The 121,896-nt window shown below is 50.0% G+C and overlaps 8 protein-coding genes, 1 long non-coding RNA gene and 1 pseudogene across 19 annotated transcripts in view; 4 read left to right on the top strand and 6 right to left on the bottom strand.

The window, feature by feature from the left end:
- Positions 1-3,919, top strand: part of KDF1 (keratinocyte differentiation factor 1) — a 7,855-nt gene extending 3,936 nt beyond the window's left edge. For all 5 annotated transcript variants that reach the window (XM_082349252.1, XM_082349253.1, XM_082349254.1 and 2 more), the window contains 3 exons: positions 1,043-2,113; positions 2,618-2,692; positions 3,257-3,919. In XM_082349252.1, coding sequence (XP_082205378.1) covers positions 1,075-2,113; positions 2,618-2,692; positions 3,257-3,339 — 1,197 coding nt within the window. In that variant the 5' untranslated portion in view covers positions 1,043-1,074 and the 3' untranslated portion in view covers positions 3,340-3,919. The remainder of the gene's footprint in view (positions 1-1,042; positions 2,114-2,617; positions 2,693-3,256) is intronic.
- Positions 3,920-6,260: 2,341 nt separating this feature from the next.
- Positions 6,261-19,705, bottom strand: NUDC (nuclear distribution C, dynein complex regulator). Its single transcript, XM_082349359.1, has 9 exons — positions 19,475-19,705; positions 17,329-17,406; positions 9,841-10,044; positions 9,684-9,749; positions 8,758-8,874; positions 8,490-8,684; positions 7,192-7,275; positions 6,978-7,096; positions 6,261-6,528 (listed from the first exon to the last, which is right to left on the bottom strand). The coding sequence occupies exons 1-9, from the start codon at positions 19,553-19,555 to the stop codon at positions 6,477-6,479; spliced, it is 996 nt and encodes a 331-aa protein (XP_082205485.1). The 5' UTR covers positions 19,556-19,705; the 3' UTR covers positions 6,261-6,476.
- Positions 19,706-26,784: 7,079 nt separating this feature from the next.
- On the top strand, positions 26,785-32,240 carry NR0B2 (nuclear receptor subfamily 0 group B member 2). The gene is made up of 2 exons (XM_082349390.1): positions 26,785-30,674; positions 31,646-32,240. Exons 1-2 carry the CDS (start codon positions 30,134-30,136, stop codon positions 31,885-31,887), a joined length of 783 nt encoding a protein of 260 aa, XP_082205516.1. The 5' UTR covers positions 26,785-30,133; the 3' UTR covers positions 31,888-32,240.
- An 8,961-nt stretch (positions 32,241-41,201) lies between these two features.
- GPATCH3 (G-patch domain containing 3) lies at positions 41,202-47,654 on the top strand (the record flags this gene model as incomplete). Its single annotated transcript, XM_082349168.1, has 7 exons — positions 41,202-41,634; positions 42,908-43,326; positions 44,875-45,049; positions 45,384-45,443; positions 46,050-46,171; positions 46,280-46,407; positions 46,909-47,654. The coding sequence occupies 7 exons, from the start codon at positions 41,202-41,204 to the stop codon at positions 47,144-47,146; spliced, it is 1,575 nt and encodes a 524-aa protein (XP_082205294.1). The 3' UTR covers positions 47,147-47,654.
- A 129-nt stretch (positions 47,655-47,783) lies between these two features.
- Positions 47,784-60,841, top strand: GPN2 (GPN-loop GTPase 2). 2 transcript variants are annotated; one of them, XM_082349298.1, is made up of 5 exons: positions 47,784-48,557; positions 49,057-49,213; positions 51,928-52,088; positions 56,941-57,071; positions 58,565-60,841. In XM_082349298.1, the coding sequence occupies exons 1-5, from the start codon at positions 48,060-48,062 to the stop codon at positions 58,635-58,637; spliced, it is 1,020 nt and encodes a 339-aa protein (XP_082205424.1). In that variant the 5' UTR covers positions 47,784-48,059; the 3' UTR covers positions 58,638-60,841. The 2 variants fall into 2 exon arrangements, with proteins under 2 accessions (XP_082205424.1, XP_082205425.1); XM_082349299.1 differs by having other exon boundaries at positions 47,784-48,470.
- Positions 60,471-65,436, bottom strand: LOC309608847. The gene is made up of 3 exons (XR_014233111.1): positions 65,021-65,436; positions 62,762-62,841; positions 60,471-60,736 (listed from the first exon to the last, which is right to left on the bottom strand). It is a non-coding gene; the product is annotated as an uncharacterized lncRNA (long non-coding RNA).
- A 210-nt stretch (positions 65,437-65,646) lies between these two features.
- On the bottom strand, positions 65,647-67,107 carry SFN (stratifin). The gene has a single exon (XM_082349406.1). It carries the CDS (start codon positions 66,923-66,925, stop codon positions 66,179-66,181), a length of 747 nt encoding a protein of 248 aa, XP_082205532.1. The 5' UTR covers positions 66,926-67,107; the 3' UTR covers positions 65,647-66,178.
- A 5,813-nt stretch (positions 67,108-72,920) lies between these two features.
- ZDHHC18 (zDHHC palmitoyltransferase 18) lies at positions 72,921-98,533 on the bottom strand. The gene is given in 9 exon segments (XM_082349293.1): positions 72,921-74,939; positions 75,856-75,968; positions 77,489-77,591; positions 78,114-78,162; positions 78,293-78,430; positions 79,880-80,029; positions 93,701-93,861; positions 98,082-98,233; positions 98,236-98,533. Coding segments are annotated over 9 exon segments (1,179 nt in total). The 5' UTR covers positions 98,431-98,533; the 3' UTR covers positions 72,921-74,821.
- A 4,254-nt stretch (positions 98,534-102,787) lies between these two features.
- LOC309608819 (large ribosomal subunit protein uL18 pseudogene) lies at positions 102,788-103,818 on the bottom strand (annotated as a pseudogene). Its single transcript has one exon. The product of its transcript is annotated as a large ribosomal subunit protein uL18 pseudogene (transcript).
- Positions 103,819-110,207: 6,389 nt separating this feature from the next.
- Positions 110,208-120,442, bottom strand: PIGV (phosphatidylinositol glycan anchor biosynthesis class V). Of its 5 annotated transcripts, none has more exons than XM_082349201.1 (5): positions 120,018-120,442; positions 119,363-119,447; positions 117,171-117,305; positions 112,854-113,975; positions 110,208-111,034 (listed from the first exon to the last, which is right to left on the bottom strand). In XM_082349201.1, exons 3-5 carry the CDS (start codon positions 117,246-117,248, stop codon positions 110,753-110,755), a joined length of 1,482 nt encoding a protein of 493 aa, XP_082205327.1. In that variant the 5' UTR covers positions 117,249-117,305; positions 119,363-119,447; positions 120,018-120,442; the 3' UTR covers positions 110,208-110,752. The 5 variants fall into 5 exon arrangements, with proteins under 5 accessions (XP_082205327.1, XP_082205328.1, XP_082205324.1 ...); XM_082349202.1 differs by having other exon boundaries at positions 119,363-119,452; XM_082349198.1 differs by having other exon boundaries at positions 119,978-120,442.
- Positions 120,443-121,896: the final 1,454 nt, after the last annotated feature.

The raw sequence follows: 121,896 nt of genomic DNA on the forward strand, positions 1-121,896 counted from the left end.
GGAAAGGCATTTGTTGAGCAGCCTCAGAGGCTCTGTGCTGCTGGGCTTACCAACAGTGGGAAGAAACTCAGGGAGACCGTTGCCCAGAAAGTGAGATCCCAGGAGATTTTTCTTTTTATGTGGTAAAATATGCATAAAATTTACCATTTTAATTTTTTAAAGTAATTTTAACATTATAGTCCTGTGACATTAAACACATTCACACTGTTGTATAACCATCACTACCATCCATCTCTAGAACTTTTTCATCTTCCCAAACTGAAACTCTACCCGTTATATACTAACTTTCCATTCTCCCCCATCTCCAGCAACTACCATTCTACTTTCTGTCTCTGTGAATTTGACTGTTCTAGATATTTCATATAAGTGGGACCATACAATATTTGTCCTTTTGTGTCAGGCTTATTTCATGTAGCGTAATGTCTCAAGGCTTATCAATGTTATAGCGTGTATCAGAATTTCATTTCTTTTTAGGGCTGAATAATATTCCATTGTGTGTATAGACCACATTTTGTTTATTCATTCATCCATCAATGAACATTTGGGTTGTTTCCATCTCTGCCTATTGTGAATAATGCTGCTGTGAACATTGGTGTACCAGTATCTGTTTGAGTGCTTGTTTTCAGTCATTTTGAGTATATATGCAGAAGTGATATTGCTGGATCAGATGCTAATTTTATGTTTAACTTTTCGAGGAAACTCCACACTGTTTTCCACAGCAGCCATACCACTCTATATTCCCACCAGCAATGCACAAGGGTTCCAACTTCTCCATATCTTCTCCAATGCTTGTCATTTCTGTTTTTAATAGTAACCATCCCAATGGGTGTGAAGTCCCAGGAGATTCTGATACATAGTTAGACCACAGAAAGAACTTCCTCTCTGGGGAGCAAGGGGATACTAGACAGGGTTCGTGGGCATACGTGGGCCCATCCACATCACAGACCTCTCAGAAACCAGAAGTCTGAAGCTCCTCAGGTCATAGCGCAGGAGCTCGCCGCTGACCTCTGATCCTGACTCCTTCCTGGCCTCTCCCCCACAGGTGCCTGGCTACGGCAAACCATGCGGTGAGCCATGCCCCGCCCTGGACACCCCCGCCCATCATCTGGGCCCCCACGCTTGGGACCCTGGGAACGGCCAACGGAGCTATGCCTGGAGACATATGACGAGCCATCCCGGGCCCCACCGAGCCGCCGCACCCGTAGGCCAGACCCCAAGGACCCCGGCCACCATGGACCCGAGAGCCTTACCTTCATCTCTGGCTCTGCTGAGCAGGCTGCTGAGCCCCCAGCCTGCTGCCTGCTCTGGCGACCCTGGGTGTGGGACTGGTGCCGGGCTGCCTTCTGCTTCCGCCGCTGCCGGGATTGCCTCCAGCGCTGTGGAGCCTGTGTGCGGGGCTGCAGCCCCTGCTTGTCCGCTGGGGACTCCCCTGAAGGGGCTGCTGAAGCCAACTGGGTCAAGGAGCACAACGGAGTGCCCCCCAGCCCTGACCGTGCCCCTCCCAGCCGGCGGGATGGCCAGCGGCTCAAGTCGGCCATGGGTAGCAGCTTCAGCTACCCTGACGTCAAGCTCAAAGGCATTCCTGTGTATCCCTACCGCAGCACCACCTCCCCAGCCCCGGACGCGGACTCCTGCTGCAAGGAGCCACTGGCCGACCCCCCACCCATGCGGCACAGCCTGCCCAGCACCCTTGCCAGCAGTCCCCGAGGCTCTGAGGAGTACTACTCCTTCCACGAGTCGGACCTGGACCTGCCCGAGATAGGCAGTGGTTCCATGTCCAGCCGAGAGATCGATGTGCTCATCTTCAAGAAGCTGACAGAGCTGTTCAGTGTACACCAGATCGACGAGCTGGCCAAGTGCACCTCAGACACTGTGTTCCTGGAGAAGACCAGTAAGATATCGGACCTTATCAGCAGCATCACCCAGGACTACCACCTGGATGAGCAGGACGCTGAGGGCCGCCTGGTACGCGGCATCATTCGCATCAGTACCCGAAAGAGCCGTGCCCGCCCGCAGACCACAGAGGGGCGCTCAACCAGGGTGGCTGCCTCTGCTGCCCCTGCCCCTGACAGTGGCCATGAGACCATGGTGGGCTCAGGGCTCAGCCAGGATGGTAGGTGGGGCCCCACAGGGCTGAGGGGCAGAGTAGAGGAGGCTCTGGACAGGGAGGGTTGCACTGGGGTCTTTGGCCACTGTGGGTCCACCCTCAGCCGGTCCCAGCTCTTCCTCCTCCTTTTTCTCCACTCTTCTACATCCCCTAACAGGTTCTTTCTGTCCCCTGCTGCCACCTGCCAGAGTAGCTTTCAGGCCCAACCATCTAGCCTAGTTAACAGGACCCAGGAACCCATGTGAATTTGGACCTCTTACCTGGCCTGGCCTGACCAAAACCCCTACCCACCCATTCATCCCTGCACAGACAGACCGACCGACACACACACACACACACACACACACACACACACTCACACACTCTCTCTCTCTCTCTGCGTCTTTGTTTTAAACATCGTTTCCCTAGCCCAGCCCAGGGGTGAATGGCCCCTCTCTCAATGGGCTGAAGTGGGGAATAGGGTTGAAAGGATGTGATAATGACCACTGCCCCTTCATGTTCCCTCCCTAGAACTCACAGTGCAGATCTCCCAGGAGACGACCGCAGATGCCATCGCCAGGAAGCTGAGGCCTTATGGAGCCCCAGGTTTGGTCCTGACATGAGAGTGTGGAGAGGGGAGGGGACTGCCCTAGCAGCCCCCCACCTGCCCCTCTCCCAGCTTCCTCCTGGGGTGGGTGAGGATGGGATCAGAAAGGGACGAGAAGCCTGAGCAGCCTTATACCCCGTCCCAGTTCTGCAAACTGGCTTAAAGGTTCAGCTGGGAGAGATTCAGGGGGATGCCCCTGAACCAGCAGGGGTGGGGGGGCGGGGGGCAGGTGCCCAGAACCTGCATCTAAACCCAGGTCACTGGAGAGGAAAATGGAGGGCGGGTGAGGAGGGCCATCCATTGGTGCTGAGAAGGCACCATGTGTGGTTCCTACTGCTATCCTGTTGGCTTTTACAAGCCCCTGGGAGCAGGGTTATTACCCTTTAGAGAGCGAGACTGGGGTTCAGAGAGGTCAAGAAACTGAGTGGATCACCCAGCCAGGATCAGACTGACCCAGGCTCAAGTCCCCCTCTGCTTCTTCTCAGCAGGTTTCTCCCTGCCTGAGGGACTTGCATGAGCCCCTCCCCATCTCTGAGCCTGTTTCCTGCTCCCTTTCCCTTCAGGATACCAAGCCAGCCACGACTCATCCTTCCAGGGCACCGACACAGACTCTTCAGGGGCACCCCTGCTCCAGGTCTACTGCTAACCCGCACTGGGCCCAGGGGCCGCAACCCCTTCTGAGAGAAGCACGTCTACTGCATGAAGAGAGGGACCAGAACCCTCTTTGTGGGAGGGAGGCCATGAGCCCAGAAACAGTGCCCACTCTGGCTCCTCCTGCCTTGGCTGACTGGTTCCTGGACCACATGCATTTCACTGAGCCGTGGTGCCCACATCCCCCGGGTCCTCTGCTGGCCTGACCCCTGCCTGGGCCTGTTCCTTCCTGCCCACAGTCTTCAGGAAGCCTAGGTCATGGAAAGCAAAGACTGAGGGTTTAACTTCTGGAACTGAATCCTGACTCTGCCCCCATAACATGCTCCCCCTGTAACATACACCCCATAACCGATCATGCAAACCTCCCCCTCCCCAGGACAGCGGGGAGGGAAGTTACGTAACAGCTAAAAGAAGCTTGTCTTAAATGGATTGGGTTTGGGGGAAGACAGGGCCTCCAGAATTCCGTGGGCAGTACCCAATCCATGTTACGTTCTGTTGAGCAGTTAGGTTCTCGGCTGATGTTCTACATGCTAACGTGACTATAGTACAAAACTTAATAGACATCTGTCTGCTCATCTTGGCTGTGATACTGTCCTTTCTGTCCCATTTGCCTGACTGCTGCGTGGAGCAGGAGACAGCACAGAGTATCCAGCCTGGCTTAGTGTCGCGGGGTTGAGGGCAGGAGGCTGAACTGAGAGCAGTGATGCCCATCTCTCGGGCTCACGGTGAGTTCTAGGAGACAGAGCCAGTCACAGTGCCTGTGCCTGAGAAGGGTTTACCACGTGCTTTCTGTCACTGTTGAGAGGTCCTTCTAGGCAGGCCTGCCTGGACTCCCTCTGTTGCCCCAATTCACTGCCTGTAGGCTGGCCTGCTTCTGGCCATCCCTGCAGTTTCCCCAAATCCCTGAGCACGTGTCAGCCCACTCCACCTCAGACCTGCTGCTCCCGCCACCTCCCCCTGGTGCGGACAGCACTCGGGGTCGCTGGTGTCTGCTCAGCAACCCAGGAGTGGGGGGGGTCATTCTTCTTTCACAGGTGCTGGCGCTCAGAGGTGTCAAGGAATTTAGTGGGTCATGCAGCTACTAACTGTGGCCCTGTATCCGGAAGCTGGCCTCTTGGCAGTTGTGCCCCCAAGCTGGCAAGCTGACCTGCTTGGGGTAGAAGCAGGCTCCCCGTCTGGATATCAGAGCCCAGCTGGGTTCAGAAGGATCTTGCTTGGCTACTCCTCACACACAGGGGTGTGTTTGTTCTCTCAGTGAGACCGGAGCAGGCCCAGCAGCCCAGTCTTGACTGATGATAAGCTAGGTGTCCAGGATCCCTCACTGCCCCATTTCACCTGCAGCACCCCCCAGACCTTCCATTGCCCTCATGGGCACCCTTTGGAAAGTGACTGGACAAACTGTACTTGTCTGTTCAGTTTCCTATTGGACACACAGGATGGTCCCTTGTGGCCATGACCACAGGGCCCAGTACCAGTGATAAAACTGGCCCCTTTCCTTAGGCTCTGCTGTCTCTTCCAGGTCAAGGCCTCTGCGATTGAAAATGACCACAGGCCGGGAATTCCCTGGTGGTCCAGTGGTTAGGATTCTGCACTTCTACTGCAGGGGGCATGAGTTTGATCCCTAGTCGGGGAACTAAGATCTCATATGCCATGCCACATGGCATGGCCAAAAAAAAAAAGAAGGTAAAGAAAATGACCGTGGGACTTCCCTGGTGGCGCAGTGGTTGAGTCCGCCTGCCAACGCAGGGGACACGGGTTCGAGCCCTGGTCAGGGAAGATCCCACATGCCGCAGAGCAACTAAGCCTGCACGCCTAGAGCCTGTGCTCCGCAATAAGGGAAGCCACCGCAATGAGAAGCCCGCTCGCCGCAACTAGAGAAAGCCCACGCGCAGCAACGAAGACCCCATGCAGCCAATAAATAAAGAAAGAAAAGAAAAGAAAAAATGACCACAGGGCACTGAAGCCCAGGGATATTGCTGGACAGAGTAGGAGAGTGATGCCACAGTCCTTCCATCTTAGCCTTGGCCCGAGAGCACCATTTTCCAAGCTTAGCCTTGGGAACTGCTACTGGCATTCCCAGAAAAGAGGGTTTATAAATTTGGTAAACAGACAAAGCCAAACACTGCATACCTTCTTTAAGTCTTTAACAAGCTATTCTGAAATGCCAAAAGGACAGACATGCTGTGTTCCAGAAATTCAGGGGTCACCCACGGCCCACAGAGCATAGCACCCTGGCCAAGCCAACCTAGACATTCTTGCTGTAACCATGACCTCTGTGGCACCCTGCACTGTGACCTGTACTCTCCCACCAAAGGGTCAGCTCTGGTGGCTGGATTTAGGCAGAAGGGAACACCTCTCCAGCCCTGGCACTCCCTCAGTGGCTCACTCTGTGAAGCCCTAAAACCTGCAGAGGTCCAGGTCAGAGACACACAATAGGCTCCACTGGGCTTCACCCTGCCTTCCCGGCCAGATCCCCACCACACACAGAGCCAATCTGAGGCCTGGGCGGTTCCCCAGCCTTTGCTGCTCTCTGCCCCTGGGAATAAGAGTGTAGTTTTAGAAACACTTGCTCCAGGGGTAGAGGACAGACCCAGTGCTGTGGGAAATTGTCTTAGAGATGAAAGTGGAATCAAGCCGGGCTGGTCCTAAACTTTGCTGAGTCATGGGCCCCTTTGAGAATCTGACATATGTTCTGGTCCCTTTAGCCACTTTTGGTCAGAATCATACACAGACTAAAAGCCTTGTTTGAATCCTCCATTTAAGTAATGAGAAACTGAGCCCCAGGGAGGGGCAAGGACTTGCCCTAGATCACATGGCAGAACCTGGGCTAGAAGACAAGCCCCCAGATCCCAGCAGCAGCCATAAGAGGCCTGTCCCCCAGGGAAAGGCCAGAGGGAAGGGAGGACACAGGTGGAATTGGGTAAATAGTTTTAATGTGTAACAGCAGGCCAAATGGGAGGACAAGACACCCCCAAGGCCCCAGCCCTTCTCCCATGATGCCCTTAGACCTGTGTGTGGGCCAGCCCCATGCCTGCCCCAGCCCTGAGGCCCACAAGTCCCAGGGAAGGGTGGGAAAGGAAGGTGGGTAGCTGGGAGCTCAGCCCCAAGGGTTCAGGGGGGCCAACACAGGGGCTAGTTGAATTTGGCCTTGGAAAAATCCATCTCTGGATGCTGATCCATGAACCTGGGGAGGGAAAGTAGGAAGAAGGTGAAACAGGCCATCCCTCTCCCCCAAATTAGTCCCTTTCTCTTAGCTCCCCACATGAACTCTAATCTCTTTAGAACTCTGAGCAACTTGGAGCCAGGCCAGGCAGGAGTGAGGCCCCAGGGACTCTCTTTAAGGCCCATTTGAGGACCTGAGGCTGGAAGCTGAGGTGCCAACACTGGCGCAGTTTTTCTGTCGGTGACAATGACCGCCTGTTACCCCTTCCTACCCTGAGGTGGCCTTGCCCTCAAGATGACCTCAGCAAGTGATTAGGGGAGGCAAGCCAAGGCTATAAAGCCACAAACTTGGCTGGCTCATCCTGGAAGGGGCAGGGCAGCTCCTGTGTTCTGCTCAGTACACACTCGTTGCTGTCACCCAGGTCCAAGCCCCAGACACCTTCCCCAAACCCCCATCTCTCAGTTGCTCACTTCTTCAGAATCTCCTGTTTCTTCTGCTCATCTGAGGTGGGCAGCCCCATGGACTTCTGTCTCTGGTCATACATCATCTTCTCCACCATGCTGCGGGTCTCACTGTCCAGGTCTGACAGCTGGGGGGCAGGCAGTGACAGGGATGGGTGAAGCTCTGGGGACACCTAGGCCCCTCACCTCCCAACCGAAGCTCCTCCAACCAGCCAGGGCTCACCTTGGAGTTCTCAGGGTTGATCTTCTTGGTATTGATCTCGGGGTCACTGGACACCAAACGGCTCCACCACTCCATCTTGTTGATCTGAGAGGAAGAGGAGGACCACCGGGGGATGGGTGGTGGCTTGCTCTGTGCCCTGGGAACCACCACCCAACCCTTCCAGAACCGAACTCTCTCCCATCCACATCCTGCACTGGGGACCTGCGAAGGCCTGTACTGGGACCTAGGGTGCAAATGAACAAGACTTCTGCCCTCCACAGTGGCTGGGGGAGACAGACACGGAGACAGTCACAAATCAGCATGATAACGGAAAGAATAAAGTACAGAGGGAGGACTTCCCTGGTGGCACAGTGGTTAAGAATCCACCTGCCAATGCAGAGGACACGGGTTCGATCCCTGGTCCGGGAAGACCCCACACGCCACGGAGCAACTAAGCCCATGCACCGCAACTACTGAAGCCCGGGCGCCTAGAGCCCATGCTCCGCAACAAGAGAAGCCACCACAATGAGAAGCCCGCGCACTGCAACGAAGAGTAACCCCCACTGGCCGCAACTAGAGAAAGCCCATGTGCAGCAACGAAGACCCAGCACAGCCAAAAAATAAATAAATAAAATAAATGTATACCAAAAAAAAAGTACAGAGGGAGATATTCATCCAGCGTGGAGGGAGAGGTCAGAGCAATACATGGATGGGCTAGGCCTTTAAGGACATGCAGTAAACCACATTAAAAAGCAGGGAAGGACATTCCAGGTGGGAGGAAATGCAAGTGCAAGGGCACAGAGGCAGCCAAGGCCAGTCAGGTAGGTTGGGTCAAGTGGTATGTGCCATGGGACGCTTTCCTTGGACCCCTAGCACTTTACAGAGACCACATTCGTTTACTGGTGTCTGTAATCCCAGCTCTCTGAGGGTGTAAGGGAGGGAACGTAGGCTTCCTCAGGGCACAGTTTTCTACGTGTTGTTCACTGTTCTCTCTCCAGCGCTTAGAACAGTCTCTGGCACGTAGTAGGTGTTCAAGTATTTGTTGAATTGAATGCATGTACAAACCTAATGGAAAGGAAAAGGCTTTGGTACTAAGGACAGTTCCGATCCCAACTCCACCTCCTCCTAGAGGCAAAAGCCTGGGCAAATCTCTGAGCTACCCTTTTCCTGAGTCTAAAACTAGACAGACCTACTTTAAAAGTCTTGTTGTGGGGATTAAAAAAGGTATGTCCATCAGGCCCCCAGCACGGTCTCCGAGTTCATGAGCAGCCCCCTCTCCCTAAGTCACAACACAGGCCAGGAGGCGGGGCTTCTCGCACCTTCTCCAGATGCACCGTCACCACCTTGCCATCCTCGATGAGCCACGAGCTCTCCTCCACCTTCACCTCGTTGTAAAGGTCCCCGTCCACGATCGCCGGCTGCCCCTTGAGCCCCACCCGGAGGCGCCTCCGCTGGATGTCCACCACCACGTCCTTCCCCTTCAGCCGGAAGTTCACGTGGAAGGGCACTGCCAGCTGCATGGGGCGGGAGCAGTCAGGAGAGGCCCCAGGCTGGCTCCCTCACCTCCGCCCCAGCCCCTGCACTCACGTCCAGCTCCGACAGGGTCTGGGTCCAGCGGTAATTGGGCAGGTCCGCCCCATTGCCGAAATTGGGCTTCAGCTTCCCTTTGTCCTTCTCGTCCTCCTCCTCCTCCTCCTCAGCCTCCTGCTCACAGTTGGGGTGCTCGGTTACTTACTTGACAGACCCAGACTGAACCCCACTGGGCCAGGCCCAGGGTTGGCACTGGGCATACAGCCATAGAACAGTACAGACCTGGTCCCTGCCCAGTCCACGGCCCACTAGGAGCCAGAGGTAAAACCTGTTCTGATCTCTGCCTGAGAGGAGCTCAGATTGCTAGACCATGTGACAGCTGGGGGACGGTGACAGTCAGAGATGGACCCATGGGACCCACCCAGCTGGCAGTTCAAGCCAAAGGACTTAGGAAGAAAGCCCAGCACAGAACAGGTCATGAGGTGGCCATCAGTAGAGCTGTTCTAAAATAAAACCAGGCTGACAAATGATCAACTTCCTTTTTCTGTGTCTGTAAGGTTGAGACCCTAGTCTCAGACCAGAACCTCTGCAAAGCCAAATGAGTGCCCCAAGGATTATTTGGGAAGCTGGACTCAGGTCAATGGGAGGAGCCCTGAGGGGAACATGCCTCAGGTGTGTCAGAGCAATCCACCATGAAGGGCCAGGCTGGGCCCACAGACCCCAGCCCACCCAAATGGTGCCTGTACAGGCACTGCCCTCCCTGGCTCTTGGGCTTTCCTGCCAAGGCTTAAAGGCAGTGGGTTTTGTTTTTTTTTTAACCCACTTTGGTCCAATGTGGAATCTTGAAGTATGGGGAGGATTCCCAAAGCTAAGGAGGGGCGGGGTGGGGAAGGGGAAGGCTTTCCAGAGAAAGGGAAAGGTTGAAGAGTCCCCGGAAGTTCCCCAGCCCCCTGCTAGTCCTGAGCAGCCCCAGTCCATCTCACCTGCTTCCCTGGTGAGCCGAGACTGCCATTCTTGAGCTGGGCTTCATGATTCTCTGCATCCTTTTTCTGTGGCAAAGGGCAAAACATTTGGCAAGAGGGTACCCACTTCTAGTGCCAATGGGGATCAGGGGGGCAGGGGAGAGAAGCCCACTCCTACTTGGTCAATTTCCAGCTGCAGCCTCTCGGCCTCCTCATCAGTCAGTTCCTTGATCTGGGGCCCAGAGGTCTCTGACTTGGCCTCCTTGGCCAGCCTGGCTGCCCGCTCCGCTTTCTCCCGCCGCTCAGTCTCCTGCCGAGCTCTCTTCTCCCGCCTGGCCTTCTGTGCCAGCTGGTTGTGGTGGTTGAAGGTCTGTGTGATAAGCTGAGGAAGAAAGAGAAGGCAATGAGGCATCAGGGGACGGGACATGTCCCAAGACGTGAGGCTAGTCCTATCTCTATTTGCTGAGTGCCTGGGCAAGGCATTGCACTCAGAACCGCAGTTTCTACATCTACAAAATGGCATTTAATACACACCTATATCATTGAGCTGTAATAAGAATACCTGCAGGGCTTCCCTGGTGGCGCAGTGGTTGAGAATCCGCCTGCCAATGCAGGGGACACGGGTTCGAGCCCTGGTCTGGGAAGATCCCACATGCCACGGAGCAACTAGGCCCGTGAGCCACAGCTACTGAGCCTGCGTGTCTGGAGCCTGTGCTCTGCCACAAGAGAGGCCGCGATAGTGAGAGGCCCGCACACCGCGATAGAGAGTGGGCCCCGCTTGCCACAACTAGAGAAAGCCCTCGCACAGAAACGAAGACCCGACACAGCCAAAAATAAATAAATAAATAAATAAATAAATTTATAAAAAAAAAAAAAAAAAGAATACCTGCAAAGAATCTGCTTCAGTAAACAGCGACCACTTTAAAAAAAAACAAAAAAAAAACAAGGCAGTCCAGGGACTAAGACCCAACACTGAAGTTGGACAACCTGCATTCTAATCCAGGCTTTGTCACGCACTAGCTATTGTATTTTTGGCAAATTACTTAACCTGTTAAGAGTTTCAGATTCCTTATCAGCAAGGATGAGTCCCTACCTCACAGGGATGTTGTGCAGACCAAATGATAAGTGCTCTGAAAAGTCCTTCATTATGGAGTGAAGCTGTTAGAAGCAGAACTCCAGCCTCAGCCCCTCTGAGAAGCTCTTCCCCAGCTCTCAGGCCAGAGAGACCTTTCTTGAGGGAAAAGGTAGTCTCCTCCTCTCCTCAGCCTGCAAGCTAACCATTTCAAATCCTGCCTCTCCCATGAAACCTTCCCAGGATGCTTCCAACACACATCCTGCTAGCTGGTCCTCCTGCTGCCCAAGAGCAACCCCAATACTGTTGCCACCTGTCTGGTTCTGTGGCCTTGAACAAGTAAACAACTTTGACACTTTCTAAGCCCCAGTTTCATCAGCTCTCATGACATGTGTCACCTGGCTGAGGCTAACTCAGTGTGAGCTGGTGGAGGGTGGGGAGAAGCACCTTCTCTGCTATGAAAATACAATGGGAGAAATGGTTCTACCTCATGTTTTACACCAGCAGCTCTCAGAGTGTGCTCCCCTGACCCACGGCAACAGCGTCACCCAGAATTTGTTAGAAATGCTAAATCCCAGGCCCCACTCTAGACCTACTGCATCAGAAATTCTGGGGATATGGCCCAGCAATCTGTATTTTTAACAAGCCCTCCTGGCCAATTCTCGTGCATACGTGAGAGTCACACCTACATTTGAGTTCCTGGTCTACTCCTACGTGTGTGACCCTGAGGTCATCTCTCTGTGCTTCTATCTTAGTATTTCTAAAAGCAGTCTTACATAGCTATTCTTTGCCTAGAGTGTCCTTGCCCCTACTCCCAGGTTGCCTGGCAAACTCCTACTCATCCTCCAGGACCAGCTCAAGTGTCTCTTGAATTTCACCTCTTCACCTTTGGCAGGCTCAGGAATTTACCCAACTTAGGAAACCCAACTCTGTGTCAACCCACACACCTGGAGGAGGCCTCACAGGGCACCCACCACATGATCAGCAGTCAACAAACCATCTTTCAAGAATCTCTGAGCCATAGATGGAGGGAGAAAGGGATCTGCAAGAGCTGAGGGGAGTCACGTGGGGCTCAGGGTCACTGGAGTCAGCCATGGGCTCCCAGATCTAGGGTTCTGCCAAATGCCCTGTGGCCTCTCATTCATTTGAGGCCAGTTCCTCCTCTTACCCTCACACCTCCAACCTCACGCCACACTGCAGTAGCTCCACACTCTTCAAGTTTAAAGGGTACCAAAAGAACCCCCAAACCAAATGGGTTAACAAAGTGAGGTGTGTATAAGAAAGAAATGAGCCACCTGAAGGCCATTCTGCTGTCAACAGAAGGGATCAGTCATGGCACAATTACGCCAGCAGAGGCTGTTCCACCACAGGGCCTTGGTCCCAAGTCCCTAATCAGGACCTTGAACTCAAGCCATTTGCCAATGAGTGGCCAAGGGGAGGCGGGAGCGGGGCCATCCCCTCTTCCCGCTCCAGTGAATCATGTTACGTCCCATTCGTCCTGTTCTTTCCTAGCTCCTGGAGGTTAGATGAGGGCAGAGCTGAACCACCAGGCATAGTCAAGGCCAATCACAGCAGCCTCTGACCCCCTCCTCCCAGTCTCCTCCCACCAGCTTTACCCAGGCCCAGCCCCAGGTAGAGACCCCTGGGAGTGTGTAGCCTAGGCAGGAGTACCAACTGGCAGGCTGTCAGAGCCAAGCTTCTGTCACTGGACACATCTTTGGGAACCACAGACCAGCAGAGTGGGGAAGCAGTGAGGAGGGCTGGGCCAGTTCTAAAAGACAGCCCCCGACTGCTCAGTGGGCATACCTGAACACAGCGCTCCCTGACCTAGGCTGGGCGACAGGGGAGCAAAGGGTGGTTCCCACAGCCTGGCCGGGAGACCCCAGAGGGAAATTTAAGCTAAACCCAAAGGCATGAGGTCCTGAACCTGACCATAGGGTGAGGGGACACATCTGAGGGAGAAGACACACTCCTGTTCTAGAACTTCATATAAATGGAATCATTCAATATGTGCTCTTATCTGTCTTCCTTTAAAAGGCTGAATAATGTTATATTATGTGTATATATGACATTTTGTTTATTCATCCATCAATGAACGCTTGGGTTGCTTCCACTTCTTGGCTATAATGATCAGTGCTGCTATGGGTGTACAAATCTCTCTTCAAGACCCTGCTCTCAATTTTGGGGGGTATTCACCTAGAAGTGGGATTGCTGGATCATATGATAGTTCTATTTTTAATTTTTTGAGGAACCACCATACAGTTTTCCACAGCAGCTGCACCATTTTACATTCCCACCAACAGTGCACCAGAGTTCCAATTTCTCCACATCCTTGCCAACACTTGGTGTTTTCTGGGGTTTTTGACAGAAGCCATCCTAATGGGTGTGAGGTGACGACATCTCATTGTGATTTTGATTTGACTTTCTCTAATGATTAGTTGAGCATCTTTTATAATAAAAAGTTTTTTTTTTAAAGGAATTCCTTTATTTTTATTTATTTATTTATTTTTGGCTGTGTTGGGTCTTCGTTTCTGTGCGAGGGCTTTCTCTAGTTGTGGCAAGCGGGGGCCACTCTTCATCGCGGTGCGCGGGCCTCTCACTATCGCGGCCTCTCTTGCTGCGGAGCACAGGCTCCAGACACGCAGGCTCAGTAGTTGTGGCTGACGGGCCTAGTTGCTCCGCGGCATGTGGGATCCTCCCAGACCAGGGCTCGAACCCGTGTCCCCTGCATTGGCAGGCAGACTCCCGACCACTGCGCCACCAGGGAAGCCCTCTTTTTTTTTTTTTTTTTAATAGCGAATATTATGTGCCAGACACTTTTTTTTTTTTTTTTAATTTATTTATTTATTTATTTATGGCTGTGTTGGGTCTTCGTTTCCGTGCGAGGGCTTTCTCTAGTTGTGGCAAGCGGGGGCCACTCTTCATGGCGGTGCGCGGGCCTCTCACCACCGCGGCCTCTCCCGTTGCGGAGCACAGGCTCCAGACGCGCAGGCTCAGCAATTGTGGCACACGGGCCCAGGCTCAGCAGTTGTGGCACACGGGCCCAGCCCGCTCTGCGGCACGTGGGATCTTCCCAGACCAGGGCTCGAACCTGTGTCCCCTGCATTAGCAGGCAGACTCTCAACTACTGCGCCACCAGGAAAGCCCCGTCATTACGTCTCTTTTGCCACACATGTGTTCTATTGTGAAGAAGCAAACAGCTACCTTTTATTCTATAGCTTCCAGGTTTCTATCCTTGCAAGGTCTCCTCCACACAAGGTTATACATAGTTTCCCAGCTTTCCTTACTAAGCTCTTCTTGATCTGCAATTTATTTTTAGATATGAGTAAAACAGATGGTACAGTATGGTACACGTTTTGTTCTTTTACCAGTAGCCAGTTATAGCAGCATGAATCATTAAATCGTCCTTTGCCTATTGAACTGAATTACCTACCTTATTGGACACATCTTAAATCCTCATATGTGCTAGACTTTTTCTGGATTCTCTATTCTGCTTCACTAGTCCACTCATCTCTTCCTATGTCAATAACATACTGATTAGATTATGGCTTTATCCGAATCCATAATGCCTAGCCCCAAAGCTATAAAAATGAAAAGTATTTTTGTATTTCTCTAAGTTTGTAGCATGAAGGTATTTACAGTCATTTACAGTGGGAGTCATATCTCCCACTTGGTATAAATATTGATACACATTTCTCTGTAGAAATATTAATGTTTCATTACATGATGCTGCTCCTGACCCCTGGACTGGGGTACTGTACGTAATGTACAGTATATGCACTGTATTCCCTCCTAAAATCCAATGAATTCTAAATCCCAAAACACATCTGGCCCCAAGAGGTCCAAAAAAGGGTCTGTGAACTTGTATCCTCATGTGCCAGCCACACTATATGACCTCTTTTTATCCTTAAAACAGCCCTGTGAGGGAAAGATTATCCCCTTTTCCAGGGAAGAAAAATGAGGCTCAGAAAGTGATTCACCCACCACCACACAGCTGTCAAGCAGGAAGAGGGGGAGACCAGGATTCACTCACATCTGCCTAGCTCCAGAGAACACGTTCTTAACCAACGCACTTGGAAACGATGCACCTGGTGGCCCAGTGCACAGTAAGTCCCCAATACAAAGAAGTTACTGGTGTTACAAATGGAGACTAGGCAGGAAGGCTAGACAGGTTTCTGCCTGCCTGAGAGTCGGACCAACCTCCTGGGAAAGAGCTGACTCTAAGGGAGCAAAGAGCCAAGGAGCATAGCAAGGTCTAAGAGGGACCAGCAGACATCCAATCACAGCAGTGACACCATCATGCCCGTGACACCTCTGAGACACCACTTCTCAATATTATTCATCTCTCTCCCTTCTGCCTGCTATCTTACTCATCCTTCACACCTCAGGCACCTCTTCCTCATCAAGTCTTCCTTGAGCCCCCAACCTAGGTTAGTCCCCATTTTATGCTCCCAGGACTTCCGCCCTAACACCCGTCACTTCTTCATTGTCTTTTTTTTGGGGGGGTGGCGGTTTGTAAGGGGGCCACACTGTGAGATCCATGAAAACAAAGACCATTGTCTGTATTCACCTCTATAATCCCGAAGGGTTTGTCATAGTAGCTAACACAGGCAAAGTGTTAAGTGCTCAATAAACATTAGTTTACAAATGAATGAATGCAGATATTGCAAGGTCATCTGGCCCACAGAAAAATGGGAGGTGCTAGTACTAATACAGAAAGAGTATTTGAGCCACAAAGGGTCCTACAGGTCAGTGAGTCCACCTTCTTCCATTTTACAGATGTGAAGATTAAAAGGACCAGAGAATTGGTGGGAAATCAACCAGGCCACACAGCTAGACCAAGAACCCAGGACTCCTACTCCAGGCCAAAGTGTCTATAACAGAGTAGCCTCAGACCATCAAGACACATTATCAAGCATTTCAGCTTGTTAGAACCCTGAAGCCACAGAAAGCAGTTTGCAAAATATCTCCTTCTTGTTATTATGTCTCTTAAATTTAAGTGAAAACAAATATCAAAGTTATAAAAATCACGGTTCAGTGAGGTGACATGATTTACCAATCTTCAAAAACATAATCACAACCTAAGGAATTAGAAGATGTTCAAGGTATCAGAACCCATACCACAAAACACAATTCTCAGGAATCACCTCACACCAGTCAGGATGGCCATCATCAAAAAGTCTACAAATAATAAATGCTGGAGAGGGTGTGGAGAAAAGGGAACCCTCCTACACTGTTGGTGGGAATGTAAATTGGTGCAGCCACTATGGAGAACAGTATGGAGGTTCCTTAAAAAACTAAAAATAGAGCTACCATATGATCCTACAATCCCACTCCTGGGCATATATCCGGAGAAAAACATGGTCTTCAAGGATACATGCATCCCAGTGTTCATTGCAGAACTGTTTACAATAGGCAAGACATGGAAGCAACCTAGATGTCCATCAACAGATGAATGGATAACGAATATGTGGTGTACACACACACACACACACACACACACACACACACACACACACAGAGAGAGAGGAATATTACTCAGCCATAAAAAAGAATGAAATAGTGCCATTTGCAACACCATGGATGGACCTAGAGATTATCACACTAAGTGAAGTTAGTCAGAGAAAGATAAATATCATATGATATCACTTATATGTGGAATCTTAAAAAATGATACAAATGAATTTATTTACAAAACAGAAATAGACTCACAGACACAGAAAATAAACTTATGGTTACCAAAGGGGAAAGGGGAAGAGGGATAATCCAGGAGTTTGGGATTAACAGATACACACTGCTGTATATAAAACAGATAAAAAACAAGGACCTACTGTATAGCACAGGGAACTATATTCAATATCTTATAATAACCTATAATGGAAAAGAATCTGAAAAAGTATATATATATATATATATATATATATATATATATCTATATCTGTATGTTTGTGTGTATGTGTATACATATCTATCTATCTCTGACTCACTTTTCTGTACACCTGAAACTAACACAAGATTGTAAATCAACTATTTCAATTTTAAAAAAAAATTTTTTAAACCCTGCAATTCTCAAATCCTTGAACTTTTGCTCACAGCATCTGGGAAGACTGGGATAGCCGGCTTTGAGTTTTCCTATATCTGTCTTCTAAGCTCAATTTCTAACATTTGCCTACTCTCATCTCCCAGCTAGGTAATTAGAAAAAACCTCAATGGAAAAGGAACCAAAAAGCATGGTGTCAGGGGCAGAAGGCACTTTTACAAAAGACTCTGGCTCCAATCCTGGGTCTCCCATAACTCAGCTCAAAAATTTGGACAACCCTAGCTCTCCCAAAACTCAGACCAATTTCATCACTTGTAAATGGGGATAGTAACATCTGCCCTTCTCAAACTTCTAGAGGACCATGGGGATAGGGTAGATAAAGCACTTGGCAAGGAGAGGGGCTTCAATAAATGACAGCTTGCTTCCCTTCCCCGACTCTTTGCCCTTGGCATTTTACTTCTGCTATAGGTTATTATTATGCCAAAGGAAGGCCAAGTAAGCTCTTCTTCTGGAGAAACAGAGCTGCCCAAGGGACAGTGGTCCCCAACACTCACCTTCTCCGCCATCCCCTCTTCTCCTCCAACGAAAAAGTCCGTTTTGCGTCGAAGGAAGCTGAAGAAAGTGTTCACGAGCTGAAAGAAGACAAAGACCAAAGCTGTAGAGATGCCATATTGGGAGCCCCTCACCTACACAGAAGCTAACTTCCTTAGTCTAGGAGGGAACTTGGGACTGGACTGTTTCACCCCGAGCCTCCCAACTGAGAAAACAGGCCCTGACTTAGTCACTTCTGCCAGGAAGCCTAGCCTAACCTTACCTAGATCACCTGAAAGGCAGATTTCTCATTTCTTGTGTGCATGTGTATATGTGTTTCACATTTTTTGTGGTGCTAGAAGCAGCCTGAGGATATCGGACACTCCTCTGCATCCAGGGCTTGAAACACCTGGGATCCAGCTTTCCTCTCCACAAAATAAAAAGCCCATCCAGAGTGGCACTGGCTGAGTTACTAGGGCAGACCTAGAAGGAGGGGAACAAATGAAGCCACTTCAAAGAAGGTTAAGACCAACTAACTCTGGCTGGGGTATCAGTGTAGCCAAGTCGTTTAAGAGCATCGGTCTGGGTATCAGACTGATATACATTAGCTCTGTGGCCTTGGGAAAGTTTCTTAACTCCATAAAACAGAAACAGCAGCAGGACCTATTTCTAGGGATATAGGTGAGGATCCTCTGTGAGGACCAAAGGAGGTAATGGAGGTGAGGTCCTTAGCAGTGTCTCGCCCAGAGCAAGAGACCCTCTGCGGGAGAGTGAACTCATCACAAGCAGGCACTGTGAACCATGACTTTGTCTACATCCCCAATGCCTAGCACCAGATCTGACTCAGAGTACATGCTCAATAAAATTTTTGCTGAATGAAAAGACCTAGTAGTGACTTAAGATTAGCACATATAACTAAGCCCTTTTATTTGCCCAAGTGAGTGGTTCTAAATCTGACGCTAGAATTTATCTCAATGGTTTCAATTCCTGCTTCTAGACACTTTTTCAATTCACTCAAAAACGAACTCACTCCCAAATCCAACTGTGTCAACAATTTAGGGGGGTGGGGGATGGGAGCCTTTCACATCTCCAAATTAATAGCACTCTTCCCACCTCAAAGGGCTTAGGAGTCCTTGGTCACCACAGGCACCTAAATGAGAGAATGGGAATGGAAAGCTCCATGAAAACATGTCCCCAGAGAGACACAGAATCAGAAATGGTCTGTGGAAAGCACACACTGGCCTAAGGATTCTGGTTCCCTCTAGGTCAGGACCCTTTTGGATGATCTTGGGCAAGTTCCTTCAGTTTCTTTATAGAAAGACTGATCTTGATAGGCTTTTCTACCTTTTGAACTTTCCATGGTTCAAAAAACCAACTCCAGAATCTCGACTAGTTGGTCTTTATCCTTCATACACTACGTGTTATTGGGTCTGGTCACTACACATGAATTATGTTCTTGCACACATCAATCACTCAACAGATACTTGTTGAATGTTCAAGCCTGATTACTGAGAATTCCTCACTGTCCTTCACTTCAAGACACTACTCTCCTACAAATACAGGAAATAAGGATTCGTAGCTCTGTCTCAAAGAAAGAAACTGAGGCCTGGAGACGTGGAACGGTCTCAAGTTGGTAGGTGGTGTAGAACAATTGTGAACACAGGTCTCCTATTCCCCCATTCAAGCCCTAAAAAGACCACGTGTTAATATCACCACCCCACCCCCCACACACACACCGCACACATTCTTCCGCTCGTTCCAAGTCTTGGTACATGCAAATCTCAATGTCCAGAATAGTTCATCCTAAAGGATGCTCTTCGGGAGCGGCCAGCAGAAAAGAAACGGGGCCAGAAGTATGTGGGAGAATAAGGCGGGGGCGGGGAGAGATCCCAAGACTCTGGGTCTTTTCCAGGGGCGGGCGCAGGGACGCCGGAGCTGCTAAGGCAGGAACTACTGAGGGGCCCCAGGGTCCCATGACTGATACGAGTGCAAGACTTGCGGCAAGGAGGCCAGGCCGGAAGCTGGAGTGCAGTAAGAATGTGGGGGGGATTCCAGAGCTTACGAGGCCCAGGGGTGTATCTCGGATCTTGAAGGCAGAGAAGGACGGAGAGAGCGTGGCTGGGGCCCCCCGGGAGGGCCAGGCCGAGCCAACGCCGCACGGGCCGTTACCTCCTGCACGCCGCCCTCGTGCTGCTGCGCCATGGCCAGCAACATGCCGTCGAACCGATCCTCCTCCTGCTCTCCGCCCATCGTGCCGGCCGCTAGCTACGCTCCGAAATCTGAGCTCCGCACACGCGTCCCGCGCTCTCCGGTCCTTAGGGTCGCGTCCGGTCCAACCGCTCTAGTCCTCGGCCTTCCGCAGCGGAGCCGGAAACACGCACACGCCCCGCCGCCCAGGCCCGCCTGCTAGCTCTCTCTTCCCGCCTCTCTTCCGGCCTGCAGCCATTGACCGCGCGGCAAACAGCCCGCTTCGCCGGCCATTGGTCGACTTGCTAAGCCAATTAAAGAGCTCGTCAGTGAAGTTGTGGGCGGAGACGAGGGCCCCGGAGTTTGGTGTGAGTTGCTATGGTCACCAGACGCTTTTTATGGAGCCTTCCAGAAAGCCCTGGGCCCAACTCCGGCGGGATTGGAAGCTGAAAAGGCACGAACTTTGTTCCTATGGGAATGACCTCCCAGCTTGTAGAACAGTGAAGCGGAAAGTGTTCTTAGTCATCTCTTCTAACCCTTCAATGAGTCAATTGAGGCCCAGAAAGGAGAAGGGACTTGCCCAAATGACTGCCCACCTCCGTCATCATCACATACTCCATACAAATTTGAAGGGTCCCCGAGCTTATAAGGGCTCTGTGCTTGGGTTAATGCTCTTCTGCTGAAGTCCTGAAATTTTTTTTTTTTTTTTTGGCCCCGAGGCATGCGGAATCTAGTTCCCCGGCCAGGGATCCAACCCCTGCCCCCTGCAGTGGAAGGGTGGAGTCTTAACTGCTGGACTGCCAGGGAAGTCCTCTTAAATTCTTAATAATTTTTGAACAAGAGACTCCACATTGTCATTTTAAACTGGTCCCTGCAAATTATGTGATGAGTGCTGTATTCAACCTTCACTTCAATTAATGTGCGGGACGGGTCCCAGCCATCTAAGGCCAACCACTTTACTTTTGTATTGAATTTCATCATCTTGGTCTTTTCAGGGATTCTACTCTTCTTATTATCCTTTTCTAAATCTCCTGCATCACAATCTTCTTTCTTCTGGATCATCCCTTTCAACTTATAAACGCAATTCAATGTCACTTCTTTTTTTTTTAATAAATTTATTTATGTATTTACTTTTGGCTGCGTTGGGTCTTCATTGCTGTGCGTGGGCTTTCTCTAGTTGTGGCGAGTGGGGACTACTCTTCGTTGAGGTGTGTGTGCTTCTCATTGCAGTGGCTTCTCTTGTTGCAGAGCATGGACTCTAGGTGCACGGGCTTCAGTAGTTGTGGCGCACGGGCTTCATTAGTTGTGGCTCGCAGGCTCTAGAGCGCAGGCTCAGTAGTTGTGGCGCACGGGCTTAGTTGCTCCGTGGCATGTGGAATCTTCCTGGACCAGGGCTCAAACCCGTGTCCCCTGCATTGGCAGGCGGATTCTTAACTGCTGTGCCACCAGGGAAGCCCGTCACTTCTTTTTTTACTATTCTATGACCCCACTTTCTCCTCCTACCACCCCAATTTTCAGTTCTCTTTCACAGCAAAATTTGAAAAGATTGCTTGTTTCTCCACTTCCTCACCTTCCATCTCTTCTTTATTTACTCTAATTGGTCTTTACTTAATACTCTGACCAAGGTTACAATGACCTACTTATTGCCAAAGCCAGTGGACCACTATTACTTTACTTGACTTAGCTGCATTTGACACAGTTGACCCCTTCTTCCTTCTGGAAATAATTTTCTTTTTCCTTAGGCTTCTGTTATGGACGGAACTGTATTCCCCCCAAATTCCTATATTGAAACCCTAACTCCCAGTGTGACTGCTTTTGGAGATAGGGCTATTTAAAGAGGTAATGAAGGTTAAGGGAGTTCGTAAGGGTGGGGCCCTAATCCAATATAACTAGTGTTCTTACTAGAAGAGGAAGAGACCCCAGGGACTCATAAGCAAGCAGAGGAAAGGCCATATGAGGCAGCTATCAGCAAGCCAAAGAGAAAAGCCTCAGGAGAAAGCAAACCTGCCAACACCTTGATCTTGGACTTCCAGCCCTGAGAACTGTAAGAAAATAAATTTCTGTTGTTTATCACTCAGTCTATAATAGTTTGTTTTGGCAGCCCTAGCACACTCATAGAGCTTCCATGTCACCACACTTACCTGGTTTTCTTCCCACCTCACTAACACTCTTTCTCAGTGTCCTGACTTACTCAGATTTATAACTGTTGGGGGCTCTGTCCTTTATCCCCTCCTCTTTTCCTCTATCTATACTTTCTCTGTAAGTGATCTTTTTTTTTTTTTTTTAAATCTGGCTGCATTGGGTCTTAGTGCTAAGATTCCTTAGTACACAGGATCTTTGTTGAGGCATGCAGGATCTTTCGTTGTGGTGCGCAGGCTCTTCTTTGTGGTGCGCAGGCTTCTCTCTAGTTGTGCCATGTGTGCTCAGTAGTTGCGGCACGCAGGCTTAGTTGCCCGCGGCATTGTAGGTGATCGCATGATGCCTCTGGCCCAGATCTCTCCTGAGCTCCCGGAGAGCCCCACTTGGGTCAATTAACAGATATCTGAAAACTCACATGGCTGGTGATGGATGGTGGTGACTGTTGCACAACAATGTAAATGTACTTAATGCCACTGAACTATAGACCTGAAAATGGTTAAAGTGGTAAGTGTAATGTTACGTATATTTTAACACAATAAAAAATTTATAACTTTATGAGATAATCTGAAATTTGAACTCTTAATAGATATTCTATTATATTCAAGAATTATTTTTATTTTTAAAAACCAACATGGCCAACACTGATGCTCCCACACACACACAAATTCCTCCCAAAGTCTTCCCCATTGAGCTAAATGGCCCCTTCAAGCACCAATTTACAAAAGCCCAAAGCTCCACTCATCTACGCATTTGGATGAGCCAAAATCTGACCTCGTCTAATCCATTAGTAAGTCCTGTTAGCTCTCCCTCCAAAATATATCTTGATTCTGTCGCCTCACCTTGCTGTGTGAAGCAAGATGCTGTTGCTACTCCAGTCTAAACCAGCATCATCTCTTGCTTGACATCTACTCTGACAGCTTCCTCTCTGGTCTCCTTACCTCCTTTCTTGTCACTTTGTAGTCCATCCTCCACCCAGCAGCCAGAGCAATTGCTCTTAAGGATAAGCCAGGTCTTGTTATTCCCTTGCTTAAAATTAGCCCTATTGCCATTGCATTCAGGATAAATTCCAAGCTCCCCACCATGGCCTCCGAGGAGCAACAACATCAGGGTCCTGCCCACCTCTCCAGTCTCATCTTGTCCCACACTCCCCTTCACACACCAGGCTCCCTCCACACTGGCTGCTTTCACTTCCTCAAATGCCCTGTCCTAGTTCCTAGGCCTTTGCCAGCAACTCCTTTTCACCCATCAGGTCTCAACCCAAATGCCACTTCCTCTGTGAGGTCTTTACTGACCTTGATATACAGATTAAATCTCCATCTCCATGATTTTTGCTTTCAAAGTACCTTGTGCTCATCCTGTGTAATTACTTACCACAATTGAAATATACAATTAAGAAATTTTGGTTCTAGGGACTTCCCTGGTGGTCCAATGGCTAAGACTCCGTGCTCCCAATGCAGGGGGCCCGGGTTCGACCCTGGTTAGGGAACTAGATCCCACATGCATGCCACAACTAAGAGTTCACATGCCGCAACTAAGACCCGGCGCAGCCAAATAAATAAATAAATAAATATTTTAAAAAAGAAAGAAAGAAATTTTGGTTCTATATCCATCCCCTTTCCCTGGAATATAAACTTCAAGAAAGATAGAAACTGTCTGATTCATCCAAGCATTCAGCTCAGAGTCTCAAATGTAGAACCTCAATAAATATTTGGGGAATGAATAAATGGTCTGTGCCTGATACTGTTGACTCTCATTATATAACTTTTCAATAAATATTGGTATAATTTATTTTACAAATTGTTAAAACTTATTGGTAAAATTTAAGTGCCCAGTACCGTACCAATCACTTTATAAACATTATTTGAGTTAACATAATGCTCCTATGTTGTTATCCCCATTTAGGGGAGGAGAAAACCAGGGCCAGAGACATGAAGTCATGTGCCCAAGGCCACACAGCTGAAAGGCTAGAGCCAGGATTCAAACCCACGCAGTCTGACTCCAGAGACCACACACTTACCCACGTCTTATCTCAGAGTTCTGCCTCCCTGAATTGGCATTCTGATTTTATAAATCAGACCCAGGTGCTTGTTTGATGTGACTCCCCGCTGAGAGACCTAGGCCTGATCTTGAGCCCTGGTAAATTCACTGAAATAATAAATGTTGCCCAGGAAGGCCTCTTGGTGATAAGTCAGCCTCCCCTAGTCTGACCCCGTCTACATTTGAACACCATCAACAGCAGGTAAGGGCTTCCCTGGTGGCGCAGTGGTTGAGAATCTGCCTGCCAATGCAGGGGACACGGGTTCGAGCCCTGGTCTGGGAAGATCCCACATGCCGCGGAGCAACTAGGCCCGTGAGCCACAATTACTGAGCCTGTGCGTCTGGAGCCTGTGCTCCGCAACAAGAGAGGCCGCGATAGTGAGAGGCCCGCGCACCGTGATGAAGAGTGGCCCCCGCTTGCCGCAGCTAGAGAAAGCCCTCGCACAGAAATGAAGACCTAACACAGCCATAGATAAATAAATAAATAAAATTAAAAAAAATTTTAAATGACGAACCATTGGCAAAAATCATTAAAAAAAAAAAAAAAAAACAGCAGGTAAATGCGTGATTACACCACCATGTGCTAAGTGCTCTATTGGGGGCAGTGAACCCGATGACCTGGGAAGTCAGGGAGCGAGCAAATTGTTTTGCCAAAGAGGTGGAGAGGGAAAAACTGTGAAGCCTGTGCTAGACCATAAAGGGTGACCAGAAACTTACCAAACAGACAGGGTAACGGAAAGACATCCCAGGCACAGGGAACAGCTTGGAGGCACAAAGCTGCATGACATGTTCAGAGTATGAAAAGGCATCTAGTCCTGACTCTGCCTCCCAGTTCCAGTCCTTAACCCAGGCCCTCTGCTGCCCAGGGTCTCCCAGCTGCATCCTCAAGTAGTCAGGCCTCTGTACAGAACAAGAGCAAACGTGTGCACCATGGTCATAGGATTGCAAAGCACTTTCACCCACGTTGCCTTGCGGGGTGCCCTTTAATTTACAGGTGATGCCCAGCCCAGTGCCTGACACTGGGCAGTAGGTGCTCAGCAAGTGTCACTGCTTAGAATGATGGTGGTTGTCGTCCCTGTTGGAATAGTAACACCTTCGTCCCATTGTCACATGAGGATTAACTGAGATAATTATTGGGAAAGCACTTTGTAAACCATAGAGGGCTGTACGGATGAGAGAGTGTTGTCATGACCTTTTCCTCCAGAAAGCCTTCCAAATTCAAGCTACTCAGCCCCATGGCTCCACTGTAGGGTTCCCGCCCCCCCACTGACATGGGCACCCTGGCGCCCCTGTTAGAGCTACTGGGAGCAGGGCTGTCTCTCCCTCCTCAGAATGGGGCCTCCTCAGGGCTGGCCTGTGTCTCCCCATCACACTGAAGGCCCCCAAGAGCCAGGCTTATCTCCTCTATCAGACCAGGGTCTCTGGGGCCTGGGCCCCAATTAGTTCTGGGTTTCCTAGAGCTGTGTCTTCTTCTTGAGACTGGGGACTCCTGAGGGTTGACCTGTGTCTCTCCCTTCAGATAGAGGGCAGCTGATGGACCATCTTCCCCCAAGAGGCCTCCTACCCCTCTGAGTGAATGGCCCCAGTCAGGCTCCAGGCTGTGGAGATCCCACCTGAGGCCTTTCCTCACCCTCCAGGGCCTCCAGGGCTGACCCTGGCCTTCAGGCCACACACAGGGCTCAGAAGACACAGTTCCTCACAGTGCAAAAAAATGCAAGACTTAAAACCCAGGGACCCAACTTCCAGCCCAGCTTTTCCATGACCCCCAGTGAGGGGTCTCCTCCCTCCTCTGGGTCTCCTCTTCCTCAACAACTTCTTCCTCAACCTCTTCCTCTATGAAACAAGGGTGAAAACAACAACAACAACAATAACAACTGTCCCTTTTACAGAGCACTTGCTGTGCCAGGCACTCTGTGTTCTCACAACACCTAAGAAACGCATTATTAGAAGCAGATTTGCTGTGAAACTAATGAAGCTCAAATTCCAGGACCTTGCATTTGCATGGGCCCTTCCAAGGCAGCAATGTCTTCTTAGGTCCCAGCAATGTCTTCTTAGGGTCAAATACATGTATATTTTTTTCTTTTTAATTTGCAAAAAATAAAAAATTTAAACTACAACTGGTCAAGATCACTGTTTTTTCCCACTCTATCCTTCTTCCCAATATGAATTATTCCCAAAACACCTGGAAGTATGCAGGTGGTGGAGGAGAAACAAGGATTTGTATGGACCAAGAAGCAAATCTGTGCAAAATTCTTTCGATCATTCATCACTAATTTGTCATTTCATATTGACACCAACTCAAAAAGGAAGTTCCCTCCTATAAGGAATAGGCAGCATATGCAATTATAAATGTTCCATGCATGTTTTTCTTTTCCAATAGGCATTACACAATGTAGAATTTATAAAAATTCTGATTACAAACCTACAAGCAGTACTACAGGTAGCAAATACTGAGTTGGCCAAAAAGTTCATTTGGGTTTTTCTATAAGGTGTTACGGAAAAACCCAGATGAACTCTTTGGCCAACCCAATACATCTATGTGTGAAAGGGCATGTTTTACATCTCCTTACTATCAAGAATAAAACTTAAATTAACCTTGCAAGAGGAAAGACAGAATCATCTCTCTATTCTCACTGTAGAAATTTATTTTTAAAAATCATTGACAGCTCTACCTCCTTCTTTTCCTTTCTCTTCCTGAAAATGTCCATCCTAAAGCTATTGGGTAGAAAGGAACAAGGTAAAAGCACACACCAGCAAAGGAGGGCACCACGGTGGCCTCAGCAGGGGCAGGAGGGTGTCCTCAAAGAGCAGCGACCTGCGTAGAGGGACAGGCCCAACAGGGTGAAGAAGAAGTCCATGAGTGGGAGGGGGCAACCTGACCCGAGGTATCAGAGCCCAAGTGGGGAGAGGAAGGCATCTTACAGCAGAGAGGGTTGTGGCGGAGACGGCAGATTGGTTACAAATGGAGGCTTGATCCAATGAGTAAATAAGTTAAAAATAATGAAAACCAGATTTCTCAATGTCAGAGAAGAGAGGTATAATATAGAAAGGGCGAAAACTAGAATGAATCCCATTATAGTGGATTAAAATTACAGGTAATAAATTAATTAAAAAAAAAATTACAGGTAATAGTATGAACTCATGTTTTTCAGTATGTATAAATAAACATAGGTATAAATGTGTGTGTGTGTGTGTGTGTACATTCCCTAACTCTGGGAGGGCTGGGAAGCAGTGGCACCCTAATAGCAATTAATAGATCTTCATTTCTAAATATGATTCTGGTACCCAGATCATGGTTTTTAAATACTATTCTCCACTAAAAGATTAAATCAGAGCTACGTGTAGTACTAGTTGATTCCAGGGGCTGGAAAAGTGATATCTTCATATACTAGGAAACAAAGGATGTTCAAAGAGTAATGTGGGCATGTCAAAAGGACATAGACTCCAGCTTGAAGGGGCTCCCATTGGCCAAGTCTGTGACAATCTGAGCATCAAAATAAATAACGATAGTAACAGACTACAAGCCACTGAATAAAATAGGAGACCATGAATTCATAGTTAAATACAAACACACACAGGTACATTCAATGTATGAGGAGGAATGTTTACATAGTTTCAAAGTACCTCCTCAAGAAATACTGATTCAGGGACTTTCCTGGTGGGCCAGTGGCTAAGACTCCTCGTTCCCAATGCAGGGGGCCCAGGTTCGATCCCTGGTCAGGGAACCAGATCCCACATGCTGCAACTAAAGGTCCTGCATGCCGCAAGGAAGATCCCTCATGAGCGGCAACAAAGATCCCGCGTACCACAACTAAGACCCAGTGCAGCCAAATAAATAAATAAATATATATAAAAAAAAGAAAGAAAGACTGATTCACTACAAAGGGGGAAAGAGTAACTGGTATACGGAAGAGTCTGACAGAAATCCCCTTAATCAAGTGACCAAGTGAACCCTGGGACAAATGGAAATGTGTCCTCCCTGATATATCAGGGTGTATCAAGAACACAACATCACTTCCAGGGACAGTCCTACTAAAGATACATAACCTGAGTCTAATCACAAGAAAGCCACAGACAAACTCCAATTGAAAGCCATGAGACAAAATAACAACTCTTCAAAAGTGTCAAGGTTGTGAAAGGCAAGGACAGACTAAGGATAGTTTTCCTGACCAGTAGGGGCTAGAGTGACATGGCGAAGAAATGCAATGTGCGATTCTGGACTGAGCCCTTTTACTATAATGATTTCACTGGAGCATTAGGTGAAACTTAAAGGTGAAAACTAGAGATTAGATATTAATTTCCGATGTTCAATGAGATTAGATGTTAATTTCCTGGTTTTATTCAATGCTAATTTCCTGATGTTGATGATTATGTTGTGGTTATGTAGGAAAATGTCCTTGTTTGTAGGAATTACACACTAAAGTATTTGGGGGTGATGGGACTCAGGTTGGCAATTTACTTCCAAAGCGTTCAAGGTAAAAAAAAAAGTTCCCTGTACTGTACCTGCAACCTTTCGGTGTTTGCGTCAGTTTCAAAATAAATATCATTAACGTGGGAAGAGGTGAGCAAAGAGTGTGCAGCTAAAATATGTAGGCAAATATTGTCAGGCAATTGATCAGTAAAAGTACTTTGTTATTCTCCTGGGTTTGTGATGTTTGTACTTTGTACTGATTTGTTTTATCATTTATTAAATGTTCACTTTCACACCTGATTTTCTATTCTTAATGAAGGCCCTACAAAATTGTATCAGCTTCATGCCCCGTAAAACCAATATTCATGAGTGGGCTTTCTTACTACCCTTTTAAAGATGAGAAAACTGAGGCACAGAAATATAAAGTGACTTGCTCAAGGTCTCTCAGTTAAGTGATGAAGCAGAATTTGGACCCAGCCAGTCTGACTGTAGACTCTCCTTCCACAGGATGTTGTGAAGACCCAGTAAGATAAAAGGGCATTAAAGGAACTTTATAAACGTAAGAATGAAGATTATTATGCAATTGTAATTGCATGAAAGATGCGTGCCTGTCTGCTGGGGCCTGTTTGCCTTAGTTCCTTAGTCAGAGGGAAGGGGGAGCAAAGTCCTCCTACTGTATGCCAGAAACTGCTTGGAATTCAACACGTAGGATCTCACTTTGTCCTCACAGCACCCCTGCAAGCAGGCGTTGTCCCGGATGAAGCTTCTGAGGCCCACAGAGATTTGGGGTTCAGCCCACAGTCACATAACTGAAAAGTGATAGAGCCAGGAGCAGATGCCAGGGATGGCGATGGATGCCCAATAGTGTGTTAGCAGAAGTCTTGCCAGGCTGGGCTTGCCAAGGTCTACAGACATAACGCAGCCAAGGACCTTCCCACCAGCTCTCACAACCCATGCCCCAGCATCTGAGACAGATGCCTGGGACAGTGGAGCCATATGACTGGTGGCAGAGCAACGTTTCTGCCCAGATCATAAGTGGGCAACATCTGCAGACCAGGAAGCAGCAGCAAGGTAGGGACCCAGGTAGTCACCAGCTCTGGCTGCACAATTGGGCCAGTGGGTCCAGGGGAAAAAGCAAGGACTTTGGAGTCAGACTGATGTGGGCTCTGTCTCTTCTTAGTGGTGTGAACTTGGGCAAGTCACTTTACCTCTTTGAGTCTCAAAAAGTAAGAATCGTGCCTCATAAGGAAGCTCTGAATATTAGAGTGGAAAGTGCCTGGCATATAGTAGGTGCTCAGTAAACAGCAGTATTTCATTGTCATTCTGCAAGGGCTTCTCAGCAGATATGGCCCCTCACGAGCTCCAGGAATCCAGGCTGGGGAGAAAGAGTTCTTAAGGACCTTATTCGTGCAGGGCCCCCCAGAACTGGAGTCAGAGGAAGGCAGCCTCCTAGACTGCACAGTGGGCAAAGTCCTCCCAGCCCCCCAGGATCCTGGCTCCCTTCCCTGCAGCCTGTTGCTCACCAACAACAGGAGTAGGGCCTCAAGGTTAGGCAAACAAGTGAGCGATAAGGCGCTTCCAGGCTGGGCCTTGTGTTCAAGGCTTGTCCGGCTCTGGGGCTGGCTTCCTAGCTGAGCGAGAGTCCTGCATGCACCAATAGGGACACCTGCCATGGCCACCTGCTGATTGTGCACCTGAGGCCTTGGTGCCTTGGTACAGCCTGGGTTAATGACCCTGTTTATCCACTTGAATCATCTGATAAGGGGCAGCAGGGCCAGCAGGCAGGTGACCCTGTGCCCTGCACCCGCTGCTTCATTGACTGAAGTGATATCAGGGCCACGTGGAGCTTCCAAGCCTCCCTCCCCCGCCACTTCCCCACCGGTCCTGCCAGGGTCAGTGTGAGTTTCTTTTTTTTTTTTCAATGAACATGACTTCTGGAGTCAAGGTTGTTGGGCGGTTCCCCCCTCCCTCCCCCATTTGGGGATATAAATAGCACTCACAGCACAAAGCAGAGGGCGGGAGAGCCTGGAGGAAGGAGGAACAGATCCTCAACCATGAGCTCCAGCCAGCCAGGGACCTGCCCATGCCAGGGTGCTGCAGGCCGCCCAACCATCCTGTATGCACTTCTGAGCCCCAGCGTCAGGGACTGGCCCTCTGTGCCCCCAGCCCGTGGCCGCTGCCTGTGCAGGCAGCACCGGCCCGTCCGGCTGTGTACTCCCCATCGCACCTGCCGGGAGGCCTTGGATGTTCTGGCCAAGACGCTGGCCTTCCTCAGGAACCTGCCGTCCTTCTGCCAGCTGCACCCCCAGGATCGGCGACAGCTGCTGCGGGGCTGCTGGGGCCCCCTCTTCCTGCTTGGGTTGGCCCAAGACACTGTGACCTTCGAGGTGGCTGAGGTCCCAGTTCCCAGCATACTCAAGAAGATCCTGCTGGAGGAGCCCACCAGCGGTGCAGGCAATGGCCAGGTGCCGGATCGGCCCCAGCCCTCACTGGCTGCAGTGCAGTGGCTTCAGTGCTGCCTGGAGTCCTTCTGGCGCCTGGAGCTGGGCCCCAAGGAATATGCCTACCTGAAAGGGACCATCCTCTTCAACCCTGGTGAGCTCCCAGACATTCCTGGGTGGGCCATGGCTGGAGGGGGGCAGGGCCCAGCCAGGGACAGCGCCTTCTAAGGGCTTGACATCTGTGATCACTTTGGGTCCTGATTATCACCAAATAGTCATCTCACAAAAGAGGCTCAGAGAGGCTAATTGACTTGGTGAAAGCCACACAGCCAGGTAGGGGCAGAGCAAGAATGGGGACTCAGGTCTATTCATATCGGTATCTAGTCCTTGCCACTCTGCCTAAGAAATTGCCCTGACCCTCAGGGAAGGTGGGAGTGGGGAAGGGGAGGGTGGGCAGACACAGCTGTGCCTCAGTCACGCCTTCACGAGAGGACCGCATGGGGAAGTTCTGAAGGTGAAACTCTGTGGGGTCAGAAAGACCACATAGAGAAGAGGAATAAAGATGAAGGGGTGTGGGGGAGGAGAGGGAGGAGTCCCCATAAACTTCAGCCAGGAGAGCAATGGATACAGGAAGTGTTCTTTGTAATCTGGAGAGCATCTAGATGAGAATTGCTCACCAAAGGCCCTCATAGAATGCATTATTATAATTTATTATAATCATAGCGAATACTCATATTACACTTACCATATGTTAGGTCCAGTTCTAAGGCTTTTACATACACTAGCTCATTTAAACCTCATAACAAGCCTAGGAGATAGGTACTATTATTTATCCCAATTTTACCAATGAGGAAACCGAGGCACAGAGCTTGAGTAACTTTGTCCAAGGCCACACAGTTAATAAGTGACAGTGTGGGATTCAAACCCAGGCAGCCTGGGTCTTAACCATTGCTCTATACTGCCTCTCCATAAAGGATGGATAAATGAAGTGATAAATAAATAAATTAAGGAGGTAGTAATGGGGCCTCAAAGGCCAAGCCGCTGGCCTCCGGTCTTGGGCCAGTCTTGCCCCATTGGTGTCAGAGTAGGCTATTCACCAGCCATCTGTGCCTTCTCTGCCCGCAGACGTGCCAGGCCTCCACGCCTCCTCCCACATCGGGCACCTGCAGCAGGAAGCGCACCAGGCCCTGTGGGAGGTCCTGGAGCCCTGGTGCCCAGCAGGCCAAAGCCGCCTGGCTCGTGTCCTCCTCACGGCCTCCACCCTCAAGTCCGTTCCACCCAGCCTGCTTGGAGACCTGTTCTTTCACCCCGTCATTGGAGACGTTGACATCGCTGGCCTCCTTGAAGACATGCTTTTGCTGAGGTGACCTGCTCCAGCTCAAGCAGAGACTGGGTGGAGGCTGGCAGCACTGATTCGGCCTGGTTGATCCCTGGGCGACCCAGTGCTGCCAGAGGCTTCCCATGAGCAGCTGGTCCCGGCCCAGCCAGGTGGGCTATGGGGCCCTCACTCAGCCCCACCCCATCTTGGCCTTCCTTGGTTTGGACACAGTGCTCCAGCTGTCTGGCCAGCGCTTGGTGGTCCCAGAGCCTCTGGGCCAAGATTCCTATCCCCTCCTGGGACGGGGTTGGAAGTTTTGACTGCTCATTGGGCCAGGAGTCCTATTGACTTTATACAGAACTGACTTAAGTTATTGGGTTTTGTAATAAAAGGTGTGATACACTTGGAGCCTGACACTGTAGTTTGTCCATGTGGAAGGGACCGGTTCACCTCCAGAGCCACCCTGCCCCTGTCAGAGGGAGCCCAAGAGGAAGGAACTATAAGTGGCACAGAAGCCAGACCTCAGGAAACTGGAATTTTAATTTTTCAGAGTGGGATGATGATTTCATTTCTGGGGGTGAGATTTATTTCACATGGGTCTGAATCCAGGGGGCAGTGTCCGTTCAGGACCCTCTCCTGTCCTTGCCTTTATCTTAGGGGGTAGGGAGTGTCTCTCCCTGTCTTCAAATCCCCTGCTGACCCCTCCCTCAGCTCCTGCCCCGGCCTCCCTCTCACCTCAGTGAGAACTGCCAATTACAACCAATAAGGAAAATGAAGCAGCCTATTTCCAAATTGAAACCGACAGGTTACAGGAATTTCTGCAGTTTGGGATCATTCACTTCCCCCATTCCTTCAGCGGACAAAGGAGGACAGTCCACTGTTCTCCCGATGGGAGGGGGCAAGGGCAATTAGGGCTGGTCTGGCAGCTGCTTGGAAACCAGAGCAGACCGAGGCTTAGTTGCCACACCAGCTGTTAAAGTCTGAAACACACTTCCATGACCGTTGGCTCCTAGCCACTGCCTGGAGCCCCCCTGTATTTCCCTCCACTGCCCCTCTGTGCCGGCCCTTCTCCTGGAATCCATCCCCATGTCCAGCAGCCAGAGGGCAACGCTTGGCACAGCCACGGCTTCCGGGGCTGCTCCATTCAGTGCATGGCTTGTGTCTATTCTGATTAGTCAATGTCTGTGCCTCACCATTTGTTAAATATTTTGCATATCACTCAGGTCAAGGTCACTGACCTGCAGGGTGGGCAGGAGGGAATGATAACAACACACATGCCTATAGGACCCCCTTTCAGGTCTCCTCCTTTCTCCAGCAATGAGGCCTGTCCCAGCCAGGCCCCGCCCCCCTCACCACCACAGTGTGGATTCTTCTCACGGGGGGCCAAGTTAATTATTACTCAACGAGAGGTCATTCACTCAGGGACAGCAGTCTAGGAGTCATCACTCAGGCCTTTCCCTAAGGCCACAAGGAAAGGCACCACAACTGAACCGGCCATGTACCCATTATGGGCACCCAGTGCCAGCAGCAAGGGCACCCCTGTCCCTTACCCAAGCACCCACTCACCACTCAGACACCCAGAATGAGACAGAATGGCACAGCTCAGACCCCACAACGAAGACACTCACACAACTCAGACCTACAACTCTCTCTCACAGACACACTAAGTTGAACAACTCAGACACGCTTACATAGACCCACAAAACAGACCCTCCATCGGCCCACACACAGCACAGAAATGCACAGCCCAGATACACTCACCCAGCGACATATGGCAAACACATTCACAGAGAGGAGACGTGACCCCAAGCCAGACGTTCACACCTACACCCCTCCACCCATGGGTGGGACACACCAGAGCATGCTCTCCACCTTCTGTATGTCACAGTAAAAGAAAAAGTGGCCCCCAGCGTAGGGAGACCTGAGTCCGTACACTTCAGGTTCTACCCAGAGGCTGCAAATACAGGCCAAACTGCTCTGTCCAGCATTTAGGGCCTCAATCACTCCCTTTTCCCATGGCAACCCCAATATCCACCCTCCTCTCAGAAAGGCCATGTCCTGCTCAGCGACACACCCCTAGCCAGGACCTAATCATATCCCCAAGTAGAGACGTCCTCTAGAGCCCAGGAACAAGCCCTGCACCCCTCTACCCCTTCACCCTCCACCAGAACCCCAGACCCAGACCTCAGTCCCTGACACCTGTCCCTGCCCTGCCCCGCCCACCCCTTGGGCCCATCTCACCTTGCAGAAGCATGAGTCAACGCTTTCAAGAGCAGATGACTCATCTCCCCATAGGAGCCAAATCCTGCAGATTCAGGGATTTGGGGTCATTCTATCTTTTATGTCCCTTCACCAACTGCCCCCGTTAGTTTACTGTTGCTCCTCTCTGAACCTCAGACTGAGTCTTCCTGCCTCTCACCCGCCCTCCCTAACCCTGAGCAGGCATTAGAAAGCGCTCCTCTCCACTCTCCACCCCAGCCTTTTCCCTCAACTTAACTAATGTTTCCATCATCCAAATAGCTTCCCTTATTAGCCTACCTTGTTCCTTTGCAAATTTCTTCCCTACCTCTCCACATGATTGGGGAGCTACACTTCTTTTTTTTTTTTTTTTTTAATAAATTTATTTATTTATTTTTGGCTGTGTTGGGTCTTCGTTGCTGCGCGCGGGCTTTCTCTAGTTGTGGCAAGCGGAGGCTATTCTTGGTTGCGGTGCGCGGGCTTCTCACTGCGGTGGCTTCTCTTGTTGCAGAGCACGGGCTCTAGGCGCACGGGGTTCAGTAGTTGTGGCACGTGGGCTCAGTAGCTGTGGCTCGCGGGCTCTAGAGCGCAGGCTCAGTAGTTGTGGCACATGGGCTTAGTTGCTCCGCGGCATGTGGGATCTTCCCGGACCAGGGCTCGAACCCGTGTCCCCTGCACTGGCAGGTGGATTCTTAACCACTATGCCACCAGGGAAGTCCAAGCTACACTTCTATTTCTTGTCTGTATCTTTTTTTTTTTTTTTAAATCTCAGGAGGTTTTTTTGGGGGTTTTTAAAAATTATTTATTTATTTATTTATTTATTTATTTATTCATTTATTTTTGGCTGTGTTGGGTCTTCGTTTCTGTGCGAGGGCTTTCTCTAGTTGTGGCAAACGGGGGCCACTCTTCATCGCGGTGTGCTGGCCTCTCACTATCGCGGCCTCTCTTGTTGCGGAGCACAGGCTCCAGACGCGCAGGCTCAGTAATTGTGGCTCATGGGCCCAGCTGCTCCGCGGCACGTGGGATCTTCCCAGACCAGGGCTCGAACCCGTGTCCCCTGCATTGGCAGGCAGATTCTCAACCACTGCGCCACCAGGGAAGCCCTCTTGTCTGTATCTTTTGAGTCACTCCCTGTGCCCTACCCAAGCCTTCTAGAGGAACATAAAGACAAATTTAGCAAAACTAAAGAGAAAATTATAATACAGTTTTTAAAAATATTTTTATTTATTTATTTGGCTGCACTGGTCTTAGTTGCGGCACGCGGGATCTTCGTTGCCGCATGCGGGCCCTTCATTGCTGCATGTGGGATCTAGTTTCCTGACCAGGGATCGAAACCAGGCCCCCTGCATTGGGAGCGTGGAGTCTTAACCACTGGACCACCAGGGAAATCCCTATAATACAATTTAATAAGGGCAATAATGCTTTCTCCATGAGACTGCAGGGTTTCCAAAGGTGGGAAGCTGCCTTCACTATCAGTATCTTAACAGTGGGAACTGTGTCACATCAACCAGAGAGGGTAGAGGAAGAAACAGGCTTAGACAGGGTATGCAAATTTTTCAAGGTTTGGACTGATCACCATCTGTGCTGGGATTTGAACTCAGGCCTGTGTGACTGTGGAGGCCAGGCTCTGGCCACCAGCACAGGCTGGAGTGAGTCATGGCCAAGATCAGGTTGTCTGGAGCCAGCTCAGCCACTGTTTACTGACTGTCTCTCAGCCTGATCCCTGTCCTCAGGCCCAGCCAGGGATGACTCACTAGGAAGCAGGAGAGTGGCTGTGGCTCTGGGTCAGCCTCAGGTACCATTTTATTATCATCATTATTTCTACCTTCATTAGCCAAATCATTGACTGCTTATTAAGCAGTCAGGCTGTTGACGGGTGCTGTGCCCTGTGCTGACACACCCTGCCCTTGGTACAGTCACGTAACCTAGAATTTATGATGCTAGCAAAAAGCCAACACCCACTATCCATCCGTCCATTCACGCCATTTTCAACATCTTTCTTGATGTCCACTTGTACCAGATCCTGTGCTAGATGCTGAGGAGCACAGAATAGATAAGATACAGTCCCTGCCTTCATTGAACATCCTGTCTATGGCAGAGACACACACACAAGTAACTGTAACACGGAGTGATCTGAACTGTGATAGAGGGACATCCAACAGGCAGCAGGGGCTCAGAAGAGGTAGTAATTAAATCTGCCTGGAGATGGGAAAAATGCTTCAGCCAAGTGGTAGCTGCTATGAGCTAAAGAGATTGAATCGGGAGTTGCCAGGCAAGAGGGAATGATAGGTGCAAAGGCACAGAGGTGTCAGAGTTCAAGGGTGTTTTGCTAACTGCCAGTGGTCTGGGGCAACTGGATCCCAGGAGACCTAAGAGCAAGAGAGGATCCTGGAGAGTTGAACAGCGGCCATGTCACAGAACAAGGCAGCAGAGAGAGGCAATCCCAGTGAAACTGGTGGAGGCAACAAGGCTAAGGTCTTGGGGAATCAGGGTTAACAAAGGGGACCATCCATTTCTGGCAGGTCATTCTGGGTAGCTACTAAACAATAACCAGCTAACAGTTATGGAGAGCTATGCTCTAAACACATTATATGGATTATGTTATTTAATTCTTACAACTTTATGCTGGAAGTACTATCATTATCTCCATTTCACAGATGGAGAAACCGAGGCACCAAGTTAGGTAACTTGCTCAAGGTTACACAGTTAATAGTAGTAGTCAGGATTTGAACTCAGCTGGTCTGAATTTAGGGCCTATGCTCTTAAATGCTATGCTATCTTGAGTCTTTAACGGTCAGAGATGATCAAGTGGAGAATAAATAACAGCACCTAGACTCCTTCTCCCCACCTCACTGTAAGGTAGAATGAGAGTGAAAATGTAGTCTTGGGACTTCCCTGGTGGCGCAGCGGTTAAGAATCCGCCTGCCAATGCAGGGGACAGGGGTTCGATCCCTGGTCCAGGAAGATCCCACATGCCGCAGAGCAACTAAGTCTGTGTGCCGCAACTACGGAGCCTCCGTGCTGCAACTACTGAAGCCCGCGCGCCTAGAGCCCGTGCTCTGCAACAAGAAAAGCCACCACAATCAAAAGCTGGTGCACCACAACGCAGAGCAGCCTCCACTCACCACAACTAGAGAAAGCCCCCGTGCAGCAACCAAGACCCAACACAGCCAAAAATAATAATAATAAATAAAATACACAACACACAAAAAAAAATTTTTTTTAATGTAGTCTTGGTTACCTTTGGGTTTAAGTTTTTGATGAGAAATCTGGCCTGTTTGCTCCCCCAAGGAAGCGGCCCACTTTCCCTGGAGAGAGTCCCCAGCCACACTCAGCAGCACATCCTCATGTTAGTGCCAGGAATATTCATTCCATCAGTGATGATTTACTGATAATCTACACACCGAGCATCCTGTGAGTCTTGGAAATTTCATCCCACAAATGGCAATTGTGTGTAATCATAAGTGCGTAACTTCTTGGGTCATCTAACAGCTTTTCTAGAGTACACCATTTTTATTTCAGTTCACATCATTTGCTACGTAACACTTATTTTTCAATTCTCAGATTTTAAAAAACATAGCTTTAACTAAACCTTTTCTGTATAATATACATAGAAGTATGCAAGTCAGACCTTTATAGCTTGGTGAATTATCACAACATGAATACAACCCTGTAACCACCACCCAGCTCAAGAAATAGAGCATTAGCAACACTCCAGAAACCCTCCCCATCATTACCACTCCCTCCTGCCCAAAGGGTATCACTAACCCCTGATTTCCAACATGATAAATGAGATTGCTTGTCTCAAACTTTATATAAATGGAATTGTATAGCATGTACTCTTGTGTTTGTCTTCTTTTACTTGATATTATATCTGAGATCCAGATATAATCTATGCTCTGTGTAGCAGTAACCCATTCACTTTCATTGTTGTAAAGTATCCCATTACAATTTATTTATCCATTATACTGCTGAGGAACATTTGGTTCACCAAATAATAATGCTAGCATTATTCTTGCACATGTTTTTGGTGCACGGATGTTTGCAGAACTGGTGCTATGTAACAAGAATCGGAATTACCGAGTCATAGAATGTGTGCTCAACTTGAGTAGATCTTGCTAGTTTTCTAAAATAGCGTACCAATCTAAACATCCATTGGCAGATTTTAGAATCCAGACGTAACGTTGTCCCTTTTCACAATTACCCAGATGCTCGTTAGAACTGTTTCTATTTTTTACTTCTTGAATAGGTGGATATTTGTGACCACCACAATGTAATCACTTGCTTTATTGCTTTTTGAAATATTATTTTCCCTTTTAAGATTTTAAAAATATTGAGTAAAATATGGGACTTCCCTGGTGGTTCAGTGGTTAAGAATCTGCCTTCCAATGCAGGGGACGCGGGTTTGATCCCTGGTCAGGGAACTAAGATCCCACATGCCACGAGGCAACTAAGGTCACGTGCCGTAACTACTGAGCCCATACGCTCTGGAGCCCTCGTGTCACAACTAGAGAGAAGCCCGCACACCACAACGAAAGATGCCACGTGCTGCAACTAAGACCCAACACAGCCAAAAATAAATTAATTTTTTAAAAAACTTTAAAAATATTGAGTAAAATAAAATATTTATAAAATATATGTAATATATAAAGAGTAACAGTACTGGGAATTCCCTGGCATTCAGTGGTTAGGACCCAGTGCTTTCACTGCCACGGGCCCAGGTTTAAAAAAAAAAAAAAAAAGAATAACAGTACAAGAACCCTCATCATTGTTCCACAGATCATTATTACCATCAGCTTTTGACATCTTTCTAAATCTATCACCCAAAGATAATGACTACCCTGAATTTGGGGTTAATCATTTCTTGATCCCTCCCAAAGGCAGCAAGGCCTCCAACAACCAACCAGCTTTCCCTAAGCACCTACTATGTGAAAGGCGTACAAAGATGAAAAATTAAAGTAAGTAGGGAGGGACTTCCCCAGTGGTCCAGTGGCTACGACTCCACTCTTCCACTGCAGGTTCGATCCCTGGTTGGGGAATTAAGATTCCCACGTGCCACAACTAAGAGTTCACATGCTGCAACTGAAGATCCCGCGTGCCACAACTAAGACCTGGAGCAGCCAAATAAATAAATAAATATTTATAAATATATAAATAAATAAAATAAGTATGGAAAGAGCGCTCATATTTGTGACTCCCCATTCTCATGAAAATAACAGGTAACGTTTAAGGAGGGCTTACTGTATGCTAGGCATTTACTGAGGACTTTTATATGTGTGATGACATTAAATTCTCACCACAATCCTCTAAGGGTAGGGACTATTATTCCTATCCAACAGATGAGGAAATTTAGGTTCAGAGAAGTTGAGTAACTTGTCCCAAGTCACACTGCTAGCTAAGGATCAAATTTCTAAGACTTGACTTCTTTTTTTTTTTTTTGGCAGCACCTCGTGCCTCGCGGGATCTCAGATTGAACCGGCCCAGCAGTGAAAGCCCGGAATCCTAACCACTAGGCCACCAGGGAACTCCCTTTATGATCTTAAAGCATACTTATATGTGTATCCTTAAAAAGTGTTGATTTGTATTTTTTGAACTTTATACAAGTGGAATATTCTGTTTTCTGACTTATTTTCACTCAGTATCATATACCTGAATTTATTGGTACTAAATGCCAGTTTTTGCTCTTACAAACACTGCAACTATGAATATTCATACATACTGTCAAATAACAAACAAATCTGGACTTAGGAAGGAGGGACTTTATTTGAAGTGATTATTGCAAGGAAGGAAAGGAACTACTGAAATAGGGAGAAGGAAGCTATTGCAGAGAGAAGCTCTAACCATAAGACCTACGCGTGTCTCAAGGGTTAGGCAAAGAGGTTTTCTTTCATAGGGGGGAGTAAATAAGGCTAGAAAGAACTGGGTGTGAGGAAGTGGGATGACCAGGAATGGTTTATGGCACAGTAGATCAGAGAATGTTTTACCCTGAACCCAGCCTATTCTCAGGAGGGGCTGTTAAGAAGGAGTTGTGTACAGCTCAAGTTGGGGAGGGGGACACAGCGCAAAGGTCATGGACCTGGAGGAAGGAGAGAAGCTTAACCAAAGTTTAGTTAACAAGCATTTTGTTTTCGTTGCTCTGTGGGGAAAAGCAGTTCATCTAAGCGTTTATGAGGCAAAGAATTGAAATTTGGAGTCTGTGTCTAGCCTTGCCATAGGTAAACAAGGGGGCACCCATGAGTTTTATCTAAGTAATATAAGGAAGGGTGTCTCTTTGCAGTAAGTTGTGTTACAGAACACAAAAGGGTGGGAGGGTTTTCTTAACTTTCGCTGTTTTCCAGGATCACAGGGCTTGAGCGAGGTTCAACATTGTCGGTACATCTCCTGATAAACATACGCAAGAATTTCTTTAAAATATATAACTAGAAGTGGAATGGCTGGGTCAAAAGGTATGTGTAGTTTCACTTTTACAGGGTAATGCCAAATTGTTTTCCAAAGTGGTGGTACCAGTTTACACTTCCAACAGCGTATGGGAGCTCCAGTTGCTCTACATCGTCAGGATTTAAAAGAGGATTTGAGGATTTAAAATTTTTTGCCAACCTGGTGGCTATGAAGTGGGTCTCATTACATTTCTTTGATGATTGAGATTGAGTATCTTTCATTGTTAATTGCATGTGTTTCTCTTCTGTGAAGGGTCTTCGGCCCACTTTTCAATTGGATTATCTTTTTCTTACTGATTTGTGGGAGTTCACCAATATGTTTTGGTAGCATAAATGGATTTACGACTGAAAAGGCTCTAAACGGATAAAGAATTGCGATTAGGTTTGGGAGATATCCAACAGCTAAAAATCTTAAACATTGCCCCTCCCTCAGGCTTCTGATTTGATCCTCACTAGCGCCTTATGAAAGAGAGCCGTAACCCCACTTCTCAGGTCAGTTTTACCCATCACCACCGGCTTCTGTCTGCGGGAAAGGGACCTAACGACCTCCTTCCGTGCTTTCCCAGCTCTTGGTTCCACGTCCACAACCCCGGCGAACTAATCACCGGTTACGCAGTATTGCAGCACCTCAGCGCCCCTCGCAATATTCTCGCAAGTGTTGGTTCCAGCCGATCATGTGACACCCAAGATGGCGGCGTCCAGTGCGGCGGAGGAGGCGGCAGTTTACTTAATAGTGAGCGGTATCCCGGCGGAGTTGCGCTCAACCCAGCTACGGAGCTACTTTAGCCAGTTCCGGGAACAGCGCGACTGTGGCTTCCTCTGTTTCCACTACCGGCATCGGCCTGAGCGGGCCCCTTCCCAGGCTGCTCCCGACTCTATCCTAACTCCTATCCGCCGGGGTCTCGGCCAGACTTCACTCAACGATGCCCCCACTCTCTCCACTCAGGACTCTGCTCCCGCCCAGACCCGCACCTGCTGCTGCGTCATCTCGGTACGGGGGCCAACTCAAGCCCAGAGGTTTCTCCGTATGTACTCGGGCCGCCGGTGGCTGGATTCTCAGGGGACTTGGTTACCTGGTCGTTGTTTCATCCGCAGACTTCGGCTACCTACGGAGGCATCAGGTACGAGTAGGAGAGATAATAGACTGAGACTACTAGAGGCACTGGAACAGAGGCACCGGTCCGATTGTTGAGGATAAGTCAGGTCTCTCGTTAGGGCTCTTAGGAGTTTATATCATTTCTGGACAAAGTTTCAGGCTCCACTCGCACGTTAGAAAAACTAGGGGAAAAAAAAAAAACAGAAAGAGGACTATTCAGATGATCTTTCCAGTTTATTAAGTCTATTCCGAGACCCTTTTGATTTTGCACTGACATAGAAGGGGAAAAAGGAAATCAGATATTGTCTTTGTTGCTCCCCACCCAGTCCTCTGTTGGCAAGATGAAAATGAAGAGACAAACTCTTTTCTCTGGACAGCTCCCATTTTCATGGGAAATCACTTTGATAGGGAAACAGGAAGCACAGTGCAGGGCCCTCTAATTTATTCATTCAACAAATCTAGCCTGTATTGCTACACGTAGTGTGACTCTAGCTGGTATGCAGAGAACAGCTGGACACAGTCTGTACTTAGAATCCAGAGAGGAAGACAGATTTGTAAAAAGGTAAGTGTCACAGAGATGCCATTCTAATTGTTGACATTTACTGAGCACTTCCTGTGCACTTACTGGGCACCGTTCGAAGTCTTTCGTTTTCTTATTGACTCCTCACAACAATCCTATAAGGTAGGAGCTATTGTTACTCATTTTATAAGTGAGGAAACTGAAGAATACAGAAGTTGTGTTATATTACAAGGTGACAGAGTCACAATACTAACTGGGCATTTTGCTCCAGAGCCTGTGCTCTTTTAACACCAACTGCTGTGAGATGACAGAGGAGGGAGAAACCCATTTCCTAGAAGGATTAGGAAATGTGGCTTTTCATTTGGATCTTGAAAGATAAACAGGAGTTGGTGGGAAAGAATGGTGTTCAAAGTAAATGGCATTTGCAAAGACACAGAGATGTGAAAGCCCATGAAACTCTCAGGGCATGTTAAATTGTTTGATGTGATTGGAACACATGGTATGACGGTGTGCGGGGGGTGAGGTTTGGTGGCAGTTGAGAATCAAAAGGTCATCAGGAACCAGATCTGGAAGAAACTTGTAAGCTTAGCCTAGGTGATGAGAAATGGCATGAAATTACTAGGTGGTTCTGGTCAGGGAACAGAGGAAGGGACACTGGAAAAGTTTGAAAGGGAGAAACAGCATTAGGCTAAAGGATTTAAACCTTGAACAGTTTCTGGCTCAAGTGTTGCTGGAGACTTCTAGGTTTCAAGAGCTGTTCTTCTCCCTGCTTCCCAAGGTTTGGACTCCTTTCCCTTCAAGACCCGGAAGGAACTGCAGAGTCGGAAGGCTGAGAGTGAAGCCTTCACGCTGGCCGACCTGAGGCAACTGCCAGAGCTGAACCCACCGGTGCTGATGCCCAGTGGAAATGTGGGGACTCCCCTGCGGGTCTTTTTGGAGTTGATCCGGGCCTGCCGTCTACCCCCTCGGATCATCACCCAGCTGCAGCTCCAATTCCCCAAGACAGGTTCCTCCCGGCGCTACGGCAATGTGCCCTTCAAGTATGAGGACTCAGAGACTGTGGAGCAGGAAGAGCTTGTGTACACAGCCGAGGGTGAGGAAATACCCCAGGGAACCTGCTTGGCAGACGTACCAGCCAACCCCTGTGGAGAGCCAGAGGAAGAAGAGGAAGAGGAAGAAGAGTCACACTCAGATGACGTGAGTACAGAGAGCCACCTTGTCCTCGCTGGCAGCTTAGAGAGGCCAAGGCATTAACAGTACCACTCTTCAATTGTGTATTACCAGAGTTCTAAACCTGGGGTCCTCAGGAGGCTTCCAAAGACTTTGAACTCCCTGACATTGAACGTAAAACTGCATTTGCATGTGCAGGTATATGTTTCTGTGGGAGACGGGCCAGAGCTTTTATCAAAAGATTCTCAAAGGGGTCTTCTTTTCATTCCTTCAGAAGAAATGTAAGGAGGGTCCCTTTCATTGATGAAATCTACTGACCAAGAGACAAGATGACCTAAGGAAGCAGAGGCACAGCTGGGATGTGAACCCAGTCCCCTTCGCTGCTTGTCTAACTTCTGTGTGCTTTCATTATGTGGTTGAGAAGTCGCCTCTATTTTCTGACCTTGAGTCTGTGGATTGAACACTAGCCTCCACTCTAACATTATCAATGAAATAGACATTTCTTCTACCTCTTTCTCCAAACTTGGTTGTTCATCCATACAATCAGGAGAGGTGTGATTTGTTGGGAAACTTTTTTTTTTTAAAATGCATACTCTGGGTAAGAAGTAATTGACCTGTGTCTTCAAAGTTCCCAGCTCAGAGTTGCTAACACATCTGGACCACATCCTTAGTGTGTGGTACTGTCCTGCCTTTTCTCCAGCACCTGCTCTGTAGCAGTGATTCCTGAGATCTCCTGGAGTTTAACTGGGGCAGGAGTCCCCAAGATTTCAAGCCAGGAGTCATTCTATCATTCCACAAGTCCAGTCAAGCAGTTGTAAACACAGGGGCTAGCGCAGGATTCCAAAGACATTCTAAGACTCATTTCCTTCCCTCAAAGAGCCTTCAAGCTCCCTGAAGAGAGAGAACCAGCATCTGGAAAGGGGATTGGTATGGTATGGGTTTGAACGCTGGCTCTGCCCCTCTCTTAGGCAAATCACTTTACTCCTCTAAATTGAGGTTTCCTCACCTGTAGAATGGGAATAATGGTGCTAACCTCACAGGGTTGTTGGGGTGATTAAAGGAGGTAAGGTATGTGAAGGGCCTGACACAGTAGACGATAGGTTTAGTTCTTGTCCCTTCTTTCTTTGTGACAGAATGTAGAAAGGCATAAACAGGGTGTATTGATTAGCAGTGAGAAATTCAGAGACCAGTGAGAGTGCTGTGGGCCTCATTGTGGGGGACCTCATGTGAGCTATAGAACTTGAGGAATGAGGAGGATTTAACCAAGTGAAGAGGAGGTGGTGGTGGCAGAGGAGGGCAGATATTCAGGCAGGGAGAACAACATGGCCAAAAGCGCAGGGATAAGAGTGAGTCAGGCTTGTGGCGGAAGGGGCCAAGTATGTTGAGAAACAGTCAGGGCATGGAGAGATGTTTTGGTCACGGCTTAGGGGCCAGAAAGTGGTGCTTCTCGGAGAAATTTGGAGGAAAGGAGCTGAGGTCCCATCTATGGGACCTCCTGTGCACTGAGCTGCCCTCCTCGTGGGCCTCAGGTCAGGAAGCTGGACGGGCAGGTCACCTCTCCCCACCTTCTCCCAGGACGACGACCGGGGTGAGGAGTGGGAGCGGCACGAAGCGTTGCATGAGGATGTGACCCGGCAGGAGCGGACCACTGAGCGGCTCTTTGAGGAGGAGATCGAGCTCAAGTGGGAGAAGGGTGGCTCAGGCCTGGTGTTCTACACTGACGCCCAATTCTGGCAGGAAGAGGAAGGAGGTAACACTGGCACCCGGGCAAGGGCAGGGGTGATCCCTGCTGCATTCGCTCAGGGCGCTCTGCTCCACACGGTGGGTTCCCTGGCAGTGAGCCCAACTAAAGGGCTAGGGAAGAGGCTTACGTTGGTCGTATATGAGAGACCAGCCATCCTTTCTAGGGGTGAGGGATCAGTGGAGTGGAGAGAAAATGCCCTCCTACAAATTCTGAATGACCCCCCTTCAGAGGAGAGATTTGAAGATAAAATCAAAAGCCCCAGGTTCTAGAAAGTCTAATTTAACTCTTGACAGAACTGAGAGTCCTTGGCTCACTCTGCTTGATGCTTTTCTATCTGCAGACTTTGATGAACAGACAGCCGATGACTGGGATGTGGATATGAGTGTGTACTACGATGCAGGTACTGGGCCAGAGGTTGCAGTACTGGGAGGTGGAATGGTGCCCTGGCCTTGCAGTGACACTTTACCAGACCTGCTTAGCAGAGGCTGAGACAGGGCACCAGTTCCCTTGGGGTAGCCCACTGAGAGGGTTCCTCTCTTAAAACATCGCTAGTTGAGTGCATTAAGTGCTGGTTGTGGGCAGAGCCTTTTTCCTTTCTTTGTGGAGGAAGGACATGTGGCGACAGCCCTCAGGGAGCTCTGGTTCTGATGGGCAGACCCTAGTAGAGTGGGAGGGTCAGGAGTTCGGGCTCTGGTTAAGAATTTAGATTCTGGAGTCAGAAATGACCTAGGGTGGTTGGGGGGTGGGAAGGGAAGACCTGGGTCCTAATTCTGTCTCTCATTTTTTGGCTTTATGACTTTTCTGTACTTCAGTTTCCTCATCTGTAAGATGGGACAGCTGTGGTTCTTATTCTTGGCGGGCTCCCAGTCTAATGGGAGAAATAATAATACAGTAATAACACACCATAAAAATGAATATTTAAATCTTGTGAGGAGGGCCTAGAAACATGATTTTCCCCCCTTCTGCTGAGAGAGACCCTTCCATAAATTGGGCTCTACTTCCTCAGATGGTGGAGACAAGGATGCCCGAGACTCTGTCAGAATTCGTCTGGAACGGAGACTCCGTGATGGCCAGGAGGCCGGCTCCGTGATCGGACACCAGATGGGCACCTTCGAGCGCCACACCAAGGTGAGCACTGTGCCAGCCCACTGACCCCCCTTTTTTCCTTCTTTATCCTCATTCCCTTCCCCGCCCCCACAGAAGCCCCACCTCGAGTCTTCTCCCTTCCCTCTGCAGGGCATTGGGCGGAAGGTGATGGAGCGGCAGGGCTGGGCCGAGGGCCAGGGCCTGGGCAGCGGGTGCTCAGGGGTGCCCGAGGCCCTGGATAGTGACGGCCAGCACCCCAGATGCAAGCGTGGATTGGGGTGAGTATGGGTGAGGGACTTCCCTGGGAGCCCAAGTGAGCCTTTCAGCTGTACCCTCTTCCCTCTGGTTTTGGATTGGGTGCTAGAGACCCCTAGGGAATGAACTTCAGAACAGAATTAGAAGGAAAAAGTAGGTCTGGCACTAATTTTTTCAAGACCGAGTCCTCAGGCTTGACAGGATCATTAATCTCCTGGGGGAGTCATTCCCCCAAGTCTGAGGAGTTTGGACTTGATGATTGCTATTAGAAAGTGACTGTAAGTCACAGAGTGGTGACAGTTGTTTTAAATTTCGTGTACTATTTAAAGTGAAAGCAGTATGTGAGGCCTCTGGTTGCTGGCACTATCAATGGATGGATAAGGGGGCTGGAGAGCAAAGATCCAGATTTAAATGCTCAGTCTTTGGGACAAACCAGATATGTAGTAGCTATTACCCTGTCCTTTCTCAACCCCTTTACTGCGGTGAGGTAGCAGCCTTCTCACTGAGAGCTCTTTTTGATCCAGGTACCATGGAGAGAAGCTCCAGCCATTTGGGCAACGGAAGAGGCCCCGTGGAACTGGCTTAGGGCTCATCTCCACCATCTACGATGAGCCCCTACCCCAGGACCAGGGGGAGTCGCTGCTCCGACGCCAGCCACCCACCAGCATGAAGTTTCGCACAGATATGGCTTTTGTGAGGGGTTCCAGCTGTGCCTCGGACAGCGCCTCAGAGCCTGCGTGGCAGGTTCAAGGGCTTCCTTAATCAGGATCACTCATAATTGCACAGTGGCAGCCCTCTGCCTGGCCTTATCTCCCACGGAAGCAGAAAGAACTCTGGGAGCAGCAGTCTGCGCGGCTTGTTCAGAACTTGCCTTCTGCCTGTCTACCTCAGGGGCATTTTTACAAAAAGCCCCCTATCCTCCCCTTTAATGATAGGGCTTAATGACTTGTCCTCGGTGGTCTCCTAACCCTAGTCCCTGTTTGGGCTTGCTCCTGTTGCCTCCCCCAGCACCTTGAAAACTGGATTGACTGAGGTTATCGTCACAGCCTTCCTGGGGGCAAGGGGAGGGTGGGAGTGGGTTCAGCATGAAGCCCAGAAAGAGGGGAAAAGGGACATGGAAGAGGAGAGGATTTGTGGTTGGAAGAGATGGTCTTGGGGCGGGCCCTCCATCGCCTCTACCCTTAACTGGCTGGGACCGGGCAGCGGAGAGTCCGCTGCAGGTATCCCGTGTCTGCGACCTGACGAGAGAATAAAAAAGTTTACTACCGAATTTCTCTTTCTCTTCTAATTCGGCCGGGAGGAAGGCGGGGAAATCCCCAGAAAGGTAACCGCCCTCCCCCAGGCCCCACGTCCGCCGCACGCACCGACGTCACCACGCCCTTCGGCGCCAAGCTGTGTCGTCACCGTATGGGCGGGACTTCCTCTCCCGGCCCTGCTGTTTCCGACGTCGTCCGGAAGTCGGGTGCTGGTCCCGTTAGTACCTGGCCATTTGGTCGCCTCACGTCACGCGGGTCCCTGCTCTTCCTCCTTAGGCGACCCCCGGGCATCACCGCCGGCCCCCGACGAAGTGCACGTTGGGGATCCCGTTGCCCTTGGCTCTCGTCTCCGGTTTGACTCCCGCCCTGCTTCCCTGCCGAGCTTACCTGCTCCGCACGGGGCCGTGTGCCGGCTGCCCATGGCGGGGGCCGCTCCGACCACGGCCTTTGGGCAGGCGGTTATCGGCCCGCCGGGCTCGGGGAAGACCACGTACTGCCTGGGCATGAGTGAGTTCCTGCGCGCGCTGGGCCGGCGTGTGGCGGTGGTGAACCTGGACCCGGCCAATGAGGGGCTGCCGTACGAGTGCGCCGTGGACGTGGCCGAGCTGGTGGGGCTGGGCGACGTGATGGACGCGCTGCAGCTTGGGCCCAACGGCGGCCTGCTGTACTGCATGGAGTACCTGGAGGCCAACCTGGACTGGTTGCGTGCCAAGCTCGACCCCCTCCGCGGCCACTACTTCCTCTTCGACTGCCCTGGCCAAGTGGAGCTTTGCACGCACCACGGAGCTCTGCGCAGCATCTTCTCCCAGATGGCGCAGTGGGACCTCAGGGTGCGTCTGGGGATGGGCAGGCCCATTTTGCAGATGGAGGAACTGAGGGAGGAGAACAGATGCCACGCCCCCATGTCCCACAGCGAGGTGGGGGCCGAGACGCTTTGGAGTAAAACAGGTGTGAGTTCGAATCCTGGCTCTGCCACTGCCACTGACTCGCTGTGTGGTCCTGGGCAAGTCAGTTTAATCTCTCTGAACCTCAGTTTTCTCATCTGTAAAATGGGTGTGTCAGTACCCAATTTGGGATTATTGGGAGTATGGAAGGGGTTATGTGGAAAGTGGCATGGTAATTGTTGTTGTGACTTGTGGGCAAAAGAAAGTGAAAGAATAGAGTCAGATGCAGTGGGAATTGAACCAGTTGCCCACTGGGAGGCTCAGTGCAAGGCATCTTGTAGGAAAAGATGCCCCACATCTCCTGGGATAAGGAAATGACTGTGGCTATTAGAATGAAACAGAAGCAGGAAAAAACTACTGGGAAGACTTTCCCTTTGCCCTCAGAAGTCCCTAGTCTGATGGGGGAGACATAGGCCCTAATGTTCCCTGCCTCCCCAGGCCGCTCTCACCCTGTCTCTTCCTTCCCTCCCAGCTGACTGCTGTCCACCTGGTGGATTCTCACTATTGCACAGACCCTGCCAAGTTCATCTCGGTACTGTGTACCTCCCTGGCCACCATGCTGCATGTGGAGCTGCCGCATGTCAACCTCCTCTCCAAGATGGACCTCATTGAACACTATGGGAAGCTGGGTAAGAGATCCTGTTCTGACAGGCAAAAAGTAGGGCAGCGGCTGGGCTGGACAGAAGCAGAGATCTCAGCTGAAGGAAGCTGCTTCCAGGGACCATGCATGGCCTGGTGATAGTAGCCACAGTCAGGTCTGACCCCTGCCCATTTATTTTGTGCTGCTCTGTGCCAGATACTGTTCTGGTTTTGGGGACAAGAGAGCTACAGATGGTGATATGTATTATGAAGGAATTAGTAGAAAGTGATGGGATAGTGAGCGGTTGGGAGTGAGGGGAGTGAACAGTACCATCTGAGCTGAGACCAGAATAGTGAGAAGGAGCCAGCCAAGGCAGAACTGTTCCTAGGCAGAGGGACCAATAGGGGTCCCTATTTCCCTAATCCTTAAGGAAAGAGTTTTGTTTGTTTGTTTGTTTGTTGGTGGGTTGGTTTTTTTTTTTTGCCATTTCACATGAACCACAATTTTTTTTTTTTTATTAACTTATTTTTTTGGCTGTGTTGGGTCTTCTTTGCTGCGCACGGGCTTTCTCTAGTTGCGGCGAGCAGAGGCTACTCTTTGTTGCGATGCACGGGCTTCTCGTTGCAGTGGCTTCTGTTGTTGCAGAGCACAAGCTCTAGGCACGCAGGCTTCAGTAGTTGCAGCACACGGGCTCAGTAGTTGTGGCTCGCGGCTCTAGAGCACAGGCTCAGTAGTTGTGGCACACGGGCTTAGTTGCTCTGCGGCATGTGGGATCTTCCCGGATCAGGGATCGAACCCATGTCCCCTGCATTGGCAGGCGGATTCTTAACCACTGCGCCACCAGGAAAGTTCCGGGAAAGAGCTTTTTGTGTTCAAGGAAAAGGGGGTGGGGAGTAAAGAGAAACCAGGGTAGCTGAGATAGTGCCCAGGGGAAGGGTGGTAGGAAACGAGGTCAGAGAGGTGGGCAGGGGCTAGAACCTGTACTGTTGAAACACAGAGGAAAGCCATTGATGAATATGAAGCAAGGGAACACTATGAACTAAAAAGGCCCTTCTGGCTACTTTGTGAATTGAAAGGGGCAAGAATGAAAACAGAGATCCTGTAGGAGGTGTTTGCAGCAGCCCAGGCAGTGGTAGTGGGAATGGAGAGAAGTAGATAGATTCAAAACTTACTCATGTGGAGACAGAGGAATTAAGGATGACTGTCAGGTTTCTGACTGAACCAGTGGACAGATAAAGGTGCCGTTTGTCAAGGTGGGAAAGACTGAGAGAGAAGCAGGCTGGCATGAGGCAGGGACGTTGCCTAGGAGTCTATGGCCAACATTTTTTTTCCTGCAAAATTAGTGCCCTGCTGACTGGGGCATTAGTTCCCTAAATAGCATCTTCAGCCACAAAGGAACCTAGAGAAGAATAGCTGAAATGACCAGCAGTGAGCAGGAAGGGAGGTTGTGGGGAGAGTGAAGTGTCAGGGCCTTGTCCAGGGAGGGTGACTGGCTGCCGGTTGGGACATGGAAGGATGGGGATAAAAAGCCCCATTTTATCTATGTCCAGATTTGTGTCTTCCAAGCCTGTCTCCCCCTTCACAGCCTACAGCCCAGATGGCTACTTGCTGGTCCTCTACATTTCTAGCTCTGACTCTTGCCAGTCATCCTCACAAGAGACTGAGGTACAAACCAGATCAGGCAGTTGAGGCCCAGAGACATTATATGAATAGCCCAAGGTCAGTCACTTAGCTAGCCTGTTAACTGAGATAAAATTTAAACCAAGTGTACCTGGCTGCAGTTTCTGCATTCTCAGTGAGAAACGTACCTGTCAGGCAATCCAAGAAGTTTGTTGGAATGCCCAGCACTTTCTTCCTTGCAGGCACAGGGGTGTCAGTTTCTAAATAGAGCTGATAAGAACACAGGAAGCAGAGCTCAGGGAGTGAGTCAGTCGATCCCAATAGCCTGATTCCCTCGGCTCACTTTGGGACAGACCTGCTGAGTAGCCCAGCTGCTTGAGTCTTCCAGGCAGAAGTGGACAGTGCAGAGAGGCCCACTTTCCTTCTCTTAGTGCGAATTTTGTATTCATAGAACTGAGTCAGGGACCTCTGAGTCATCTAGTCTAATCTTCTCATTTTACACTAAGAAGGAACTGACCTGGAAAGGGAAAGTGATTTTCCCAAGAGGCCATCCTGCTAGATAGAGGCGCTAGATAGTGTGCCGGGTCCTGGGAGCTCTGCCTGGCTATGAGCTTTTTGAGGCAGGGACCAAGCACTATTATTGGTACATGTTCTACCTTACTACTACTGATCAAGCACTTCTCTGAACCAGACACTGGGGTTTATAGCACTTAATCCTCACAGTAGCCCCATGAGGTGGGTAACTGCCCATAGAGCTAGTAAATGGCAGAGCCAACAAGTGAAATCAAGTATTTTCTTCTTAGTAAGTTCATTTCACTGCCTCAGCAAATGTTTGTTGAATGAATGAATGAATGAGTGAGTGAGTGAGTGAGTGAATGAAGGCAAAGGAAGAAGGAAAAAAATATGGTCCCTGTCCTCAAGTCTTTAGCCTGATGCCAGCTGCTCCGGAACACCAGGTTTTCTTCTTTTTCTTTTCTTTTTAGTTAAAGTATAGTTGATATACAATGTTGTATTAAGTTCTGCTGTACAGCAAAGTGACTCAGTTATACATATATATACATTCTTTTTTTATATTCTTTTCCATTATGGTTTATCATAGGATATTGACTATCGTTCCCTGTGCTAACCAGTTTCTCTTCTTAGCCTTCAACCTGGATTACTACACAGAGGTCCTGGACCTCTCCTACCTGCTTGACCACCTGGCTTCTGATCCTTTCTTCCGCCACTACCGTCAGCTCAATGAGAAGCTGGTGCAGCTCATCGAAGACTACAGCCTGGTCTCCTTCATCCCTCTCAACATCCAGGTACAGACACACCTCATTGTATTGCACTTTGCTTTATCGTGCTTCACAGATACTGCTTTTTTTTTTTTTTTTTTTTTTAACCAGTTATAGGCTTGTGGCGACCCTGCATTGAACCAAGTACATGTTCCAACAGCATTTGCTCACTTTATGTCTCTATGTTACATTTTGATAATTCTCACAATATTTCAAACTTTTTCATTGTTATTATATTTGTTATTATGATCTATGATCTGTGATCTTTGATATTACTATTATAATTGTTTGGGGCACCATTGACTGCACCCATATAAGACAGCGAACTTGGGAATTCCCTGATGGTCCAGTGGGTAGGACTCTGTGCTTTCACTGCTGAGGGCACAGGTTTGATTCCTGGTTAGGGAACTAAGATCCCACAAGCCACATGGCGTGGCCGGAAAAAAAAAAAAAAAAGATGGCGAACTTAATCCACAAATGTTGTGTGTGTTTTGACTGCTCCACTGAGTAGCTGTTCCCCCATCTCTCCCTCTTCTCCAGCCTCCTTATTCCCTAAAGCACAACAATGTGGAAATTAGGCCAATTAATAACCCTACAACGGCCTCTAAGTGTTCATGTGAAAGGAAGAGCTTCACGTCTCTCTTTTTTTTTTTTTTTTTTGGCCACACAGCATGCAGGATTTTAGTTCCCCAACCAGGGGTCGAACCCATGCCCCATGCAGTGGAAGCACAGAGTCTTAACCACTGGACCGCCAGGGAAGTCCCATGCCTCTCACTTTAAAAGCTAGAAATGATTAAGCTTAGTGAGGAAGGCATGTTGAAAAGCCGAGATAGGCCAAAAGCTAGGCCTCTTGTGCCAAACAGTTAGCCAAGATGTGAATGCAAAGGAAAAGTTCTTGAAGAAAATGAAAAGTGCTACTCCAGTGAACACAGGAATGATAAGAAAGCAAAACAGCCTTATTGCTGATACGGAGAAGGTTTTAGTGGTCTTTATAGATCAAACCAGCCACAGCATTTCCTTAAGCCAAAGCCTAATTCAGAGCAAGGCCCTAACTCTCTTCAGTTCTATGAAGGCTGAAAGACATGAGGAAGCTGCAGAAGAAAAGTTTGAAGCTAGCAGAGGTTGGTTCATGAGGTTTAAGAAAAGAAGCCATCCCCATAGCATAAAAGTGCAAGGTGAAGCAGCAAGTGCTGATGTAGAAGCTGCAGCAAATTATCCAGAAGATCTAGCTAAGATAATTAATGAAGGTGGCTACACTGGGAATTCCCTGGCGGTCCAGAGGTTAGGACTCTGCACTCACTGCTGAGGGCCCGGGGTTCAATCCCTGGTTGGGGAACTAAGATCCCACAAGCGGCCGGTGTGGCCAAAAAAAAAGATGGCTATACTAAACAACAGATTCTCAATGTAGACAAAACAGCCTTATACTGGAAAAAGATGCCATCTAGGACTTTCATAGCTAGAGAGAAGTCAGTGCCTGGCTTCAAGGCTTCAAAGGATAGGCTGACTCTCTTTTTAGGGGCTAATGCATCTGGTGACTTTAAGTTGAAGCCAGTGCTCATTTACCATTCCGAAAATCCTAGGGCCCTTAAGAATTCTGTTAAATCTACTCTGCCTGTGCTCTATAAATGAAACAACAAAGCCTGGATGACAGTACATCTGTTTACAACATAGTTTAGTAAATATTTTAAGCCCACTGTTGAGACCTGCTGCTCAGAAAAAAGTATTCTTTTCAAAACATTACTGCTGGGACTTCCCTGGTGGCGCAGTGGTTAAGAATCCGCCTGCCAATACAGGGGACACAGGTTCGAACCCTGGTCCGGGAAGATCCCACATGCCGTGGATCAACTAAGCCCGTGCGCCACAGCTACTGAGCCTGCACTCTAGAGTCCGTGAGCCACAACTACTGAGCCCACGAGCCACAACTACTGAAGCCCACGTGCCTAGAGCCCGTGCTCCGCAACAAGAGAAGCCACCGCAATGAGAAGCCCGTGCACCGCAACAAAGAGAAGCCCCCGTTCGCCGCAACTAGAGAAAGCCCACGCGCAGCAACGAAGACCCAACACAGCCAAAAATAAATAAATTAATTAATTTTTTAAAAAAATCAAAACATTACTGTTCATTGACAATGCACCTGGTCATCTAAGAGCTCTGATAGAGATGTTGTTTTCATGCCTGCTAACACAACACCCATTCTGCAGCCCATGGATCAAGGAGTCATTTTGACTTTCAAGTCTTAGTATTTAAGAAATACATTTCTTAAGGCTGTAGCTACCATAGATAGTGATTCCTCTCATGGATCTGGGAGAAGTAAATTGAAAACCTTCTGGAAAGGAGTCACCATTCTAGATGCCATTAAGAACATTCATGATTCATGGCAAGGGGTCAAAATATCAGTATTAACAGGAGTTTGGAAGAAGTTGCATCCAACCCTCGTGGATGACTTTGAGGACTTCAAGACTTCAGTGGAGGAAGTAACTGCAGATGTGGTAGAAATAGCAAGAGAACTAGAATTAGAAGTGGAGCCTAAAGACGACACTGAATTGCTGCAGTCTCATAATACAACTTTACGGATAAGGAGTTGCTTCTTATGAATGAGCAAAGAAAGTGGTTTCTTGAGATGGAATCTACTCCTGGTGAAGATGCTGTGAAGGATGTTGAAATGGCAACAAAGGATTTAGAATATTACGTAAACTTAGTTGATATAGTAGCAGCAGGATTTGAGAGGATTGACTCCGATTTTGAAAGAAGTTCTACTGTGGGTAAAATGCTATCAAACAGCATTGCATGTTACAGAGAAATCGTTCGTGAAAGGAAGAGTCAGTTGATGCAGCAAACTTCACTGTTGCCTTATTTTAAGAAATTGCCACAGCAACACCACCCTGATCAGTCAGCAGCTATCACCACGGAGGTAAGACCCTCAACCAGGAAAAAGATTACGACTCACTGAAGGCTCAGATGATGGTCAGCATTTTTTAGCAATAAAATACTTTTTTTTTTTTTTGGGTGCGTTGGGTCTCCATTGCTGCACACGGGCTTTCTCTGGTTGTGGCAAGCGGGAGCTACTCTTTGTGGCGGTGTGCGGGATTCTCATTGCAGTGGCTTCTCTTGTTGCGGAGCACGGGCTCTAGGGGCCCGGGCTCAGTAGTTGTGGCACACGGGCTTAGTTGCTCCACAGCATGTGGGATCTTCCTGGACCAGGGCTCGAACCCGTGTCCCCTGCATTGGCAGGCGGATTCTTAACCACTGCGCCACCAGGGAAGTCCCAGCAATAAAGTACTTTTAAATTAAGGTATGTACATTGTTTTTTTGGACATAATGCTATTGACTATATGCTTAATAGACTACAGTATAGTGTAAACATGACTTTTGTATGCACTGGGAAACCAAAAAATTCGTGTGACTCACTTTATCATGAAATTTGCTTTACCTTGGTGCTCTGGAACCCAACCCGCAGTATCTCCGAGGTGTGCCTGTACTGGGCACTAAGAAGCCTCGTCCCTTGGCTATTGGCTCTGCAGTGCCTGGGAGCACACCAGGCTACGTGTCCAGGAGGCTTTGAGGCCTCCAACAATGGTCTTTGTCCTGGGTCCAACTGTCATTCAGTCTCCTTGGTTTCGAGACCAGTGGTGGCCAGGATTCCAGTAAAGAGGGTAGACCAAATTTTGGCCCTATCTGTTCTGTTTTTTTGTTTTTTAATTTATTTTATTTTAATTTATTTATTTTTGGCTGTGTTGGCTCTTCGCTGCTGTGCACGGGCATTCTTTAGTTGCGGCGAGCGGGGGCTACTCTTCGTTGCGGAGCACGAGCTCTAGGCGTGCGGGATTCAGTAGTTGTGGCTCACGGGCTCTAGAGCGCAGGCTCAGTAGTTGTGGCGCACGGGCTTAGTTGCTCCGTGGCATGTGGGATCTTCCCGGACCAGGGATTGAACCCGTGTCCCCTGCAGTGGCAGGCAGATTCTTAACCACTGTGCCACCAGGGAAGCCCCCCTGTTCTGTTTTGCTGGGTTCTCTCTACACGTGTTCCCTCCTCAGGGTGAAAAAGGATGAGTTCAGAAAGTTATCAGCAAGGGACTTGACCAAGGCTAGGGACAAGTCTTTCAGCCTCCTTCAAGATGGGCAACTGCCTGTTGACTTTGCAAAGTAGTACCCAACCATTGTGTCTCTCACCTTGCACCCTACAAAGGTAACCTGGGAGACAAAGGTGCATGTTAGATTCCTTTCTGCTGGGGGTGAACTTAAGGGAACTTGTTTCTTCTCTGTTTAATGCCACACTTTTCTCCTCTAAAACGAGGAGGTGAAACCGATAATATTAATCATACAATTACCACTTATTGAAGGCTTTCTGTGCTAGGCATTGTGCTGAGGACTGTACGTGCATTATTTTGATCTCTCTTTCCCATAATGTGCTGTAGGGACCATTCTTACCAGTTTTATGTGGACGAACAAATAAGTTACATGCATATTTATTGGGTGCCTACTGTTAGATAAGTTCTGTGCCAGGCACTGGGGATGCCTGGACAAACAAGTTCCCGACCTCAAGGGGTGCACAGTCAAGTAGGAGAGGCAGATGAGTTAATAACTTGCCAATAGTTAGTAAGATGGTAAGGATCATAGCTACAGTGGGGATAAACCCAGGGGACTGCGGCTGTGCGTAGAGGAGCTTATCTGTTCTAATTTGGGTGGGTTGGTAGTCAGGAAAGATGAGGTGTAGCCGGGCCTCTGGGGACACGTAGAAGTACTCCAGGCCAAGGGAGCTGCATGGACAGAGGCTTCATGAGGCAAGATCAAGGGGGGTGTTTGGAGACTGTGATCGGTTTGGTACAACCTCAATTCCACATACCTCTATTTCACTCAGAGCTGTTTCTCTCCTCCCTGCCCAGGACAAGGAGAGTATCCAGCGGGTCCTGAAGGCTGTGGATAAAGCCAATGGCTACTGCTTTGGGGTCCAGGAGCAGCGGAGCCTGGAGGCCGTGATGTCTGCCGCGGTGGGAGCTGACTTCCACTTCTCCTTGTATCCTTGCTCGCTAGCCTCCGCCACAGCCAAGAGCGGGAGGCCAGGGGCTCAGGAATGGCCATGTCTGCCCTTGCAGATGACTGATTTCATGTTGGCCAGTGGGCTCCCTGGTAACTGGTCCCTTGGAAGGCTTCAGGGTTGTTTGTACCTGAGGACAAGGGAGGCTATCGATCAGAAGGAGCAACAAATACAGAGGCCCAGACATGAAGGAGCACTGGGCGCTTAGGAGAGGTGCGAGGGGCTCGGTTTGCCTGGTGTCTTGAGTGTGAAGGGGAAAGGGAGATGCAGTGGGAAGGGGAGGTAGGCGATGGAGGAGTGTGGACTTCGGCCGTGGGTGGCCAGTGGGAACCAGCATACTGTTGTTGAGCGGAGCATGACGCAATCAGATGTACATTCTTGAAAAGCACCTCCAAGTGTGGAAAATGCATTTAAGGGATGTGATTGGGAGCAGGAGAGTTTTTACAGTCTCCAGGTGAGATCAGATGCAACATTACCAGTGAGAATAGCAAAAAGGGTGTGGACTGGAAAAATATGAAGGAGACAGACAGCCAGAGCTGGTGGCCAGGTGGTTACGGGATAGAAGGAGGTGGAGCAGAAGTTAGACGTCCAGGTTTCTGGTTTAGTCAGTGGTAGGGGGCGGTTGTGGTCACTGAGGCAAGGAAAGGAAGAGGAGAGGGCAGGTGTGTCACGTGGGTGGCAGGGATGGGAACTGGCAGCTGTGCTGTGTTTGAGGGGGCCGTGGGATGTACTGGAACTCAGTCTCCCTGGTTGTAGAATCTCAAGTTGTGACGCTGGAGTCCTCTAGTGTAAGAGCCGTGGTGGCCAACCTAGCCATAGTCCGCCCCCAGCCCCAGGCCTCAGGTCGGCCAGCCTCACACAGCTCCATGGGCAGTGTCGTGGTCTTTTCCTGGGTGACTCTGATTGATGTCCTTCCTGCCCCACTTTCCTGCTATTCCAGAGAGAGCTAGGAGGCACCCTATAGCCCAAGCAGAAAGTTGTTGTTTTCTTTGAGCTCCTTTGAGTTCCCTCCTTTAGCTAAAGCAGAGAAGTCACAGAGAAGTCATTTGTTGAGCACCTACTGTGTGCCGGTTGCCATGCTGGGCGCTTTATATTCGTTGTCTCATTTGGTCCTCACGACTCCGTATTACAGATGAGAAAAAGGAAGTGGCAGAATCGGGGTTTGACCCCACGGCCTGGCTCCAGAGCACGTGCCACAACACAGAGCTGGAGGGTTCGTGCTCTCTGCTTCTCTGCTCCTCAGCAGTGTGGGCCAGAGGCAAACAGAGGAGCATGTGGGTCTGGTTACTTTGAGGGACTCCTCAGACCCAATTGTTCCCTGTTGCCTGAAGCTCTAATTATGAGGAAGGGAGTGGGATGGGAGGAATCTCCAGACGCAGCTAGAGGGCACACATCACAGAGGTCAGGTCCTGCCCAGACCAGTTCTCCATCCTTGCCTATGCTATCAGCCTTGACGAGCCCTCCTCCATTAGCACCCTGGGCCTGCAGGAGAAGTACCTGGCGCCCTCAGAGCAGTCAGTGGAGCAGGAGGCCATGCAGCTGTAGCAACAAGCTGAGCTCTGGAGAACAAGACACACGGCCCAGCACTGGGGAGAGTGGCGGCTCCCAGTGAGCAGCGGACAGCTCAATGGGCTGCAGATCCAAGGGCAGCGCTTCCGGCCAGAGCTGGGAGACTGGCGAGGGGATACTCAGCCTTGCGGAGGACTTCTGGCCAAAAGCCACACATGTGGCCAAGCAGAGCACCATCACAGCCTCATGATCTCTGGGCGCTGCCACCAGGGATTCAGCACTGGTCCCACTCAGGCTGTGATGGAATGTGCTACAATACAAGAGTTTATCTTCTACTTTTTGTGGCTTCCAAACTTTCTTCAACCATCCAGGCCGAGTGAGTTGGGAATATGGGAATGTCACCTTTCCTCAGAAGAGTCCTATTTCTTCATACTATAGGGCAGTGTTTCCCCCAAAGCACGGGATCGTACTAGAGGGTTGGCTCTCAGTCCTCAGTTATGCTCTTTGGTTAATCTTCAGTTTTAACAGTGAACCTCAAGCTTGAGGTCTCACAGACAACACTTCCTAGCAGATCTTGTAATGTTTTATTTTCGTTGTATTTATGTCACGGTTTTATTGTTTTTTGAGACAAGTGTTAACTAGTTTTCCATTTATAGTAGTGATTAAAAGTTGACTTTAAAATGAAATTATTTATACCAAATGAGTTGCTTAAAGAAAAATATCAGTATATAATCTGATATCATGAGGGCTGTGGGAAAAATCAAGATGGCTTGAAGTTGGAGATACTGGTGTTTGCTTCCTTTGCTCTTCTTGCAACTGGTTGGATGCAATTCACATTTTCAACCAGTAGGTAGCATCCCAGGCTTATTTTTTAATTTTAATTTTTTTTTCAGCTGTAGCCTGGAAGCAGAAGGGGACAGATGGCTGTTGTGCCAGTAGTCTTACTTGCAGACACTCAGTGCTGTTAATACATGGGAAGGGCTTAGCATTTTACAAAGAGCTTCCACACACACAGTCCTCATGTGGCTTTCACAGCAGCTCCTAGGGATAGAGACGAGATGGGGAATAGTAGTAAGCCCCACTTTACTGTGAGGAAACAGAAAGATGAGGAGTTTGAACTTCAGTCAGCCTGTCTCTCTCATAGCTCACTTTGCTGAATACTTAATGGTGAAAAGTCAGGGCCCTCCTCCCACAGGGTTTGTAACCAATCAGGAGAAAGAATTTAGACACCTGTAGGGTATTACTGAATCATAAATCAGGGGGAAGATAGATGACTGGTGGTTTGGACAGTTGGAGAATTCAGTTTAGGAAAACTGTTCTGAAGTAGCATTGAGATGGGGGTGACTGGGCTTTGCTTCTCACATTTGGTCACCAGAGCAGAAGGCAGAAGAGTGAGGGGCTGTGAGGAGGCTCCGCGGGCTGGAACCCCCACTCCCACGCCTGGCGGGATAGGGGATGATAACTGGGTGCTCCTTCCCCGACTCTCATCTGAGGAGTTCAAAGCACCTCATCCCTATTGACGCTGTACACGGTGGGTGGGGAGTGTCAACAGTGCAAGCCAGGGAAACTGAGGCCAGGAGGCACTGCCTGGGGCTGGCTGTGAGTCACCTATGGGGCCTGGAGCCCAGGAATAATGACACCCAGGCTGCTGGCCAGATCCCTCATCAGTTAGGGCATGAGGGTGGGTGCTGCGTTTTTGAAACTAATACCAGTAGCTGTGGTCATGGGTTTTGATGCTTACCCCATCCTGGAGGCCCCAGCTATCACCAAAGCACACCAGCTGGAAGGAAGCATCATTTAGAACTCTATGGCCTCATATGCAAGCACCCTGAGCATTTATTCTCTGCAGTCATCAAGTGAAGAAGGACGGAAAAATTCCAAACTTTATTTTCAGGCCTTGGTGTGACAACAAGGGTGATTTCTCCTCTAGTAAATGGAGCTCTGTCCGCTTCCCACTGATAGCAGCGTGATTTTCTATCCCCCCTGTCATGATTGGGAGGGGATAGCACAGTGCAGAAAAGCAGAGGTGTCTGGGTTCCAGGTGAGGTCTGTTCAGCATGAAGTGTGTAGGGTAAGAGAAAGACCATCCTCGATTTGTCAGCATATGACGACTGTCCTTAAGATTTCTTTTTTTCCTGATGGAAAAGTAAAACGCTTGGAAAATGAAAATAAGTCACCCGTAATCCCACCACAGATAAATAATTTTTAAATATTTATAATAAATTTTCTATTCAAATGTATATTTTGTGTTTTTTCTTTCTTATTTTTCTATGCACTCAGAGGGATAGCTATAGCATTTATATACGTGGGATATATTGTTAATGCTTTGTAACCTGCTTTTTTCAGTTAACATTATTTCATGTAACTAAAACTATAAGGACCTTTTTAATGTCTACATGATAATATTCTGGAGTATGGCTATAACATTGTTTATCCAGACTCCCATGGTTAGCCTTTAAGTTGTTAGCAATTTTTTTGCTATTGTAAATAGTGCTGTGATTAACATCTTTGTCTGACTCTCTGACTTTTAACTTATGATAAAGTCCTAGAAATAAAATAGCTGATGTTTTCTAGGTTCTAGATTCATATTGCCAAAATGCCTCCCAGAAAAATGCCACTTTACATCTCACAGGCACTGTCTGGAAGTGCTCTTCTCACCCCCGACCTCACTTGGCAATCGTGAACTTCCAGAGGGAGGAAACCATCCCTGAATGCTTTCCAAGGGACCTTCTTGGTCTTCTCTGCTAACCAGACACTGGGCTATACTATGCATATCTTGGCTCTGAATTTGGGGACTTCCAACAGCTGGAAGATAGTGTTTGGAACCTATCAGTGACCACAGCTAATTGGAAAGGCTTCCAGCCCAGACAAAGAGGCTTAGGAGTGAGGGTGACACCCTAAAGCCCACAGAGCTGAAGCACAGCCAGTCTGCCCTCAGCTGTTTCTGAAGTAGCAAAACGCTCACCCACAGCTGGCTGAGAATAGGAAGCCTGATCCCATTAGGGTCTGTGGGAAGATGAGGATCCCGTTAGGATCTGAGAGATTCTCTGTCCTTTCTCAAGGCTCCTGAGAGAGACAGGGAAGTGACTTCCCAGCACTACTAAGGCCCACCCTGTTTTTGGAAGAAGCTGGGAGGCCCAACTACCTCAAAATCCTGGAGGGAAATTCTCTGTCAAGCTGAGTAGCTCCCCTCCTCTCCCTTTTCTTCTCTCTTGCCCCTGGTTGTTGAGCCTTTACCCAGCCTGGTCTGGGCTGCTCACCTCCTCTTCCTGCCCCTTTGGAAGGAAGAGTCTCAGATTACACAGACCTCAGTGGCATCAGGCTTCCTGAGGGTAGGGGAGAGCCATATGCCTCATTTCCAACCCACTGTGTCCTTCATGTCCAGCCAGGGAGCCAACTTCACATAGCCCCAGAAGCCCAGGTGTCCCAAGTGGCTCTGAGCCTTAGTCTCTTCATAAGCAAAACAAAGATGATAATATGTATTGCCGTGAGGAATAAGGCATGAAACTGCCTGGCACATAGCAGTCATGCCATGTGCTCTTATTACTGTATTCTGTTCTTTAGGAAGAAGCAGGAGTGGGGCACTTTTGGCCAGAAGAGCAATCTTGGTTCATCTGAAATCAGGTTTTCCCAAAAGGGCACTGGACACTTGGACATTGTGTGTGTGTGTGTGTGTGTGTGTGTGTGTGTGTGTGTGTGTGTGTGTGTGTGTGTGTGTGTGTGTGTTGGTGTGTAGGAATATCATGCCTTTCTGGAAGGAGACACAGTGGCTTGCCTGACCCCAATGCCTTGGCCTAGGGTGCCCGGTTAGTTCTGAGAAGGTAACTTAACCCCAATGCCTTGCTTTCCATCACCTACTTCTGTGGATCTACAGAGCCAATTTGGACTTTGCTCTCTGAAGTAACTGCATATAAGAGAGAGTAGGTACCTTCTCTAGAAAATTTTAGGTTGTAAATTTTCCCCATACAACTCAAATTCTTGGGAGAGGAAAATCTTTGTAAGCCCTGGGCCTCTGTTTCCTGGGGGATAACCTGGCAGTGCATTAAGGATAGGACTGTGGTTACTTGACTCTTCGTGAGCCCAATTTCTATCTAGACAGCTTTGCTTTATCCCAGAACTAGCTATATTTCCATTTCCACAATAGAGGACCCGGCACTAACCTGGTTTCCAGGCATTTGGAAGGATAGTTTTAAAACTAAGTTTTGAGCTCCTTCCTGCACACAAAAGCTTGCTGGAGACGCTGTGGGAAGAAGGAGGAATAATGGGACAAAGTTACCATTTTTAGGGAGCTCTCTGGGGAGATAGATAGATTAAAAAATAAACCCAGGACATAGTTGCAAACCTAGAGGTAGAATCAAGTAGGTATGAAATCATGACTGAATAAATGTATTTACATAAGTGAAAGAAGTTGGCAGACTAGATAGCATACCCAAAGCTCTGTATGTGTTAAAGTGAAAGGGATGGTGGCTAGTCATGTTTTGACCTGAAGATGGCTTTGAAATTTGGAAAAGGTTAAAAGAAAGTGCTCAAGTGGAGAGGACAACTGGAAAGAGTGGCCACCACGAAATTTCCAGCAGAACTTGGCAATCTTACCAACTTTGCCCTCTAGGACTAATTTTTTTTCATAGAGATATAATTCACATATCATAAAATTCATTATAGAGTTTACAGTTCAGTGTTTTTTCATATATTCACAAAGTTGTGCGACTATCACCACTATTTAAATCCAGAACATTTCATCACCCCAAGAGAAATTCCATATACATTAGCAGTTGGACTGAAAAAAAAATTTTTTTTAATTTTATTGAAGTATAGTTGATTTACAATGTTGCATAGGACTGAAAAATTTTAAATGTCAAATTTAGGCCAGGAAAAGATGACAAGAAATGCTCACTGAGACCCCACCCTGGGTAACATTAAGAAAGCTTTAGATAGAAAAGTCTGGGACCCAGTTCAGAAGCTGGTGCCTAAGCCAGCTCACAGCTAGCTGTCTGATTTGGTGATACTCCAATCCATAGCATCTGCTTTTAAAATCTGTCAACACCAACATGCTACCTTAGGGTAGCTCATTTCTTTCCCCATAGAGGGCAACCATGAGCGGTGTAGAGGGAGTAGGCAAAAGTCAAATGCTGAGAGAAAAGAAAGAATTTCCTTTCTCAGGACCTACCCATCAAGAGGAAGTCACCAGACCTGTCTGGTAAGAGAAACCAGGTCACTTCCAGAGCTGAGGGTAAGTTACTTGCCCTCTCCCAGAGTCTCTGACTGGTTTGGAACCTTGAAACCCAACACTGTTCTGGGAAAAGAGAGGTGAAAACGAGGGACCCAGAAAGCATCAGAGTGGTCCTGCCAGCTTCCCCTGTAGAATTAGTAGCTCTGATAAGAGCCCTTTAATTTTGAGTCCCATGGGTGTGAACAAACTTGGACTCTGGGGAACCTGATGAGGCTGGACTGAGTTCCCCCAATACTGTCAGGTGGAGGAGTGACCACTTGACGTCAGGCCAGTATTCTCAGGAGGCCCAGTGATCATGTAGGTCAGATTTGGCACTAAAGCTGTTCCTCAGTACTGGGCCTTATTATTCTGCTTTGGGCACAGAAATGCTGGATAAATCCTAGACTATTGATGCTGGAAGGATTAATAATGGGTAACATGTATTGAATATGTACTATGGGCTACTTTACATGAATGTATTTGCTCAAACTTCACAGCAACTTTTAAGAGGAAGGTACTATTTTTTAATCCCTACTTCACAAATGAGGACAGAAGGTAAGCATGGTGAAGAGCCTTGGCCAAGGCAGGCTGGGAGTCAAACCCAGGCAGTTTTAACTTCACATTTTTTCGTTAGAAAGCCTTTAGTCCAAGCCCCTTATGATACAGAAGGGGAAACTGAGGCCCAGGGAGGTATAATGGCTTTTCCAAGCCAGTCAGGGACACTTCCAAGCCTCCTGGTTACCAGTTCAGTGCTGTCTGGGCTCTGGAGTGTGATGGGGGCACCTTGGGGGCCTTTTCCTAGCCGATCCTGCCCGCCCGGCCAGGCCCAGGCACCGCCGGTAGAGCAAATGACTCAGAGGGCAGGGACTACCTTTCCGCACGGCCCCGCCCTGTCCCGCTGCTCTGAGGATGCCGAGCTCTCGGGTAGGACGGGTGGCAACTCGTCCGAGTGAAACCGGGAGAGCGCCGCCTCTGGCACCCGGCGGGTGGCGGGGGCCCCTCAGTGGCGCAGCTCGTCACGGCGCCTGCGGGGCCGGGTGGGCGGAGGGAAGACGCAATGCGTGCAGTCCGCCGCTCATTCTCCTATTGGTCAGTCGGGCCCCGGGGGCGGTACCCTGAGTATCTCCCTCCCGTGATTGGATGACATCGGCCTCGGGCCCGCCTCCAGCCTCGGGCTGCGAAGGCCTGGCCGCACGGGGAGGCCGCATACCTAGGCGTGTTGCAGCTGGGAGCGGGGTGGGTGGGGCGGGGCGGTGGAGGCTTGGAAGCGTAGGGCAGCGCCGGTCAAGGCGGACGCGCTCCTCGCGGCACTTCGCACTCAACTTGAGCCTCCTCGTCGTCAGCCCGTTTCATTTTTGTCCCCATCTCCGAAAGCTGGAGGGCGGTCTTCTCAGACCTGGGCTTTTAAAGGCAGCATCATACCCCTGCCCCAGGCCGTACTCCCCTCCGCTCAGATCTAATGACTCTTTCCCGCTTTCAGATCTCAGGTGCCCAGAGCCGCTCACTGTAGCGTACCCCTCGGGCGCTGTCCTCGGACCTCACGCCTGGTTTCCTGTCCCCTCAGACCTGAGCTCTTAAGCCTCCCGCCCCCCGGCCCCGGCAGAGAAGCCTCCAAGCCATCTTTGCACTCACCTGACCCTCCCGGGACGGACCAGTTTGGAGGGACCAGACCAGACCCCGATGGAGAGAGCTGGACCCCCAGCCTTTCTCCTGGAGTCACTGGCTCCAGTGTCTTGTCTGCGGGTCACTGAGCCAGCCCCATGGGAGGTCAGGGTCTCTGTAACTCATACACCAAACCCTGTCCCGTCCCTCCGCAATAACTGGAAAAGACAGGAGGAGTGTCACAGGGGAACTTTATTGAGAGGAAACATGGTCACACCCAGCAGACATGCTTTCCCTCTCTTCCTTGGTCTTGCTCGCTGCACGCACACACGCGCACACACTCTCTCTCTCTCTCCCCCTCTCTCTCTCTCTCTCTCTCTCATCTCCAGCCTCTGCCACACAGTTGAGTTCTCAGCCACAAGGGTGGGACACTCCTCAATTCCTAAGATCCAGAGGTAGCAGGGGCAGGAGGGGGGCGGGGTGGGGAGGAAGTGGCCAGGTTCAGGGGTGGGGTCGGGGGGCGGAGGTGCAGAGAGCAGGGCTGGGTGGGATGACCAGTGGCCAGGAGCACCTGACAGCTGCAGGAAGCATGGAATCCTCTGGCTCCAGGTGGCCTCAGCTCTGCTGGTTCCTCTCTGTGGAGCCTTTCTGAGCTGGGGCAGAGCATCTGGGGAGAAGGGTTGGGCCTCCCACCCCGTACAAGTCCTCTCTGCCAGGAGTGGGGGACGAGCGGGCAGGGCAGGGCAGGGAGGGCAGCGGGCACGGCTCAGTTCTGGGGCTCCTCGGGAGCCTCGCACCCCTCTTCCCCGGCGTTGTCGGCCGTCCACAGCGTCAGGTTGTCCCGCAGCAGCTGCATGATGAGGGTGCTGTCTTTGTAGGAGTCCTCGCTGAGGGTGTGCAGGTCAGCCATGGCCTCGTCGAAGGTGGTCTTGGCCAGCGAGATGGCCTCCTCGGGGCTGTTGGCGATCTCATAGTGGAAGACAGAAAAGTTCAGGGCCAGGCCCAAGCGGATGGGGTTGGTGGGCGGCATCTCCTTCTTGCTGATGTCCATGGCCTCCTGGTAGGCCGACCGGGCTGAGTCAATGATGCGCTTCTTGTCATCACCGGTGGCCACCTCAGCCAGGTACCGGTAGTAGTCGCCCTTCATTTTCAGGTAGAAGACCCGACTTTCGGCGTCACCGGCCTCCTTGATGAGATGGGTGTTCAGCAAGCCCAACACCGTGTCGCATACGCCCCGGAGCTCCGTCTCCACCTTCTCCCGGTACTCTCGCACCTCTGGGCCCTTCTCTTCTGAGCCCTCCTCGTTGCTCTTCTGCTCGATGCTGGACAGGACTCTCCACGCGGCCCGCTGGCCACCCACCACATTCTTGTAGGCCACTGAGAGCAGGTTGCGCTCTTCGCAGGATAGCTCCTCACCCTTTTCCACGGCGCTCTTCATGAAGGCTGCCATGTCCTCATAGCGTTCAGCCTGCTCGGCCAACTTGGACTTCTGGATCAGGCTGGCTCTCTCCATGGCTCTGCGGACAGACAGACAGGCGGCGGGCTAACTGGCTGCCTCGGAACCAATGCTGTGTTCTGTGCCTCTCCTGCTCTCCGCCTGCCTTTTGGCTGGAAGGCCAGGCCCAGAGCAGGGTGGGGAGGGGCAGGGGGCGGGACTGGGGCCCCGGACCTGCCTCCTCTCCTCTTCCCCCCACACCCTTTCCGGCTCTTCCTTAAAGGTGAAAGGGCTGGGATGTGGGGTGAGTCATTGGGACAGTCAGCAGGAGAAATCTGGGCGTTGGCCGCACCTGCACTGACACCTCTCCAGCCTCCAGGCTGCCCCCTCTTGTTCAGGGCTTCCATTACATTCCCACACGAGGTAGCTGCCCCAGTTTCTCAAATCAGATCCTCCTTCACCGTGTCCTTCCAGGGGCTGAGGATGGCTTCAGCTACCTGACCGCTGTGGGTCTAGGCAGAGCCCATGAAGCCAGGTGCAGGAGGATGGGGTTCCTGATCCTGCCAGGTACATTTCCCCGGTTGGCTCAGGTGAGATAACTCATTGTTTAGGTAGGGCTGTAGTTTCCCAAGCACCTTCATACCCATGATCTATAGTCTCTGCTGTGTCTCTGCGAAATGGGCAGGACTGTGACTGCTACTCCCACTGCAGAGATGGGAATACTAAGGCTCAGAGAGGGATGAGATTTGCTCAGGGTCACACAGCTTAGGCTTCTCTCCCATCAAGGCTTCTGACTTGTGAGCTCCAGGCTGTATTTAGAAGTAAGATGCAGGCTTCTTCCAGAGTCTACCTGAAATGGTTCCATCTCCCACTCGTCACTCCCCCTCAGGGTCCTGTCCCCTCTGAGCTCCCAAAATGCACAAGCAGCAGCATTCAGGGTGCCACTTAATGAGGTGTTTAACGAGCGGCTTCTGACGCTCCAGCCCAGCCTCTGTAATCAGTCACCCAGTAGGTTTTTTGGATACTTTCCCCATCACAGCACAATTTTCCCTTTCAAGTTGGTGGCCTGTTGCCACTTGTCTGAGGACTTACCCTCTGGCTCTCCACACCAGGTCACCTCGCCCCTCCAAGCCACCTGCCGTCATGCATCAGTGGGGCTCACACAGGGTGGGGACCCAGCTCACTGACTATCCCACTTTCCTGCCTGACTCAGCCCGCCTTCTGTCAGAGGCTGGGAAGCAGGCCACCTGGGTACTCTGCCCAGTTTGCTTCCCCAGGGCGGGAGAGAGACAGGACCGAAAAAAAGGAAGTGGCTGTCACACAGGCCATTTTGTTTTACGGGGCAGCAGTCCCGGCTGAGTGCTGCCTTCCCCAGCCTGCCTCTCAGAAGTTTCCCTGCCCCTTCCCGTTGACCATGGCCCCACCCCTGACCCCTGGCAGAGGCCTCAGAGATGGAGACTGCTCTGTTGCCAATCTTCTGTCCCTGTTCACTGAGGTGCTGTCTTTGTGTCAGCCAAGAATTTCACCTAAAGGTGTTGGCATTGCACCTATGAGGGTGAGTTCCTGCTTATCTGCTCCACCCCTAGCCAAAGCTCAGATGGGACTCAGGGGTGGGGCTCCTCTCTCTGGGATCCAGCCAGTTTAATCCTTGAACCAGGACTGTTTCACAGGCCTGTCCGTCCCTAGTTCCTCTTGGTGTCTGAATACCCACCCTCCCCTCCTGGAGGGACTCTGAGGCCAGAACTCTGAGGCCCAAAGATGAGATCTGCCTCTTTGAAGGAAAGGTAAGGACAAGTCTGAGCTGATGCTATAGGTTCTCCAAGGAAGCAGAAGGGATTTTAGGCTTGCCATCCCGAAGGCTTTGCTTAAATCAGATCACTGACACAGAAAACGTTGGAAACGAAATACACTAAAGTACCAATTTACAGAGTATATCTTTAGGTAGTAGGAGTCTAAGTGGGTTTTTTTTTTATTTTCCTAGTATCTTCAGGTTACCAATGGTGAATGTTTATTATTTTTCTATGACAGACAGAATAGCCTAGTATCTATGGAATCAGACTGCCTGGGTTCAGTTCTCACAAGCTGCTGTGGCTTTGTCTAAGTGACTTAACCTCTGTGAGCCTTGGTTTTCCTAAGTATAAAATGAGGCTTGTTGTGAGGATTAAATAAGTTGATGGAAAGCACTTAGTAGAGTGGATGGTAACTATTAATATCGTGTGAAAAAAAATCCACATGATAATAATGTTTATTATTATAAACATATACACTCAAAGCACTAATATGGAGCTGGTTTCTATGAAATAAGGAAGGGTCTCAAACCAGGCCTCAGCCGAAGGCCAGACCCTGCCCAGCTGCGGAGAAGACGAATGACTGGTTAGATGCACTCGCTCAGCACTGCCTCCTCGCTCTCCAGCCCAGACGTTCCTCTGGCCTTCGCAGGCCCTGGGGCCTCAAGGACCTTCCTTCGTACTAGTCATCCAGCTCAGGCTTTCCCAAGTCCTGGGGGAAAGCAGGAGATCCCAGAACACTAGAAACCTGGAGGGCAGGGCCTGATGGGCCTAGGAATTTTGGAGATGCTTCTGTCTCAAGGGAGGAAGCATTCTCTTCCTACCGCTCAAGCCAGGAGACCTGATGGTTCACACCACAAGCTCTATGCCCTCAGCACAGCGATGAGCAGGGGAAACGACGCCTCTTCACTTCTTCCCCTCCCCTGCTGAAGAAGCTCAGGGGGTGAATTTGGGAGCCAGGCTACCTAACACCTCCTGCCCGCTCTGGCCTGTCGGTCCTGACTCAGTTCCTGTCTCAGGCACCTCCCTTTGCCTCCAGGCCTCCCTTTCCCAAGTCCAGGAGCCCAGGCAGGCAGGAGGCAGCAGGCCCTGGCAGGGCACGGAGTTCCACCGTCAGCCACCTGAGTCAGCAGGACAGGAGCGGGGGCTGCAGCCCAAAGGGGCTTTCCTCATCCTGCCTGCTACCTCCCCACCCTCCCATGTAGCATCCATCCTACCAGCAGGATCAAAGCCTCTGGTCTCACAGACAACCAATCCGTCTTAGCCAGTAATAACAGGCTTTGAAGGGTTGTGGCATAGAGAAGATAGCAACCAGTTGCTATCTACCTCCATTGAGAAAAAGGCTAGGGCTCTGATTGTAGCAGGAGGGACTCTGGTTAGATTGCAGAAAGAACTTCCTAGGAAATTTTTTCAGTCTTGGAATGATCAAATTAAACAGGTGACTGGAAGAAACTATGGCACCTTCTCCCTTGGCTAGCTGTGAACAAGGGTTCAGTTATTCAGCTAAGAGCTCACTCTACTAGTTGGTTGCCTTTGGGAGAGAGATTAGATTACTTTTAAGTGACTCAGCTATCTGAGTCTTTTCTTCCTCAAGGTGCTGCTGTTTAGAGTACCCTAGGTCTCCTAGGCCATTCCAGTCGAGGACACAGTGTGGAATTACTGGAAAGAGAATGGAATAAGGTCCGGGTGTGGAACTGCATCCCAGCTCTATTATAAGGCTTTGAGCAGGTCCCTTTTTGCCTTTTGGCCTCAGTTTCCCCATCAGTACAAGGAGGCCAACACAGATCGTCACTAAGCCCCCTGTTGGCTCTGAATGACATTCTCTAATTTTAGGGTTTCTCCCTCTGAGATCCTCCTCCCACAGCAGCCAAATTCATTCCTTAGGTGGTGCAGAAGGGTCAGAGGTTGGGGCAGAGATCAGGTTCAAATCCTGGATTTATCAGCTGGGAGACCCTGGGAAATTTCTGTGCCTTTCTTGAGCCTCTGTTCCCTCACCTGTAAAAAGGCTGTCATTGCCTTCTTCATAGGTTTAGGGAAGAGAATGGGCAAGCCCTTGCTAAATGGCCACTGTAATTATTTTTTAGCTCTTAGCACACTGTGTGTGTATCTCAATGTGGGGCGGCAGCTGGGGAAAGGGAAGGTTCCATTGTTACCCTGGGCTGGGCTCAGTTCAGGGGTGTGACAGTCCCAGACTGGAGTTAAACCCTCTGTCCCAGCCTAGGCTGGGACCTTTCCGAGTTCAGAGGTCAGCTAAGGTTTGAAGGTCTCTGGAACTGAGACCAGGAGTTCCGGAGGGGCAGGGTGAAGACGACACTAGCCACTCTGCCTGTGTCACTTCTGGCTCCGTTGGGCCTCTTTTTTAAATCTCCAGAACAGCACTGACCAGCTGACAAGGCTGGCGATGAGGGTAAGCCAGATGTTCTGCAGATTCATCACAGGCCCCAGCCCTGGACCCCAAAGCAGAGGTGGTACCAGACAGCCAACGGTATGGCAAGAGGGAAATCTTTATTTTGGTTAAAAAAGGTACAGGACAGCAGACAAGCAGCACCCACCCCACGCCCATGGGCTCAGCAGACTTCCTAGGCCCGGCCTGGTTTCCTTTAGTTCCTCTGGAGAGCACGGGGCTGTCAGAGCCAGCTCAGTCCCTCAGTGCCTGGAGCAAAGGGTACAAGCATTCTCCTGGCGTCCTACCTGCTCCGGGGGCGGGGGTGGGGCCATGGGAACAGTGTCAAACCAGCTGTGCTTAGGACAGTCACCGAACTTGTTCAGCAGCATCAGTCAGCACCCCAGACGGCTCCTGAAGAAACCTGCTCGGCTCGACTAGAGCTGTGCCTGGTTCTGGGGCTGGGCAGGCTCTAAGGCAAGATTCCTAGAGTCCTGACTCCTTACAGATCCGGGGAAGGGAAAGGAGAGCGGAGGAGGGGAGGGCGAGTTTCGGCATAGTATTACGTCATCGTGCCGACAGCAGCTTTATGGCTTTCTACACTGGCCGCGTGGAGCGGGGCGGGGGCAGAGAGGCCAGCCCCTGCCTCCTATGGGGGGCCCTAGTGAGAACACGTGTGGGGCAGGCTTGGGGGCAGACCCTGTAGGCACAGACGGTGGCCCGGGTTAGGCAGGTGGAGGTGCCGGGCGCCTGGCTCCCCCCAGGCCGCTCCTGGAGAGGCAGAGAGCAGCGGTCCTCAGGAGGTCCTTAAGCCCCCGCACATACTGGAGATCCAGGGCAGGACAGCAAAGAAGGAGAAGAGAGAGGGTTAGCGAGATCGGGAGGAGAGAGGAGGCCCACAGGGGTGCCACAGCACCTGCCTCTTCCCCACAGAAGGGCCAAGGCTCGGGCAGCAGGCAACAAAGCAGGAGGGAAAACGGGCAGGTGAGAGAAAGCTCAGCAGGGGCAGAAAGCCAGGACACAGTGTTAGGGTTCAAGGGCCCCTGCACACCAGGACACCACCCGAACGGCCCCAGCACCCCAGGGCAGGTGCGCATCCTCTCCCCGACCTCGCTCTTCACCTCCTGCTCCTGCTGGGGAGCTGCTCTGTGCGAAGCCACATCCTCAGTCCAGTGTGGGGCTGGGCTTTTAGACCTGCCCCAACACCCCAGCGCTTCTGCTTAGGGGGGAGTCCTGGGGGCCCTACCACGGCCAGCACACACACCACACCACACACCAGACAGATGAATGGGCTCCGTGGGGTTGGCGAGGCATGCGATGAGGACGACACGGTGTGTGAGGGGAGCGGGCGGTGCTGGCTGACGGGGAGATACAGTCTTACCAGCTAACCCTCTGCAAAGAGGCCTGTTAGCTCCCCTCAGGCTGTGCAGGAGATGGCAAAATCCTGACAGGTGTCCTGGGGGAGATACCAGAGGTGGGCCAGCGTTACGAGCTGTCTGGCCGGGCCCTGCTGCCCGGGCGGGGGCGGGGGCCAGGGAGGCTCTGGTTCTCAAACTGGAATCCACTGCCTTATAAACATTTTCTTAGCTGAGCAGTCACTGGGGGTCCGCACGGAAAGACAGCAAGGAGGAAGAACTCAGGGGTCTCCAAGCCCCCAGGGCAGGGGAAGGTAGAGGCGACAAAGAAGGGACAGGATGGCCTTTTCTTACACGCCTGCGGGGGCCTAGCTGCAGCCCCCTCTGCTCAGCCTCCAGCCAGGGGAGAAGAACGGTAGCCAGATCACTGGGTTGCCTGCCTTCTTTCTGTCTCCCCAGGAAAGACCAAGTTTGGCTGGAAGAATAGAGGGCTGCCAGTTGGGGCCTCAGCAAAGAAAGAGCAAACAAAAACCAAACCAAAGCAAATCAATTCTTAAAAACAAAAATTTTATTACAAGCAGGAACAAAGAATACTGGCTTAAATAAAAGGCAGGTAGGAGTCCCCTCCTCTGGCCAGCTTCCTCCCCACCCCCACTGCCACGGCAGCATGGCCCAGGGTCCTGAGGCTGGGGCGAAGCTGCTTCTCCCAGAGGGAGCCCCTTGCGGCTGCCACTTCTCAGCTGCCTGTGACCCACTAGCCTCTGCAGCAAGGAAGGACAAGATGCGAGGACTTCCTATGTCACTTTCCAAGGGCTTCAGCCCACTTAAAGGGCCAAGGAAGGAGACAGAGGGACAATTTCCTATCTATTTTGACAAGAAACTAAAACTCCCAGGAGAGGAGGGACATCCTCTAAGTTTCTGACCCAGATTTAGGCCAACCTTCACTCGTCTCTCGGCCCACCCTGTTCCTTCCTTTTCTCTGGAGGGAGGCCTCCAGTTGGCCGACTCCCCATGCTCTAGCCCCTGGCACTGGGTCCCCTACTCAGACCTTGGAGGAGGGAGTGTGGCGTGCAGGATGGCAGCCACTCCCCACAGCCATTACGCCACCCACCTGACCAGGCCCCAGCCGGTCTGGGCAGGTCCCAGCTGGAAGCCTGACCTGGGGGCCAGGCGGCTGAGTCCCAGCCACTGTTTATCTGAAGTCCTTGGAGGAGGGAAAGATAGGAGGATGGGGCTGAACTGCCGCAGGAGCCCAGGGGTCTCCTGTGACCAATGCACACACTCCCTGTCCCCCTGGTTCAGGCTGCTCCTGCTGCTGCCACCACCGGCTGACACCCCAGGGGGACAGTGGGGAGTGAGACAACCCTGGGGGAGTGGGAGCCAGCCACATTCATACACGGGCACGCGAGCGCACACACACATACACACACACACTCACTCACTCATGGCCAGAAGGTCTCTTGTAATAAACTTATTAAAACCAAGTTGCCTTCTGATAACCCTTAACCTGGCACTACACAGATAGCAATGTGGCTGACTTCTTTTTTCTTCTTCCATTTAAAAAAGGCTATGTAGAAAAGAGGTCTATAAAATTGTGCAAAATACCCAGCATTAATAAACCCATTTCAAGTATTGCCAGCATGAGTGTAACCTGCCCATCCCCAGACCTGACTGGGGAGAAAGGTGGGGGGCCAGGCTGGGCCCCTGTTGAACCGTCCATGGGCAGAGAGAGGGCGAGGCCCCCGCCTCCTAGTGTGCTGCCCAGGAATCATGCAGGAGCTGAGGTCTCGGGTGCCTGGCTGGCCAGTTTGGCTTCCTCCGACACAGGCTGCCCCTGCCACCCCCAACTCTGCCCTCTCTACCTGGAGCCCCAGCTCTAGTCTACTGGCCAACTCCATACAAGAACAAAAATGGAAGAAAGAACAATGGCTATCACAAAAAGAATGAAGGAGACCACAGACCAAAGCAGACCCCAGAAGCATCCTCTCCGACAGCCTGCTGTCCAGAGCCGACTGCTCCTCGGTCCTGCTTCACCCCTTGGACCCCGGCCCAGCAGGGCCCAGCAGCTCTCCCACCTCGGAGGCATCACACTCAGTCCGCACCCTCACTCACACGGGGCACGGCTCAGAGGCACGGCAGAGGCTTGGCATGGTCCCCTGGGCGGCCTCAGGAGCCCTGGCCTCTCTCTCCTGTCACTCCTGCCACTGATCAGCTGGGGGAATTTAGCGCCCAAGACCGTGGGAACCTGGTTTGGGGAGCAGAGGGTACAGCCATGGCACAGTGTGGGGAAAGCCACGCAGGGTGGGAAATAAATACGAAAAGACTTAAAAAGTCTTTGGCGGCTCTGCTTCCCTTCGGGTGAAATGGGGAGGGTCCTGGCAGGTGTGGAGGGCGGCAGGTGAGTGCGGAGGGGCATACAGGCCAGCAGGTGGCAAGTACTGAGCATGGTTCAGGGGTGGCCTCCTACCATGCTGGCATCAGGCTTGGCTCTGCAGGCTGGCTCGTCGCTTCTGATGGGCGAGGGCAACACGGTGTCAGACTGCACAAATCCCCTCCGGTCAATCAGGCTTTCAAAATACAAGGTGGGGGGACACATGAGGCCCTGCCTGACACCAGAGCTCCAGGCCGGGGGCTGGATGGCAGGGTCCATCTCCCAGCCAAGGAAAGACCCAGCCCTAGAAAGGCTGAGGAAAGGGGAGCTGCTCTCCAGTTGGCGGCTCAACACCCTTCCCTTCTGGAAGGGCCGTCTCTGTACTCTGGACACTTGGCTTTTGGCCACAGATTTTACCCACTATTAATTCAAACTGTCCAGCGTTCTGTCGGGCTCCCAGGCTGCAGGTAAGGGGAAGAGCAAGGATGAAAGGGCATTGGGAGATGGTACAATTCCTACTGTCCTTTCCCCGGGGGCAGGATCGGAGAGAGGCATATTGGCTATTGAGCAGGAGGAGGTAGGGATGGTGTTGGGAAGTCTTACCAGCCCCCCTCCCCTGCCCCCACAGTGCCCAATTTAACTCTGGATCTGGACATCTAGCGCCCCCTGGTGTCAGGACAGAGGGGGCGCTTCCCAGCAGGGCTGAGCCACCAGGGCTCTCCTCTGCCAGGAGGAAGACGGAGGCCCCACCCAGTCCAGCCATCAGCACCAGAAAGGCAGTGTCACTCAAGCATGGACAAAACATTAATTGTGGTTACCCCTGGGGAGTAGGATTACATGTGATATACAACACTCTTGTTAATATTTTGTACTTAATTTTTTTCTACAATGAGCGCACGGGATTACAAGTTAAAACTCTCTACAGAATTCCTTTATGTGACACGTGTCCTGAGTGCATCCAGCAGGGGATGGTGGACAGAGGGCATCTGTGGTGTGGGGAGAGGTCTGCTGATTCCAGAACCTCTTTCAGAGGAATAGACTCACAGGGCCATCCCCCCACTGGTCTGGCCAGGCCAGGCCCTATGACCTTTCCCCTGTACCCCCTGGCTTACCTGGGAGGTAGGGGGCCGCAGAGCACAGCACAGCAGTTAGTGATAACACTTTTATGGCTGTAGGGATTGACAGAGGCCTCACCGCCCCTCTTGTTGGACCACGAGCCTTTGATCTGCAAGCAGGAAGGAACTCTGGGTCAGGTACCTCCCTTCATTTCACTTGTTCTAGAGGCTGGGGAAAATCAGCGAATTCTGAAACCAATTCTGGCTAGTCTATTGCAGGGAACATGCCTTTAACCCAGGCCATTCAGTGAGGATGTGGGGGACTTGCTGGATGTTGGGGGGCACCCAGAAGAGGAGGCACTAACCAAGACAGAAGACAGAGCAAAGCCAAAGAGAAGCCTCCAAAGGAGACTTTCTGGGTGCATCCTTCCTTCTCTGTCCAGCCACCCAAGAGGGAGGGTAGTGCAAGGGCACAGGGCCCAGGCTGACCTGGCCGTGAACTCTGGCTCTGCCACAGACTTGCTGCATGACCCTGGACAGATCACCACTTTTCTGAGTCTCAGTCCTCATTTGAAAAATAGGGAACTCTCTGGTAACACTGTTGGAGCATTAGATGAAATCTTGCCCAGCTCTAGCTCTGTGAAGCCGGCTATCAAAGGCACTAAGGAGATTAGCAGTAAAGGATACTGGCTTGAGTTTAACCTAGAGTTTTCCAAACTTATTTGGCCATGACACCCCTTTTTGCTTAACCCCTAGTATTATCCTGCAGAAACAGCCCCCAGGAAATCACCTTAGGAGAAGCTGGCTGACATCATTTCTGCTCTGTACCAATCACCCAGCATGTGATACCCTATTGTGCATGTTAAGTTTTGTTTCCCCGAAAGACAGGCTGAGGTCAAGAAATGTATTTTCTGTTGGTCAATGGGCCTCTGAGCAGTATCAGATGGTGGCCCTGGAACAGATGCTCTCATTTGCTTTTTTGTTGTTTGGAAGGATGGTGGGGCGGGGGCGGGGGTGGGCGGTCAGGTCTGGCCCAGGGCTGGGCACACAGTGGGTGCTCAAACAATGCTTGTCGGTAGAGATCTACAAGGCAGCAGGTCAGGAGGCTGATGGAGCTTCACCTTTCTGTCCTGGCCGGCCCCCTCAGCAAGGATGCCTCAGAGAGCCCCAGGACATCCTGAGAACAGGCACATTGCTGCTGTCTACAAGGGCAGTGCGGTGGGCACAGCAAGCTTCTGAGTGCAACCCTGGCTCTGTCCCTTTCCAGCTGGGTGACCGGGGGCAAGTCACTCAGCCATCAAATGAAGAAAAAGCGTCCTTGTTCCTTCTGCTTCAGAGTTGGCAAAAGGATCGAGAGAGATGACGGAAACTGAAAGAACTTTGGAAATGGTAATGAGCTGGCCAAATGTAATGACGGCTGTGGTGTGAGTGCTGCTCTAGCGGGGCTACGGAGAAAGCAACCTCGGGACCCTGGGAGCCAGCACCGAGGGGCCCTCGGAAGCCTGCACAGGGTCTCCCAGGGCCCGGCCCTGAGCGCTGGAAGGAGATGTCAGGCCACCTCACGTCTCCACCCGCACTTCCCTGGCAGTCTGAGAGTCAGGGCTGCACTGCGGTTGCCCCAGGCTCCCTCAGCCCTGCCTCCATCCTGGGATCGGGCCCAGCGGTGAGGTGTTGCTCCAGCCTTACTCACGTCTTCATTAGTTGTCAGGTTGGAGGCGACGAGGTAAGTGTGAAACCCTGAGAGGCCCAGGATGGACCAGATGGAGAAGAAGCAGATCACCAACTCCAGCACGGTGAGCAGCGCAGTCAAGGAGGCACACGGACACTGGGGCCGGGAGCCTCCCTTGCCTGGAAGCTGGCCTCGCCAGCCTCTCTCACCCATCCTTCCGTGGAGCTACTTCTCCAGAAAGGATATAACTTTGTAAGCTTTCCGTGATTTCAGATCACCTCCTGGGCCCCAGGCAGGGTTTGGGAGCACCCCAAGGGCAGGACGAGCCCAGGGTGATGGACGGTAGAGGGAATTGAGGATTCCAAACACCAGAACCGCGGACATGGCATGGTCCAGGGAGCTCGGTGTCTTAAGGGAGGACAGGGACTGTGGCCCTGAGAGCTCTCGGCCATCCCAGCTCCACAACAGCGCATTCAGAATCGGCTCCAGCCTGGGGCTGAACAGAAGCAGCTGGTAGACTGGATTCTAGAGCGCAAACATCAGCTCTACTCCATTCCTCTCTGTTTACGGGATGAGGTGCGGGGACCCGCCCCAGTGAAGGGGGCCTCGGGTCCCACCAGGGCTCCCGCTTGCCGACAAAGGATATCTCGCTGGTGTCTCCTTCAGAGTGGAGAGGAAGTTGCTTCCCTGAGAGCCTGGGGAGGAAGAGACAGGAGAGGGCACGGCTCAAGGGAGAGTGACCACAGTCCCTTGACCTGGCCGCGCTTGCTGGCCCGGGCCGCCCGCTTGCCCCTGCCCGCACTCCCACCATCATCCCCAACTCACGCAGCGTCAGGTGGGTGACCACACAGGCGAAGATGAAGGCCGTCAGGAATGAGAGGGAAAGAATGAACGCATAGAAGAAGCGGTAGTTCCGTTTCCCCACACAGTTGCCCACCCAGGGGCAGTGATGGTCAAACCGTTCTGGAAGGGCCAGGGAGATGGGTTAGGGCCGCCCTGGCCCACAACCAGCAGGGGTGTTTAGAGGCCTCTCGCATCTCCACCCCCTCGCTCTCTCCACACGTGACTCTCAGTTCCTCGACACTCCTGGCCTCTGGTCCTTCACCTGACAGGTCCCGTAATTCTTCCTTCTTGTCTCGGCTGCAAGGCCACTTCCTTGAGAAAGTCTCCTCCAACCCCAGACAAGGTAAGGCCCCTGTTATCTGCCTTGTTGCCACGGCACTTATCCTTTGCAGCACTTTGCCCACGTGTGTTTATATATTTATTTACAATTGGTGGGCTGGCCTGTAACCCCTATTCAATTGTGAGCTCCATGAGAGGGCCTGAGCTGAATCCCAGGGTCTGGCAGTGTCTGGTACAAAGAAGAGCCACAGAAAGTACTTGTCGCCTGGCCTACGATCCCAGCCCCATGCCAACGACCAACGACCCCTGTCCCTTGCTCTAAAATAGAGGACCAAGGAGGGGCTGGGCCACTACGTAACTTGTGGAGAACCGGCATTGGAGGCCTAGTCAGAGGGCTGAGCTCACACCAGTACTATGTCCCTGGGGGTGGGGTCACACCCAGACCAGTGAGGAAAGTCCCCTGTGGGAATGTGGGTCACAAGCCTGTCGCAGGCCTCACACCCAGGCCAGGGCCCTTCACGGAGGTGGGGGGGGCAGATTCTCAGGGATGAATGACGCCCACTGAGTCACCCACTTCACTGCCTGCTGTCCCGGGTGTTCCCCACTGTTCTCTTGCTCAGGGAGTGCTGAGCTAGCGTGATGAGGTCTCCGCCCTGGAGACCGGGCACAGTCACCGTGGCTCAGCTCGCCTGGGTCCTCCGCATAGCCTTTCCCTTACAACGCCCTCCCAGGGGCGCACCCTGGGTCCCCATCAGAGCTGCCACGCCTCTGGAGAGCAGGGAGAGGGGACAAAACAGCCTCTGGCTCCGCAGCAACCACTGCAGGCGTGGGTCAGGAGCTTAGCTTCCGAGCCTGGCTATGTCCTCTCCACCTTACCAGCTTCAACTCCTCTGTTCCCAGATTCTTGTCCCTCCAAATTCTGGGAATCAGGTCAAAGTCTTTCAGTATAGCTGGCCCTGGGCCACATATCTAGAATGTCATTGCTCCAGTCTCTGGCTCCTTGGAACCTGGACCTACTGAGGACCAGGCCAAGGCCTGGAAGAAGGGTTCAGGGCATCTCTGTGTCTGCCCCACACTTCAGAGATGGGGGAAGGAATCCACCAATCCTGCGCTGAAGCCAAGGTACCACTGGTCACATTCAGAGCCCCCGCTCCACAGCCCCTCCTCAGTCACAGCAAATCTGGGTGAACCAGACTTCCTGCCCAGCCCTGGATATTTCAGACACCCCCCACCCCCCATGAGCAACTCCCGTGTCTGCAAGGCTCCATCCCTCTCAGGGCTCCCACTTACCCACACAGTTGTCGCAGACACTGCAGTGTGAGGTCCGGGGCGGCCGAAACATCTTGCAGGTAAAGCAGTACTTCAGCTTCACCACCTGCCCATTGATCATCACCTCCCGGGTCCGAGGGGGTGGCCGGTACGTGGAACTGCCTGTGTTGTCTGAGACGGGGAGGAGAGACAGATGGGGGATGGCCAAGCCCAGAGCCAGGAGCCTCAGCACGGGGGGAAGCCAGTGCTGCCTGGCTGGGACAAGAGAAGCTTTAGGGAAGCTGTTTCTGGGGAACAAACATTAGGGCAAAATCCCTGCCTAAGTGGGGGACAAATCTCAAGAGCTGCTACCACCTACCGAAACTTGCTATGTGCCGAGCGCCGCGCTAAAGCTTCACACACCTGCTCACATTCCACTCTAAGGAGGGCTATCAGAAAGGGAGACCAGGGATGGCTTCGTGAGGTTTATCTGCATCTAAACAAACCTAGATCTAAGTTCTGGTTTCCAGGAGGTTCAGGAGACAGAGGGACAGAGGACACAATGAGAGTAAAGCTATGAAGAAACAATCAGATCCAGAATGTGGGACATCTACAAGACCACCGGCCTGCTCTCTAACAAAAGTCAATGTCAATACTGTACATCAACTATACTTCAATTAAAAAAAATTTTTTTTAAAGTCAATGTCACTTACAAAAGGAGAAGGGAGTTGGTTCTAAATTAAAAGAGATTTAAGGGCTTCCCTGGTGGCGCAGTGGTTGAGAATCCGCCTGCTAATGCAGGGGACACGGGTTCGAGCCCTGGTCTGGGAAGATCCCACATGCCGTGGAGCAACTAGGCCTGTGAGCCACAACTACTGAGCCTGAGCGTCTGGAGCCTGTGCTCCGCAACAAGAGAGGCCGCGATAGTGAGAGGCCTGCGCACCGCGATGAAGAGCGGCCCCCGCTTGCCACAACTAGAGAAAGCCCTCGTACAGAAACGAAGACCCAACACAGCCATAAATTAATTAATTAATTAATTTAAAAAAGAAAAAAAAACCCTCAAAAGAAACGACTAGTAATTAAAAACATAAAAAAAAAAAAAAGAGATTTAAGAGATATAAACCAATACAATGCTTGATCCTAGACTGGATCCTGTTTCCAAAAACAAAACACAGCAACAAAAGAGATTTGGAGGGTGATGGGGGACAAATGACTATAGATTAGAAATTTGGTAACTATTAATTTTCCTAGATGTGATAATGGAATTGTCATTATGAGGAGGCTATCCTTAAATCTTGGATACATATTGAAGTATTTATGGGTTAGGTGTCTATGATGTATATAATTTATTATGAAATGGTTTAATAAGAATTATGTGTGTGTGTGTGTGTGTGTATGACACAAATAACTAATCTAGACAGTGAATGTATAGGAATTTGTTGTATTAATTCTTCCCACTTTTCTGAATGTTAGAAATTTTTCATAATAAAAATTTTAAGAGAAAAAAGAAATGCAGAGATATATGATATTCATGGATTGGCAGACTCAATATTAAAAAAGGATTTATTCTCCCTAAATTAATCTGTAGATATAATATAATCCCAGTCAGGATTTTTTTGGTGTGGAAATTGACAAACTCATTCTAAAATTCACATGGAAATCAAAGGGCCAAGACTAGCCAAGGCACTCTTGAAGAACAAAGCTAAAGGTCTTATACCACGAGACATCAACACTTATGATAAAGCCTTAGCATTTAAGACATCCTGGTTTGGGTACAAGGGTAGAAACGCTGACCAATGGAACAGAACAGAGACTCCAGATATGAACATGTACATGATCGTGTGGTTCACGACAAAGGCAACATTGCAGTGCCAAGAAGGAAGATGGGGGCTTCCCTGGTGGTGCAGTGGTTGAGAATCCGCCTGCCAATGCAGGGGACACGGGTTTGAGCCCTGGTCCAGGAAGATCCCACATGCCACGGAGCAACTAAGCCCGTGCGCCACAACTACTGAGCCTGCGCTCTAGAGCCCGCGAGCCACAACTACTGAAGCCCGCGTGCCTACAGCCCGCGCTCCGCAACAAGAGAAGCCACCACAATGAGAAGCCCGCACACCACTATGAAGAGTAGCCCCTGCTGGCCGCAACTAGAGAAAAGCCCGCACGCAGCAACAAAGACCCAACACAGCCATAAATAAATAAATTTATTTTTTTTTAAAAAAAGGAAGGAAGATGGTCTCCTCCCAATAAACAGTGCAGGGTCCACTGGATACACAAGTGGGGGGAAAAAACATATCTGCACCCCTGCCTCCCACTAAATACAAATTCAATTCCAGATGGACTGCAGCTCGCAATACGAACGTTTTGGATTAAAAAAAAAGAAAAAGAAAAATAGAGCAACCTCATGACTCTGGAGTAGACAAAGATTTCTTAAACAAGACACAAAGGGACTACTCATAAAAGAGCAATATGATAAACAGCATTTTATCAAAATTAAGAACTTCTGTTCATCTAAAGAGATCATCAAGAGAATGAAAAGATGACCTTCAGAGTTATATTTGCAATATGTTTATCTGACAAAGGACAAAGGATGTGTACCCAGAATATGTAAAGAATTCCTATGAGTCAGTAAGAAAAAGTCAGACAACTGAATTCAAACGTGGACAAAAGATTCAAACAGGCATTTCATAAAAGAAGGTGGTCAGATGGCTAATAGACACATGAAAAAGTGCTCATACTTGTTAAGTCATCAGGGAAACGCAAATTAAAACCACAATATATTACCAGTACATATGCACCAGAATGGCTAAAATTGAAAAAAAGAAACAAAAAACCACACACACACACACACACACACACACATATCTCTCAAGTGTTGGCAAAAATGTAAAGCAACTAGAAATCTCATATGACCACTCTGGACAACTGTTTTGCACTAACTACCAAAGCTCAGCATATGCATCCCAGCAATCCCACTCGTAGGTATTTTCCCAGCAGAAATGCGCATGAACTGACATGCACCAAAGACAAGTACAAGACTATTCTAGCAACAATTCTCAAAATAGCCAAAATCTGGAACTACCCAAACACCCATCAATAGTAGAATGGATTAAAAAAAAAAAAATTGCAGTATATTCATACAATGGCATTCTATACAGCAACGAGAATGAATGATCCTTAATTACACACGGCAATATGAATGAATCTCACAAACGCTGTGTAAAGTGAAAAATACCCATAGACGTAAGAGCACAAAATGTTCACAAACAGATAAAAGTAATCTACGGTGTTAAAAGTCAGGATCGTGGTTATCCTTGGGGGCGGGGGCTGACAGAGACCGGAAAGGGGAACCATGGGGGCTCCTGGGACACCACTGTTTCTTGATCTGGGTGCTAATTACGTGTGTGTTCCAACTGTGAACCCTCAACAAACAGAACACTTACGAGTTGTACACTTTTAGCAAGCCTGTTATACGTCAGTAAAAATCTAAGAAAAAGGAAAAAGAAAGTAACTTGTCCGAGTCACAAGGTGGGTAGGCTGGCAGAGCAGGAAGCTGAACTTAGATCTGCCATATGCAAAACCCACAATTCTACCCACAGAGCCTCTTGGTACCCCAGGCCACAGAAGACCAGCATTCCCCAGACCAGTGGCTTCTCCCCAGACAGAATTCCGAGAGTCACACAGGGCTGCCTGGGATCCCCAGCCCTCGGCTATGTTCCCAGACATCATTTCCACTGGACTGAGTCCCAGATAATATCTCCAGTTTGGCCACTTGCCCCCGACGATTACTGAGTGCCTAGCGTGTGCCAGGCACTATTCTAGGCACTTGGCATGCATCAGTGAAGCAGATTCGTGTCTCACGTTCCTAGCTACCAGAGACTTTTGCTAGGCTGTTTCACCACCACTTCGACTGTAGCATGTTTAAAATGGAACTAAGCATCTAAGCATCTCTTCCTTAGCAATGGCAGCACGGTCAAGGCAGGGGGTTTGAGGCCAATGGACATACTCTGAAACCTGGTTTTGCCACTGACTGTGTGTGAGGCAGTCAAATGAACTTTTCTGAGCCTCAGTTTTCTCATCTGTAAAATGTGAATAACAGGTAGAATGGGACATGAATCCTAGCTCCACCTCCTACTAGCTGGGTTTCTCTTGATGATGCCGTTTGCTAGATGTGTGACAAGGCAAATCATTTAACCTCTCTGTGCCTGTTTCCTCGATCACTGAAATGGGGATAAGAAGAGTACTCACCTCATAAAGATGTTGCGAGGATTAAATGAGTTAATACATGTGAAGTGACACAAAGTAAATGCTTAAGAAGTGTGCACTGTTACTGCCAGCTCATAGAACTACTGAGAGAAAGAAGGGAAAGAGAACAGGTCACTGAGTGCTACTGTATGCTGAGCACTTTGCATATATTCTCCTCTTTAATCCTGATAACATCCCAGGAGGTAAAGTTATCATCATCATCTCTAGGTTACAGTTAAGGAGCCTTTTCAGTGAGGCTAGTGGCTTGTTCAAGGCCACACAGTGGCAGAATCAGGATGTGAACCCAAGTTCCCAAAGCTTGGGCTTGAGGTCTTTTTGTACATTTTGAAGTGTCATAGTGAGTGTTATTTTTCCCTGTCTGGTTCCTTATTTCTGCTGATGGCACAATCCAAGGGCTGAAAGGAACCTCAAAGAGCATATAACACAGCCCCTGGCACATAGCAGAGACCTGATAAATGTCCCTTCACTGACTGCCTCTGTTCTAACTCCTTCAGTTTACAAATGAGAAAAGACGCCCAGAGAGGTCAGGGGATTTGTCCGAGGTCACACAGCCAGTAAGTGGCAGAGGCAGGGGAACCCAGTTTGAAGTCTCCTCGCAGACCTTTCCTTCTCCCTCATCCATGCCTGGCCAGTCGCTAGGTCTGGTCAGGTTCTTCCTTCATCACCCGTCACTCTCTCCACTCCCAACACCGTAACCCAGGCCAGGCCCGTATCACCAAACAGCTTCCCCAGAAGACTACCTGCTCCCAGACCCTCTGCCTTTCCACCCGCCTTGTACACACTGTCACATTCCTCTAAATAACCCCTCGTGAGTCACTTCCCAGCTCAGAAACCCTTCACTGGCCTCTCCTAAAAAACAAGATAAAGGCAAACTTCTTGTCCTGATGTTAGGACCCTCCACAGTTGAGCCCAACCTCCATTCCCAGCTTTTCTCCCACTACTCTGCCCCAGCTTCCTGCCCCTGTTCCTGAGCCCGGCCTCCCTTCTCTCTGCGCATCAGGACTCACCGGGCATTGTCAGCAGCCTCCCTGACCACAGGAGCCTCGGGGCTGTCGGGCCTCACACACAGCACAGAACACACTCTCTGCTCCGTGCTGAGCTGGGACAGGACTTCCGTGTGTGTACACTGTCTCTCCAACTGGACCCTACACTGCTTGAGGGCAAGGACAGTGGGACAAACAGGCAGTCCTGGGCCTATCAACTACGAGGCAGCAGGCAAAGAGGAGAGATACAGGCAGGCCTGGAGTTCGAATCCTGACTCTTGGGACTTCCCTGGTGGCGCAGTGGTTAAGAATCCGCCTGCCAATGCAGGGGACACGGGTTCGAGCCCTGATCCGGGAAGATCCCACATGCCGCGGAGCAACTAAGCCCGTGCGCTGAAACTACTGAGCCTGCGCTCTAGGGCCTGTGCTCCGCAACAAGAGAAGCCACCACAATGAGAAGCCCGCACACCGCAACGAATACTAGCCCACAGTCTCCACAACTAGAGAAAGCCCGTGCACAGCAAGGAAGACCCAACGCAGCCAAAAATAAATAAATAAATAAATTTATTAAAAAAAAAAAAAATCCTGACTCTTCTACTTTTAAGCTGGTGCCCTTGGGGAAGCTGCTTAACCTCTGTGAACCTATTGCTGCATCTGTAAAAGGAGACAAATAATAGTGACTACCTTGAAGGGTGGTGAGGATCAGAAATAGTACACGGGACTTCCCTGGTGGCACAGTGGTTGAGAATCTGCCTGCCAATGCAGGGGACACGGGTTCGAGCCCTGGTCTGGGAAGATCCCACATGCCGCAGAGCAACTGGGCCCGTGAGCTACAATTACTGAGCCTGCGCGTCTGGAGCCTGTGCTCCGCAACAAGAGGGGCCACGATAGTGAGAGGCCCGCACACCGCGATGAAGAGTGGCACCCCGCTTGCCACAACTAGAGAAAGCCCTCGCACAGAAACGAAGACCCAACACAGCCATAAATAAATAAATTTAAAAAAAAAAAGAGGGCTTCCCTGGTGGTGCAGTGGTTGAGAATCTGCCTGCTAATGCAGGGGACACGGGTTCGAGCCCTGGTCTGGGAAGATCCCACATGCCACGGAGCAGCTGGGCCCGTGAGCCACAACTACTGAGCCTGCGCGTCTGGAGCCTGTGCCCCGCAACGGGAGGGGCCGCGATAGTGAGAGGCCTGCGCACCGTGATGAAGAGCGGTCCCCGCACCGCGATGAAGAGTGGCCCCCACTTGCCGCAACTAGAGAAAGCCCTCGCACGAACCGAAGACCCAGCACAGCCAAAAATAAATAAATAAATAAAAATAAAAGTAGCTATAAAAATTCCCCATGTAAAAAGCTATATGACTCCTCCAAAAAAAATATAAAATAAAATAAAATGAGTCTCTTGTAAAAAAAAAAAGAAAGAAAAAAAGAAAGCATCCCTCCCATTGCCGCCTCACTCCTTCTTATCCAGTATTTTGAGAAAAAAAAAAAAAAAAAAGAATCCGCCTGCCAATGCAGGGGACACGGGTTCAAGCCCTGGTCCTGGAAGATCCCACATGCCGCGGAGCAACTAAGCCCGTGCGCCACAACTACTGAGCCTGCGCTCTAGAGCCTGTGAGCCACAACTACTGAGCCCACATGCCACAACTACTGAAGCCTGCATGCCTACAGCCCGTGCTCTGCAACAACAGAAGCCACCGCAATGAGAAGCCCGCGCACCGCAACGAAGAGTAGCCCCTGCTCGTCGCAACTAGAGAAAGCCCACGCGCAGCAAGGAAGACCCCAACACAGCCAAAAATAAATAAATGAATTTTTTTAAAAAGTGGAACTTAATTGAACAAAAAAAAAAAAAGAAAAGAAATAGTACACGTAAGGGAACTGACACTTGGTGAGTACTTACTAGTAGCTGTTTTCATGAGGGGCAGCAAGGCACAGGCTCTGGAGTCTGAAACACTGGGTTTGAATCCTGGTTTTGCTACCCACCTGCTAATTCAGGAAGTCTCTTCACCTCTCTGAGCCTCAGTTTCCTCATCCATAAAATGGAGACAAGACCATCTCACTCTCACAGAGCTGTGGTGAGGGCTGAGTGAGAGGCTGCAAGGCACAGTGCTGGGTTCACAGGAGCCTTAGTCCTGACAAACGGCTCAGGCTGTGACACCCCAGTGTGCAGAACTCCCCAGCTCTTCCCAAAGCTGTTGATGCTACTCCAAACCCAACCCCTAATCCTGCCCCTCGGGCCCTAGGTCCCAGTGCCTGCCCCTGCCCAGTGTGGTCTCCCAGGCTTGGATACAAGCTTTGGAGCCAGACAGACACTTGGGTGTGAATCTTGGCCCAATCACTTACTAGCTGTGTGATGTGTGTCAAGTCGGTTAACTTCTCTGTGCCCTCATCTGCTAAGCAAATAAAATGGGACATAATCAAATCTACCTCCTAGTGCTGTTAGGAGGATCAGGCAAGAATTCATCAAGTGGGTTTAGCAAAGTGCCCAGCACCTGGCAAGAGCTTAATAAATATTAGCCATTATTATTATTGTTGTTTCTATAAAACACTATATTCCAACGACTGATTTGTAGAAGATACTTGAGAACACAACCCATCTGTGAGTGAAGGACAGCCACAGACCCTCTTCGGGACTAAGAGAAAAGTTATTGGAACCCTCACTGGATTCCCAGAGGCCCTCCCAGGGCAGAGGGGTGCCCATGCCTCTCCCCCAAGGCAGGAAGAGAACTCCCACCAGTATGTTCTGGCCCCTGGCAGCCAGGACTCCGCCTCTCTAGAACCCTGAGAAAGAGGAAGTGAGGCTCTGCACACCCAGCTTCCTCGGGCTGCCAGGAGCTGGAGGTAAAGGAGAGGAAAAAGGGCCCAGTGCAAGGGTGCCACCCAGACGCTGAGTAAAGTCACCAACTGCAGGGCCCTAGATGAGATGGGTCAAAGGAGGCTTTGCAGGGATGCTGCTTCAGGGCTGAACCCCACATGGGGTAGGGGAAGACAAGCAGGTGTCCCACTGCTTTTTCTCAGGCCAGAAAGCATATTCTCAGGCTGACCAATAACTGCCCTGGTCTCGGCCTCAGAATCCTCCTCAACCCACTCCTCCCAGCAGCCATTACCAGTGGTAGCTTGTCAGTGGCCAGAGCAAGACCACTTGCCATTCCTGACCACAAGTCTCAAGCCTCTTCAGTTTCAGTAGAGAAAAACCATTTTCAAAGTGCACTGACATTCCCCGTCTCACTCGTACAAAAAACGCCCTGGGCTGGGCAACGACAGGACATGTGCCCGCGTTTTACAGACTTCATTCCAACAGTACAAGGTGGGGTTGAAATTAGAACCCTTGTCCTCCAAGGCATTCATTTGTCCATTCTTTCAGACACTAGCATCTATGATGTCAAGATATTGTACAAGGCCCGGGGTGGCAGGTGAGGGAAGTAGGGGGTAAGTACACAGAAATGAGTCAAATGTGGTTGCTTTGTTACTCAGTTCAGAAAACATTTGTTGAAGAAATGAATGAAGGAGTGGTAATAAGAGATGCTCTCCCGGCCCTCCAGAGCTCTTTCTGGTTCAGGCTCTTCCCCAAGAAGTAAAAAGCACCTCCGGGTGGGAAACTAAAGCCCCCAGGGACGTGGTAACGAGGGGGAGGCTCCTTCTTGCTGAATGGCTGGGAGAAGGAAATGAATCTCCCACTCCTTCCTCTTGACCGGGGGGCCTGCTTTGGGTATCTTCACCCCAACTCCGGCCCCGAAGAGGAGCAGCCAGGCGCTGAACGGCCGGGGCTGTGACTGAAACCCAGGGCTGGTGGGGAGGCCCCTGAGGCTGGCTGGCCATGAGCTAGTGAGGAGGCGTTAGTGAGGGGAGGCCGGGCACCTCTGCCTGCCCTGCTGGGCCCCAACGCTGCCCTTCTCTTGTTCCCACCTGTGGAGGAATCAGCTGCAGGGCTGCAGTTGCCCAGCTTCCAGGCTTGGGGTCAGCCTCAGTGGCCAGGCTGTGAAGACTGGATCACTGTGATCCCCACCAGACCACTTCTGTTCATTCTGGAGGTTTACGGGGCCCCTGCCACACACAGGCTTCCTGGCAGGCCTGGGGGTACAGGAAGAGCTCGGCCTGGGGGCAGAGTGAGCAGGAGAGGTGGATGATGACAGAGTCAGCACAGGAGGCACGGTGAGTCAAGGGTGGCGACTCTGGGGCCAGCGTGATCTCACTGAGAAACCTGGCCTGGCCACTTGTTAGCTTGTGATTTTGAGGAAGTTGCTCCGCCTCTCTGAGCCTCAGTTTCCTCACTGGGTAATAACGGTATCAACCCTGTAAGACGATGATGCCAATGAGAGATGTAAAGGTGTAACCCACTGCTGGTCAATGAATGGTGTTACCGGTGTCTGTACTCAACCCACCATGAGAAGACAGAGTGGAATATGTCGGGAGCGGGCAAGAGGCAGCATTCAAGAAAGCAACGAGACGAAGCAGCGATGCAGCTGGGTGGGAGAGACTGAGACCTCGGGCTCATGGGGGCATGGGGGGGCACGGTAGCAGAGGGGGCCCCGTGGGTCAAGGCATCCGCATGCAGTGTGGCTGGGGCACCGGGGAGTGGAGTGAGATGAGGAGGGAAGGGTGGGCCGGGGCATGCCTTCATCCTGCAGGCGAGTGCGCCTCCGAGGACGAGCTTTCAGGAAGATGGGAGATGGTTTGTTTCCTGGCCGTGACACTAAGCAGCACTGAATCACATGATGAGAAAGTCACTCCCTTTTCAATTCTCTTTCAAGCCTTGACTCCATCCAGGGGAAAGTCTCAACTTTTAACACCGAATACCTGTGATCCTCACAGGCCTCAAGGTGACTGCTTTCCACAGGCGACTGTAACCACCAAGAATTCTGTAACACTGTTATGCTTTTGTTCCTATGATTATCTTCTATTTAGAGCAAGTGGCTTCTGCTAACAGGGGTGATATAAATTTTCCTTGTAAAAATCGTTTAAAAGCAAGCCATTTAAAGGAAAATACTAAAGAAAGCGGGGTACAAGGGGAGATGCAGAAAGGGCAAAAATCACCGAGGTTGCACTCCAATGGCCGATCTTCAGGAAATGCTGCTGAGGGCAGTAGGGTGTCACCCAAATTCTGAGCCAGGGAGGGCCAGGTCAAAGCTGGACCTTGGAGAGACAACTACGACCGAAGGGAGAGGACAGGGCCTGGTCAGCAGAGTCCTGAGCCAATCCAGATGGAAAATGAGGTGTGTCTGCCCAGGGCAGCAGGCTTCAGAAGGACCAGAGGGGAGACACTCTAGAGGCAGATAGGATGCGGTTTGTGACCTGCTGTGTGGTGAAGGAGGGAGAGGCGGCCTCCGTGTCTGTCGTGTGAGCTGTAACCGTGGCTAGGTGAGTGTCTGTCACTCAGATTCAGGTGTTCCTATGACCTCCCATCAGACCAGGAGCTTCTTGGGGGCAATGCTGCCGCCTCCTCCTACCTCTTTGCCAACTGCCCAGAGCCTGCAGGGTAGTCGAGCTGCACGGCTCACCAGCTGACAAGTCAGGAGCTCAGACCAGGGTGGCCAACCAGCCCTTCTGCCTGCAACTTTGGGGTTTCCCAAGATATGTGGCTTTCAGTGCTAAAACAGGGACAGTTCTGGGCAAACTGTGAAGAGCTGGCCACCCCACCTGGGACGGTCCTTGCAGGGTGGGAGCCCTAGAACCAGATCCCATGGGGCTGGAGTGGCTGGCCTATGGGGCCAAAATGAGAGGGTCACACTGTCTGCATGGGTCCAGGCCCCGGTCACCAGCACACGTTTATATGAACAGCACCACGCACCTCAGAGCCGGCCCCCAACCTTCTCGAAAAGGCTCAGTGACTTTAGTCCTTTCTAAGAAAATATGTTTCACCCTGATTAGAAGCCTTCAGTTCAGGTTTAGATTCAAAGACCCCAAAGATGCCATTTTCCAGGCTTGGGAACTGTTCTCAAAGGGATGTTTCTGACCCTGACACTCAGGGGCCCTCAAGACTGACTCTACCCATCCTCCAAATCCTCTGAAGCACTCCTGTGTCCAGCCAACATGGCCTGCTCAGCTCCCACGCCTGCCCCCCTCCTTCCCACTCTGTCCTCCCCTCTTCCTGTTCCATTTGCATGGGGGCCTCCTTTCACACACCTTCCTGTGCTTGAACTCCACCCAAACTTTATGGTTTGGCTCAGGGCACCTCTCCAGGAAGCCTCCACATAACCTCCAGGCAGAAGATACCCTGGTTTCTTCGATCCTCTTCCAAAGCCTCATCTAACCTGTGGCGGCCACTCAGGCCTTCCACCTTGGACTGGGCTAAGCTGGAAACCACCAGAGGGAGGGTTCACATCAGATTCATATCCCCTCCCCCCCAACCTCCCTGCCTCCTCTCCCTGCAGTCAGGAGTCGGCATACAGAATTAACACATAAATGACCAAACCTATAACGCCTGGTTAGGAGAAATTCCAACTGTCTCTCCACCAGTCACCAGCGGACAGCAAGGAGCGCCTCTGCAGAGGCTGGTCCGTTCAGCCAATGTCGCTGAGCCCTCCACGTGGCGGACAAGGTGAACAAGACACTTACCACCCATGAAAGGCCGCTGGGTTTGCCTGACAAATTCTGTAATGACCACCATGCAGCCCAGGGCCATGGTGCAAGGACAAGGTGCTCTGGGAAGGTGTCATGAAGGCGCAGCCCACCTGGGGTCACAGAGGCTTCCCAGTCAATTGAATTGAGACCTCAGAATAAAGAGCGCGTGGCCGCGGAAGACTGGGACGTCTCCCTGCCGCCATCTCAGAAGAGAAAGCATACAGCTTGGGGGTCAAGGCTCTGTCTCCGCGCCCCCGCTCCCGGCCGTGGGATCCCCTGCCTCAGTTTCTGCCTCAGCACAGCAGGGCTGCTGCGAGGATCTGTGGGGATAATGGCTGGGGAGCACTCAGCACAGTCAAGCTCTCCCCAGACACAGGGGATTACTGTCGTCAGTACGACCCAAACAGCTCACGGGAGGCCAGAGGACTCCAGGCAGCCAGACCTCTGAGCCTGGGCTGAGCTGGACAATAATCCTGCCTCATGATTAGCCCCGACCTGGGAGAGGAGAAACAGGGCTGCCCCGAGCCTCCCCTGCTGCCAGCGGCCGGCCGCTGGGTCAGACCGCAGGAAACTGAAGCAGCAGAGACCAGGAGGCTGGGTGGCGAGTGGCCCAGGGGTGCGAGGGGGAAGGAAGCTGGATGCAGGCAGAGGAAGATGACAACCGAGGGCGTGGCTGAAGACAGGCCAGGGCAGAGGAAAGAGACAAAGAACAGACAAGCGTAGGAGAACATCCTCTCCCCTCCCGGCCGCCCTCCTGAGCTACTCCAGACCATCAGTGGAATGACTTCCAGGACGGATGCGGCAGGGCTCTGCCACTCACAGGCTGCCAGGGCTCTTCAGAGGCAGCTGGGTATTTATTTAAGTCTGTCTGAAAGCCACCCTGTTAGGGGAAGGAGCCAACCACGGACCGGAAACCCCTGAGGTGTGCAAATCCCCACGTCACTTCTCGGCAGGAAGGAGCTGGGGTGGAGCAAGCTGAGATTAAGGCCGTGGCCGTGGTGCCCAGCCACCCAGAACACCCACTCAGCACTCACGGAGGCACCAAGGGCCACCTGGGTGCTGGGAACACAGGTCCCTCCTGGCCATGCTGCCCTTCCTGCCGCTTCTCAAACACACCAGTCTGGTCGCCACTCCCGGCTTTTGCTTTTACTATGTCCAGAACGCACATTACTGGCTCATCTCAAGCGCCACCTCCTCCAAAGGGCTTCCCCTGACCGACTCATCTGGACCAGCCCACTCCCCGCACCACCGTGCTCTCCCCCAGACACCCACGCAGCTCAACTCCTCATCTCTGCAGGTCTTTGTGTCTTTGCTCAGATGTCACCTCCTTCACAAGGCCTTCCCCACTCCCCTATTTTTTCCCCCTATTTAAAATTGTACACCCTCCCCCAGCTCTCGCCCTCCCTCCCCCAGCTTCCCTCTTCTCTGTGTCACAGACTAGATATTTAATTGTTAACTGTCTTTCCCCTCCCATTGGAATGTCAGCTCCAAGAAGACAGGGATTATCGTCAGATTTGTTCACTGCTGTATCTAAAAGTGTATGAAAAGTGCCTGGCACATAGTAGGGGCTCAATAAATGTTTGATGAGTGAATGAATAAGTGTGTATGAATGTTTAAGAGCAGGGACTCCGGCCAGAGTGCCCGGGGTCTCATCCGCGCTCTTCCACTGACTGTGTGACCTTCGACCATTTACTTAACCTCTTTGAGACTCATTTTAATTAATCAGTAAAAGGAGAATAACCACAGTACCTGTCTCACAGGATTACTGGGGGATTAAATATGATCATGCATATAAAGAGGTGAACACAGTGCCTGGGCTCCAATGAGCACTCAGTACCGTGTGGCTGTCAACACCAGCCCTCACGTGGTAGCATTTCTTGCTTATTTGCTCATGTGCTTATCCTCTGCTTCCTCCACTCTAGCATCGGCTCCAGCTTGCCCTGCTCACCACGGTACCCCCAGTGCCTAGCACAGTGTGGGAAGAGAAAATCAGGCCTCCTCTCAAATCAAGAAATGCGGAGCTGGGAGACACAGCCACGGCTGGAGTAGGAGCCTCACCGATCTGTTTCTCCAGGGCCGCAGCCTCACAGACGGTGGCCCGGGGCAGGATTCCGGGGTCGGTGAAACTTGTCTGTAGCAGGCAGCTCATGACGAAGAAAAACAGGATGGCAGCAATGATGGGGATGGCGAGGGTCAGCTGGCGGGCCAAAAAGGGACAGCTAGAAAAAGAGAGGGAGAGAGAGATGAGCAGACACTCCAAGGGCTGCCTGGGGCTCAGGGCTACAGCACCAGGTAGGCGCTGTCATCCCATCAAACACCACCACGGTCCTGAATAGAGGCAGATGTATGGTCCCTGGATGAGTGCAGCCCCGCACCCGTCCGTGCCTAGAGCAGACATCACTAATTGATCCTTGTACTTTCTCCCTGAGCCCCTGGCAGATGTGATCAACAGATCCCAGCACTCAACCCCTGCACTTGGCTGCAGCCTCAGAATCCTTCTAAACACAGAGCTTCAGGCAGCCACTACCAATGAACTGGATTGTCACTTGAGATGAATCATCCAAGACAGTGTTCATTCATTTATTCGGTCACTCCACAAATATTTACTGAGGTCTTCTCTGTGTTAAAGGCAATGACTTCAACAAGCAGCAGGGATAACGGCAGTGAATAAGACAAGAGTCCCCCCGCTCCCACAGTGAGGCTTATGGCCCAGTGAGGAAAACAGACATGTAAACAGAGAATTGCCACACAGGGCTTGGCATGTTATAATGGGGAAGGGGAAAGTAGTAGAACAGTTAGGAAAGACTGGATGAAGGAGAGACTTCCTAAGCTAGAACCTGAATGAGTAGGGTCAGCCAGGTAAAGGGTGTAGGGGGAAGAGCGTGGTCCAGCTACTGCCACTGTCACCCAAGGGCCGACATCCGGAGTCAGTTCTATCGGGCCCCCTGACCCTAGTGGGCTCCAACAGCCTGTGCACGGGTCTGACGTTGAGGACCGCCCATACTATTAACCACCATCCTATGTGGCCTTCCCTCCCAGAGCCAGAGTGGCACCTGACGGGGTGAGGAACTGCTATTTGGGGATGACTGACCGCTGGGAGGCCTGAATCAGCCAACGTCCCAGGAGCTGGCACAGTTGGAGGAGCAAACCTGTGGGCATCTACACGCTGTTTCTGGAGCCTCCATTGTTGGAGGCTCTGGCCTCCAGAGAGGCCCTTCCCTTGAGGAGCAGAGACTGCCGAAACCAAGGGCTCCAAGTGGGCCACGTTCTGCTCCAAACATCTCAGTGGTCCCCAGGTCTGAGCCTCAAACAGTGCTGCGCCCTCTGTGTCACCCACATGACAATTCAACTAGTTCATGTACAACCAGACTTCTTGGGAGATGGAGAAGACTTGCAGAGCCCTCAGAAACACCAAGTCCTGGCCCCTGGTTTTACAGATGGGGACATCAAAGCCCACAGCCAGATCCAAGGTCACCCAGCCAAGCAATGGCAGGATTGGGGTCTCCAGGCCCCCAGCAAATGCTCTGTCCATTTCATTCAACAAATAAACGTTATTTGCTATATTGTATTGCAATCTATTTACTGTATTGAGTGCCTACTACATACCAGGCCCTGTTCTAGGCACTGTGAATACAACAGTGAGAATAAATACCTGTTCTCATGGAGAGAGACAAGCAAGAAGCTAACAAGAAGCATAAGTGTAGTATGTCAAATAGCGGCAAGTGTTTTGGAGAATAACGGCAGATGGGACAGGAGGGAGGGGGCCAGTTTCCTATATTACAGGGATGGTCAGGGAAGGACAGGAGAAAGTGAGGGAGTGGGCCAGGAAGCTATCTAAAGGAAGAATATTCCAAACCATGCAAAGGCCCTGAGGTCGGAGTGTGCAAGGAGGCCAATGTGCCTGGGACGGAATGCACAGGGGACAGTGGGAGGAGATGGGGACAGAGAGGAAGCCACCACGAGGGCTCTGGCTCTTATCCAGAGAGGCAGGGAATATTCAGGGAATATTCAGATCTGACTTGGAATTAAAGGGGGCACTCTGGCTGCTGTGTGGGGATGGGAAGCAGGGCAGAAGCTGGGAGGCCTGTGCAATAATGCACCAAATCAAACAGTAGAGAAAATCATTCACAGCAAGAAAGGCCCTAGAGCCACGTTTACCTTTCCCCAGAGCCTTGGGAGAGTGTGAGCACCTCTCGCCCTCCAGGCCCTCACCAACAGCGTTCCCATACACCAGGTCCCTACTGAGGTTCCACCCCAGTCCAGGCCCAGGCGAGCTCTCAGCCCAAACCCAAACCCTCCTGCCAACACCACCGGCCCAAGTGAGGAGGAGCGCAGCAACAAAGACGGGATGATTCACAAGCTCTCCTGGAACCCAGAAGTCCTCGCTTCCTCCCTCTCTGGGGACAAATCTGTCACCAATGAAGATATCCCCTCAGCCCAGAGGAAGTCCTGTTTCTGAATTGACCAAATCCCACACTGCAGGGTCACAGGGGCCAGCCCTGGCAAGCACCACTTCCTCCTGCCTCAGCTGCATCCCTGGCTGGGAGGACCTGGTGGAGCCTGAGGGATGCTGGAAAAGTCACTTCCAAAACACCCACATGGGCCGGCCCAGCGGGGTGTATCTGAAACTCAGCCCAAGGGCCATGCTGGAGGCTGGGGGCTCCCCAGAGTTTCTGCTTGTTAATTATTCGGGAACTTTTTATCCACCCTGAGTCAGAAAGCAAAGGGTGAAAGGGAGAAGCTAATTGGTAGGAAGTCCTCACCTTGCTTCAAGGGGAAACCCAAGGTTGCAGATACATGATCTGGCAGCTGGAAAGGGTAACTGGGGGCCAGTGTCTTGGTGGAAGCCTTATCATGGCCCATGGGAAGGGTTTTTTGGTGATGACAAGTAACAGCAGCAGCCAGCTTTAAATGCTTATTACCAGCTTAAAGCTTATGTGCATGAATTCCTGCCACCCTCGTGACAACCTGAGGAGGGGGTACTATTATACACCCCATTTTATAGATGAGGAGACTGGGGTTCTGAGTAGTGGAGTGGCGGCCCGGAAGCCACACACTCGGCGCCTGGTGGAGCGGAGATGTGAACCAGCTCTGTTGGCTGCAGAGATGGAGTTCTTAACCACCTGTAAAACTGAGTAAGACCACAAAGGATGGGTAGAACCAGGAGGGAAAGGTGGGGCTCATGCAGCATGGGTAGGTGTGCATTTGTGTGTATGTGTGAGTGTGTGTGAAAGGAATCAGGAAGCAGGTGGCTCAAGCCAGAGATCAATGGTAGAGTGGAAAACTTCTGATACAAATATGTGACCCTGGTAAAGTGACAGGCATCCCTTCCTCCATCCATGAAATGGAGAATACTGTGTGGGCCAATCCTGAGTCACTGGGGATATGAAGAGGTCAAAAAGCCATGGGGGCAAATATGACCTGTCACAGGAAAATCCTCTTTTGAAAAATAACAAGGCACTGCAACTGTTCCTACCGTGGAACAGGCCAGAAGGTACTCTGGAGTGTTGGGAAGGGAAAGCAAGCCAGGAGGTCAGGAGGTGGGGGGCAGGGGCCTGGGAGATGTCTGGGGGGACCAGAGGAGGAGGAGGGAAGGACAGGAAGCTCTGGAGAAACTAAGGAAGGTGCTGGAGAGAAAAGGGGAGGTCTGAGAGGCCCAAAGATATTTGAGGGCCTAGGGTGAGAACGACTGAAGGGAAAGCAAGGGGGGAGGGTCTGAGAGTAGAGAGATGACTAGGGGACCCTAGAGGGACCCTGGAGGGAACAGGGAAGATGGCTGGGAAATCTGAGGTGGTATATAGCCAAAGGACAAGGAAGAAATTCAGAAGTTGTTTGGAAAGGATATAAAGAAAAGATGCCTCAAGGGGTCAGAAAGAAGCTGGGAACAAGAGATGGTCCAGGGGATAGGTGAGGAGAGGGGATCTATCCAAGGAGCTGGGGAGGCCTGGGGCAGATTTTGAGAGGGCAGAGAGGATAGGGGTCTTGGAGGGACATGGGAGGGCAGTGATCCTGGCAGAGGTTGGCAAAGGCAGGGTGCCAGGGAAGGATGGGGGTGCTAGGGAGGGGCCAGAGGGGATGGGGTGGCTGGCAAGGATGGAGGGGACCAGCTTAGATGGTGATCCAAATTGTCACGGAAGGATGGCGAGTCTGGGAGGGGACCAGAAAGGACAGGTGGGAGATAAGCAAGGAGACTGGAGAGGCCTGAGGGCAGATTCTGAGAGGCACCAGGAGGCCAAGGAGAAGCTGGGAAGGGAGGGTGCCTGGCAGGTGCTGGGAAGGGTGGAGGGCCCAGGAGGTGGGAGAGGCCGGGGTGCCCAGCAGGGGACCAGAGGGGCTGGAGTGTCCATCAAGGGCTGGGGAAGGTGGGGTGAGCGGCAGGCGGCAAAGGGGATCGGAAGGGATGGGGCGCCTCAGGGGGCGGGGACGCCGCCGAACTCACTCGAAGACGAAGAAGAGGACGGTGGTGGTGAGGATGAGCAGCAGCGTGAGGGCGAAGACGCCGCCGTGGCCGGATAGCATAAGGCGGCCGCCGCAGTAGAAGCGGTTGCGGCCCGGGAACACCTCCCACTTGCGCCGCGGGCGGCGGCCGATGTGCTGCCGCTGCCGCTGCCGCTGCCGCTGCCGCTGCCGCTGCCGCTGCCGCTGCTGCTCCAGCGCGGCGCGGCGGCGGGCGGCGGGGGCCCGGGGCCCGGGCCGGGGGGCGCGGCGGGGCCGGGGCGGCGCGCCCCGGGGGAGGCGGGCGGCGGGGCGGCCCCGGGGCTGATCTGCTGGTATTCGCAGTCCTTCATGCGGTCGGCCGCGGACCTCGGCTCTGCACCCCGCGGGCCGGCCGGGCCGCACCAGGACCGGGGCGGAGCGGAGGAGCTGCTAGCGGCGGCGGCGGCGGCGGCGGCGGCGCGCGGCGCTCGCTCGCAGGGGGCGTCCCCATCGCCGCCCCGCCCCGCCCCGCGCGGCCTCCCGCCGCAGCGCCCCCTCCGCCCGGGCCTGGGATGGCGCTCGGGCCCCGCAGCCCGGTCCTGACCCGCTGCAGGGCCCCGACCAATCCCCTGCCGCCCCGATCCCTGCTGCACAATGACGGGGCAGCAGAGGCGCGCTCCAGGACTCTTTCTGTTCTTTTGCAATCAAACCATTTGTTGGGCGTCCGCTGTATTCCGGGCGCCGTGCCGAGCGCCGAGATTTGAGAGGTGGACTTCGTGATCTACTTCTGGCAATCTGTATTTCCAGGGCCAGGCTTCACCCATCTCTGATGACCTACTGGACAGGCATTTTGGGGGGCCAGCAGGGGTGGGGATGGGGACACAATCTGCTTTGAAAGCCAGGGGCCTGTTAATTACTGTCTTGAAGTTCAAAGTGTCCAAGGGGTATGTGTGGCACATCCTCTGTCCTCCCTCACCCAGCTCTGTGACCTGGACCCAGACCCAAGCTTCCTATCACCTAATACAAGGTTGATGCCACAGGGCCCCAGTGGTTTTTTGTTTGTTTGTTTGTTTTTTAATTTATTTTATTGATTTATTTTTGGCTGTGTTGGGTCTTTGCTGCGCGTGGGCTTTTTCTAGTTGCAGCGAGCGGGGGCTACTCTTTGTTGCAGTGCGCGGGCTTCTCATTGCGGTGGCTTCTCTTGTTGGGGAGCACGGGCTCTAGGCGCGCCGGCTCAGTAGTTGTGGCACACGGGCTTAGTTGCTCCACAGCATGTGGGATCTTCCCGGACCAGGGATTGAACCTCTGTCCCCTGCATTGGCAGGCGGACTCTTAACCACTGAGCCACCAGGGAAGCCCCAGCCCCAGTGTTTTTCAGGAATTCTGGGTGTATTAGTTTTCTATTGCTGTGTAACAAATCACCACAAATTTAGTGACTTAAAACAACACACGTTATATCGCGCAGGTTCCAGTTTAGGAGCACTGGGACTGCTTAGCTGAGCCCTTTGCTTAGTCTCAGAAGGCTGCAATCAAGATGTCAGCAAGGCTGCATGCTCGTCTGGGGACTCAACTGGGGAAGAAAATACCTGCAAACCCACTCAGGCTTTGTGGGCAGAACTTATTTCCTTGTGACTGTCTGACTGAGGGCCTGGCTGTCACCTGGAGGCCTCCCTGAGTTTTCAGAGGCCATCTGCAGTTCCTTGAGGTTACCACAGTTTCTTGCCACATGGGCTTCTACAACATGGCCTCTTACTTCATCAAGCCCACAAGGAGAATCTCTAGCCCCAGTCTGCTAACACAGAGTTTTACATAACGTAACATATATGTAATGGGAGTGGCAGTCCAACACCTTCACCATATTTTATAGGTTAGAAGCAAATCACAGGTCCCACTTGAACTCAAGAGGATCACACAAAGGTGTGAATACCAGGAGGCAGGAATCACTGAGGCTCACTTTAGGGTCTGTCCACCACACTGAGGTTACTGGAAAACCTAAGGAAAAGTATAGGAAAAGAGAGAGCTGGAGACTAGGATAGGAGAGAGTAAGAAAAGAAGTCAGAATACACGATGCAGAGGGGTAGAAAGACAGCAACAATGACCTCAAGGTTCTGTAATTTTTACACATGACAAAGGCCACAGAACCATGCCCTTGGTGCCAAAGATTCTGGATTTGATGAGCCCCACCTTGGAATGAACCATATTGTGGACCTCCTCCCCTCTTGCTCTTTGGCTGTGGAACAAATCCACAAAACTGGACATACTGGTTCAAATACAGATTCCTGCCCCACCTCAACTGGATCTTCTTGCAACCCTAATTCTTGCTCCTTGTCACTTTATAGAAACCAAAACTATCCTGCTTGACTGTTAGCTACCCTCCTCTTGACCTCATAATTTCTCTCTATTTGTATCAATCCTTTCCTCTCATCTTAAAGATGTGGGCCTCATTCTGTCCATGGCCAACCCTCCACTCATGTCCTATCTCTCTTCCTGTTCTCTGAGACTACAAATGCATCTCAATTCTCCTCTGTCAATTAAAATGCAAAACTAAACTAAAAAACCAACAACAGAAACTGCTTTCCGTGTTTGGCTACCTCCTCACTCTAGCTTCAGGTTTATCTTTTTCTCTCTCATTAGCCACTCTTATTAAAAAGTAGCTACCACTTCCCTGTCACTTAATCATTTCTTAACTTTTTACAACTTGGCCTCTGTCTACGTCACTCCCTTAAGAATTCTATCTTAAATGTCACTAGTGACCCATTTAGTGTGGCATACACAACCCATTCTCACCAAAACCCACAGTTACCAGCCTCTCTTACAGAGAGGTACTGAATCCTGGCTAATGGAATGTGAGTGGAAGTGACAGACTGTCCCATAAAACTCTCAAGTGCTGATCTCCGCTCTCCTTTCCATCTGCTGGCGGAATGGAGGAGACTCTGAGAACCTAGAAAAGAGTCAAACCACATGTCTCCATTCCAAGTTTTAGGGTCCCACTTCTTCTCAATCACAGGAAAGGCTTAGTTAGACTGAATTCAACTGATGAAATTCTACCACATGCACCATATTTTTGTTTTATTTGTAGCAAATAAGGCTGGTGGCCACAAGAAATAAGAGATTCTTTTATGGCTATCATGGAAGCTCTGTGACTCTCTGACCATGTCTTGAGCCGAGAGTTTAAAGACCCAAGCTTGGGACTTCCGTGGCAGCCCAGTGGTTAAGCCTTCGCCTTCCAATGCAAGGGGTGTGGGTTTGATCCCTGGTCGGGGAGCTAAGATCCCACATGCCTCGCAGCCAAAAAAACCCAAAACATAAGACAGAAGCAATATTGTAACAAATTCAATAAAGACTTTAAAAAAATTGTCCACATCAAAAAAATCTAAAGACCCAAGCTTGTCATTTTCTTTCTGCAAGGACTCTGATGCACTCAGAAGAATCCCTCCCATACAAAGCCCCTGTAGTCATCATCACTGCCATAACAGTCAAGTGCAACAACCACCTGGGCCCCCAAGGCACTTGCTTTAGCTGGCACTTCATCACAAATAACCACAGGTGATAATTTAATTAATCATGTCGCCACGGCATGCCGTGGCCTAGCAGCATCACGCTTCTCATTGACAAGCAGCTTTAGCACATTCAAACCCAATGACACAACCGAACCAGTTCCCTAATCCCATCTTTTGAGGTCTGTTTCCTGGGATCCCTCCTAGCGCCAATTTCTGTGTCAGTCAGTGTCCCGCCAATGAGACAGAAACCACACCAGTCATTGGAGGAAATTTAACATAGAGAATGGTTAGAATGGTTAACTAGGTATAAAGTTGTTAACTAGACAACTGAAAGGGTGAAAAGAAAACTGAGATACCATGGAGGCAGCAACAGCAGGAAGCATCTGTAACTCCTAGGGCTAGGAGAACAAAGGAAAGAGTTTGGAATTACTAAAACTTAGAAACTTAGAAGACGGGCCCTGGACTTCCCTGGCGGTCCAGTGGTTAAGACTCTGCTTCCACTGCAGGGGGTGCAGGTTTGATCCCTGGTTGGGGAACTAAGATCCCGCATGCTGTGTGGCGCGGCCAAAAAAAAGAAGAAGAAGAAGAAGAAGAGGGGCCCTACAGAGCTGAAACTCAGACCTCTAAGTCTAGTGCTGGTGTCTGGTGTCTCTGAACTTAGAGGAGCGACCAACACTTCTGAGAAAAAGGTGCTATCCAGATGGTGCTGGTGTCTCTGACTGGGACACCATGAAGCTGGGTTTGTAATTTTTGGAAAAAACTGCAAAGTGGATTCAGCTGTTGCTATAAAGGCGCTGCTGCTGCTGGGGTGAAGGAGCATTGCTAGGGTGACCTCACACGAACAGGAAGCAGAAGAAAGGAGTCCTTTCTTCCTCCTGTGACCTCACTATCTCCCTCTAGTGGCCCCTATTGGCAGAGCCAAAAGTAGAGTCAGCTGACAGCAGAAAAGTGATTTGCAGAGTCCCAGCTCCACTATCTCATAGTAGAAAGTAGAAGGGTGGATTTGGAGCTGAGACAATAACTTAATAACTAGCACAGGTGTCTTTATAAAGTATTAGAAGAAAGAGGTGAAATTAGGTGAGAATTAGCTGATTTTCAAGCAGAGGTGGAAGGGAAATGGAGAAAGTCCAAAAATGATAGGCCTTTCAGGGTCAGAAAAGATGACTGCTTCTTTTTTTTTTTTTTTTTTTTTGGCTTTTGTTTGTTTGTTTATTTTTTACTTGTTCAATAAGTTTATTACTGTCGTTATCTGAAAAATCTTCATATAAATTGTGGTTTGGTTTATTAACTCTCAGCAGCCCGTTCCTGAGCTCTAAGGAAGCTTGCCTTCTTCTGAGCTACCCGATCTTTCTTCTGGGCAAGTGACATTTTGGCACGGTTCCACCTCTTCTTTTTAAGTTCTCTCTTAGGCTTCTTCTCATACACTGGATTCTCTCGTATTGCAGCATGAGCTTTCTTATACATCTCCTCCATCATGTCTGCAGTTACGTTGTTCTTTACGTATTGAGAGAATTGTTTTTTGTAAGCATATTCATCTTCGTCAATCAGGTAACGCATATAATCTGCAACGTTCTGCCCCATGATGTGCTTTCGGTGTACCTCAGCATTAAATTCTTTGCTTTCTGAATCATAACCAGGGAACCGTTTTGTACTGTGAGGGATAGACAAGCCTCCATCGACAGCTCCCTTCAGGACCCCAAAAACTTTATTCCCAGTAGTAGTCCTGGCAAGCCCTGCATCCAAGTAACAGGTGAAGGCACCAGGTTAACCATCAATGCTTTCCACATTGTATTCATCTCCAGTCACCTCGACTTGGCCTTCATAAATTTCGTCCATACCAGACCTATTAAGAAGCCTGCGTGCCAGCAGCAGGCCAGTACAATATGCTGCAGCATAATTTGTCAGGCCAACCTTCACACCATACTTCGGGAGTTCGTGAGCATAAGCTGCACAAACTATCATATCTCCTTCTATACGGGCATAAGCAATCTGACGAATGATATCTCTGTTAGTTACACGACCTGTCGTTCTGCATTTGGGTGGGTTGTACTTATGTTTACCTTGAATTACCAATCGTTTCCGAGCATAGTAGTCAGTTTTGCCCTCTCGCCGTCTTCTAAATTTCACTTGGTATCTCTTGAAGTAGGCCTTATTCTTGACAACTTTAACAAACCCCATCCTGCAGAACAGAAGCTCTAGCCGCCACTGAGCTGCAGAACCAGCACGGCTCCGGGGGTGGGGGTGGGGGGGAAGCAGATGACTGCTTCTTGACTACAAATTGTATAAGATCGAAAAAGGTCTTGAACAACATGAGGTGAAAGATGTGATCACCTCTAAGGCAAATAGCAGGTGAAGAGTGTGGCCTTTCCACTTACTTCATATGACTTCAATGTAGCCACCATTACGTTGAGAGTGAGGCAAGGGGGTGATGAGGATATAAATATATCAGCTTGAGAATTCTATCTATGAAAGAACTTGAGTGTGGTTAGTGTCACATGGATCTGACTAGAAGCAAATAGAGCAGAAATCTGTTGTGTTAATTATGTGTGTCAACTCAGCTAGGCCATAGTACACAGATACTTGGTCAAATAATCTAGATGTTTCTGTGAAGGTTTTTCTTCAGATGAGAGTAACATTTAAAACAGTAGACTTGAGTAAAAGCAGATTATCCTCCATAAATTGAGTGGGTCTCATCCAATCAGTTGAAGGCCTTAATAGAAAAAAGACTGACTTTCCCTGAGAAAGAGGTAATTCTGCCAGTAGTCTGCCTTCAGACTCAAATTATAACATCAGCTCTTCCACTGGGTCTCCAGCTGCTGGCCTATTCGGCAGATTGTGGACTTGCCAGCCTCCACAATCATATGAGCCAATTCATTAAAATCTCTCTCTCTCTCTCTCTCTGTACGTATATAGATACATACATACATATAGATATAGATACACACACATGTACATCCTATTGGTTATGTTTCTCTGGAGAATTCTGACTTATATACCAAAAATATATATATATATTTTTAAAGCTTGTGTCTCATTACTTCTTTTTTTTTTTAATTTAATGTTTATTTTTTATACATTTATTTATTTTTGGCTGCGTTGGGTCTCTGTTGCTGCACGTGGGCTTTCTCTAGTTGCGGGCTTTCTCTAGTTGCGGCAAGCAGGGGCTACTCTTTGTTGCAGTGTGTGGGCTTCTCATTGTGGTGGCTTCTCTTCTTGCGGAGCACGGACTCTAGGTGCGTGGGCTTCAGTAGATGTGGCGCTCAGGCTCAGTAGTTGTGGCTCGTGGGCTCTAGAGAGCAGGCTCAGTAGTTGTGGTGCACGGGCTTAGTTGCTCCGTGACATGTGGGATCTTCCTGGTCCAGGGCTTGAACCTGTATCCCCTGCATTGGCAGGTGGATTCTTAACCACTGCGCCACCAGGGAAGTCCCTACTGTCTATTTTTTATTGAAGTAAAGTTCATTTACAATGTTGTCTCTTTTTAAAAAATATTTTTATTATTTATTTATTTATTTATTTGGTTGCGCCGGGTCTTAGTTGCAGCGGGGGGCTCCTTAGTTGTGGCATGCGAACTCTTAGTTGTGGCATGCCTGTGGTATCTAGTGCCCTGACCAGGGATCGAACCCGGGCCCTCTGCATTGGGAGTGCGGAGCCTGAACAACTGCGCCACCAGGGAAGCCCCTCCAAAAATACTTTGAGGTAATTGTATTGCCAAAGAAATTATGAGCCCAAAATAAAAAAGAAAAAAGCTTTGACTACCTAAATTTAATATGAAATCTCAAGGGACCCTGAATAGCCAAAACAGTTTTGTACAAGAAGAATAAAATTGGAGGTCTCATACCTCCTGTTTTCAAAACTTACTACAAACCTACAGTAATCAAAACAGTGTAGTATTGGCATAAAGAAAGGCATATAGATCAATGGAATAGAATAGAGAGCCTAGAAATAAACCCTTGCATATACAGTCAAAAGATTCTGACAAGACCTCCAAGACCTTTCAATGGGGAAAGGACAGTCTTTTCAATAAATGGTGCTGGGAAAACTGGATATTCACATGTATAAGAATGTTAGACCTTTACCTTACACCACATAGAAAATTTACCCCAAATGGATAAAAGACATGAGCATAAGAGCTAAAACTATAAAACTCTTGGAAGAAAACATAAGGCAAAATCTTCATGATTGGATTTGGTGATGATTTCTTGCATATGACACTGAAGGCATAGGCAACAAGAGAAAAATAGATAAATTGGACTTCAAAATTAAAAACTTTTGTGCATTGAAGGGCACTATCAACAGAGTGAAAAGGCAACACATGAAATGGGAGAAAATATCTGTAAATCATATATCTGATTAATATCCAAAATATATAAGGAACTCCAACAATTCAACAACAAACAAACAACCCAATTTAAAAATGGGCAGGGACTTCCCTGGTGGCACAGTGGTTAAGAATCCACCTGCCAATGCAGGGGATACGGGTTCGATCCCTGGTCTGGGAAGATCCCACATGACACAGAGCAACTAAGCCCGTGCACCACAACTACTGAGCCCGCGCCCTAGAGCCCGTGAGCCACAACTACTGAGCCCATGAGCCACAACTACTGACCCCACGTGCCACAACTACTGAAGCCCAAGCGCCTAGAGCCCACGCTCCGCAACAAGAGAAGCCACCGCAATGAGAAGCCTGCGCACCGCAATGAAGAGTAGCCCCTGCTTACCACAACTAGAGAAAGCCTGCGTGCAGCAGTGAAGACCCAAAGCAGCCAAAAATACAAAGGGCAAAGGGGGACTTCCCTGGCAGTCCAGTGGTTAAGGTTCCGCACTTCCACTGCAGGGGGCGCAGGTTCATCCCGACCAGGGAACTAAGCTCCTGCATGTCACGTGGTGCGGCCAAAATAAATAAATAAATAAAGGGCAAAGGATCTGAATAGACATTTCTCCAAAGGTATACAAATGGCCAATAAGCACATAAAAAGATGCTCAACATCACTAATCATTAGGGAAATGGAAGTCAAAACCACAGTGAGATACAACTTCACACCCACTAGGATGGCTAGTATTTAAAAAAAAGACAAGAAGAAGAAAAAAAAAGGAAAATAAGTGTTGGTGAGGATGTGGAGAAATTTGGATCCTTGTGCATTGCTACTGGGAATACAAAATGATGCAAATGCTGTGGAAAACAATATAGCAGTTCCTAAAAAACAACAACAACATAGAATTAACATATGATCCAGCAATATATACTTCTGGGTATATACCCCAAAGAATTGAAAACAGGGACTTGAACAGGTATTTGTACACCAATGTTCATAGCAGCATTATTCGCAATAGCCAAAAGGTGGAGCTATCCAAGTATATCCCTCAACAGATGAATGGATAAACAAAATGTGGTGTATACATACAATGGAATATTATTCAGCCTTAAAAAGAAAGGCAATTAAAAAAAATTTTTTTTTATTGAAGTATAGTTGGTTTACAATGTTGTGTACAGCAGATAATATTTGTTTCTGGTTTTTTAATGACGACAATTAACGATGATGATGATGATAAAAAATAGCTACCATTCATTAAGTTCTTACTATGTACTACATGCTATGCTAGTGTTTTATCTAGTGCTTTATCTCATTTAATCTTCATAACTACTCTGTGTGGTAAGTGATGTCACCCCCCCATTTTAGAGATGAGAAAACAGGTTTAGAGAAGTTGAGTCACTTGCCCAAGGTTTTACAGGCCCTCCTTCTCTCTCTACATTTTTTTTTTGACAATCCCATCCAATATCATGGCTGCTATAATTATCATGTCTGTGTGGATGGCTCCCTGACCCCTCTCCTTGTCTCCTGGTCCACATTTCCTGGCATATGAATGTGCTGATGGCATTGTAAACTCAACATGTCCAAAATGCAGCTATTCTTGTGTTAGTACTGTTCTAAACATTTTTCATTTAATTCACATAACTCTGAGAGAGATAATATTATTATTCATATCTATGAGGTAGATAGTGTTATCCATGTTTAACAGATGAGTAAACAGAGGCCTAGAGATTCAGTATCTGGCTCACCTTTACACAGTTAGTACACAGTGGAGCTGGGCTTGGGGCTGATTTCAATGCTTAGACCACAATAATGACAATACCTCAGTTCCACTCAAACTGAGCTCTCCCTGTCCTGTTCTGTTTCCTGCTTCCTATATTCATTCTCTGCCCTTAACTTCAAATCCTACTGTTCTTCAAAGTCCAACTCAAAGGCCATTCCCTACAAAGTCTTTTCAAGTATTCCAAGCTGGGAGGGATCTCCATCTTGTGTGAATTTACAGAGAACTTACTCTGTACCACACTTACCTTTTCCCAAGCATACAAGTAAAATTTTAATTCATCCTCACCATAAAAAGTTCAAGTAGAGAATATTGAGCAAGAAGTTTAAGTATTTCTTCATTCCCCAGAATTTATTAGTTTTTTCCTTGACTAACGTTCCCGTGTTTCTGCTAGAAACTCTTATCAGGCAGCTATTTGAGGACAGGAGGCAGGGCGAGTCTTCTTTAGTCCCCTAAAACAGGCCTTACTAAACAATTGCTGAAAGAATCAATCAGTTGCAAATCCCATGAGCCTGCACACACTACATTTTTTGGATGAGGGTGAGAGGGTCTGTTTAAGAAAAGTGATTTTTTTTTTCAGGGGGACTGGTAAAGCCATGTCAAAGGCTCCCTCTCCTCCCACCTTCATTAAAGAACAAAAAAGCATCTACTTCTAGGTACATAAAGCGTCTGGTTTCTGTTTTAGCTGGGTCTCAGAAGGAAATGACTTTTCTCTGAAATTGTAGCCGCCCAACCCAGCTGCAGCATTGTTAGACCTCAGGGTAAACAGGAAGCTTCCTGCCTTGGGCCCTTCATATCCCTCTCGCAGGCTATTAAAGACTGTTAATAGGATAGTAAAAGGACAGCTGCTGGCCATAAAATCAGCCCATTCCTTAGATCCTTAGAGAACTAGATCCCTCCAAGGTCAGAGAGAAAACTGTGTCCATCTCCAGGTCACACCAGGTATGTCCACCTAGCTGGGTGCCTCACTTAACTCCTCTATTATCAGCTGTAACTGATCTTTGCAAAATACCAGAGTGATTTAGTTCCTTGGTATTCGTTGAGAAATGAGAGGTTCGCATTTATAGGGTTTCCGGTCCTTGAAATCATTCGTTTCTGGGGGTGACGAGGTCTAGTGTGAACGTTAAGCTGAGACTGCCAAAGCAGTGAAATCACCCCCTACCCTGCGGAGTCTGAGTCACCTCTTCCAGTAGGGAAACAATCAGTCCTGATTATCCCCCCAAAAGAGGCAAAGAGGTCAATCCATGAGAGCAAACAGTCTAGTACTCCTACCTCTGCAATAAAGAGCTGAATCAGGCTCTCAACTCTTCCTGCACACAGGGTGGAAGTCCCCAGATTTGCAGCTGTGGGTGAGGAGGGAGGGAACAGTTTCTGCCAACTGGAGGGACACTAGGGCAGGGGTGATCATCTTTTGCCAAGAAGGGCACTCGGGTGTCTTGGCAGAAGGCAGAGGGCTGTCCCGATCTGTGTGTACATTTTCAGAAGCATTTGACTCTGGACCAAATTCTCTCAGCTGTGCTAAAGCTGGGGCGATGGATGGGAAATGCTTATTGGCCAGGCTGACTAGGAGCTCCAACAGAGGGTGCTGGGGCTCAGCCAGGAGCTTCCCTTCAGCTGGCAAGTTTAGCTTTCAGTCATGGTCAGAGGGAGCGTGTCAATCCATCTATTTCCAAGTTTCTGCTTGTTGGAATTTTTGGCTCAAACGGGGAAAGAGTGGTGATGATGCAGAGCCTCTTACCTGGCTCAAAGAATGAGAAAAAATCGCTCAGCAGGGGTCAAGATTTCACTACAATTATAGAGACAAGCCCATTACCAAATGGGGACCAGGAAGATACCATTTCATTCAACCCTGGACTTACCTACAATTTATCAATTCCTGCTGCTGTGTTGGCTCATCTGACCCTTACCTACCAATCAAGAAAGCACAGGCACTCGGGCAGGGCAGGAAAACCAGTCACTGCTCACACATTGAACATTTAGTTGCCCCTGGGCAGGCTTACTTACACAGGACAGGGAGCCTTATTTGCCAAGTGTCACTGCTTTCCCTCATTCAAAGGAAACATCACTGAAGTTACTCCTCGGAGTGCTGAAAAGAGGGGAACTGGATATTTTTTCCAGTAGGATAATGTAATTTTCCCCTAGTTTCAGGAGAGGTAACTAAGGCTCTGAAAACTCTCCCAAGGTCACACAGCTGGTAAGTGGGGCTTTACGGGGAGGACCAGAATCCAGGCCTCCTGCCTCCTCATGCAATGTTCTTCTTACCATGACTTTTTTCCCCCAAGTAACTTGTATTAATTTTTTTTGCATCAATTGACCTTTAATATCCAAATGAAGTGTGGATGCAGAGTATGTGGCAGGGTCTCAGCCCTTAATTTGTATTATTTTTTTAAAAAGGTAATTTATGGGAATTCACTGGTGCTTGCTCCAGCTCGGTGCTTTCACTGCTGTGGACCGGGTTTAATCCCTGGTCAGGGAACTAAGCTCCTGCAAGCCGTGCAGCCAATAAAATAAAATAAAATAATTTAAAAAATAAAAATAAAAAGGTAATTAATCGCAGATATAATCAAAAGTTGTTTAATTTGCATATCTTTGTAAGGTTTTTCATATAAATAAGTGAACAAATCATGAAAAAAGTCATCAGAAACAATGTCCCATTTAGGAAAGATGGTCCCATCTGACTTAGGCTACACTGTCCAGGCCTCCACCATCACTGTGTGGATGATGACCAGCTTGTCACCTAGAGCCTTTGATGAAATTCACATTTAAATAATTTACATTTAAATTTACGTGTGGGTAGGTGGTAAGTTTAAGACTATCTCTGCTATGGTTGATTGACAAGACAGATCCAGGTATGCTTTAGACCTGGAAGAATATTTCTTCATTTACAGAGAAAATAGTTACTACCTTAAAATCTGCCATAGCCAGGACCAGAAGGGGCTCTCTAGAGGCTCACACTTCTCCCATTCCTAACCAACCTTCAAGGAGAGAGAGGTTCTAACAGGGCAGAGTAAGGGCTCCAGGGCAGCTCAGGCAGCCCCAGCATGTATCTGTACTTTCAGACCCTGGTTAAGTCTGCTTCAAGCCTGTCCCCTAAGTCTCCAGGTCATGTCCAAGGTAGGAAGTTGCAATGCAGGAGTAGTCCCAGGAGCCAGTAAGTCAGGAAGTAGCCTAGAATGCATCGTGTGACCAGAGAACAAGTTTTCCACTTGTACAAGAGTCCCATGATAGAGTTTCTGGGGACCTTTTGTCCTGGTGGGGAGTCCCCTGAAAGAGGCTTCCAAGGCACAGTCTCTAGGGATCTCAGCAGCGGTTCTTGATCCTGAAGCAAGTGAGCTGAAAACCAGTACACGATAGGAGTGGAGGAGCATAAAAACCTGGTGAGAACCTGGAAATCATAAGAGGGGGAAAACCCACACAATTACTGGAATGTCACTGCCTCAAACTGGATGAGCCTGGGACTTCCCTGCTGCTGGGTGAGCTATAGCTCTAAGACTAGAAATGTATTACACTGGAAAAGATATTCATTCAGCAGAGCTTAGGATCTGCCTTATAAAGCTGTGCATGACACCAGCCAGGTGCTGCAATGTTACAAATAAACATGGCTACACACTAATTACCACAATAATGGGCCAATTGATACTAAAAATTCTATGGGGGTTGTGGTCAGGGGACTTCTCTGGCGGTCCAGTGGTTAAGATTCCGCGCTTCCAACGCAGGGGGCGTGGATAAGATCCCTGGTTGGGGAACTAAGATCCCACATGCCACGCGGCATGGCCAGAAAAAAAAAAAAAAAAAAAAAAGTCTGTGGGGTCCACTTTTAGCCCAGGGCCAGGACTCTTATCCCCTGCCCCGTGAAACGGTTCCCTCATCCCACGGGGATGGCAAAGCAGAGAGAAAGGGGGCAGGGGATCCTGTGGTTCAACACTGTCCCTCTAGGGAAAGTCAGAGCCAGGTCTCCAAATGGTCTCCCTCATCTATCCTTGAAACTCTAAGCTTCGCTGGCATTCACGCTAGTAGCTCATCCAGCTACAAACACAGAGTGCTCCTTTCTATTTCCCCTGTGCCTCTTAGTCACACAGCTCAGAGAACTTCACAAACAGCCAATGTGCGCCTCCAAGAGGCAGCAACTGCGGAGGGGTGGCCAGCATGGAGACAAAAAGACTTCCTCAGGGGCTTCCCTGGTGGTGCAGTGGTTGAGAATCTGCCTGCCAGTGCAGGGGACACGGGTTCGAGCCCTGGTCTGGGAAGATCCCACATGCCGCGGGGCAACTGGGCCCGTGAGCCACAACTGCTGAGACTGCGCGTCTGGAGCCTGTGCTCCACAACAAGAGAGGCCGCGACGGTGAGAGGCCCGCGCACCGCGATGAAGAGTGGCCCCCACTTGCCGCAACTAGAGAAAGCCCTCGCACAGAAACGAAGACCCAACACAGCCAAAAATAAATAAATTTAAAAAATAAATTAAAAAAAAAAAAAAGACTTCCTCAGGGTTTATGGTGGACCTGGGGCCACAACCAGGAACCAAAAAAAATCGAATGTATGATCAAACCCTTCCCATCCCTCTCTATCCTCCCCACCAACCGAACATTGCACAAGATCGCTCCTCTGAAAATGGAGCACCTGCCAGAGCTCAGAGTACCTCAGAAAGTCGACATTCAAGTAGACATTCTGGGTATAGTTGTATGTTAGGGGAAGGTCCCAGAGATACCCTCTGTGCTATTCCTGTAACTTAGTCAGATCAGGTCCTTTCACAACTCTCGTTGTCTTCGCACATGCCCTTCCATTTGCCCAGAATGTTCTTCCTCTGCTTCTTAAATGGAATTCCTTCTTACTCTTCAGGACCCAGCCTAAATATGATGCCCTCCTCACCTCCTTCAGCCAGTTAGCCACTTATTCCTCTGTGCTTTCACAATACTTTACCTCAAAAATATCTCCAATTCCATCCCACTATACTATAATTTAAGCTGTTAAATGTCTGTCTCTCCATTTTGACCACAAGACCTACTAGGGCAGCAATCTTAACTTATTTATGTTCTACCCTCAGTGATCTGACCCAGGAACTCACACTAAAAACATCCCCAAATAGTTGTTGAATGAATAAATTAGGTACAGGTCACTCAAATGGGAGAAGTTAAATGTCCTCCCTGTCCCTGACTAAGGGGTTTGGCCTGTGTTCCCACCTTTTCCCAGCCAGGAGTCCACCTCACCTGAACATGCATGCACAGACTGCCGAACAGCAGCAGCACTGCGGCGTGGACTAGGTACACAAACACCCGAGGACTGAGGAATCCAGGACCAGGCTTCTCTGGGGTCTCTTTGTTCTTGCTCCTTTGCATCCCAAGTGTAAGGCAGAGCCAAGGATGGGTGGTCACATATGTCCAAGTTGCCCAGGCAACCAGTATAGCCATTGGTGCAGCCAGTAGAAAATTGGGCACCTGCTTGAGTTCATAGTATCTCAAAAAGCCAACATTCCAATAGATATCCTGGATGTAGCTGTATATTAGGGGAAGTTCCCAGGAGCACCAAGGCGGCTCATTTCCCTCTACGATTCGGTAGCCCTTGTCCACAGCTAACTGCAGCAAGGGCTCAGGAATGGGGTAGGCTGAGCCTGGCAGACAGAACTGGGTATAGGCGTAATATTGAAAGAGGGCAAAGGGAAGGCTAAGTGTGAGCACTGACAGGAACACAGAGCCCATCAGCTTCAAGAGCTGTCTCAGGGGATTCCGCACCACGAGAGAAGAGAAAAAGGCTCGGCACTGAGAATGCATGAGGAAGCCAACGTTGACCAGCCCGTTGGAGCGCACGCCAGTGGCAAGGGCAAAGAGGAGTCCACTAGTCCAGCTTCGGCCCCTTTCCAGCTGCCCCAGGGCGCTGAATGTCAGGAGGGCAAACAAAGCTTCTGAGTAGCCAGCCGCCAGGAAGACATTGGCGGGGCTGAGGCAGAAGAGCAGCGCTCCATAAAAAGCCTGGCGGGGACAGCGCAAAACCAGACAGCCCAGGTCATGAAGCGCAAGTGCGGCCAGCACGGAGAACAAGGAATTGAGCGATGCTACTGAGATTAGCAGGCAACTCCGTAGGCTCAGTAACCCCCACAGGGGTCTCAGCAATTCAGTCCCCACCAACAGGACCAGGGGGAAACCAGGGAAGAAGGCAAAGTTGTGCTCATACAGGTAGCCATGCTCAGCAATGAACAGGAAGTGTTCAGCATCCCAGTGAGATAGGCCGCCCAGGAGACTTTCCACAAGTTGGTCCACAGAGCCGGAGGGGGTGAGGCGAGGTGGAGAGAAGGCTTCTGCATGATGGTCTGGGATGATGGCATTGAAGAGAGCCTGTGGGATGAAGGAGAACTAGGATTTTGGTTGAGCCAGTGGAAGAATTACCATTTAATAAAATGAGGAGGAACAGACATGTTGGGGAAGAATCACAAGTTAAGTTTGAGATGGACATTCCAGTGCAGAGGTCAACGAGACAGTGAGATGAGTCTGAGGGCCAGGAGAGCAATCAGGGCTAGAGATACAAATTTGGGAGTCATAAGTGTATGGATGATATTAAAAGGTGTGAGACTGAATGAGATCACCCAGGGAAGAAGTGCAGATAGAGAAAAGAAGAGATCCGAGGACTGGGCCTCAGACATGTCAACATTTAGAGGCTCGAAAGAGAGTGAGGATCTAGCAATAAAGGTAAAGAAGGAAGGTCAGTGAGGTAGGGAGGAAACCAGGAGAGCATGGTGTCATAGAACCAAGTAAAGCAAAGGAGTGATCGGCTCTTAAATGTTGCTGATAGGTCAAGTAAGATGGGGACTGAAAACTGACCGCTGGCTTTAGCAATGGGAATGTCATTGGTGACTTTGACAAGAGCTACTTCAGTGGAGTGGAGGAGAGAGAAGACTGCCTGGACTGGGTTCAGCAGAGAAGGGGAGAAGTGAGACAGCAATACAGACAACCGTTTGGAGGAGTTTTCCTGTAAAGGGAAGCAGAGAAATGGGGTAGTAGGTGAATGACATTGTGGGGTCAAAAGAAATCTTGTTGTTTTTTTTCCAAAGGTGGGAGGTTAAGTATTTGTTTGCCAGTGGGAATATCCAGTGGAAAGGAAACCACTGAGTATGCAGGTGAGAAAGGGAAGAATTGCTGGAGCAGGCAAAAGGGGATGGAATCTGCTGTGGAGGTGGAACTGCCCTTAGAGAGGAGACAGACAGTTCATCCACCCTTCAGTAGTGAAGGCACAGAGGTGCAGATGTAGGTATGCTGATGGCTGTGGTGGAAGTATTCAGAAGGTTACTTCTTATTGCTTCTACTTTTCTGAATTTTCACTCAGGAAAACAAGCTGGGGAAAAGGTGCTAGAGACTTGAGAAAAGAGGAAAATGTGTAAAATAAGTCATCTATGACCCTAGTTCTCAAAATAGGCTGTGCACTGGAATCGCCCAAGGAGTTTCAAAAATACTGATGCCTGAGTTTCCCTCCTGCCACAACATTGATGACTTAACCAATATGGGGTACAGCCTGGGCGTTTAGATTGTTTTTAGCTCTCCCAGCTGATTCTGATGTGCAGAAAAATTTGAGAGAATGGGTGAGCAACTGGACCAGGGAAATACACGAAGATTGCCAGGTAGCACTAAGGACTCACTTGGGTTAATGATATTGAATACAAAGAGACTAGTTAACACAGTTGTGTGCTTTTCTCTGGGCAGATGCACGCGTGGAGTAGACACAGAATTGAATTTAACCAAGGTTGGGCTTTTGTCTTGTGATTAAGACATAGGGAGAAGGGAGCGAGTGAGTTGTACGTGTATGCATGGTGGACCATGGAATCTAAGCTGGGTAAGAAGTGGAGCTGAAGCCATGAGGTAGGTGAGGGACAGTGAAACCGTGGTAGAATCAATGGATAAGTCCCGAGGGAGTGGAAGAATCATTAGAACTGGGGTAGTGGAGGGAGTGAACTGGAAAGATAGGAGATAGTGGTTAGATGTATCAGCTTTATTAATACTGAAACCACCAAGAAATATACAGTAGTGCTGGAAAGAGCAACAGTGAATCAGGAGCTAAAACCTTCAAGGAATGAGGAGGAATGAGTTGTAGCTAACAGAGATGACAGCAACAACAAAGGGTAACTGGGGTATAACCTGATGGCATGAGCTTTAAAGCTGGAAGGGGGGGGGAGGGGAGGATAATGAAATAGCATTATTATTAAATGTCTTTTTGCCCCATTAGATTTGGTCAGCTACTTAAGGGAAAAGAGATCGTGACTTTTTATACTCCCACCTAGCATAGTTCTTTGACCAGAGCAGGAACTTAATAAAATTTGGTTGTTGAGCAAACAGTATAGAGGAAACATATTTGTTTCCAAATCACCATCTGAATTAGAACCCAGCTGTCCTGGTACCCTATCCCAGATGCCGAGTCACAGTATTGCTCCCTTAGTTCTGTCAATCATTCAGCTGATGCTGGTTCAAAGACATCATCAAGTCAGTTTTCCAGCCTAGCAACAGGAGTATAACCTCATTTTTAAGGCTCTTTCCTTTTTCGGTCAGTTTCTTTATCAGGCCACTTCAAACAGTGAAAACAAGTGGGAAAGGAGTGACAGTCACAGGTAACACCCCTAGTCTCCAAGCTGAAGACACTTCTAACTAAACCTGGGACCCAGCAGAGGCTGTTATGCCTCATATAGTGGGGGAGGAGAGAAAAAAGGAGTTTTCCACAAAGGAACCACCGATGAGCCTCAGAGAGAATGTGCTTGTGATGAAAGGCACGTCTACTATGCTAATAGAACATCCCTAGGGTGCTGACATACATTCAACAATAACAGATACTGAAGACCTACTAAGCACTGGGCACTGTGCTAGGCACCATACATAGTTCCTATATCCCTGACATTTGATTAAAATGTGTACCAAGGGCAGCCTTGGAGGGGAAAGGGAGCTGTAAAATGCATTCTGGGGGTTGTGTGTGGGTGAGACAGCAAGGGGACACAGCTGGGGGAAGAGTAGGAGACATTGCTGACTAAACAAATATACACAGATGGTCTCAGGACAGTGCCACCTCTCTCCCACTCAACTGACTGATGCAACGCTCAGTCTCCTGGTCAGGGGACCCAGGGCAACGCTTTGAGCTGTCACACCCTAAACCAGAACACACCTGTTCTGGTTACAGAACATCATGGTCTGCTGGAAAGACCACTAGCCCAAGAGTAAGGAAACCTGGGGTCTGATTCTGGTCCTTCTCTAACTTGCCTTGTGACTTTAAGGAAGCCATTTATCCTTTCTGGGCCTCAGCTACTTCATGTGTAAAATAAGAGATTAATAAATCAAAATAAATAAATAAATAAATATAAAATAAGAGATTAATAGGTCATATCTAAGAGTCCTGTCCACGTTTCAGCTATGTGGTCTAGGTCTCTATAGTTCTAACCACATGGTCCGGGGGGGGGGGGGCGCATCTGGGAAAGGGAAAGAAGATGAGGCCTATTCTTAACGTCTAGCCCAGTCATGTGGCAATGGCATGTTCAGGACAAAAGATCAGAGACTGACCTGCAGCACCAGAGTCAGGACACGGCAGCTGACTGCAAACCCCAGGACCTCTTTCCGGGATGTGTCCAGGGGCCACATCCTCTCACCACCAGGAATTCAGGGGGGCTGCTGCCAGGGCTGAACTCCCTCAGGCTTCTAAACTCCAAAACCCAAGGAGGAAATGTCACACATGGGCAGAAAGTAAATTCTTGAAAGCATTTTACATGAAAACATCACCCCTGCTTCAGGACTACTATGGCAAACTTAACCACCTTACTTTCCAGATGAGGGAAAAGCATCTTAAAGGCAGATGGAACCTCTTGGTGTCACTCTGAAGCACTGTATTCTTGTAGGGGAAGTTCCACACAGGTAGGCATGAAGCTGGAAAGCTAAGCTCACAGAAAACCTTTAAAAGCCTGTTGAGTGCCCCTATCCAGGAACTAAAGACCTGGGTTCAAGTCCTGACTTTGTCATTCATAAGTTCTCATTTTGTTCTTCTAAGCCTCAGTTCTCTGTGTATAAAATGAGATCGGGGGACTTTCCTGGTGGTACAGTGGTTAAGAATCCGCCTGCCAATGCAGAGGACACAGGTTCGAGCCCTGGTCCGGGAAGATCCCACATGCCGCGGAGCAACTAAGCCCACGCGCCCTAACTACTGAGCCTGCGCTCTAGAGCCCGTGAGCCACAGCTACTGAGCCCGCGTGCCACAACTACTGAAGCCCACGCGTCTAGAGCCCGTGCTCTGCAACATGAGAAGCCACCACAATGAGAAGCCCGCGCACTGCAAAGAAGAGTAGCCCCCGCTCACAGCAACTAGATAAAGCCCGCGCGCAGCAACAGAGACCAATGCAGCCAAAGATAAATAAATAAATTTATAATAAATAAATTAATTAATTAAAAAAAAATGAGATTGGACTATTTTGCCTGTCTCATGAAATTGTCACGGTGGTGAAATGGACTGAAGTGTGAAGAAGTACTACCAAATCTATATTGTGGTTGCTGTTATTTAGTGTGTGCCCGTTCTGTTGCCCAGAATAATAAACTAGGTCCCAAACCAGAGTCCCAAAAGTGGGGCATAGAACTGAACTGGAAGACCATAATGAATACACACTCTAGTTAAGCTCTCTGATGTGTGTTCAGCTGGTCTGTTAAATTAAGTGGAGAAGGAAAAGAAAACCACCACTCAGCAGGACTTCAGCCAGCTCACATTGCTAAAACAAACTTAGGGGGACGACAGAGTCTACTACTAGGGATGGGGAAAACTGTTATTTCCCATCTCTTTGTTGGAATGGCAGCAATGTATAAACAACTGCAAAGCCATTCTGAGGGAAGGAATGCACATTAAGGCTTTTTTTTTTTTTTTTTTTTTTTAACAATTCCTTGTGCTAAAAGAAGTAGCAATGGCCCCTACGGAACCAGTTGGAAATCAGAAGGAAGGGCAAGAGCATCAGAGGCAGCTCCACAACTTGGGGTGAAGAACTAACCCTAAAGGAAAAAATACTAGAACTGAGAAATTAACAGGGAGGCCTGGAAGACTTTTCTTTCTTCTCTTATCTGGCTAACACCTATCAAACCTTTAGGTCATCACTTGTTTCTGGACTTCTCTGACTCTCACTAGACTATGTGATATGCTCTCATTACACTCTGCCTTGTCGTCTTTATTGCTATTGCTTATTTAGGTTGTTTGTGAGGGCAGGGCCTAGCACTACAAACAGGCATTTTAAGCCTGTGTTCTAATTGAGTGGAAGTAGCAAGCACTGGATATGGCTTCACCAGTTCATTGGCTCTGGATATAAACTCCCTGCTCCGGGTACTCCTCCCAGCATATCTCATGTTGAGACCAAAACGACAAAGTCACAGAAGCCACAGGAAAACACAGTTTCTCCAGAAAACTGGCCATAAGCAACAGTTCTCTTTCCTCTCAGCACAAGGGGGCGCCTGTTGCTTACTCCATCACCAGGAAGCCTGGAGGAAGGGAGGGGCCACAAACGCCACACCGGTTTGCTCATCAAAATTCAGTTCAAAGGCAAGCTTTTGAAATCCCCCCAACACTGCCAACATCTGACTCGCCGAATCGAGAGGAATCGTAGAAACAAGCACAGCCAACCTTACACGGCCGCTGGTTCTCCATCCTAGGGTGAATCCACTTTTTCCCTTCCTTCATTTCCCACCCACATGCAGAAGAGTTGGAAAAAGAAAAGCACGGAACCCACCTCTGCCTCTTCACCAGGCTTCCATTCTTCCTTTCCTTTCTCCAGAGTCACGCTCTAGACCCAGCGATCACAGAAGACTTGTAGCCTACACTTAGTTTACAGGTAAACCATGTGAAAACAAAAATAAAGCCAGTGAGCTCTCCCTCTCAGCTAATTGCGGGCTTCACTTCCCAACAACCCGTTTACGAAATCACAGACCCTCTGAACTGGCAGGACACTTACAGAGCAACTAGTTTTACTCTATTATCCCGTGAGATAAATATGCCCCAGAGAGGTGCGTAATAAAATTCTCCAGAGTTTTTACATCAGAGATCTCATTAGACCCTGTGTAATTACCATCGCCATTTTATGGATGTGGAAACAGGCTCACTGGGGTCAAGTGGGACTCCCAAGGCTATATTTAAGGAGAATGTCTTTTTTTTGTTTTTTGTTTTTTGTCTGAAACATCAATCTTTCCACCAGCCGTCACTCCTGCCAAAAGGGATGCGCTCTTTCAGAGCCAGAATTACAACCAGGGTCTCCCAACTCCCAGCCCAGGACTTGTCCAATGACAGCGCATGCTCTTGCTGGCTATGCTTAGGTCAGGGAGGGCCCTATCTGAGCAGATAGGAAAACCTGTTGACTCGGAGCCCAGGACTCTCTGGGTAAGACTAACATCCTCGGGGGCGGGCGGGGGGGTGGGTGGTGGTGTTCGGACCCAGGGTCCTCAGGACCAGAGGCCTTGCTGGCCGCCGCGAGGCAGGGGCCGCCTTCTGCCAGCCTAGCCGGGTCCGAAGCCCGTTCTAGCCCTTTCCTTTCGGACACAGTCCCAAGCGGGGATTGGGCATCTCCTCTCCCCAAAGGGGCCACGGCTCAGAGGTTACTCTCGAGGGGGCCAGCGAGGCCCGGCCCGGCCTAGGGCCGGAAGGCAGGGGAGGGCGGGAGGCTGTAACGGAAGAGGCGGCACTGGGAGGCCGCTCTGGTGGAGGGGCGGGGCTCCTCGCTTCTCGGCGGCCTCCGCCTCATTTCCCTCGGCCTCCGTTTGACAACTTCCCTCCCCCCCAGAACTCCGAGGCTCCCAAGCTGGCGCCGGATCCCCAGCGCCCGCCGGTCTCTACCTCCCAGGCGGGGCCCGAACCATAGTTCCTCCATCCGGGCCCCCGAGCGGCCGCGCCTGCGTACTGGCTCCGCTGATGGCGGCCCCGCCCCGCTCCTGCCGGGACTCGGAGCTGCCCCGCCCCCCGCCGCGGCGGCCATGTTGAGTCCTGGCGAGCGGGGTGTGGACGGCGTAACCTGGAGGCTCCGCACCCCTCCGCCTTGGCACTTTCCCGCTTTGGTGATACCAGGGGTTCCTCAGCGCCTTCCCCCCGCCTTCAGTTAGTCCGCTGGGACTGCTGTCTCCGAGTCGGTGCTCTTGCCCCAGTTGCACCCCACAAACATCCACTGAGTTCCCGTGTGGGCCAAGGCCCTGGGAGCTGGGGGCTGCCCCGCGGCCTCTTAACGGAAGGCAGAGCCGCACTTTCCCTGCTGTCAGGCAACAACAGCTCAGTACAGGGCCTGGCACACAATAGCTGTTCTCTGAAGGGAAAGAAAAGCCTGCTTGGGGCTTCTGTGGCCAGGAGCGGCTCCCTGCGTCCTGGGCGTGAAGAAAGTGGGGGTTCCCCCCGACTTTCCCCTCCTCCGGCTGCCCGGGACCTTCGCTCCCGCTGCAGCCCGCAGCCCCACCTCCCGTGGCTAACGAGGGCGATGAAGGAAACTTCAGAGAACGCCCCCCAGGACTCCTCTCTCCTTCCTTACTCAAGCAGTTTCTCTCGTGTAGAAAGTGGGCCCAAAAAAGCAGAAGAAAGAAAGAAGCTAACTCAACAGAACTGTCTGTTCGGGAGGAGCGGCCCGTTGGGACCCCTGTAACGGAAACTGTTAGAACAACTTTGCACCCTCCTTAAAGGAAATAGATAATAAATCCTTCTCCGTTGGTGGATTTCTCGTTTCTCAGGATTCCAAAGCCTTCTGTGGTTTCAGTTATCTGCCCTCCAAACGAAGCTAGGGTCTGGGTTAGCCTCTGGCCACAGCCCTGGCGGAGGGAGGGCTTTATCTTCCGCCACAGCTACTACTGTGGGTGGGAACAAAAGAGGTGGTTGCTCTCGCTCCAGGCGAAGACAGCGAGCCCACAGCAGTTCTCTGGGGGCTGGGGACTGTGCCTTTTGATTCTTTATAGCTCATTTCAGGCCCTGGGGCCTGAACTGCCCTCAGGTATTTGTTGTGTGTAAGGTGGATAAATCACGTTTTAGTTGTGGTGTGTTGGAGGAGAAGGGGAAAAATGGAGTTTAGAACCCCAGGTTTTCCGGTGACACACCCTTGTTCTCAGCTCCGGAGGGATGTGAGTGAATCGGCAGAGCCGTGGGGCACACTCGTGCCTGGGGCCTAAGGTTGTGGCTTGAATCTCTAGGAGTCTGTGAGGCTCCAAGCAGTACTGTGTTTGCAGAGACAAAACTGAGAAATGAACTATCCTTCCTTTGTGAATTCACAAGGGAAAAAGACATGCATTCTTAAGGTTC

This window comes from Balaenoptera borealis, assembly GCF_965194805.1.
Source record: "Balaenoptera borealis genome assembly, chromosome: 1".
Lineage (NCBI taxonomy): Eukaryota > Metazoa > Chordata > Mammalia > Artiodactyla > Balaenopteridae > Balaenoptera > Balaenoptera borealis.

Excerpts from the sequence above, each read along its gene's own strand:
- NUDC (XM_082349359.1), bottom strand. The coding sequence starts at position 19,555 with ATGGGCGGAGAGCAGGAGGAGGATCGGTTCGACGGCATGTTGCTGGCC. Across the intron at positions 10,045-17,328 it reads AAGAGGGGATGGCGGAGAAG|CTTATCACACAGACCTTCAA; the intron begins GTGAGTGTTGGG and ends TTTCTTCCTCAG. Across the intron at positions 6,529-6,977 it reads AAACAGGAGATTCTGAAGAA|GTTCATGGATCAGCATCCAG; the intron begins GTGAGCAACTGA and ends TTCCCTCCCCAG.
- NR0B2 (XM_082349390.1), top strand. The coding sequence starts at position 30,134 with ATGAGCTCCAGCCAGCCAGGGACCTGCCCATGCCAGGGTGCTGCAGGC. Across the intron at positions 30,675-31,645 it reads GACCATCCTCTTCAACCCTG|ACGTGCCAGGCCTCCACGCC; the intron begins GTGAGCTCCCAG and ends CTCTGCCCGCAG.
- GPN2 (XM_082349298.1), top strand. The coding sequence starts at position 48,060 with ATGGCGGGGGCCGCTCCGACCACGGCCTTTGGGCAGGCGGTTATCGGC. Across the intron at positions 49,214-51,927 it reads TGAACACTATGGGAAGCTGG|CCTTCAACCTGGATTACTAC; the intron begins GTAAGAGATCCT and ends TTCTCTTCTTAG. Across the intron at positions 52,089-56,940 it reads TCATCCCTCTCAACATCCAG|GACAAGGAGAGTATCCAGCG; the intron begins GTACAGACACAC and ends CTCCCTGCCCAG.
- SFN (XM_082349406.1), bottom strand. The coding sequence starts at position 66,925 with ATGGAGAGAGCCAGCCTGATCCAGAAGTCCAAGTTGGCCGAGCAGGCT.
- PIGV (XM_082349201.1), bottom strand. The coding sequence starts at position 117,248 with ATGTGGCCCCTGGACACATCCCGGAAAGAGGTCCTGGGGTTTGCAGTC. Across the intron at positions 113,976-117,170 it reads TCCTGACTCTGGTGCTGCAG|GCTCTCTTCAATGCCATCAT; the intron begins GTCAGTCTCTGA and ends TTCATCCCACAG. Across the intron at positions 111,035-112,853 it reads GTCTGTGCATGCATGTTCAG|GTTCTCACCAGGTTTTTATG; the intron begins GTGAGGTGGACT and ends TATGATTTCCAG.